This window comes from Dufourea novaeangliae, unplaced genomic scaffold (genome assembly GCF_001272555.1).
Source record: "Dufourea novaeangliae isolate 0120121106 unplaced genomic scaffold, ASM127255v1 scaffold199, whole genome shotgun sequence".
Lineage (NCBI taxonomy): Eukaryota > Metazoa > Arthropoda > Insecta > Hymenoptera > Halictidae > Dufourea > Dufourea novaeangliae.
The window spans coordinates 509,115-653,293 of NW_015374073.1; the positions used below are offsets into that span (position 1 = coordinate 509,115).

The 144,179-nt window shown below is 33.4% G+C and overlaps 4 protein-coding genes and 1 long non-coding RNA gene across 5 annotated transcripts in view; 3 read left to right on the plus strand and 2 right to left on the minus strand.

Annotated features, from left to right (window-relative positions):
- Positions 1-9,469, minus strand: part of LOC107190417 — a 12,537-nt gene extending 3,068 nt beyond the window's left edge. The window contains 3 exon segments of the mRNA XM_015579215.1: positions 244-505; positions 1,255-1,448; positions 9,364-9,469. Coding sequence (XP_015434701.1) covers positions 244-505; positions 1,255-1,448; positions 9,364-9,469 — 562 coding nt within the window.
- Positions 9,470-55,644: 46,175 nt separating this feature from the next.
- Positions 55,645-103,417, plus strand: LOC107190418 (cholecystokinin receptor type A-like). Its single transcript, XM_015579216.1, has 9 exons — positions 55,645-55,950; positions 64,919-65,033; positions 78,308-78,505; positions 80,619-80,804; positions 88,805-88,977; positions 96,714-96,941; positions 98,339-98,583; positions 100,211-100,341; positions 103,380-103,417. Exons 1-9 carry the CDS (start codon positions 55,645-55,647, stop codon positions 103,415-103,417), a joined length of 1,620 nt encoding a protein of 539 aa, XP_015434702.1.
- Positions 103,418-113,125: 9,708 nt separating this feature from the next.
- Positions 113,126-116,687, plus strand: LOC107190463. The gene is made up of 3 exons (XR_001516257.1): positions 113,126-113,182; positions 116,150-116,310; positions 116,647-116,687. It is a non-coding gene; the product is annotated as an uncharacterized LOC107190463 (long non-coding RNA).
- Positions 116,688-124,534: 7,847 nt separating this feature from the next.
- Positions 124,535-125,188, minus strand: LOC107190461 (allergen Api m 6-like). Its single transcript, XM_015579263.1, has 3 exons — positions 125,109-125,188; positions 124,935-125,041; positions 124,535-124,866 (listed from the first exon to the last, which is right to left on the minus strand). Exons 1-3 carry the CDS (start codon positions 125,158-125,160, stop codon positions 124,771-124,773), a joined length of 255 nt encoding a protein of 84 aa, XP_015434749.1. The 5' UTR covers positions 125,161-125,188; the 3' UTR covers positions 124,535-124,770.
- Positions 125,189-130,297: 5,109 nt separating this feature from the next.
- LOC107190420 (von Willebrand factor-like) lies at positions 130,298-139,180 on the plus strand. Its single transcript, XM_015579217.1, has 8 exons — positions 130,298-130,321; positions 131,783-131,954; positions 133,996-134,102; positions 134,239-134,339; positions 134,998-135,074; positions 137,754-137,834; positions 138,829-138,935; positions 139,076-139,180. The coding sequence occupies exons 2-8, from the start codon at positions 131,903-131,905 to the stop codon at positions 139,178-139,180; spliced, it is 630 nt and encodes a 209-aa protein (XP_015434703.1). The 5' UTR covers positions 130,298-130,321; positions 131,783-131,902.
- Positions 139,181-144,179: the final 4,999 nt, after the last annotated feature.

Here is a 144,179-nt window from a genome sequence, read left to right on the forward strand (position 1 = left end):
GCCCTTGAAGAAAGGTAACAGATTTGTTCATGATGATATTCTCCATAAATAATGTTGATAAAAGTGTCCTTACATTTCCGTCGTATCACCTACTGTGCAGTAGTTGTGCCAAATACCTACAATTTCTTTTGACTTTCGATTATTTTGTTACAATCGAACAGAAAACTTTAAGAAAAGGCGCAAAAAGGAAAGTTAAACTGTTGAAAGGGCCACAATTGTAAAATTGAACAATATAGAAATAACTGATATTTTGTTACTTTCCTCTAAACTGATTCAACATTCTTGAGAAAATGCCAGGTGCGTTATCTTCTGTAGCATTTTTCTCCTCGTTATTCCCATTATTGGGATGTCGACGCAAAATACGGCTCAGAGATCCGGCTCGGGGAGGGAACAGTTTTTTCGGTGATCCATTTTTATCCACGAGCTTCAACATTCTGCCGAGCGAATTGCTTTTCTCTTGTTTGGACGGTATCTTGTTGTAGTTGTCCACGGATTCGATACCGCTCTAACGAAAATGTTCCTCATATTATTTGTATAGAGTACGCTATGTTAATTAACTTAACTTTAATTATTACATAACGAATTCCATGTATACATGCTCGTGACATGTGACAGAAATTACTACTCTAATAAACATTATTAAATCTTTTTGTTTGATTTCTAACTTATTTTTTGGCGACAGTTATTGAAATTGTACCGTAGCAATTATTATGAAATATTGAATTTATGTTAATGTTACAATTTATAGGCGTATTAATAATAATTATATAAGTATAATTTATCCATTATTAGTACTTTATCAAAATTATCGTGATACAGTACATTATGTTTTTTTGCAATAATCTGAAGCTAACAAGAGATCGGTGTAAGACAGATAACAATGACATTCTGCTCTCATGTTTAAAAATATTAAAAATAATAAATATGAACACACATGTCAGCAATATCGTATTTAATGTATGTATAATGAATAAACTTCAAAAATCTATTTTTTTTTAAGTGAACCCACGTTTTAAACTATTTCATTATAAACTTTCACTTCGCATTGACTTTTGCATGAAGAATTACCGTCTTCCTAGATGTATAGGATTTTTGGATACACCCGTTGTAATAAATATAATAATATGTAACGAGTAATTGATAAATGTAAGTTTATATTTTTTTATATTCAGGAAATCATACTCAACAATACTATAAAATACTGAAGACTGGAATCATCTGTTTGTTCGTTTCTTTTAACATTAAATTACTTACCACAGGACTATCTAAAGATGATTTCTCCAGCACCGGTGTCTGCGAGCGATGTCTAAACATTTTTCCCATTCTGTTCAACGTAACAGTCTTTAATTTTCTAACATCTTGTCTAACACTTTCAGCTCTTGACATCCTGTGAGCTAATATCGATGATTCGTCTTGTTCTTCCTGTTCGATCTTTCCTTTGCTCGTGCCTAACGCAAAAAAATTTTCATGAAGTGATTGAAATTGTTAGAATATAACAATAGTAATTATAATCCTTTCAAATATGTCCTTAACGAGATACAGGAAAAAGAAATACCACAATCTTGGGGCCCCAGATCTACTAATCATTTTAGAACGTGATTAGTAGATTTGAGATAAATTCGTATTATTGATATTATTATTAACATTTTGGGACATGATCAATTTAGAACTGTACAGACAAGTAGCGAAACATGATACAACGGTCATGCTATTTGCATCATTATAACTATAACTTATAATCATAACACTACGGATGTATGAAAATTAATATTACTGTACTTTAATTTATAACAAAAGGAATGTAAGGAGAATGTTCCTTAGCTGTCAAGGAATTCTAGACTTCATTAGAGACCTGGAAAGAAGCGTGTCCCCTACATATGGCAACCCAAATCAGGCTACACACATTTTGAAGAAGTCTGCATGACCATCGAAGTGTCATAAATCCAAAGTGTCGAGACGATAATGTCGCAGTTGGATTTACAAGCGATCGTCCCAAAGTGTAACGCTTTCTTTACCCTTTTCTATGTCCATGACCTTGAGTGACCTTCGGTGACTGGTCATTGAAATCATCTTAAGAAGGGCTACAATCGTAGGTGTTTAAAAATACAGGCTTTCCCGTAACAAAGTCAAGGTGACCTTGAAATCTCCTGCGCACCTTCACGTTTTGATCACCGTTTAATGGTCACTTAGGAACCAAACAGCTTTTGTTTCAAATATTTCTTCCTATCTCCAACCCTATCGAAGTTATTCAGATTGCTTTTCCTAGCTGATTCACTCTATACATATAAGCTAAAGACGTCGATTGTTTAATCTATCATGTTATAGACACAGGTCCCTCGTCATATTCTTTTGTTAGATTGTTTCATTTTATAATGATTAATGCCACCGTAAATTACTTATCGAGTCTTTCCTTTTCATTTCGTATTTAAGACACCTATTTCTCTTCGTGACTATATTACTTAAACTTGTGCACTAAAACGTGCACAAAATGAGGTAGACGACGACCCATGGCATCCCTTGTTTGTTCAATCGACCGATAAACTCAACAATTTCTTGCTGTAACTTGATTATCTAGAGGGATGTTTCCATCTTCGATCATTTTCACGCATGACTAGCCAAATATATTCGAATAAAGAAGGAACAAAGGTTCCACAACTGTGTGGTGGTCGGAGGAAAATACATTGCGCAAATATATTTTCAAAAATTCTGAATTCAATGTCATAGCAGATAGCTTAACAATATTCACAAATTAACTGAATGAACCGCCTAAAGTAGACTATTTAATGTAACTTGTGTATACGTCAGGCTATAATTCACTTTGTTTATAATTAGACAATTGTGTTTGATTTAATTACTAACAAGTATGGCCTGCTTGCTGGTAATTAATCCCTATTTAGTCAGATAATTAGTAATACGTATTACATACGAACAGCTAACAATTTAATTAACTGTCTCCTTTACTTAAAAACGATGTTTTTTATCGAAAGCGCAAGTTCCTTGATTGACATGAGTAAACAACAAATTTTACTCTCAATTGAACGACGTGGTTTACACGGTCAACATCTGTTAAAAAGTTGCAGGAAACAAATGAAAATATTAAAAACCCAACAGCCTGTTACACTCGTGTCAAATCGTATAAACTTTTACGATTTTTTACGCAAACTTTTCACGACTTTTTACGTGGAATCGTAAAAGTTTATATGATTTCAGGGACAATATTATTTTTTTCAATGACGTTGCTAAATATGTTGTGGTACCGTCTTGGCAATTCGAACAAAACGATTGTTAGCTAACGAAAGACTGATCCCGATGGAAAATTTCTAGATAATCGTGAATGTATATAATCAGACCATTAATTTAAAAAACAATCGTAGAATGTTGAACGTGGTGCCTCTTCTTGCTCATGCGATTCAACCAGTGCGTTTTAGGTCCTTCTTTGTGTTACGTAACGAAATCTTTCGCGAAGAAAATGGAATGAATTGAAGCGGAACGAAATCAAGATTCGATTCACGTATCGTAGATACAGTGTTGGCTAGAGGCACGAGATTGACTTATAACAACAGATACAGGATCGTTTCATGAATACTTGGCCAGTCTTACAAAAGAAAAATGGGAGAAAGTTTTCAGTTAGTTCAATTTCATATTTACATTTAAATGGAAAAGAAACGCATAATAAAATAAATACTTTACACACGTAAAATATCTCTAGACTAGATCGTGAATTACCTTGGAATACAAACCTGCACTGGCTTATGTACGGAGACTGGAATTAAACATAAGTTTTTTCGTTTTATTAATTATTAACTATTACAATTTCTATCAGGTTGAAAATTAAAATGCAATCTCTTTAAACTGTACCACCTATTTTAATTTATGTACTGATTCTGAGTTTAAGATATTCTTTTGTGTTATTAATACATAGATCTGACATTTTAATAATAATAAATAGTACCGAAGTAAAATACTTGAACCTGCATGCCTGATTGTCCATTTTAATTAACGTTTTAGGACATTTGTATATCATGCTCGATTTATTCTCTTATTTTGTAATTTATTTATTCATCGTTAGTATGATACTTGTATATCTGACATTGTTTCATTTTGACAATGTCATATTTCACATTTTTTAAAACATTTCTTTGTCTCTTTGTATTTGATCTTTTATTCATATTTATTGTAGTTTTAATTATCCGTTCTCCTGTCACAGTAAGTATATTACTTAGTAGTATACTATATTTCTATTTGATTCCTGTTTCGTAAATTTGCATTAACATTTAGAGCACTCAGACGGATCACTTTCATCTCAGTCTCTTGGAAAATCAAATTAACAAATATCAAGGCGACAAAGTATCAAAAAGTAAAACATTAAATTGTCGTTACTAACACAAAGGAAGGTTGATGGCCACAAGTTCAATCCCATCAAGCCTTCCCGCCATAAAAAGAAAAGTTAAATTCGATGAACAGAAACTTTTATCGGATAGTGCGTTTCGGCTTCTACCATGAAGATTGCAGGATCAAATCAATTAATCTCATTAACTAATCTAAACAGCATACGGATTAAGGAAATTGAGTTACCCACACTTTTCGTGGCTGCAGAATTTCCACGAGCAGTTACTTTAACCGAAGGAATTTACAAAATATTTTTAAATTGTTCATAAATTTTTATGTTTTTCGATCAAAGTTTGAAAAGACTGTCACGTTTAAACGGTCAACTTCAATTAGAGTTCTGTCCTCGGGCCATTTAACGAGTTAATAATTTTTTTTATCGGAGTATCGATTACTGCCTTGCAGAAGTATAGAAATACCCGTGCTTCAGCCATTCTCCCAATTGTAGCGACAAAGAGTAATTCCACGACCAATTTTATAACAAGGTTTCATTCACTTCCATTGCATCGTCACAGCGCTTACGGGCGACCTTCGTAGGTCATCTGGAATAGCGGCGTGTTTATAACATGTAAGTGAGTCACCTGATGCATAAATTTTCCAACTACTTTTGGACTGAACGTTTAATCACATCTTCTTTCCAAATACCTTACACAGAGTGTTTCAAATATACGAGTATTTAAGGCGATACACTACCTTATAGACCTAAAAGCATAGATACATTAAACATTTTTTCTCAGGTAATTATTGAGTAAAATATTGGGATCATTTTAAACGATTTTAGGCAACATTGTTACTTTATTTTCATACATTGATTATTATTTAAAACGACAAAGTGTCGTAGTTATATAATATTGTCTACCGTTATGTGTGACGACCTTGTCAGCTGGCACACTAATTAATTTATATTAATTTGCGATTAATTTTAACTATTATTCTTTATAAAATTACCTACAATATAGTGTAAGGTTCTTTTAAAATTTCAGTTTATTGAAATTTCTATGAATTTTCAAACTTGATATCCTGTAGTGAAAAGAATGTTTGTTCTTCATAAAGCTGCCATCCTTTTAACTTTTATAATTATTCAAAAATAATATGCTATATTGTGAATCAATTTTATACGAACTAATGTGTCCAAATTTAAAGTTACTCGGCTGAATAGTTTCGGAGATCTGCTGTGTTAGCTGACAATATCATTTTATAATTGTAAATAATAACTACGTACGAAAATCAAGCTAATAATAGTTGTCTGTTACCAACCAGTCAACCCTAACAATTGCAAAGACGTTAGTATGCACTGTAAAAAAGAAATAGGGAACCGCAATAATGATATTCTGTAGAATATTTCGCGATATTAATCAATTTTAATGAATCAGTTGTATTAAGCACATAGTTAAATAAAAAATTTTAGACGATGTATTGTACAATAACCCCTTGAAGCACAGAACTCTTTTTCCCGCAAGATTTATTTCACATTGGGATATTTATGTTTGAAACCATGGTCAGAAAGGAAATTGAAAATTGAATGGTTTCAGATAAATTTAATCGGCCTGAAGAAATTAATTTACGTATAAAACATATACATAAATTCTTCAAACTTATATGATCTTTAGATTGAAACTTTCCCAGTCCCATGGAGTGTATGCTTCAATATCATTTAACCAATCTTCACCTAAATTTATTATAAGAAATACTTTCTTTTAAATATTAGAGCATATTGTTTAATTTAGCATAATTTAGCATAAATTTAACTTAGCATTAGTCACCCTCGTTAACCCTTTTCACTCGTAAAGATACATACAATGTATAATCGAATATAGGGATCAGAGAAATTAGTGTTTTATATAGAAAAATATGTATAATACTGTAGAACCTTGATTATCCGAAAAAATCACGGGTACACAATGTTCCGATAATCAACTCTTTCGGATAATTGAATAACCTTATTTCCCATGAAATAACGTGTCTCTCGAAATATTTTGTTGATTTTAATGTTAAACAAAAATTAAGTAATTTCCGTCAGTCTCAGTTTTCGTTACTAAGTTTTTCTGACATCATACTACCATGAATCCATTCACAAAAAACTGACAGAATTGTCCAACTGTCTTCTTCTTTATTGTTGTGCAATTCATTACTGAAAAAACAATTTGAACGATGAGATAAAGAGGAAGGTGTTTTTGTAAATGACTATAACATTTGTTTTTGATACAGTTTCACTTGTTTTGTAGAGAAAGAATCATAATTTTTGACACTACGTATACGCCAAAATTGCGACCACTGTTGCTTATGAGGTACATTCGTTCTCAAATATGAACAAATTTTTACTATTTGATAAACTTCTTTATAAAGGAAGATTTTACTCTTTGGGCATCGAATTAAATAACATCGAACAAAAATGTAAAAAAGTAGAAGTTTCAAGCTTTAATCTGCTTTTCATTCAAACAACATTTCATGAATATTAGCAAAGTTATGGATCATTGAATTTCGACAATTTTTCACTAGTGCACAAGTCAGACAATACTTTTAGCCAATAATGTATGTATATGCTGAATGCACAAGGACAATATACATATACGTGTATTTATAAAATGATACAGCTAATAAATTAAAAGTCGAATTGAATTTAGAATCCGTCATTTTTTTGATATTCTGTTCTATAATTACTTATTCCGTACCTTTTAAAAGGGTAAATATAATTATATAGTTACACAAGCGTGGAAACTTTAAGTACGAAGAAATCGAAACACACAAGTGCCAGCGAGAATTGATATTAAAACTTCATAAAGGAGGAAAATCCTACAAAGAAATAGCCGATCTTATTATTACTGGAAGTAAATCTACAATCCATTGATTTATAAAGGAAAATGGTAAACTACAGGGACTCTTAGAAAAGAAGTCCGTAAAGGCTGTCGAAGGGAGTTGACTCATCGAGAAGGAAGCACTATTATTCACGAAGTAGAAAAGAATTCGGGTATATCAACTCGAAGACTTGCGGACACGACGACTGTAGAAAACTCTTGCGATAAAACGATTTACATGGTAATGTTGCAAGAAAAAAAAGATACTTTAATAAGACAAACAAGACTGTAGGCTCGTCGTGAGTTCGCATCATAACAAAACCTATGCAATATGCATATAAAAAATCATTGCATATTCTGGAAATCTTTTAGAATTAATCTTATCGATTAGTGTTCCAGTTGTTTCAAATCAATACGTTCCAACAATTTCTTTTAATCAATATGTACACCGACGAGCAAACTCGGCTTCCACTAGGGGAAAAAGTCACGTAGGGAAGTTTCCCTAGCGGAAGCCGAGTTTACTCGCGAGTGTACGTAAGTGCGTCAGAAATAGAGACAGATAATGTGTGTTTCGTTTTCGGTTTTTAATATTTAAGGAGTCAGTTGGATGGGGCGAGGCAAATAGCGCAGATTGAGAAAGTTTTTTGTGCGAATTCGGCAAATATTATATTAGCTAGTTATATCAGCGAGTTATATTGACGTTGCATTTGTCATTCAGTTGTCCATTGCGTTTAAATAAGCTATTTTTGCAAATTGCAAGTATTATCTTTACCTTGATGTCACGAGGAATTTCATAAAATTAATCCCTACAAAAGAAATATTAAATTTTGCTGCAGAGTATATTAGTAAAGAAAATTCATCATTTTTAGTTTGGATGGACATAATACCTACTTCCAAGCTTGTTTAAACTTTTAAATTGGACATTTAATATTCAAACGTTGCTTAAAGTACGTCCAGCAGGCTGTATAGTAGTCAGTGATACAGGAAATATTTATCAAAATTCCAATTTTAATTATTATCGATGGAATTTTATGCAAATACAAAGTTTTTGCACATATTAAAAGAAAATCTTAAACAAAGTGCTGAAAAACTAGGTTTATTGCAACCTTTTTTACTTTCAGGAAAATAGTGATCAGAAGCACACTATTTGGATTGTAAACAAATAAGATTACACAGTAATAAAAAACGGATTTAAGACTTAGGTGCTTATAATAATCCCCGAGAACAATAAAAAGTGTCTAATTAACATGGGCCCTAAAATCAAATCTTTTGGTGTAAAATTAACTTTTATATTTACGAAGGTTCGATATCGTGAGTTTTTTCGCAACGTATTGAATGCAAACAGAAAAATTGGTTTATAGGTGCATGAATTCAAAATTGTCTGATAAAAGGCAATACGGGACACGGAACGAACATTTGAAAATGTACGCCGACCTATAATCCGCGAGTGTAAATTTTGCATTGAAATGGAAGAGTGAGATATAGAGCAGCTCTAACAAATCAATACAAATTATTGTATTTTTCTTTGATATAAGCATGTACCGATGCAAAAAAGCAATTCCTTTGTATTCTATAGACATTTCTTTCGTAAATCCAACTCACACTAGCTCTATTCAATGTTAATTTTATTCACTTGTAAATGGTGAAAACATTTTAATAAGTTGAAATTTTTAAATTGAACTGAGTTCAATGTAAATAACCAATCAAAACATAGGCATGAATGTTGTTTTTCGATAATTCTTCTGTTCGGTGATGTACCTAATCATTATCTAATAATTTCAGAACATCGTCTCTCACCAAATTTCTAAAGCCAGTCGTGTTACGAGAAATTATAAACATTGTCTGTTAATTAACTGGTTTTTTTCATGGACATGTGCTTCTGACATAATAGTTCTGATAAAAACGATGTGATCGAATGTAATAAACTTTCTTTTTCTCATATGTTAAACAACACCGTTATGATATTCTAAAGTTCTGTTAATCGATCCTCTAGTAAGACAATTTTCTGTTAAACGATGCGTTATGATAATCGATCGTTCCGTTAATTGGTGGTTCGATAGTCAAGGTTCCACTCTGTTAGTCTTTTTCAGAAGATTGTCTGTTGTTTCATTAGCGATCAGTCAGAATTGAAACGAATTAATGAAGAAACATACGTTTGCCTCTAGAAAATCAATTTACTTACTCAATGGCGGTCGTAAAGCTGTTGATTGTGAATCCTTAATTACTTCCTGCTCTTCTACTAGACGTATTGACCTGTTGATTTCAACCATTCCAGTTGCTTCTGTCATTGATCCCTAAATGAAAATTTGGTGTTAAGCTTTCTGTTTTATTTCTTCATAATTGGAAGGCATGTTTGATGTTTATGCAATTATAACAGATAAGGTAATACCTTGTCTTTTAACAACATTCATTAGAGAAATGAATTTGCATAAATAACGAGTCCGTTCTATCATAATTAGAAGAATTGTGGAAGCAAAATCGAATATCAGTTTCACTTGACCCTTACTTTAATCATGCAGTACGTCGATTTACTGTTAGGCATAAGCTACACAGACTTTTCTCGATTATCGTCCCGAACTGGGGTCTGCATCGGGACAATAATCTTCTAGGAAGAAATGCTTCAGACCTTCGTAAATTCATTCTTTTCCCGAAGCCCGTGCTTCGGCAACAAAAGCGGAGGGGCAACAAAATATGCACTTGACAGGTTCTACGTCCCTCCTCCCGCCCCAGTGGTAGGAATAATGCCTGGACAATAATCGTGTAGAACAAGCCAGACGATAATCGAGAAAAGTCTGTACTCTCAGAAGGGAACATACTGAAGCACCAATCACCAATTTTTATGAAACTTCGTTAGAAAATAGTTCTCATGAAAATATTTTACATGTATTTCTTTTTAGCTGCCATCATCCATATTGAAGGGGCGAAAACAGCCATTAAAATCAAAGATCTAAAATATAGTAGGTCGAATATCTCGCAAACTATTACGGGTAGAAAAACAATTTTAATTACAATATTGTGTGGTTTTTATAAGGTATCCAGCTACAGTATTAGATTCTACAATCCATTTGTTTAAATAATATGATACATTAATAAATATCATTTTTTGTTCATTTTTCGAATCAAACGTCAATCCATTTTCTTATACATTTGTATGTAGAAACTATATACACAAATACAAATTTCGGATCAATTGGAATTTTTATTTCTGTACTACTAAAACGGTTATTATATTTGAAGTTTTCTCGTGTTCTGTGCAAGACGGAGTACTTGAATGCGTGTAATGAAGCAGGTAGGGAACTTTTACTAGTTTTAGATAATTGTAGTACAGTATTCAGTAGAATATACTAGGTAGTTTACAGTTACCTACATTGCACACCTCTGCCGTAAGTCGGCATAAGAGATGCATAGGTAAGGCATAACAAAGAAGCGATGCTCGAGATAGGTATACAACCGTCAAGCATCAAAATCGATGATTGTCACTTCAGTATGCTCCCTTGTCAACGAAGCAGTATTTCTCAGTGCGTCAAATCGAGAAAATTGAACTTACAAAGGAAAGTCGGTAACCCGAAGATTCCGATTTTTTTTAAACTTTGCAGATTTGTAGGGGACCTCAAGAGAAGTATAGCGCAATTCTTGTTTGTGGCCCAATTTCAATTCTTCAGGGTGAAAATATCTCTTGTGTTAATAAAAACCGTAGATATAAAAAAATGGTTATAATAAAAATTGAATAGTTTTTATGCTCTATAAAACGATGCAATTAAATTCATAAAAATTCTTTACTTAAAAACATCCCCCCTACCTTTACTAATTATCAATTTAATTGCATCGTTTTGTAGAGCATAAAAAACCATTCAATTTTTATTCTAACCATTGTTTTATATCTACGATAGTTTTAATGATATACAGAGAAATATGGTAACACCTATCTACCTTCAAGGGATGCTTTCACCCTGAAGAACTGAAATTGGGCCGAAAACAAACATTGCGCTATACTTCTCTTGAGGTCATCTACAAACCTGCAAAGTTGAAAAAAAATCGGAATTTTCGGGTTACCGAACTTCCCTTGTTAGTTTCCGCGTCATAATTGAAACCGAACATTTGTAGAGACCTTTGTTACTTAAATACATTTAAATTCATTTCGACTCCATTCAATATCTATGTATATTTTCAGCATAAAGCGAGCCCAAAATGATACACTTTTATCTCTCAAATTGTACCGAGCCATAAAGCTACCTGGTCATATTAAAATTCCTAGCAGCTACCTACAATTTAGCTGTAGTGTAATCAACGACTTCCAACCTCGTAGCGGCTCTTTACAGTTTAGCTGTAGGTTCATCCGCAACAATCAACTTTCCTAGTGGCTCCCTGAACTCTAGCTGTAGGTTTATCCGTGTCATCTATTTACCTTCCTGTGACTACCAGTAATAAACAGGCACTGGATCGTCCGCTACTAACAACTAACAAACTCTAAACGCATGCCATTCCTCGACTTCGCAGACGCTCAGTCCTGGCTGGTAACACAGCATTGTACTAATTAGAGTACAGTAATTAAATATAAAAAAAAATATAACAGAAATATAAAGAAATTTATAAAAAGAAAAAGAATAAAAATATAATAGAATGAAAAGATCTAATTCATGAAGAACTAAAATAGGAGTAATCAATAATCTTGCAAATTTGAACCACGTAAATGGAGACATTCGGTGCATTAACAGTGCATTAACACTGGTTTTTGTTTCGATATAGTCCTCTCTTATTTGTCATCTGGTGCAATTACAAGTTACCTTTAAAATATACAAAAAGAAACATATGATGAATATCCATTGGCTCGTATCTTCGTTACTCGAGTTTTGTGTTTTAACAATTTTCAATTCAGAACTAGAAAATAAAATTTATGATAAAATGTCAAATAAACTAAATTGTTCCTCTCTGGTATCAAAAAAGTGTTTTAACTCGTTTTCAACGTTTGTCGCGTTTGCAATCGCCGATTTCATAAATGGTCGTCTGTTGCCTCACTGTATCATCTCCGAATACGGAGGATATTTTTCGAGTGGTCTCTGAAACCCTGGTGCCAAATTTGAATTCATAAAGTAAACCAGCCCGAGTAATTGCCACTGACATAGTCATAGTGGTCACTTTTTCAAAACATTAAATTAAATGATTCATTTCCGGAAAAGTTACACACAGCTAAAATCTCTGTTAAATAAGCACATATAACTCCACTTTCAATTGATATAGTCTACGCATGTGCAGTTTGTCTGTGACAAAACCTAGAAACGGCACGAACCTTCTCGGTTACCTGATATTACAGAATAACTATTTTGATATAGGAGGTTGTTGCATTAAAAAATTATTTTACATTATTGAAATTTTTACAGGTGTTCATCTGACAGACAACGTTTTCAAGTATCAAAGTTCAGTTACGTTAAAATTCATTGAAATTTCCAGTACAACTCAATCGTAGAAAAAAGAGATTACATAAAGATAGAAGTGGATCAATGTATGTGTGCTGAACATTCATAGGTTAGCAGAAATGGATGTAATTCGTTAGATCTTGCTTTACCCAATAAAGTCCGTTTAAAATTCGATAAGCATGAAGCTATTACGTGACTCACTGATTCCCGTCGCTTCAACTCTTCATAACCTCGATCCTCCGTGTCTGCCGCTGCCATTTCAATTTTTTCCGCGAGAATTCGATAGACTCTGATAACCAGACCTCGCAAAATCCAACCGTCCTGTGTGGAAAATGATCCTGTCTCGATGTTATGGTTCGACAGTTCTATCATATGCAGCCATTTATCTCGAATGATAGAAACTCGCGAAACTATAACAACAGCACAATTTCTGAAACTCCAACGGGGATATTTCGCTATCTATAGGCATATAGATGTGTTTCATTTATTATATCTACAAAATGTGTTACAAAACTGAAAGTACAAATTGTATTAGTTCACATTATTCTTCGAAATAAGCCGAAAAAATTTCAAGATACGCTTACAAGATCAATAGTTTAGAGACAGTCAATGTTTTCAGTTCAAATCTGTGAGAAATGTTAACAAAAATTTATAATTGTTTTTAGAAAAAAGAAACAGTACTTTTGGCACTATTAATTTCTAGAAAAGTGCTGCCCAAGTAAGGGGAGATTCTGGAGGGTAAATGATCGACACTGATGAAAATTTGAAAAAAAGTTATCATTAAAATATTGTACACGTACTTTTTTTATCAGTAAAACGTGTTACTGGAACGGTAAACATATTTTTCAACATTGGGGGTGAAAAGCGTATTCAATAGGAAAACTAAAAAAATTAGTACAGCCAGACTAAAAGTTTACATTACAAAAGTGTCTGCTTTTGAACGACGAGCACAGCTAATATTAAACATTTCCAGAAAATTTCATTCAATGAAAAAGTAGGATTAAATTGGATACGGTTACGTAAAACTTTCATTTCATTTCACACAGATTTGTATGTGTAAATGACAGAAAAACTTAAAAGAAATAAATTACATTTTTGTTTTAACATTTCATTAGCAGCTATGTACACGCTGAGCAAGATGAAGTTATTAAAAGAATTTCTGTAAAGAAACTTTTTATATAATATGTTGAGAATTGGTCACAGAACTCAGGCATGCTGTATATCATTAATCACTCTTTGAATTGAAATTGATGTCGTATAACGATAGGAAGGTACTATTACACTTGATTGATTCACGATCATATCACGATAAATAAACAAAACGATGACTAAGTATTATTTAAAACTTTTAATACCTTCAATCTAAAATATTCTACGTTCATAAGTCTTTCTTAATATTTTCGACGAGTATAGTTAATAGTTAATCTATTCATGGAATTGCAATTACAGTGTAACTACAATAATCATTTCTTTTATTCTCCTTGAATAGACTTGGTGTAACAATTACATACATCAAGCAGTTTCCATCAGACACTGTATAATTTCATTCATAATAAATTTTTACAAATCAAATAGTTTATGTACACTTTAGACATGTTTTAATGAATTTTCTATAAAAGAATAAAATAAAATAATTTTGATTACTGACCCAATAACAAAAAAGAACCCTTAATGAAACAGAATCAGAATTCTGAATGGTGGCAAAAATTGTGGTAATTATTAATACAATTTCAATTCTGTGCATATTATGTTTATAATGTTAATTATACCAAGTGTCATCAAACTGGTGGTACAGATTCAAAATAATTGTACATAAAATCATGAGTTAAGCATGCAAAATCAAATTTTTCGTTAGGCTTCATTTCTGATTAATCGTGGGAAATTATCGCCCATACCTACACAGTAGAACGTCGATCATCCGAATATCCATTATCGGAAACGCCGATTATCCCAAATATCGATTATACTGTCCAACCTCATACCTCATTTTTGTCCAAAATCGTGCATTTTTACAAAAATGCATGTATTTCCAAAACTGAAGCTGATAGAGCAATTCTACTTCTGGATTCGTGTTTGGGACGAGAAACTCTACAAGGATCGCCCAGTAGATATTACAGATCAATATTCGTGTTTGGCTGAGTTATCGGAACACTGAACGAGTTACGAATGCTTTCTGAAGGAATTAGTTTAAAAGAAGCACGGATAAACATACCTGCTACTTTTAAACGAGCTTAAATGAAATCGTGTAATGCTTTAATTGACAATACAGTAAAGTGGATTTAAAACACGGAAAGATCATCCAAAATATGAAATTGTGAATGAAGATGATATTGTTTCATTTATTTATATTGGAGAAAATAATGGCTGAACTGAAAAAACGATCGTTAGATGCTGTTCAAATATTTATTTACTGTGGTCTTTCAAGCAATAAATATTCATCTTTCCAAATTACTTCATTTCTAGTCGTTTCATGATGCTTATTGAAATTTAGTTCGCCTGGGTCGATTATCTGGAAAGCCGCTTATACAAACGGATTTGTCTACGAATCAGTTCGATAAACCGATGTTCTACTGTACAAATATAACCATGATTTAGCTAGTATAACTATCCACTTCTGATTATCTCCACTTATAATGATGCTTAACCTACTTACATTGCCAGTGATATGAAATCGCTCGTATTATACCAATTTGATGTACACCGTTAATTACATAAACAGACTGTAATTATCGTCAATATTAATTAGATCTACAAAGAGTGAGTAATAGGTACACACAATTTCAGCCATATCTGACACTACGTATACTCGATAAATTTCCAAACTTGTTTTCCTTAGAAATAAATCCTCTTATAAGAAAATTGTATTCTATACTTTTTAATTATTTTTTATACCGTTAAAACAGTGACATCTCGTATAACCATAGAAATATATTAATTCATAAGCAGTTGCCATTTCTTTATGAGGTATACAACAATCTCACAGACTAAATTTCCAAAAACATAGATGCTACAAATACATAAAGTGCAATTGTAAATAAAGCTAACTGCAACTGCAACTATGAAAAGTTAGATTTTAACCATATAGTTTTGAAATGTCCCTCGTTCGACACTCAAAGACTGAACTTAATTAAAAAACTAAGAAATGTTAATAGTTCCTACCACTAAATATAAGATCACTACTTAGGCAGCCAAACATGGCAGCGTTTTGACATGTGTATCACTTTCTAAGTAAAAATGTAACTTGCAAATTTATACACATATATCCTAGTCTGTCGCAATTCCCAGATATCCCTAAATATCGTACATGCATATGTGATCTAACAATCTATATTAATACGCATACAAAGCCATATAACTCTCATTGAGTTTTTTGTGTTTAAATAAAAAAAAAAATACATAAAGTACAAGGTCTAGTAATCATCAACTAGATTAAATTTTCCTTAATTCTAGATGATTTCTACAGTTTGTACCTATAATTCTGCAACACACTGTACATTTCAGTTCGGTGTCACTTTTTCTAATCAATCAATAATAATTAAAATAGTGAGAGTAAGGGTTTATAGTCCCGAGGGAACCACTGTGTTACCTCGGATCACAATGTTCAACGTCGTTCTCTTTCACCGACGAATAGAACGTGCAACCATAAAAATTCTCTGAGATCGAAGGTTCGTTCGGAATCGTGTTCTCCGGCGTCGAAGGTCGCTCATCCCTTGAAGGAAATTCTGTTGAAGCTTGAACATATACGGTGGTTATCACTTTTTCGTGTAATTTCATCAAGCCCGAAACGCCTCTACAACATTCTAATAATAAAATGATCAATCGTACCTATTTGGAATCGATGTTTTGTTTCCCTTTCTCGATGACGGAATGATTGTTCGTTGTTTCGCGAGCCGTGAACGTAGAAGCTACTGAATAATGTTTTGAAGGCTTCTTCGCGTTGAAAGTACTTAATGTTTTATCGAGTTCATCGTGAAGTGAAATCCCTATTTTCATGATCAACTTCAGAGGAAAAAAATGTTTATCATGGAAGTAGATTATATTGAAGTTTTCTGTCTGGTTCTGGAATGCCAAGAGAATAGTCATTTATCGTATAAAAGCCCTGTTTTTTGTGCATTTTCTAAGGGAGTATTTTCATAATGAATAAGACATTTCTTTTGATTTATTAGTACATTCCGGTTTATTAATATGAAAACTCATTTACACTCGCGGGCGAGACAAAGGGATTAAGTTGTAATCAAATGGGAAATTAAAATGTGACTTTGTGTCTATGGAAATGTAATATCTTTTTGTAACTTTATGTAATCAATTTGACACATAGGCCAGGATTCATAGTCACTACTTTTTCTTAAGCAAATGCTTAAGAATAAGTACTGACTATGAATCCCGGCCATACACTTCGAAGTGAAGTGTACATTATTATTATTTGTCATGGATAAAATTTTTTACGACGAAAAAGTATTCAATTAATGGCTCCCACAAACCAACGCGAAATACTAGCAGCGACAGCGAATATTTCACGGCGATAGATTTTTTATAGATAAATTTTTGCGGAAACTTTTCGCATTGGTGTGAACAGTTTCATAGGATGCCATGCATTTTAAACTGTTGCGAATCTATCGCCGTGAAAGATTTGCTACCGCTGTTAATATTTCGCGTTGGTCTGTGGGAGTCTTAAATATTTCGAGTGATCTATAGGTTACTTTTAACTCTTTCGCGCCGAGCGCCGCATATATGCGGCATCCACTCGACGACCTGTGGGTACGGGCGCCGCATATATGCGGCATCCACGCCACGACTTCTGGGTACGAGCGCCGCATATATGCGGCATCGAAATGATGTATACATATACAAGTGCCATCTATAGTCGATGGCAACACTTTTCGTTATCGGCAGAACATTTTCCGTTGATTTTATTGACATATTGGATTAATCACTTCTTAAATCTTAAACTCCGGCGCGAGTTTCCGTTCAGTGACGGTACTTCGGCAGACGGGGCTGCCGTAGCGAAAGGGTTAAAAATAAGTTACTCGGTACATGTTTTATTTATTCAGTGAACACGGATAGTTTCGTGTTAAATTTCATGCACACTGATAGTAATACTCTTATGGTAAAAAGTTCACTTCTTGCTATTATGTTAAAACACATCTCTGGCTGTATAGCCATAAATACCTTCAGCATATTAAACTTAGACAGTTGAATGGTAATCGATTTTTATCTTTAAAGTGGGTTTGGACTTCGAAGCTTTCAGAAATTCCAAAGAAATTTATTTCAGTTTCTCGGTTGACTAACACAATATCTGGGAAGGACGGAAATGTATGTATACCTATTGCTACGAAATGTAAGAAGAAAGGAAAATGTACGTATTTCTCTATTTCTCGTACTGAAACAAAAAAATATTTACTCATCTGTCTCACAAAATTACAATATTTCTTGAGAATTCGTTGGGCATTCGAGTCCTGTCGTATTATTACGGAAAAGTGCAGGTAAGGAAAGTCTGTTTCCGAACATACTTCCGTTCAAATAGAAATTTATTCCTATGTATGAAAGTTCAAGTAAAATTGAAGCTGTGAGATTTTTTCTTCAAATTTTCGAATAAATTTACAAATGAAGTTACAGGAATTTATTTAAATTTAAGAAGGAATGGAAGTAAATTTTTTTATAAGACCAGAGATCCGAGAAAAAACATAAATAAATATTTCAGTAAGCCTCGGCTTATATTATTATTACATATTTTTATCAGCTAGGCAAAATGACACATAGTTATACATATTATATAATTCTGCAGAATCAGTTGGGAGGTGTAATGGGCGAGATTAAGCAAAGTATTTTTGTTAAATATGTACTATAATCTGTCAGTATACATGATCGATGGCCGCCCGATCCAGAAATGGGTCATTTTACGTACGAAAAGAAATTTAAAATGTACAATGAAATTGTGTCATTTGAAGCTTTGTTTACAAGAAAATTGAATTTAAAAATTTGTCAGCACCCATACTTGCGAATACTGACTACTATCATACTACACTGTTTACAAAGTTCCAAAACAAAACAAGTAAAATATAAATTATTCATTTATTCAGTAATATGTATTTAGTCGCTTTCAAAATAATCCCCATTATTTTTAATACACTTATGCCAACAGGTTTGCCAATGTTCGTAGCATCGCTGGGGCTTATTTCTGAAATAACTTTTAGCTTATTTAGAGATTTCTGTTGTGTCGCCTGAATTAACTCAAAACGGCGCCCCCGTTGTAAAAGTTTCGGTCAGGGAAATAGGAAAAATTTTCGCGGTACTTGGCCAAGGGAATACAGTGCTTCCGGGCTGATATTAGTCGAGTTTTTGATAGTACCAATGGGTTATCATGGTGCAGAATCTATGAGTTGTTTTCTCATGCATCCGGACATTTTTTGCAGATGTCAACTAGTAATGTCAATGTCAATAGTATATAATGCAGTTAAAGTATAATAGATTCATACAAAAAAAAAACATCGATGGTATCGATCGCACACTGGACCTTTGCTCTTTTGACTCGAGCATTTCTAGCCAAGCTATCGGTTTTCAGGAAATTGGCATGTGTCTTATGGTTGTCCGATTCTGAAGGGGAAATCGCACGCGTGTCTTGAAATCGAAATCGATAATATACCTTCGTCTCGAACAGTTCGATATGTGCCAGCTTCAATAAAAGAAAACGAACCTTGATTCATTGACTATGCACTGATAAAATTGAAAAAACATAGCGTCTGTTTTGAATATTGTTCCTTGCTTTGTCTCTTGAACATTCGTTAAATATTAAACTGTGGCGACAGTTTCGACCCTCCATAGAAAGCGTTTTTCCTAGAACGTACATTTTTTATTTTCTGTGAAGTTCTTACATCCTTATAACAATATTTCTTTCTAAATACGTTCCATGTGTTTACTACAAAATGGACGAATTTAGATTGTACATCAACATTTCTGCTTCTCCGCTTCCATCATTTTATCCTACTTTATTGTTTTATTTTCTGTGTTAAAGAATATGTTTCTTGTAATCGAATGAAATTTGATTAAATTAAATAGAAATATAAACTGTATATAACTTTCCTTTTTATGTCAATTCCATTTCTAATTTCTTAAGCTTTAATTCCTCACTGACGCTATCTTGATCGTTTTTTCAGAAATCTATGTCAGGATCACCGTTTCTTATACCTTATACTGTCGACACGCTGATCGTACATTCGGATCAGTAAAAGATAGCGTACGCAATAAATCCTTTTTTTTCGTCTGAGATATCTAAAGGGCCTTCATAAAGCAGATTTAATTTCTCATGAAGATTTCCATTTAGATCTTTTTCCCTTCTAAATCAATTTTTAGGAAGGTTATTCTCCCTAAAGGTATCGTAAATTATTATTACGATAATTGAATCAAAAGAAAATATTACGCAAAACTGAGGAATGCATACATCTATATTGTAACAAGGACACAAGAAGAATTGGTGTTCAGAACTTTAAGCGGCCATATTTTGAAAATAAAACCATGTGACTTATGTTTTCGCCTTACAATCATAGATTTATGTGACAGCTGGGTTTTCGAAAGTGAAACTTATTTATAGTGTTATACAGGGTGGTCGGTAACTGGCGATACAGCCGAAAAGGGAGTGATTCTACGTAAAAAAATAAGACGGAAATGTAGAATAAAATTTTTACATTTGAGATTCCGTTTTCGAGGAAAGACAACTCTGAAAATCTGTTGGCTACGCGTGCAATTGAATAGGATTAGTATATTTTTTTTCAAGAATTTTTTGATTTCTCATTTTTTGAGTAATTGTGTAACTTCTCGAGAAATTTGTCGAGAAATATCCTGTAATATTTATAACGTATAACAGAAGATTAGAGTAACTTTTGATTATAGACATCAACAGCATCGATATTACGAAGTTAGCAGAAAAAGAATCATGCAAGATTCAAATTTTAACAGATACATTTTTCAATATACAGTGATTCCTTGATGAATGCGACACAAACAACAGCGTTATACCCACTACTCGTGGGCTACCCTTCTGGAACCAATCAAAACAAAATAAACAGAAACTAAGCAGAGGCTCGGCTTTTAAATATCTACTTGCAACAAAATCGGATGGAATTTAAGGATATACATATACTGTTATCAATGAATTCCTCGAGAATTCTTGAGAAATACAGAATAAAATTTCTTTTCTCGAGAAATGAAAAGTATCATGATATCAGAAACACTAAATAAGATTTGGCTAGCGCGTCTGTTCATGGCATTCCGTTTCTACTTACTTCTATGACGAATATACGCATTTCAGATTAATTTTCAAAACCGATTTTCTCAAAAACAAAGCGTCATACGAAAAAAATTTTACTCCACACTTTCGGCAAATTTTTTTATGTAGAATCACCTCCTTTCTGGTTGTACCACCAGTTACCGACCATCTTGTAAACAAAATAGAAAGTTGATTTGAAATAAATATGAAATAAACAATAATTATATTTAATATAGGTAATTTTTTGTGATATCTTGAAATTATTTTTTACCAAATTTAGCATTTGCAGTATTAAAATGTTTATTAAAAGTTTTGTTAAAAATAGTCTAGTGGAAAATGGCAAAGAAGCAAACTACCTTTTGACAAAAAATTAAGTTACTAAATTTTAGAAAACTTCATTCAAGCGGTGAAAATATCATACCTCAAGAATTTTTCAAGCATTGCCGTACGTAGGTTTCTGAACGTTATTTTAACCATTTAGTAACGTTTCCCTAAAATGTAATAAATATTTAACTAATTTTCACGATGTCTTATCATTGTGCTCCTATTTTTATAGACTAAATAAAAACAACAGTTATTAAAATGTTCTCTATTTCCTCGCGAAAGAATTGATTACGCTAAAAATACAATAGAAAACTGATTGAAGAATTTTTAAATTTGTATTTAAACTCCTCGTTCATAATTAGCAAATACATACATGGTATTTTGCACCTATAAACATTTATAATTTGTAATTACATTCTGTCACCATTTTAATAAAGTGAACATATAGTGCGATTGGATGGTTTTACAAGCAGAGTTTTCTAGCTCAGGCACCAGCCATAATTGAAAGCAAGATTTTTAAATTGATTTATCGATAGCTGTTCAACGAAGCACGCGATACGTTGCTTTCAATTAGAGCTACGGAATAAAATGCAATTATATTTCATGAAATGAAGCATAAATCACAGAACACGTTCTATTCAATTTTATATGCAATGAATACAAAATATAATATCCTATAATAATGTATTTTTGCTTTAAATGGATATATCTTCTGGTTGTGGCATAAAATCTCGACAACTTGGAGAAATATGTATGAAAACATAAAAAATTTAATTGAAATAATTTTTTTCTAATTACATTCACTGTATTGATTTTATTTAAATTGTCAAAATTCTGTGAAATGTAAAATTTTTAGACTTCCTAATTTTTGATACTCGTTTTCCTTTTGTAAAACTTGTAACATGCATTTTAATTTCTAGTTTTTGTCTGGAAACGTGTTTCCAAAAATTTTCGATCCAATTATAAAGTTGAGTCACGTGATATTAAGAAGTTTTCAATGTACAGGAAATAAATCTTATATAAATTATATTTCAGAAAAACGAAAACACACAATTTCATGATTGTTAATACTTGAATTATTGAACTACAATTGAAAATATAAAAATGCAGTTTTTGTGAAATGGCAAATATAATGTAAGCAAAAGAAAATAGCAAGTTACCTGTTATTCGAAACACCAAGTATCTGACAAAACTGTAACAATTTCAGCACAATAATTCTTTGAAGATTAATTTCTTCAGCGTTTTCTATATATTAATTAACGAAGAGTGTGGATTTCCTGAAACATTAATGTCTTAAATATTAATAATGATAATAACATCCGCATTTCTCATTAATTAATACAGGAAATGCTATAGTAATTGATTTTCAAAGAAGTATGACAGTCAAGTTGTTATAATTTTATCTGGTATTGTATGCACCATTTTTTTGAATGCCGTTGACTGTTACTACTACATAAAAAAATAGGATCTGTACCAGTTTTGGTACCGACATAGTTAAAGTGTCAGCAGAAACAGGATCCCAGACCATTGCCGTTTTCAAATTTCTGAAATTCAGAATTATATGAAGTACAAGTGAATGCAAAGAGACGCAGAATATGAATACTTCGGAGATAAATAAATTCATCTTACAAATACATAGTAGCTAATAAAAAATAAAATATAAAAAGCTATAATGAATACTCAAATTAGAATTGTAAAGAAAACTGTTATTTTACTATTCGCATTTCACATGAACTTTTCCTCCGCAGGTGACTTCAGTAATGTATCTCTACGTATACTCGAACTTAAAAGTGTCTGTATTTCTTCTTGTGAACTGTACAATCAGCCAGAATTAATTATTGTTGTTATGCAGGCGATTCTTCGAATAAGTATACATTTTGGAAAAGAAACGTTTGTTATCTTTTTTGTATTATATGTGTGTAACTATGAAAGAAATTACAGTCATCATTTCATAATGAGCGCGAAAGTGTTAATTGGTAAAACACTTATCCAAATAATTATTCGATCATGATTGTTTATGCGTCTGAATGCAACTCGTGGACACAGTTTATTTATAGATCATTCGAACAAAAAGTGTGTCCGTGCTTGTTACATTTACGAGAATAAAAATTGAATAATCAATGAGTAGAGGAAAGGATCGAAAATATTTTGAACTTGAGTATACATATAGGTCCACCAAACGTTTGAAGTTGCGTTGAGTAGTAATATACATAGGTATATATACATATATATGCACACGAGAAAACAGCTTATAGAAAAATATTGCGTTCCGGAATTCATTTCGATCTAGAGCTGCGTGGAGCACCCTCGCGTGTTGATATTGCCAGCGGATACCTATGCTATAACCGACTGCTTTGTACTTTGAAACTTTAGGAGAAACTGTGTTTTTACTCTCATACTGTTAGTCAATGGAGGAACAGACTTTCATTTAATAAAAGCTGTGATATCTGCGACCGACAAATTAATCTTTTTCATGAATTATTTCTGAAAATCTAACGATAAGAGGTATTAATATGGAGGTCTTTTGTGTTGCGTCTATTGGCGTTGTTGGTATCCAAACAAATTTTTGTTTAGAAACATAATTACTGTTTGGTTCTTGGATTTGATTTTTAACAAGCCGAAAGACAAAGTCGAAGAATATAGAGCTGAAATAAAACACTGTCCGAGACAGAAACAAAGAGTGCAAGGTATTTGTTGTACTAACTATTTCTGAATTTACTGAAAAATAAACCTAAATTCAGTTCAAGAAATTAAAAACTGACGAAATATTGCCACTTCAATTTTAAATGGGTAGCCTCTTTTAATTAAAAAAATTTACTATCAGTATTGTATACATATGTATTGTATAGGGTGAACGACAAATCGTGATCAGTAGAGATTACTCTGTTATTAGCAGTTCGATCAAAAATATTTTTATCAGGTATAGCATGGTTTCAAGAGAGCTATAACGTGTTTACAGCAAATTTTTTGTCAACTTCTTTTTTTCATGATTTTTCAAGGTCACCTTCAATTTTTTGCAAATACATCTATAATTTTTTTACGCCTATCTATTAGAGGATTTCAAGACGAATTCGGTAAGTATCATAACATATCTTTTACCTTAATTTAAACGATGTTCAAAATGGTGTCCATCAGCTGCAATGCACTCGCGTAGACAGCGAATAAAAGAGTGTTTAGCACTTTCTGTGACCTCGGCACTGATAGCTGAGCATGCTTCCACAATTCTTTGTGAAATAAACATTTTCGATCGAATTGCTAATAACAGAGTAATCTCTACTGATCACGATTCGTGGTTCACCCTGTATTGCAATTAGACTGCGGATTTTCATATAACTATTGATTCGTATGGATTCATTCGTAGAAATTGGAGTTAGAGAGATTTAATTACTTAATTTAGCGTTCTATCAGTTTTCAATTTCAATAGAAACCTTATCAAACTTCATCAAACTTCGTAGTATGTATATTGATGGTTAGACAATCCTGCCTACTGAAAATGTATAAAATCTGTAAACCAATTATGAGGGAACATAATGATTGGATTGTAATCTCATTATATGGTAATCATGCAACGATGTGTACTACTTTCTCATTGAGCCTTGCACAGTTTTCTAAACTCTGTTCCTTTACTACTCCTTAAATTAAATTGAACCAAAGTTAATATCAAATAGAGGAAATATGTTCACCTATCGCTAGATTCTAATATAACATCAAAGTAATTTACAAGTTTCTATAATAATAAACGTAATTAAAGACCAAGCCTCGGTTTCGGATCAAATTGATCGGAACGGAACACGAGGGTTGAAGTAGTGGAACTTGTAAAACAATGGATATGGGTTAAGCATCTGAATTTCGGCTAGTAAAAAGTATCTACGGTAGACTCGCGTTAAAGTAGCGGTAGGAACGCCCCAGCTCACACGCATCACTCACACATATGCGTGTACCCCACTATCGGTCGCCATCTGTACCCAAAGTTCTGATCCAATTTGTGGATCGACCGAACTGCCACAAAATCCTGCGTGCCCATTGGCTCACGTTGAAGTAACGTTTCCAGGAAAAACCCGCCTCGAGAGCCTCGCACCGCTACTTTAACGCGAGTCTACTGTATTAGGTTGTATCGTGTGAAATTGCCGTTTAATAGATCGCAACAGAAACGCTTGTTTTTCAACAAAATAATTTTTATTCAATTGGAATATGCATCGTGGCGATTAATAGCTTCTTCCAAACGAGATATTATCTCATACATTTCACTTTTATAAAAATTGGCATTTTCAGATTGTATGAATCCTTCAAAGCCCTACGACCACCGACTCTCGATCAGAGAATATTTCGTTTCTTAGAAGGAGCTCCCGATAACACAGAAAGTGATCTTTTGTTGGAGAAACATCTGGCGAATGTCGTGACTAACGGCAGACTTCATAATTTAATTCAGCCAACTTTGCCATGACCTAATTTAAATTCATGCTAGTAAATTATTCGAAACTATTCCTTTAATACCATATTGTTTAACGTCGAATAGTTACATAATCACAATACGAATCTAATAATTAATAGAAATAGAGAAGCGCAGTAACGTTGTATCTTTTAACTAACACAATAAAGGGTATAAATCATATTCACTGATCACGGTTGATTCTCATCTATTCCAATATTGGCAATTTCATGTGGTACAACCTAATAGTATTAAAAAATCAATCAACTGAATTGATCGGTACTAGTTCAACAGATGTGTTCCGTCTATTTCGAAATCATGGTTACGAGGAAATCCTGTTTCACGCTTGAGCAGCAAACGACGAAACAACCGTAAACTGGGCATGCAACGTTCCGACATATAGTGAAGTTTCCTTTCCACGCGTTCGAGATCGATCTTTAATATGAAAATATTATGTTATTATGACCACCGTATGTATAGTTAGACATTATGTTTGTCATGTACGTATTTTGTTGTCGTTTCAGTTCTTCTACACCATTAAAATATTTATACTTATGTAAAAATTAGTTCCTTGAGTAGTTTCTTTTTTAAATGATGTTAACGTACAATTACTTTAGGGAAATAACAAATGTATTTTTAACTCAGAAACGAAAAATTATCATTTCAATTCTATAAATACAAATGTAAGGTAATTAACTCACAATCAGTAGTATAAGAGATCAATTGCAATATAGTATATCCGTAATATTACTGTAACCGTAATAATACTGTATTATCCGTTGATGATAAATTATGTCAATGCAAAAGTTTTGATGGATTTTCTGCTGATAATATTATCATCATGGTTTTCAGGAAATAATTATGTCAATGCATTATGCGTCCATATCAATGTAACACTGTGAATTGGTCTTTAAAACAAAAATGGACGTGATTGAGTGTGGTTTATCGTTTAAAATAAAATTGAATTGGCCTCTTGAAATGGTATTTGGAAGCAAAGAAGAACAAACGTTACAAACACTGAAAAAAACATTTGTGATCTGTTTGGAGAAGCTGTTACGTCAATCCTACTCTGTGCTATACTGTAAATTTATAAATATAATTTAATTATATAAAATCAATAATTATAATATTCCAAAAATTTCTTTATTAGAATAAATATATCTATTAAAAATACGTTACGTTATAAAGGAATTATTATGTATTTCATTAAATTATTATTATATTATAATTAAAACTATTATTAGTTTACTCTTTTAGAACAAAACCCATCAAAACTTTTACAGTCACTTAATATAACAGCTTTTGTCACTATCATCACTATAATTGACTCTTGTTACAAAATTTCCAGAAGTCCAATAACAAGCACATGCTTCGTACCTACCTACCAGAAAAATGCCAAGAAGGTGAAAAGAAAATCTCAATTCATTCTATCTTACGTTCCAATATATTCTCTCAATAACTTTAAAAAATTATAAATCTCTTCAGTTTAAGATGTCTGAAGCGAAATGTGCAGGAAATTATGTAGCAAAGGCCTTCATAACATCCGACACTTCAAAATATTTACGCTAAATTAAGCCGGTTGCTTCTTTTGTTTCCTTAATTACGCGGAAGTCGTGTTCAGATAGTTATTCTCGTATTACGAGCCGCCTACATAAAAGAAGATCAGGTTCGTTTTCCGAGACGAAGCGGTAAGATCTACTCTTCTTTCTTGTAGAAAGAAATATGAATAGGTACTTCTACACCAAATAAAAGACCCGAGCCTTTCTACAACATTTCTAGAGCTTATTCTACAACCGGAGATTATACCATGCTCGATTTAAGTCGGTTACTCAACGAATACAGCACTTAAAACTTTCAAGAAAATTCACAATAAAACGTTTAAGTAATAAAAAAAACCGTTTAAGTTTAGGAAGCCCATTACTGCGGAAAATTACAGCCGTTGTGTGAAAGTAGAAATACGAATTTAATTTAACACAAAGAACTAACGATTCAACCAGAAATTGAACAAATTAAAATAAAACCAAAAGAATTTGATGCTAGACACCCATTCGTTCTATGTTTGATAATTATTAATTAATTATCTTTTGATAATCAAGATACGAGTGTCATTCAGTATGTAAAGAAACAAAAGCTGTAGTTCAAATAGTACCTGAATAGGAAATATGATACTTTCAGAATCCTAAGTTGACATCCTTGTCAATAGTTTAGAACAGTTGCTTGACAATTATTTCAGTATGCATGTTGGAAGCATAGAGTTCAGCGATCAAATTTGTGGTTCCTGAAGGTGTAAAGTCATCTGACATTTACTACAGATTGTTTAAGCAATACGGTATAAGTTGTATAAAGTGGCCAAACAGATGTTACCGATAGAAAACGTGTGACGGCCAATTGAGATTTCAACTTCGACTCTGGAATCTCGCATTTACGAACTTATTCAAAGCAACAGACGAGTTACAGTATAAAAATCGCTGAAAATTTTAATATAAGCGTTGGCAAAAATCATCCCCAATCAAGACATCATTACGTGGAATCAAGTTTTGCTGCAACAAAAAAGTGAAAACCGGTGTGTCAAACTGGCTCAAACAACAAGACGAAGAATTCTCTGCTGCCGGCGTAAAGAAGCGAGCAGAGCAACGAGACAAGTGCGTAATTGTAGCAGGGGATTTGTCGATAAATAGGTAACTTATTAGATTCGTCGAATAAATCATATTACAACAATAGTTTGCCTCTTCATTTATTCGATGACCCTCATACATTAATTACTCGAATGTCAATTATAGGAAGCGTCGATTTATCGAACCTTAAATATCGGAACTCAAACCGGGTCATGAATATTTTATAAACATATTGGTTTAAAAGATTGAAGAATTTCAATCGGTTTCTAAATTTAGAAGCAGATATCTAAACCCGTTGACTGTCACGGTGGTCACCGACGACCGTAGTTGCTAAATATTTTAGAACGATTAAAATAAGGTAAATGTCGTCGACCGGAAAATGTTGAGCAACGTAAACGTCCACAAAATAGTGTAAAATAACAAGTGTGCTATTCAACAATTAATAATGTTTATTACTACATAATATTTTACAAATATTAATTATTACGGCGTACAATGTTGAAAATTTAAAACAAAAGTGATCAGACCATTCGTAATGTTTGCAATACATCCTTATTCTTTCGTGTGCAATTTATCGCAGCTTTCGTATTGAAAATCGTAACATTATTCTCATAACACATTTTGCAAATTGTCACATATAATATATTATCGCGAATAGTTAAATGTATTTTAGGGCCATGGTGGTCACGTGTGACCACCAGCGAAATAAACACACTATTGATAAAGGCATAGCCTTATTTAATCATATTACTCAACATTTTATAAATGAGTGTAGTCACCTTATAATAATGGAAATTCTGTCGTAGCCCCTAGGGCAAAACGTGAAAAAATCACGTGGCAGTGCACGTATCCTTATTAATATTTAAAGTAGTTCGTCAAATAAAATCCGAAAGATTGGGTATTCTTTCTTATGCCCCCATTACATTACTACTTTTCGATGTTTACTAGTGGATATAATGGATATCTTCGTTGTTACATATCGGGGAGGATTCAAGGAAACTATTATGGTGTCGGTGGTAAGCTCGGCGTTATGTAAACACGAGAACGCTACAAGGAGGGAAGATAGATAGCTTGCTGACGATTGGTCAGGCTAGAGAGGTGAGCTCTCGCCCGAACCCCTACGAACTGGTGGTCTTGGATTCAGTTAGCGGCCAGGATCCGTCGCGTGCGCTTCGATATTTGCTGGCTGCTTTTCCCCCACCGATCTTTATTACCCGCGACGAGTTATTAATCGTTCAGTGCCGACACGTTCAATGAAATAAAAAAGAAAAGTTATAAGACTTGTATCGACACAAAGTTCTCGGTGATTGAAAAGAAATTAATTCTAAAATAAAGGGAAGATTTTCGATGGAACACCGATATGTATAAAAGCAACATTATTTTTAACGAGACAACGCAACGGTTTGAAATCTTTTGTTTATTAGGTATATACGTATTTTACGTTGCAACCATGGTTTATTAGTACAGTAACAGAGAGAACGATATTATGGGATTGTTCGTTGAATTATTATTTCTAATTATTCTTCTTTACTACTTGAGTCGCGTTAACCGTTTAGTGTTACTACTGTAAACCAATTAAATCGTGTCATGTATATGTATAGACAATAGGCTGTTGGTAATTAAAAAGAAATATAGATTTCAAGTACCAAATAAATTCACCAACGAGCGCCGATATACAGTAATATGGTAGTTTTTCAGTAATTTGATCAACAGTGAAAAATAAAAATCGGGTTTTTCTAAGTTTAAATTGAAAGAGTGGTTTTCAACAGTTTTTCCTTAATTAAGTGCGTGAGATTGTATATTTCTTTAACCATCGAGTGTTTAATATTAAAAAACTAGAAAGTGTGAACTTATGTTTCAAATTGTGAAGATTTTTAAAAAGGTATCATCTTGGTAATTGGAGCGATTCGTAGCTTCATATATTTAATATTCTCCCAGGTACCAAGGTGTTTAATTAAAATTATCAAACGTCGAATAATTGTTTCATTGGCCGACGTAGTATATTAAATATTCAAAAATGTCTACCGAATCATATATCAAGCTTTGAATATCAATTCTGTTCAAGTTTCGGTAAAAATATTAAAAATACCCCTTGATCGATATAACAATTTTCTGTTATTTTGTGACAAACGTTTTACTCATTTCATGTTCTAATTCAGTTATTTAAAGGAAACGTCAATGAATGTACCTCAACGATTGAACTTTCAAATTAATTGAGCAACGATTCGTCTATACAAAGTAACACGAACAATTGAAATTAGCAATTATTTGGTGGTATGGTTATCCTATGAGTTCCATTTAGTCATCTATGAATAGGTACACACAATTAATCTCTTTGAGAATCGTTGTTTCTCAATAGATGTAGAAATGAAGTGCCGCTAGAGGGTTCTCTATATTCATCGATATTTTCCAGCTGGTTGTCTGCAGAGAAACTTGAATGATATACTTTAATGGCGGCACCGTAACGGGCAGCCAATATCAAATGAAAAATGGTCATCGCGTGTCAATTGTTCTGTATCGAAAATATCTTCGAGCTTAATGGGTTTCGGTGTGACAGATCAAAATGTGTCGAATACTTTTGCTGTCAATAACTCTGGTTTTTGTAGCCTCTTTTTTTTTTTAAATTCATCGAATACACGTTGCTCAATTTTAATGAATATATAACACTAGATGAATTGCTGAGAAACAGTTACTTTTTTAATAAACTTTTCACCTAACTTCATTGGTCAATGTACGTTTTACCTGAATCTGCACCTTTTCAACGGTAAACTTATACAATTACAACATAATCATATGAAATCTGAGTGTCGTGAAAAAAAGTTTTCAAGTTTGAAACTAACTCTAATTTACACATAATTAATGTTTTACTTAGACTCTATAAATCCGCTGATACAATTGGGTTTGAATATCCTTTTAGCAATTTTATTCTGAAATTTAATAGTACATCGTAAATAATAGACTGCACAGTTTTACATGTGAATAATGAAGTTCGTCGGTGATTTTCATTCGTAAAAGTGTAATTACACAATCGACCAGTGAAATCGGATGTTTCACGTGCGAGAACGCAATACCTTTTTCCTTTTTACGTTCGAAAAAAAGATCGCCCCAATCATCATGGATCACAAACTTTACAGCTATGCCATTCCCCGGGAAACTTAATTTCTACCCCGTGAAATCAGTGAACGATAAAACGATACGTTTTATTGGCTATATCCCGAATCTAAAACACAGCTTTAGTTAAGGGGCATAATTTTTGAACCATTTGTTTTCGGTTCGAGCCGCGACCAAATTGCGGAATTTCTCGACGCGATTAATTTTCGTGGGAAGGCGCGCGATTTGGCGGTCTAAACGAGCAAACTTGGCCGACGGTGGCGATGTCAGGAAATGTGGTTAATTATATGGGATACGCATCGCTAGTTTATGATCAGGTTTATGAGGAACGCTTCGAGCGAGTTTTAATAATTGTCTTGATATTTTCATTAGTATTCCCCTTTCGATAACCTGGCGCGAAGCTTGCCTTGCCGTGCCTGGGAACTGTCTTGATACGTAAAAATGGAGAAGATATTAATATTACCTGTGCCTGCGTATACTCATCGAGACTCATATGATGCCTAACGTGGCTATTAACCCTTTGACGCTCACGCTCGACTTAACTCGAGCAAATGATACTGGCAGAAGTGTGCACGCTCGAGTTAAGTCGAGCAGGGTAGAATTTCATGTTACCATTAATATACATACTCCAATGGATATGGGTAATGAAAAATAATCTGAGGAAAATTACGATTGTATAAAAGAAGACTTATTATTTTACAATTTGTATAATTCAACCTAATTTGTATTAATTCTTCTAACTTTTCAAAAACCTAAAGTATTATGATTGTTCCCATACACCGATCGATAAATGCAAACGTCGGGAGAACGGCTTTACGAAAGTTTTATTTTATTTATGACTGTTATTATTTCGATAATCAGGTTTATTCATTATGGTACTATTACAGGGTAAGGTAGTATTTTTAAGCTTTTATTGTCCTTAGAACCATTGCAGTTATTGTGACTACATTTTACGTATATAACGTGAAGAAGTAAAATTAACGTTTTCGATGAAATATTTTGTTACTTTTTATTCCCATGTACGTGTGTTCAATTAATGATTTCGACGAATAAAAAAACGTGATTCTTCTTTGACGAGTTTAAAAAAAAAAACGCGCTTTATGAAGTTCAACAAAGTTAATGAACACTGACATAGATGAAAATAGTAATTGAATTTAGTGGAAATAAATGCCTATGTAAACAAATTTCAAAATGCCGTGTCATAAATAAATTACTATTAAATAATTTAATTGCTGAGTATTTACTTTTTTACAAACATTTTCATGTGATTAATGCGAAAAGTATTCATTTTTTCAAATGTACACTAAAGAGTTTAACAAAGTGTACGGAAGTATATGTATATTTCACTCGGAGAAAACTCCTGACGGAATCCTTAAAGAAGTAAATAAATTTCTGTTTAATTCCCGTTTCTGGTAATTAGTTTACAAACACCAATATTAGCGTAAACATTCTTCACTTTCAAATAACAAAGTTAACAAAACAACCTGAATAAGAAATAATATACAAACTTTCGTTTGTATAATTCTATTAATAAAAGATTATTTCAGAAGTATTTAGCTCTGCTTTAAATTAAATACTTAACGATTCAATTAATTTTTTTTATATGATAAACAGATCAACAAAGACAAATAAAATTAATAAAATGAAAAATGTTGTCTCTGTATACCGTCCATTTGAAATCTACTGTAATGAATAATTATTTCCAATTTACTCATATTGCCCAGTGTTATTTTATTATTTCAAACAATAAATCTGTTATTGTGAAAATGAATAAACGCAATCAGTAAACCTGGACATAACGTAAGAAGATAATAGTGAAACCTACCGTTAATAAATGAGTCTCTACTCGTAACACAAAAATATTTTTATTTTCCTCGAGAAGCCAGATAATGAATACACACATAAATTTCAAATAAAGCAATAAATGCGGAAATGATCTACTTCGTAAATACTTTATTATTCGAATGATATGAACTATGATAAAAGAATGAAACAAATAAGTAAAACACAATCTACATAAATAAAAGTTCATTTCAATAATGCGCGGCTCTGACAAATAATTTCTTGTACTTTTTTACAATGTATATTTCACATATTTTTAATCAATATGAAAATCATTAAATATTAACAAGTGAGTTTTTAATACTGCTAAAACTAATCCGTTCCGAATTTAATACAATTAAATTAGCCAACATCTATTTATGTTATACATTATTTTCTTAGGAAATAGTTTAGTTTAGTTTAGCTCGTTTCTCCCGGGAGGAGGGAATTTCGATTGTTAAGAGATAACTAAGATACAACATATCGTATAACCATTGTTACAATACTGGTTAAAGTACAACCATGCAAGGGCGGGTTTCAATGTTTGTTTCTACTGCTAGGAAGAAATGTATGTGTTTCCATCTTGTTATGGAATATTTTAAAAAATGTTGAACAATTTAATTAACAGTAAATCTCACTGTACAGTAAACGACAATTTCCATAATAAATGTACGTTCTTCATACACACGTGTCGTGTGATTCACTTGAAGACCAAAATGGCGGAAACTGCGACGTTTTCAGCAACTCTAACCTTTATTGGTAAGTCAGAATTTAATATTCATAGAAATCCTATTAGGAAGTAGAATTTACTGTATCTATAAATGGTCTTGCGTTTCTGTTATGTAATTGCTGTGGAAATTTCACGTAAACTTCATAAAAATAGCGCGTGGTAATCCAAAAGTAAATGGAAGACAGAACTGAATGGTCTTAAATTTTTCATCGTTTCACCGTCTTAATTTTAAATACTTAATATTTTGTCTTCAAAAGTGTCTATGTGTACATTTCTGTGGAACTGATATGTGAGCTGGGTCACAATTCAAGACACACCCAAACTGAAAGTAAAGCCAGACTACAGATGTTGATACAAATATTGATTTACATGAACTAATTTATAAAAATTTTGTTCACAAAAATTTATTTATTCCATCAAGGATTCCATCAGATTCTAAATTCCGAATTTTAAAGCGTTGTATATGTTATTATAAATACATACAATTCAGTTCAGCTATAATTAATTGAAAATGTAAAATATAAATTTTTTATGTGCAACTGTAGTTTTAAAAAATCGATTTTCAAAATCAATTGAGAATGTATATGAATATCATCGCAGTGTTCCATTCTTAATTATGTAAGGTGCAGCATACGTTGCAATAATTTGATGCAGATTAACATAGGCGAGTATACTGAATCGATAAAAAAATACATTAACTTTTATTACAAGTAACAGTGGTGAGTAATAGATGAACGCATTATCCAATCGTATTCAAAAGCCCGTGCATCCTATGAATATTCACATTTCCTGAAAACGAAGCACCACTCGACTAAAATTTGGTATCTTTTGGTTCGATTCTGCGCGTAGATTTGCCTCCTGTTTCGTTTTACTGCAGTTTATAACTGACCTTGTACAGTTCGTGAAGAAAATTTCAATATCACCCGGCACAATAAGTTTATTGGTTTCCCATAGATTATCATTAAACGACTTGGAACCTCAGAATTTTATTTCTATTTTAAGGAATTTTATTAAATTAAAAGTGTAATGAAAATGAAATATAATCGACTAATGTTTCTATTTTATTGTATTTTTTGAAACAGAATCATAAAATATGTAATCTACATCTAACGTAAGAAAATAAACTGAAAAATAATGTAACCCACCGATTCGTATATTTTAATGGGCCCATTTTCTCTTATATTACATGCAATTACATACATTGTGCTGACTTTTAAATTGATCCTTAAAATACCTTCAAATTGTTAAGCAACTTAATACACCTTTTTATCTTTGAAGTTTTATTTTATTTTTCTATTCTCTTTTATTTCTTACTTTCTTTGTAAAACCATTATGTAATCAAGATAAAGGTTATTTAATATCTAATACAAATATTATTAAAAATTGATGCCTATGATACCCACGATGAAGAATTTTACTCACACTGAAAAATATTGTAAAACTTGAAATAATTGGCAACCAGAAGTAAGAGTGTCCAAATAATATGCTAAGTGTTGTCAAATTTAATAATTCAATTCGTATGTTTTTTTAGATCACTCTATCTTACATTTAATTCAATGTTGTTCTTATGAGACATTAATTCCCATATAACTGTGTTGAATGTTTCAATGTTACTACTGTTCTTAATTTTATTAGCTCAGTACAGTATATGTTAGAAATAATACACGCCATTACTCGATTATAAGTCAAAATACAATATTTTTTTATAAAAGGTGGACAAGGAAACGTGAGCAGCTTAGATTATTCAACTGCTAGCTGTTCGATCGAAATTTTCTTTAGCTAATATAACATGATTCAAGTACAGCTTTAAGATAACTGTACTAAATTTGTTGTCAACCGTTTTTTCGAGAGTTTTCAAGGGCTCCTTTAATTTTCTTTAGATAAGCCAATAATTGTTTTACGCCTATCTTTTAGCGGATACTGAGACGAATTCGGCAAAAATCTTAAATAAACCAAAGAAACTTTAAGAAAATATTATTTACCTTAATTAAAACGATGTTCAAAGTGGTGTCCTTCTGCTGCAATACAATCGCATAAACGGTTAAGAAACGACTGATTAATTCTATTAAGACGAAGAAAGAATATTTGTTGATTGAATTTGGGACAATCAACTTAAAGCTTTCCTTGAATCATGTTAGATTAGCCAACAAAAATTTCGATCGAACAGTTAGAACTTATCAATATATTATACATTATTTAGACATAATAAATGTTTGAAATTGTTTGCTATAATATGATACATCCTTGTATATGTATACAGCGTCCGTAAATCGATACTTTGATCAATAAAGTTTCACCAGAAGAACTAGCGCAATTCTAATTGTCAGTGATCCTGAAAGCACATACCACCCAATTACATACAAAAGTCGCTTCAACCCTACGATTCGTTTCAGGAACAATAAAAGATCCGTCGAAACCCTCTATGGGACTCGATGTATAATTCGGGGAATGAAAAGCTCAAACATTGTACAGGCCAAACAGTTAAACGCACGAATAAATTCTCTCCTTGAATCACTTTTGGATAGGCAGAATCGTTGCATGCGCCAGCTTCTGTTAAAATAAAAAGAAGCGACCAACGGTCGATGGATCAATATCGTGAATAATGCAAGAAACTGATTCACAACTCGTACAAATCCAATCGGAAACGAAATTCCAGCTTACTCTCGCGGAGCACTTTCGTGTTTGCTCTTACTTGATCCCGTCGGGAGTGAATCGATACCGCCAGAAGTTTAACATAATGAATGATGTGTGAAATTCCGTCAGAGATTACGAGGACGATCGAGCGTAGATACAAGGGGATGATTGATGAAACGATTTCGGTGGATAACCGACGGTTGTTCCGTTTCGTTGGCATTTTATTACACGTATGTACCGGTCCCGTGCCTTCCATCGAGGCATGCGCGCGAAGAATCGTCAGTTCGGCCAATCTGTACCTTCTTTATCGCTCGAAAGGCGCAATGTACGGCTGTGACACGGCCAGCGAATTGCAAGGTCCAATTTCACCCATTATGAGAAATTTATTATACTCAGTTCTGAACACATTGCCGGCCACGTGAATTGTACCTGACTCCAAGGGGGCCATCGTGCATTCTTCACGAGCGACACGTGGTAACATTTTTAAATTTAAGCCTTCACATTGCGTCCAAATAGCAAAATATAATAAATAAGTGATTATCTCACATTTCATATAACTGACAGAATACATATACATCAAAATAAAAATATGTTATACGAATTATTTTTTATTAAATGTTTTTTTTAAACTTTTGGTAACGTTTAGAACAGACAAGTTTATGCAACGTGTTGCTACTTGCATACAGCGAACGCAATTCTTATAGAAGGAGAAATATTATGAACAGGGAAATTACATCAGCGAAGCGATTCAGGAACCAATACAGCCTTTTGTTCTCAAGTTTATTGTTAGCAGTCAACAGTGACCATTACCGGGGATTTTTCGACAGCTGAAGAACACGTGTGGGGCAATTAAGGATTTTTAACCAATTTACGGTCTTTCCATGCCACTGATTTCTAAGAATTCCAAGTATATGTATATCGGAATAGATAACTTGAGTAGATAGCTCTTTCTTCCATAATTGCCAACAAATTACCACACCCACACAAATATTGAACACCAATCATACACAACAACATCCACCCCTCACATATATCGATCACTGAATAGAAACACACAGAGAACGAAAATAGAACCGAACAAACATCAACAAGGAACTCTACACACCACTACGAGCGAGCTCAGTTCGAGAATCAAATGAGATCTCAAATACTCATTACAAGTACCAAGTAGGTAAATTGGATATTGCGGAACAACAGACACAAAAATTTATAAACAAAAATTAACATTCTCAAAACTATATTGATTTGATAGATTATAGATTATCAATGAAGCAAATTTGCAACCACAATCGCTGATAAAAATTGTATGTTTTAACAAGACAACGTAAGTTTATATACTGCAGAGTATGTAAAAGACTACTTCGATTTAAAAAAAATTAATCTTTTAGAGTTGCCAGCGAGATTTCGTGATCTCAATATAATAGAAAATTCTTGGGCACAATTGGGTAAGATATGTGCATGAAAAAGGAAGTGAATTTGAAAATGTTACAGACTTGAAAATTTGCATTGACCAAAAACGGACTCTAATCGGTCGTAAATATATTGAAAAATTATATACATCGTTACCAAAGCGCATAATGGAAGTTTTAGAGAACAAGGGGGATACATAAAATATTAAAAATAATTGTTCACAGATTTTTATACCTATATTTGAATTAAAATTTGACATGTTTCAGTAAGCAAAGACTATCGTTCTGTAATTTTCTTTTGTTTCATAGTAGACTGGTGGTTGGTTGTATGTCAGAATTTTACACATTAGAAGCATTAGTCAAACGAAGCATTGTTTATAAATCTTTGAAAATATTGATTCTGCGACCCATGTTTATTAGGATATATCTCATGAATTTAACGAGTACTAATCTACCCTTAAACTTATGAAACCTTTTTTTTACCACCTTGCATGAGGTACGACCAAAATAATAATACAAACGGGCAGCACAAAATTCCTCATGCAAAACTGTCGAATGTAGTTTTTCTGTTCGAGGCATAGCTTCCACGAAAATCAACTTTGAAAATTTATCTAATACGAATATGTACCTATGATAAATAAAAACGCTGACTAATGCCAGGATTGATTAGCCAAATTCTCAAAATCAATTTTCTATTGAATCAAATATCGTACGAAAAGTAAATGTTTAATTAAAAGGTGAATACACGGAGAATTTTCATGGTCAGTGAATTCGATTACAGAAAATTTATAAATTGTGACACTTCAATCAACACACTAATTTTACACTCTCGATGCTGCTTATTCAGATTATAGCCGAAAGCGAACGTATTGTTGTGTAAGCGAAACTGCGAACGAGGAGCAATTGCCACATACACCAATTTTGATGCACCGTTAGGCACCTCCCAATTTTCTGAACAATATTGTCATAAATCACGACCCCTGCGAAACAACCTTCCCGATCGACGTGGCCAATTCTCCAAATCAGTCCCCTAATTAGGTCGAGCAGCCCCACGTCCTATTCCTTCTGAACAACCGCCGTTTTCCACCTCCAGGAAAAAATTCACCAATCATTGTGGGTGAACTTTTCCTCTCTTCTGGAAAAATCGGAGGACAAGTAGTACCTCGTGAACATCCAAGCAGTTCCAATCGAACAATCGCGCAGCAACAAACTGTCACATTCAAACAGACGCACAGTGGTACAGAACGCCGATTTAGGAATTCAGAAGCTTAATTCGGGTGTAAAAATGGGAATTGCAAAACCAAACTTGGTAAGCATGTATTTAATGTTCATACTTATTAGCAGAATACAAAATTATTACGTAATGTTTTTTAATAATAATTTTTTTATAAACAAAGTGAACAAAATTCTTTCGTCGGAGTTATCATTGTCAATTATAAGTTCTCTTATATCATTTTCGAAAATTACTGAACTTCTTTCAAAATTTTTCTTCTGGATAACGAAATTGCGGATATTAAACAATCAGAGAATGCTAGTAGTGTATGGAACAAATCAGTAATTGTTTCAGTTCAGGACAATTTTTTATAAATTTATATGACCTTTAGATGTATTCACCGTGTTCAACATAGCTTTACAATACGAAATTATGTGGAAAAAAACGTTTCTTTGCAAATGTTTTGCCGAAATGAGGTTTAACGGTAAATAACTATTGATGCCCGCTATTGCCCGACTTGATTTCTGATTTAAATGTTACTTTAACTCTAATTTATTGAATTACGATTAGTTCCAAGTACGCCATTTTACGCCTAAACAAAAGCATTTTTGTTTTAAATTCTATCAGTCTAGCAAGTAATACCAATTTTGGTAAACTTGTCGATTAACTTAATCCTCTGCGATTTCAATGACCTTGAAATACGTGGTGAAGGTTTACATTCTGTGAATTTTTCCCCTATACACGTAACCGGCGGTCGGCCTTACTTTCAGAGATATGGCAAAAATATTATCAATATAACATATTATATTTAATACTACATATAATAGGAATAGGAATGGGTCTCTCTACAAGTGCGTGTCTACTAGTTTAGTTCAATGATGATATTACGTGCTAGGCAATATTAAGTGTAATTACCCTAAGATGTCAAACATTTTAGACGACCACGGAATTTCGACCTCTAAATGTTCAGAGATTGAATAATGATATTCCTAATGTTCGATAAATGAAATATCTGTGCCGTGTAACGCTCTATAATGTTCGGTAGAGTCGGATTTTTGTTCGTCGCGTCAACCATTCGAAACGTGAAATCATTAAACAGGAATAATTGAACACCATTTGCTCTTCAAATTGAATTAGTCACCCAATATTAATTTCGATGGTTACCAAGTTCAGTGTAATAATTGGATAATGAATATAACATGAATGTAACACATATATTTCTATGACAAAGGTGTATAAAGTATACAACATAATCTTGTCTAACACAATTCGCATAATGTTCAATATAATATCAAGAATGGATAATAAGACGATCATTTTATGTGCAATAACCTAATACAAATGCTGTTGTTAATTGTTATGCATATAAGTATAACCAAATATACATACCAATCAATGGTAACGATATTTCGTATGCAACAACCTAATAGTAACATTGATAGATCAAATTTGTAAGCAATGGCAACCAGGATGCTTGCGTCTGTATCTAAGCTCAAACGCCTGATTTTTATAATGAATACCTCAAGGAGATCAGGCACATGCATATAACGTCACTTCATTTTGCACCATAATTTGGGAGCAGAGTGCTGCAGTCTTCAATATACGTGTCCTATATGTAAAGTATAACAAGACGACGCGCCTGTTTAAGGAGCCTCAATATTATTCCTTTCAGAAAGAACTTTTTCCCATCTTTAGTTCTATCATATTTCCTCCACAATTTCTATATATAATATATTAAAGTCTGCAGCCACAGCTGTTTATTTTTGAGGTGGATCTAATTTTTAGTTTAACATATGTATTTAGTATCATCACAAAACTGTTGATACTTAAATATATCGGTTATACAAAAATATGTAGGTTATCTGAATGTGCACCCTATGTACAGTATGAGACAAATGTTTTCGGACAAAAACCGTTTCCTGTACTATTTGAATTAAGGATACTACTGACGTTATATTAAATAATCAACGCGTGTCTTGTGTAATTGTTGTTTTTTTAGATCGACCACGCTCGATATATTTTCTAAATTTCCTCCTAGAACAAATTGTTTATTTTGTTGAATATACCGTTTATTTGGGAATGTCCACACATCGAGAAACTATGCATGATGGCGCTCCATTTGAATCGTCTATGTTATTTTGTTGGAAAATAGTTGCTGAACTTTTATTTCGTACCACCCAGGAATCGATGAAATAAAAATATAATATAATGTTCTTATAAAGTTCTTGTTTCAGATTACAACTTATGGTTGTGCATGAAACGTCTGAATACAGTCGTCTAGCTATATGTATACAGATAAAACTTATTTTATATTTTGTGATACGTAGGTGGCTCCGTGTAATTTTTATAAAAGCTTGCGTCAGAATAACAATAAACACTCCGGAGGGCAGAACTTCAGTAACAAATACAACGAAAAGTGTCTTTGTCTAAATTCATTTGTCCGGTACTTGTATATGAAATTCCTATGAAATATATTTTCTTTGTGTCTATCTTTCATTTTCATATATTATATCAATTCAAAGGATTATCAGTAATCATCTTGGCTTTTGAAACTTCAAATGTAATCTTCTAAAATGAAGTTAATATAGGAAAATCGCGTAAAATATGTTTGACGCGATGGGTTACTCTATTTAAGAGGCGCGTTCTGCAACTGTTTCACGAGTTGGTTTCATTCATTCCATTTTATTTCAATTCATAAATTTAACTAGGTCATCGATCGACCCCGTGTATCAGTTGGGAATGGAGTGTTTAAGTAGTAGAACTCATCGCGCCAGACGTATTTCACACGTATTTTGCGGATATTTTGAACAATTAATAACTTTGAAAAGAAGTCTTAAACGAAATTTCGTTATTCTTAATTTTCGTCTTAGTTTGGCATATAGAATCCACCGTAATATCCTGTGTAATAAATACATTAATCATCTTTCGAGATAAATACACTGATAATTTTTTTATAGAGGGGGAAAGCACATCTACTCATGTATATAAAAATATACAAGGTGCGACCGAAAGGATGGTACAAGTCGATAGATCCATATGCAAAAATAAATCAAAAGTATAAAATAAAATTTTTTCATCCGCGGTTTCGTTTTCGAGAAAATCGATTTTGCCAATTCATCTAAAATCTAAAACACGTGCATTCGTCCTCACAATAAGTAGAAACGGAATGCAGTGATCAGACACGTTAACCAAGTTCTATTCAATCGATCGGGTATTCAGTATTCAGTAATTTTCCAATTCGATTATTTCGAAAGTAACGCCTCCGATGAAAAAATTGTATTATACTCATTTGATTTACTTTTATCATGTATAATTATATTTAAAAATTTAGAAGTGACCTTGAAATCTCTGAAATACTTCTAACTTTTGGGCAGACACATGTGCTATATGATGCATCATACGAAACTATTTAAATCTGGGAATTTAATAAAAATTTTGTCTACTTCCTACAATTTTATAAATATATATGTATAGCGATATATGTATAGCGTGGGGTATAAAGTGGATAAAAAGTGTACTGTTTTGAGAAATAAAGTACAAGTATAAAAGATTATTTTGAACTGAATCAATAAAAATTATTTCATTGTAAAATAAATAATAATATTTCGAATGTATTTTTAGCACTTTTTTACTTATATCTGAAGAATGAGGGAAAAAGTAATTTCGTTAGAAGAGCCAATCCTGAATTGAAAGCAACGGTTTTGATGGAATTCAATACGGTGGTAAAAAAATGAAGAATATTTGACGCGTATTTTATTCATCGGCAGTTGCCCATATTGAAGGGATAAACGCAGTTCTCAATTTTGGGGATAGAAAAGGTATTTTCTCGATTATTTCGAAAAGTATTAAAGCTAGACAACAAATTTAAATTACAAAATTGTGTGCCATTCAAAAACGAATAAATAGATTTTTGAACAATCTGTTGATTAAGAAAGTATTATTGCTTAACAATTTCTGCAAATATCGATCCACTTTTGCAGTGACAGAAATGATCATATATAAATGATCATAATCACAAATAAAACATCATATCATTTAATTTAAAAATTGAAAAAATATGGAGTAATACTGTATAAAAAGAGAGGTACTACTGCATAGAAAAGTAAAATTAAATAACAAAGAGTTAAATTAAATTAAATTTGAGCCAAAGCCAAGGAAGTATACGTTAAGTGGTACAAAAACACCGGAAATTTATTCTAAAGCAGACGTAACCTTCGCATTCCGGAAGTGAGTACACCCACGCAAAAATCGTTACTGCAATATGATAACCTCTTATTCTCTGTGTAATTTCGCTGCAATAAATCATCGATGATATATTGCAAAATTATTAAATAATTAAATCAAATTAAATTAAACTAAATTAAATCAAAGCAAATCAGACTAAATTAAGTTATACTAAATTAGATACATTATTAGGGTATTAATATAAGTAGTGTTTTGTCTTGCAGACAGATCTTGACACTGCCCAAATACGAAATTTGAATCAACAAGGAAAAAGTAATCTTTTCGCATACAACATGGTTTATTAGAAATAAGCCACCTTTAGGGGTACACTGCCTTGTAAGTCTAAACAAATGCATAAATTTATAATTTTTTAAAAATAAGTTTAAAAAATAAAAATGGTAGCTTTATAAGGAAAACAATTTTTTCTGTGAAGAATATTACTGAAAATTCATAAAAATTCAACAACTCAAAATATCAGGAAATCATACATCACATTGTAGAAAATTTTATAAGGAGTAACGTGTCCAAATATAAATTTGGATTTTAAAGTCAATCGAATAGTTTTGAAGATCTGCTGGGTACCAGATGACAAGGTCCTGCCAGACATGACGGTAGACAATCTTGTAAAATTCCACCATTTTGTAATTGTAAATAATAACCAATGTATTAAAAAAAAATTACAATATTGTGTAACATCCCTTCAAAGGATCACAAAATTTTACTCAGTAATTACCTGAGAAAAAAATGGTTAATTTACCTATTATTTTAGGTCTGCAAGTTACTACATTAATGGTACAGAAAAATATGTTAGTAATATACAAGCAATTATAAGGTCTAAATACAATACAGTAGAATATATTTTACTAATAACATTGTTCTTATAAAATTTATTTCATACTATTATTAACAGTTTGCGAATGAAAAGTCAGCTGGCTAACGGGTTAAAAATATTTCTGTGACACTAGCAGACACGTTTCATCATATTTCAGAGTGAAGCGACTGTACACAAAGTAAATGCAGACATCCAATGCATGGCCTCCATTTTGAACCTATTTTCGTTTATCGAAATTGCACGACGTGTCGTTTAGTAGAAAAAGGATAATGAAATACAGGTGGATCGAGGTAATGCCGAGAAAAGGATACTCGAGTGTCTCCTTGAAAAACTGACGCTCCCGATAATGACTTCTTCGCTGGTAAGAAATTTCCTGCGAAACGATGGTAGAGCAGTTAACGTTGGAACTATGAAAAACTACGAAGCTAACGAAACCGACTGAGTTTTTCTCTACCGACGAGATATGCTCTAGCCATTTGTGTTTCGTCCCGATTAAATTTGATGCTCGCACGATTTATCTGAGTTTTGTTTTCCACAGAAGCCAGTCCTACCGATCCAGTTGTTGAATTTAAGGTGTCGTGAAAGAAATTTATTTCGGCGGTCCAAATGTATGTGGATTACAAAGAAGTCGCGATTTATAACGACATGCAACAGTAGGGCGGTGGGTAAAAGAATTTATACGCTCCACGGACGGCGAAGATTTTATTAATCGCGACATCGTGAAACGTTTTGCGTGGTACACAGTCGCTTGCAAAAGTAACCGGCGTCACGTGTACACTTCTGCTCATAAGTATAGTGAGAGTCAAAACTAAGTGTACACCTAACAAAGGTGAACTTCGTGTAATACATCTGTAGCACCCTACTATTGTAAGATCATGGCAGTAATACGGGATGAATAGGGATGAATAGGCAGCCAAAAAATTCAAGAAAAATAAATTGGAAGTTATAACCACAAAATGTTGTAAATATCGTTAAACATAGTGAATATATAAATATGATTTGGGGTAGCATGGCAACTTCTGATGTAGGACAGCTGGGTTTTTATTCATAGTACCGTGGACAAATTTCGATTTTGAAATATTTTTAAATTAAATGCACTTGCAAGTGCATTAATGGGCCTTTTAGTGAGATCGTGGCCCAAAATATATAGCAAAGGTAGTGAAAAATTGCTTGCTGGAAACAATTTTTACGTAATAGAGCATCTATGCGAAATGTTGGATTCTGAATTGAGAGAAATAAATACATATGTATGAATCCCATACTTTCCATGTGTATACTCACATTTTACTCTCACTATATAGAATATTAATCAAATGTATAGCGAATGCTAGAAGACATTACGAAATTGCTAAAAGTCTGAAATGAATATTGTTTAGGGGATATTCAGGCGGTATTCTAATATGGACGCCCGTTCTTCATATGATTTCTGGGATTTTTTTGCAAAGAAACTATAACACTTTTTGCAGTGAACGTCTCGGGGTATATTTATACATATTTCAAGACATTCATGATCTTTTAAGTCGAGAAGAAATAAAAAGTAGTGATACTATATGCCTTCGTACACAATCGTTTATAAAAAAAATGATATCTGTGATTTCGGTCACTCTGCCTGTCTGAAATAAAAGAGCCAAGAAGATTTATAATCGGGATGAGTTTGGCTATGGCAGATACCAAAACGAAAGGAAAAAGCCGATAATTAAAAAAATGGTGGCACCTTGAATTATCGATAACGTTTGATCGAAATATGTTTCATTATCGATTTTTTCATGCTTCTTTAACTATCAGTGGCTTAAACAGAATAGAAAAACAAGAAAGATTTTGAATTGATTCTGGTATCTGCTATAGCCAAACTCATTCCAATTAACAAACTTCTTGGCTTTTTTATGTTAGATAGGCAGAATGGATGGAATCGTAGAGACCATTTTTTTATAAACGATTGTGTACAAAGGCACGCTGTGTCATCAATTTTTATTTTTTGTCGACATAAAAATTTATAAATATTGTTGAAGTATGTATACACATACCCCGAAACGTTGACTACAAAAAGTCGTAAGTTTGTTTACCAAAGAAATCCCAAATATCACATTGAAAACAGACGATTACATTAGAATACCCCCTTCAAGCTCGCTGGACAACGCTTATGTTACCAGAGAATAATAAATGTGGCCTGAATATATAATTTTTACGAAACATCATATTTTCTTCATACTGTCCTCTTGCACAATAACTTAACAACTAATAGTTTTAGTGAATTTACAAGTTTTTAGGTGTAACTTGTGAAAAAACAATTCTGCCCTCGAATGTTTTCCTAGATAAAACATTAGCCCAAGCAAATTTACTTTAAAAGCATTATTTACTTATTTCAACATGCATAAAGCAGCTGATTACAATACTGTTCAACTCTGAACGTTGTGAACCCTTGACTTGTAAGGTGGGGTGATTAATGGTATAATATGCAATAAGTAGTAAGATTTTCACCTGACCTGTTAAAGGTTAATAATGCACTTTGTAAATACAGCAATAACGTATTTTATGTATAAAAAACTTTAGCAAAAATCTAATAATGTACACTTGCGTAAATGTAATTAAATTCCTGGAATTGAATAGTGAAGACAATTATTTGTCTGTAGAGAATATCCTTAAAACTTACGATACTGTTTTCAGAAGATGCTCTGAATCCCTAACAGCGGATCGTAAAGATTAATCCAACTCAATATCAACTTTGAAACTAATCAGTTCTCTGAAAGTGAGGTGGAGAAGTAGCTCGGTATAGTAGAAAGGTTTCATTTATGTTCATCATCGTGAATAAATTTTATCTAAAGAATTTGAAAATCTAATATCGGATTAATTAAAGCTGTCTCGTTGAGAACGTAGAAGACTTTAACAATAATCATAATATATCTTTATTAAAATTGACAATTTCTCGTGCTACAGTAGGCAATATTCAACAACGATTTAGCCCATGAATTTTAGCCCATAATATTGTTACGTGTTATCGATAGGTAATAGGCGCCCAACAGAGAGGATTCAAAGTCACAGAACAGTTATAAAGTTAGGAATAAAGACGTGTTTTAAAAAGCTAAGTGCTCCTCCACTCCAATAATTCATTTGTATTTTTACTAATCTTTGTCCTTTTTATTAAGCTTATGCCGCACCCGCGCAACAATATGATTGCGTAATGTTAATTTTTGGATCTTCTAAGTTCTAAGTTGGAAGTTCCAAGAATTGGAAAACTTTTTGGTTCGCTATATGTTTAATCGATTTGCCGGTTAAACTGCCGTACAGTCTTGTTTAAAATTCAACTCATTAATCTGTGAAAAGAAAAATGAGATACAAGAGGATCCTTGTCTCCTTAAAGCGTTTGTCACTGTAATACAGTACCTCGAACAATTTCCAGGGAGGATGATAGTAATTTATCCGTTTACTCGTTTCTCATCGGATACCGTTGTTAGGTTCAAAACGAATGCTTTAGAATGTAAAAGAGATCCGTAGTATATTTTTAAACATTTTAATTAAAAGTTAGAGACCTCACTACACTTAGCTAATTTGTTTTATAAATAATTCTATAAATTTATTAATAACAGTCTGGTTAATTAGGGTAGACCAGGGTAGTAAAATGAAAATTACGTTACTATTAAACTAGTAAAATAAATTAAATTAAGATCAGTTAAGGTACTATCCAATAATTGTCTTGTCTCCTCTTTTGCATTGTATGTAATATCCTACTCTATTAAAACATCCTGAATTAATTTTATCATTTTGAAGAAGGAACTTATTATTACTACCAGAAACAGATTAATTATTATTAGATCAGAATTAAAATTTGTTGTTTCTATTCAATCAAATTCAACGTTGGAACAATTTCAGTTTAGATTCTTACGTCAATCCTAGAATCCAAATATGGACGTAGTTTAAGCTGTACGAGTACTGAGAGCTACAAATTATCTAGCTGTATGCTGTTTGTTTCATTTCATTTCAGAACATTTTCAGAAAAGTTATGCAAAAACCGTTAACAGCTACTTTAATGAATGAAAGTTGCTTCGAAGCTACGTAACCTCGTTTATAATTGTTTTAAATATACACACGATGTACATTTTGCAGCAAATGAAGACTCTTCTTATTGTCTATAGTTACTATGCACAGTAATTTTATATTATATTTATAAAATTATTACAGTAACAGAATTCTTTTTTCATACTTTCAATCTGAAGAAACAATGGATTGTTAGTAGGATTGCTAAAAACTGTTCTTCGAGATATTTATTTCGAGTCATTCTTTGATAGAGTGAGAAATTAACGTAAAAGTGATGACTGTAAGCAAAAATTGAACTTAACAAAGTCAAAGATAAAGAAATGTGGATATATGAGAAGCAATTGAGAGAAAGAGAATTATAGAGGAAATATTCAATATAAAAAACTAAAAGGTATGAGGGAAGACGAGTGAATGCGTGTGGTGCGTAGAAGGGCATGGGAAGCGAGTGGTGAGGCCGCTGGCGCGTGAGGCGGAAGAACGCGGAAAAGACAGTCGTGGTAAGTGAGCTACATTATGCGAAACGAACATCTTCTAATGTATTCTTTATATTTACTTCCTATTATACTTTTGATTCATAGTAACCACCGTATTATTTCCGAATTTCTATCATCCATTCCTACAGGTATATCGTGACAAATAATATCATTACAAGCGTTTAAATAAAATAAAGGAATAACTAAAAAAATGTATTAAATTACAAATACCAATAACTTTCGTACACATATAATTAGTGACATTACATTTCCGTTGAATTCAGTTCATAAATATCGAATCACATAAAGTGAGAAGTTTTAAGTTAAATAAAAAATGAAATTTTGAATTTGATAAAAAAAGCATGTCTCACTCAGAATCAGTATTACACCCAATAATAAGCATCTACAAATGTAGTCGAGTTTTTACCACACAGCATCATGTATCACATAAACGATGTTCAAATTTTTTAAAAACTGTTATTTGCAATGTTAAATATAAAAAATAAACATAGTACAAATATCATACGTCATTCCAAATCAGTATTACGCCTAATAATGAGTAACTACAATTGCAGTCGAGTTTTTATTGTACAGAATTCCCTTAAAATATGAATCCCTGGAAACATTTATCCTCGGAAATTTCAGTGGCTCCCGTTTTTGTCATACGCTCGAATAAGTCACATTGTGCAGAAATTAGTTTTTGCCGCAGTGTTGTGCTTTAACAGGCGCCTTCTTATTAATGTCGCTGTCATCAGAATTAAATCTCATTTGGCATGGAGGTTTGACATTAATATATCTTCAGAGAAGGATTATACTGCGGCACATTTTTTACGTGTCACTCCATCTGAATAAGGAACCGAATTTAATCGTCCCGAGAGGTAAAATCTCAACGAGATGATAAAATTCGTGGAGTAGCTCGAAACTGATGCGAGATGAATTCCACTTTTTTTTGCTGTCTCCAATTAAAGGGACTAGGTGTAGACGTAGGCTTACAATTTGTAAAAATAAAACTTCTTTAGGAATTAGTTCCAAGGAAATAAATACACATTGTGACTAGTACATTTGGGAAACATTTATTAATACTATCAACTATAAACAATTTTTTGGATAGTGTAGACGTATATGTAACGGCGCTACAGTCGTCAGATGTATAAGCGTTTTTTTCTCTAGAGCTGCTGTGGTTTTGTAGTGATTCTGGCTGTAAAAAATTGAACTACAAAATATCCTGGAAAATTTGGCACTCTATAGGCCCCCCGAGCTACACTGAACTTATTGAAAAAGAAAAAAATCAGAATTATGGAAGTGTCGTCTGTAAAACGGCAAATGTTTTAAGAAACGTGACTTTTCATTGAAAAAAAGCTATTTTATATCTTTTTGTCAAAACAGAAGTTTTTACAGACTTATGTGTAGGTTCAGTCCTTAACTAAGTAGACATGATTTATATGCTTATGCTTAATTTTCTTCAAATCGATTTAAACCTCCGAAAAAACGCGTGCACATCAAACGACTGTAACACCATTATGTATACCACACGTATATTACCACAAAAAATCTTTTTACAGTTTATAGTATTAATAAACATTACCCAAATGTACTAGTCGCAATTTTTATTCATTTCATTGTGATTTATTCCCAAAGAAAGGCTGTACTTTTACCTAATCTACTGTCTTGTCCCCTTAAGCCGTTAAATTCAATCATGTTCCTCTCGGATGTTCGATTCCCCATTATTCTAACGTTTCCACTGAGAAATCGTCAGCTGCGTTGTTTTTTTCAGTATCTTTCATTTATTAGTATTTTATCTCATTAATTCTGGGAAAAGTCTTGCATCTAGCGATTCGAACCCGATCGGTTGTTCGGTGTAATATTAATCCAGCCAAGCTTCCGAGCTTTTTCCTCTAAAGGCCTTTTATTATCAAAGCTGCCATTCCACGAAAGTTTTTAATTAAATTGCCGTGCAGAGGAAGACAGAGAATAGTCGGCAAAAAAAATCGTTTTCTCTGCAACTATAGTGTTTCGCTCAAAAGCAAATGTATAACGACTTTTACTCGAAGCAAACAGAAGTCATACAATATTGCGTTTGATCGCAGACAGAACTCGAAAAAGAAGTTTCATTATTTTAAATTATTACAACAGTTTTGAAAATTACATAAACATCGCAAGTTTGTGAAATTTTCAAGTATTCTGTGGATGCCATAATTTATTCCACTAGTGAAATGAAGACTAAAGATCAGGAAGCTATAATATCGATTGACGAAATTGTCATTTCTAAGATAATGTCGCGATAAAATATGTCCCTCTATGATTTTATTATAAATAAACCGCGGAAGCTTATGCAAATTCAGGATTTCAGATACAGTATCTAAAAACTAAAGTGGGACAGAATTTAGAATTTTATATCAGAGACTTTACCACGTTAATAATAACACAGCAATAGTATTGAACTTTATTAAAATCTTCACTCTATTGTATTTTTCAAGTTAAGGGAAATTACAAATGCATAAACATCCCAAGTCTGATTATAAATAATCAAATTATATGCTTATATTACCCGACTGCGAATTTGGTTAGTTTATATTAGATTTGAATCTGCAAAACAATAAGATTTTACTTTATTGCTTTCCTTGTATTTTTACATAAAACCTTTGATGGAAGAAATAAGTTTTCATTAGATTTCTGTCCTAAATATCTATGTATACATAAAAGTCAAGAAATGTATGTTTGTTAGATAAAGGCTTCTATTCTGTTCAACGTGTCTGCACCAAATTTGACATGAATATTCTTCGAAACTCTAGAATAAATACTGTGGGATTTCACCTAATCATCCCTAAACCCCACCCCCTCTAAAGCCCAAGTAATGGCAGGCACAGTCAGCTATTTAGTCTACATGTAAAGCTATGGATTCATATAATCTGTCCCGAAAGTTTTCAAACTGAGACTAAAGTATCAGTTTTCAGTACAATAATTGTTAATGCTGTTTATAATTAAATATTTAAAATAGTTTGAAAACTTGTAAAAAAAATATACTGTTTACAATAATTATCGAAATTCTGAAAATGATTCTGATAATTCTTCTTGAAGATGATGAAGAGGATGACGGTCGAAATTTTTGGCTTCTCGAGCCACAAGTTTATAAACATTTTGGTTCCAAAGGTTTTGTTGCACTCTGATTAACCACTATAAACGGCAATCTAAAATCGTTTTGATATGCACAGGGCTTCGATGACTACTTTTGCCGTAATCTTAAAGAAGAATTAACAGAGCCATTTCCAGTGTTTGTATAATTATAGTGAACAACGTATCACTTCAGAAGGAAACAACTTTCAATAATTGCTGGTAAAAAACGCGAATACACACGAAAAATTGCTGTTTTAACTTCAATTCAGAAACTGCTGAGACACACTGTGTATAAACATCCATGATCTACTTATTGCTGTAACGATTGAGTATTGCCTCATTAAATTCAATAGTGTCGCGAATAGGTTGTCACTGTAACAGCCATTCTATTAATCGATTAATTCAATCAAAGAATTATTTACAGAAAGTGTGGTAATTGATGGATCACAGATCATAATATTAATGCACAATTTCACCCATGCATGCAATTGTTTCGTTTGCAATAACAGTATATTAAAGCTGGTTCATCGTTTATTCATTTTGCATAAATTCATCGCATTGTAGCCTCCGCCAACAATTCCGTGACTCATTCCATGCAAGGTGTACCATATTCGCGAAATACATTTATCACAGCGGTGTCCATAATGTGCAGATATATGTACGGTTTGCTGCGTGATATCACATGTAACAGTATGTTGCGATTTCTGGTATGCAAATGTCAGAAGCAGTCTCCTTGAAAATATTATACATATGTGAAGTTCGGAACTGTTACAGATAGCAAGCCACTTTGCAACTTTGGAACTTCTATTGAATTTATAGCTACAAGCGACTTCTATCATTTCATCGATGGTAGAGATAAATGAATACTAATTTAAATTGGTATAATATTGTAATATACGTAATATACAATATAACCTAACATAATCGACTATAACGTAAAATGTATATCTATAGTAAATTAAAAGCAAACACAAATTCCGCTAAAAGGACTATTATAATTTCAGTAATTGTAAAATACGAAATCTGCAATCCGTAATTTTTACGGGTTTGGTATTTTTAGTGTTAAAGCCCGTAGAAGTCAAATAAATATTTTTGCAAATTTCCAATATAAAGGATTAATAAAATCCCTGATTGAATATCATTATTAGGTGTATGCAAAGGTAATGACCGTCCTTTTAAGTTGGTATTATAGGTTCGTATTATTTTATCGACGGGGAAAATTTTATTCCGATCAGAAAATTCATTAAAAGTTATTGAAAGTGAGGGGAGCTATTCTGAATGATGGAAGCAGCAACAGTTCAACGTTATTAAAAGTTATTAACAGAGATAGTAAATCCTGGATGAGTGTTCGAAGGCTCCTCGGCACTGACACGAAGTGGTCCTATGGTGTAACGCTGGCTTTCTAATGAAGTTCAGCAGAGTGATAGAGCTTGGAATAGTGAAACCAATGATATTTGTTTCAGCCCCATAAGACCATTAGCATAATAAATATTTTCCATTGATCTTAACCCTTTGCAGACGAACGACGTATATATGCGTCCAGCGTAAATTATAAATGTATGTAAAATCATTTAGTGTTTAATTAAACTGTGACGAAAAAGATGGATTTTACTTTGGTAAGTCTTTTTCTCAAAATAAGTTGTAGTCGATGAAACTTTACAATGCAAGAATAAGATTTACTTTGCAACAACCTAATGCAGAGTTCGATCCAAATGATGTTCCATGTAAAAACGTGGTAATTCGTTACGCAAAAATATTTCAGAAGTGCAAAATAAAATCTTTTCCCTGTAGTTAATTCGCGAGGTGATCGAATATTGAAAATTTGATAGATACACGCGCATATTGTTAAGTAAGTTTCTACTTTATGCAATAAGGTTTCCAAATTGTATAATTAAAGAATATTATCGGAGACTTCGATTCCGGTTTTTACATTTCTTGAGAAGTCGTTAGGGCCAAAATGTTCAGTAGTCGGTAAAAATTATCTCCTATATCTTTAATTTCCCAGAAATAAACATTTTTCTTCAAAAACACTGAAAAATATATAGTTTCATGATATAAATGATGGCCTTAAATATATGAACCTGAAATACATACGATGTAAAATGTAGATATACATAGTATACATATACCGTTGCGTGGAAAAGTTGGAAAAATCTGATGTGTTTTACCTTTTTGTCCCGGCCTGTAAGTCACTAGTAACACGATTAACACGATGACTTCCTTAGTCGTCTCAGGCGACCGGCATTCGACCTGCCAACGGCGATCAAAACTTAATTATTAGTTTCAGCAAGTGAATACACAGAGTATGATAACAGAGTTGAATTCAATTATTTTATATGACATTATTCCAGTATACAAACTATCTTTGGTCAGGTAATACAACCAGACAAGAGATAATTTTATAAGAAAAAATAAGTCGAAAAAAAGAATAAATTTTCTTTCTTTGAGGTTTTATTTTCCAAAAAAATGGGGTTTGAACATGCATCTGAAACGTGTGTATTCGCGCTGGCAGTAAGTAGAAACGGCCTACAAGCAACAGACGCGTTAGCCAAGTCCTATTGTATTGCCTTTGTATGCGAAAAATTTTCAAGATTGAAGCATCATGCGATAATAATGTTATTATTTTTATTTTCGACTTATTTTTTCTTATACATAGAATGGTCTCCTGCCCGGTTATACTACCCGGTCTGAGACACCCCATATATTTTGTACGATGAAAATATTATTGCGTCGTAATAGGCAAGACAAAATTCATCTATTTTTCATATTAGCATTTCACATGATGCTTTTTTTAGATAATGATGTCTAAAAATAAATTAGTTCTGTTAAATAATATAACAATTATGGCGTCAAATACAACTACAGAAACAAAATCAAAGAACTCTACGATACATAAGAAGCGTAAGGTAAATAAATGTTAATGAACCTATCTTTTTGTCACGGTTTGTATATGTTTTTTTTTTCTATACACAGTTTGATTTCGAAACGCTCGGTCAAAATCTTCTTCCGGAATAGTGTTCAGGAGCCTCAGGTTATTTCAACTTGGATGACAGATGTAAAGTCGTTCCTCTTCCTTTACGTAACGATTTGAAACTTTGGTAGTAAGGAAAAGTTCGTCGGCATAAAGTCTGGCGAATACGATGGTTTAGTGAAAACCGTGATTTGTCGTCTTGATAAAAATTATTTTACAATGGTGCCGGTGATTATGAATGTGGCGTACGTCATGCATTTATCATTTTGAAAATTCTTTCATAATATTGATGTATAAGTCTAAATACCGCAATGTTTTTGGTTTTTTGACTTACACCACTTTCATAAGAATAGGCACAATTGTTGACGAATGAACGAACGCTTGCCAGCAGCATGTTACTCCTTTATGGTAGCATAATTCAATAATGTCTCGACGTGTGCGACCCACTTTGTAGACAGTTATAAAATTTGAACAATTGTTAAATATTCCACGTCTATTAGCTCGAATATCTCAAGATAATTATAAATTTAAAATAATAAACTCGAACAAAATTTAACACTACGTTCTTCTTTTGTTTTTCAGATCCTTCGAGGAATTCTATGGAAATAGTCTCAAAGTTAGAAACATCGAAGAAACAATAAAATCCATCGTTCGCCACCGCATAAAAGCGCGTAGAATGTAATTCTTCTAAACAATTTCAACGTGCCAGAGTTTGTTTCATGAAAATATTCATAAATGAACCAATTGTTCAATTTGAATCGGCTGATACTTCACAAGATAACAAGTCAACACAGTTGATAAACCATCATCGAAGTGAACGTAGGGAATGAGATACAATAACGGACGTCGCCAAGATGTCATTTTTCGGTTACAATACGTCCGGTAACGCATCACCATCCCTCGATTACCTGGGTAATTTAGACACGAATCAATCGTATGTCAACAGTGTAGGGCAACTGTCAACAATGACGTCGATCGTCGCGAATGTCACATTACCAGCCAACGCGAAGCCCAGTCATGATAACCTATTGGAAACTTTAATTATTCCATTATACGGAACGATATTTCTACTCTCAGTGGTCGGAAATTCGCTGGTTTTGATCACATTGGCGCGCAACAAGAGGATGAGAACGGTTACCAACGTTTATTTGTTGAATCTGGTGAGTAAATTTTACTGTTGACATTTCCGTCAACCCTTTACCCGTGTCTGCTAATTTATTTTTGTTTGCTGATAACATTTTCCACGACCGTCAGATTTTATTCCGCGTGAAAATTCAAATTTGACAATTTCGATTTAGTAAACATATTTCTATTCTGCGAAAGAATATCGTAATATTTTACAATCTGTATTAAAATTACAAGTACCCCTCGAATGTTTATGCAAATTCGCAGTTTTCTATACGAATTTACAGAGATGAAAACTAAACAGAAATGCGTTCGCTTTATCGAGTGTCTTTTCATGTTCAAAATAAAGTATCGGTTTCATTGAATTTCAATAATATTTTCGTTGCATTGTCATCTCGAACATTAACAGTTTCAATAAATGCATAAAATTCGAGGTATAGGTGGTTTCGTGGAACATTTCTTCCAAAACAACGTCATGAGACAAATAAATGCGAGCGTCGCCATGGAAACCAATTAAAAATGGGGTCAATCATCGAAAGACAATTGAAATATAGAGTGAATCGTTCGTTGCTAGGATCGAGAGGCAAGCTGCTTTGTCGTTTAACTGCCGTGACTATAAACGTGTCAACGATAGCTTACCCCTGCTGAGCAGCCTATGTGTCATTTAAGAGTCGCTAGCAGAAGTAGCTAGCGACTCTTAAATGACCAAACAGGTGGCTTGCCTCTCGACCCTAGCAGCGAGAGATTCACCCTGTATAAATAGCGATAGATAGATCAACTTCTGATCGATTGCTTCTAAAGTACTTTCACTTTGTCACTTACACTTACCAACATAAATTAATTTTACGTGAAATAACCTTTCACGTAAAAATCAACTTAATTTAACAATTTATTACCCTGAGTGACAATTTTATTTCTATTTTTTTTTCTAACCACACTTTTTTTAGGCTTTGTCGAATATTTATTTATACTGACAAATATTTATTTGAATATTTTTAATAATTAATTGTTTCATAATGAATTTTTGTCTCGGCCGGCAAACTCCCGCTCTGATTGGTGGAGGTTTTTCGTTAATATCTCGTTAACAAAGCCTCGGATAACATTTTTGCTAAGGAAAAACTTGATACAAATCACCTCACAACTGACCCATTTTTGGGACCTATAACACTTTTGTTATACCTATTTCTGGCCAACAGTTACTCCATGAATGTATTTTTAAAAGATGATTAGTCCGTAAGGCTTGGTGCAAACCTAGCACCGCTTCTGCGGACAAAGTAATCGATTTAGGGGTGGAAACTTCGTAATAGCAACGTATTCTTTGTCAAATGGAACTTCACAGAGTCTATCAAAGTGGTTAAGTAAAGAGCTGAAAGATGTGACGCTTTGGTTTGCTTCGACAACAACGAGCAGATCGCAAGTACAATGTTGTTCATTACTGTTTACATTATTGACGTAAACAATTCCGAGACCAGCAACTCTAGAATTTTCAAATTTCTCAATGTCAACTTAAGTAAGATAAAGAGGGTCACAGTTACAGTATGTCTTTCTACCAACTACTGTGTAAGGAACTTACAGGGAATATCACCCAACTATGACACGCCGATTTTAATGAAATTTAGGATGATGCGGTACATAGAAAAATATTCGACATGTATTTTTTCAGTGACTCGTACTTTTGGTAAAGAATTAAAACTGCTCTTGAAAGGTCCGCGTGAAAAAATAATTCGATTAACGTCGTTAGTCAAGGGATTATTATCATTTTCGAGTTGTGTAACTTTATTCAAGTTGCCCGTCGGAATATTCTACGGAAAGAGTTTGACTTTTATGGCGAATAGACGTCATAGGTATTTTTCGTTGTTGAAACTAGAAAAATGACAACGTAAAAGTGACGAATGAACGATATTACGAAAAGTTGCGGAACGTATAAGCGAAAAAGTTCAACGAGGTGTGATAACTTGTGGTACATTGTTACTTTAAGTACATAAGTTATACGTTAAAAATAGCCTAGATGTTAAAAAGGATACGAAAGTTACGAGTGTCATGTTCGAGAATGTAATAGGACAATTAACCCGGGAATATTGTTAAAGTAATGGCGATTTGGAAAATGTCTACTTTTTGTGCTGCTTATTTGAAATGATATGCACAGGTGAGTATCCCAAATTATCTTTATGTATAATAATATAATTCCTAGACATTTATACAATACCTAGTTAAATTCAATTACATTCTTCGAATCGCCAAAAGTCGTAATTTTAAGTAAAATTAACTTTCATTAGAAAGAAATTTAAAAAATATTTGTCTTACATACTGCAAATATTATTTAAAACACCTTATAAATAAAAATACACTTTTATTTTTATACACTTATAAATAAAATAACTTAACAATAACTTTCACACCTTATAAATTAAATTACTTAAACTTCATAGAAGAATACTACGTGCGCGATGAAAATAAAAAAACATTTGTGGAACCGATAATATTTCAGAGGTAACTTAAACCACGATACACTAAAACACACGAAGCATGAGGAACTGATTCATATTTTTTTAAATCGATATATAAAAAAGCAATTGAGTGACAAATCTTGAACATTGAAAAAAATGCAATATCCTGAAGCAAAAGCAAATTCTGATACGTTTAAGTAAAAATATTAAAACTGAAATTTGCATAGAATTATCAAAATACAGCAGTTTGGAAGTTGAAAAGAATTGCAAAAATATCTTTCCGTAAAACCATATACCCATATCTGTCAAGAACTCCTGGTAATTTAGAACGTGAACACTTAACAGAATTATTTTTAATTAGAAAATTAATACACTATATATTTTCATAGTAAATTAGAAACATACTTTCTATTTTTGGATAACAAATTATAAGACAATCTTAAATGGCAACCATTTATGGTGGTCTTATAAGTTGTTATCCAAAAATAGAATGTATGTATATGTATATACTTCTGTGTATATTTATACATATTATGTAGGTAAGAATCTCCAAAATTGAAAAGAAGGCAACGAAAAATGCAGTTCATATAAAGCCGGAAATTTTGCATAAGGGATTAATTTTTGAAGATAAAACTTTCTTGTGTTCCATAAATAATATATGTATACTCAGGTAATAAAGGAGTATTTGATCAATGTACTTTCATTTCAATGAATTTTCACAGTACCATGAATATTTCAAACCTTCCACCTGGTGTATCCTTTTGAAAGAAGAAAAGAAAATTGGAAGCATTCCTCGCCACGGAGTGTAAATTACGCTTGGCTGTGTTTATTTTTAGGAACGTTAGAATTCCTTTTTTTTTTACAAAGTCTATTTTAATTAGTACCAAAGTAGTTTTACTTTCTGCATAATGGCTTACGTTACACTCGTTTTTCTTACGCTTTCATTTCACGAAACAAACCGTTCAACCATTTAGAATTTTTCAAATTCTTTAGTTTATACTAAACTTTTGCGGCAGGTACTTCGTATGGTAGGTTTCTTCAATATCCAAGAAGCTAAACCAATTAGCATTGAGTCACGGAAATGCGTTATAGAATCACAAAGCAATATATTGAAATCACTGTACGCGTTCCTTTTTACAAGGTAGAAGAAAATATTTATATTGAATATGTCGGAGTGACTGCAATTTCAAGGATTGACCGCGAGAATAAATATTTTTGTATGGAGCACTGTAGAAAAAGTCGTTTTGATTGAAAATTTTTGCATTCTGCTTCAGATCTTGATTGTTTTCAGTGAGGACGAACGTTTTTGTTCATTGTAAAAATGTTCTGAATTCCTCGTGATTGTGATATAAACTGAAGTTTGTTCTCGCAAATTGTAAATCCAAGCCAAAAGCAAATTAGTTTCACTCTGAACACATAAATATTCTATAATTATATTTATTATTAATAAATAGTATAAAGTATTAAATTCGATATGTAATATTAAACAAGGTGTGTCCGAAATTGTGATAAAAGCGGAAGGTAGATTCCTCGCACAAAAGAAAGTCAATAGTCTGGGATCAAATTTATTCATATTGGAAGTTTCCAAGAATATCGACTTTGGAAATTTATCTAATATGTATGTATGCATTCGTGCTCGCAATAAGTAGAAACGATAGGTCATGAGCAGACACGATGGCGGACTCCTATTCAATAGCGCACGTAACCAATGGACATTCAAATTCGATCTTCGCAAAAGTGGAAAATCGTATGAAAAAAATGTACTCAACATTTTTATTTGTTGCGTAGGCAACGTGGTAGGAGAGCGAAGTTGTGTGGTAGAAATTACGTGTGAAGGGGAAGTTCCTCGCGTGGCAATATGTTTAGTGACAAGATAGTTAGAGTCTACTGTACTGACTTGACTCTTTGCTAGGTGTTAACAGTGTTCGTAGTGTAGGGTAAAAATATTTATTTAGCAAACCTACAGTACTTGTCTTGGTTTTTGGTTTTTGCTTGGTCTGGATATACATAGAATAGAACCGCCCACGTTAGCTACCCTTAATTCTTTTCAGCAACGTAAACGATAGATTGTGCATTTAGTTTTGCTTCTTACAAGCTCCTACAAGTGCCCTGTGTGGTGCACGATTTCATTTCGTGTGTGCGTTCTAATATCTAAATGTTTATTTAGACGAGGACACCACGAGATGTTTGAAATTTCTTAACATTTCACGACTAAATGAATTGAATTCTTATTCGGACAAAGTTTTCTGCTTGTTGTAGAGTGCGATATTACAGAAATTGCTGACTTGGTTGACCGTATTTTCTCACGCAAATCTGAAATCCTTTCGTAATGCAAATCAACAGTCTGCGCATCTTGAAAACACCGACGAAGTCGTACTCGAGAATGAACGGGGAGGATTAACAACTTTTCCGCCGAGTTTCTTCTCTTTGAAAATTGCGATGTCACGATGCCTACGACTGGTAGAGTACCGATGATTTTCTTACCAGACTAATGGGTGTTATACAGAGACTCTATACATTAGGATTTTGTAAAAATAATTCTTGAAACGACATACCAAGTTCAGCATTTACACATATTTCAATAACACAATATGATAGTCAAAACAACTCTTATTATTTAAACAAAAAGTCAACAAGCCTGAGAATACGAAACAGGATAATCTCACGAACAAAAATTGAGAATCATATTATTTGTGTCACTGAATTACACAACTTTTTCCTAACATTCTTCTATGTATATGGTGATAAAAACTTAGTTGTTTAAGTTTATGTAATATTATGGAGTTTTTTCAATATGTATTATATTACTGGATTTACATTAGCAATACAGAAGTTGTGTAGAAATATTCATTCGATTTCATAAATGAAGCAGTCAAGTAGTCAGTGAAGAGTACAAGGTACTCAAGTATTTAACTTACCAATCTAATATTTTTATCGAATTGGTAAGTATTTGAGATTTCATTTATAACTAATTTGGAGGAAAATTTTAATGAATTTTCAAAAAGGAAAATTATAAAGTTCAACCTATGGAATATCAATGATCAGATATGAATTGTTTATACAACTGAGAAACAATTTTAAAAATGCAATCGTTGAAATACTTTGTCGACGCTGAACGAATGGAAAAATGTAAAGTCCTCATAAATCGAGGTTTACCTGACATTTGCTTGTCACTAGAAGGAGTAAAATATATCCTTAAGATTTAATCCTTTATTACAGGAACACTCTGTATATTATGAAATCTCATTGGTCGGTAGTGCACATGGGGTGTATATTTCACGTATGTTCACATAGGTGGCTTGAATTTCCTATTGAACGCACCATTGGACCGCCATAACAAATATCAGTTACTGATATCTCCATTTCAATGTACTGTCCAGATTTTCGTGTTAAGAGTAACGTTCCCGAAATAAATATAAATATGAAACATGAATTATTTGATACTACTAATAAAAAATTGTCCTAGATATTTTAGTTTGTTTTTTGCACGTCTCCAGCATCTCCTTTTCGTTTATATCATGATTTACAGGACACCCTGTATAGCATGAGCTGCATTATTAGTCTATTGGTGTTGCTGATGAATCTAGAAACAGTATAATATTGAATTTATTCAAAGTTTACATTGAAAAAAGATTTGAAATCGATGGTAGTCCTCCCGAATAAAATTGTTAAATAGTCCATGAATAACGAAATTAATGGAAATGACCAGGATTCATCGTCGTGATCATAATCTGTATGTACACTTCGTCCATAAGTATTAAACTATTTATTAAATGCAGAAGAAACATGGAGAACCATTACAAAATTATTGATTCTATATTTAAAAAAAATTATTTAAAACTATAAAATAACATTTTTGATAAACGGCTTTATCTTCGGAAACACACAACTTTTAAAACTCATTGTTTACTTATACTCTGGGGTGTTACTGGTACAGGTCTGGCTATTATTCAGTATTTCTACTTACAGTTAGCACTGATCTTTGTACTGTACTGTTTGCGTACTATCGATTTCACAATTTTCTATCAATTTATATTGAATTATTGCAAGAACAAATAATATCATACTACGAATAGAATTCATAACTATGAGCTTAAGTAGAAATAACCTAATAATAGTAAAGTATTATGATTTCAGTAACCCTATCTTATACCTTTTATATGCAGAATGATACGAGAAATCAATTTATGCCAAAAAAATCGTAGTGTTCCATATAAAAAACAACATACAATCGTAGTTTACATGAACACCGATATACTTGTGCAAAAAATAATACAGTCGGATGATAGAGCTTCTTAAACAGTGCAATATTTTCCTCTACCAATGTCTTCTAACTTCATGTGAAAGAACTATACCTCGGTCCAATTACAAAAATTACCCTATATCGTAGTCGCCTTCTTGTATTTCTCCCTTGGCTTGCATCAGCTCAGTATATAAAATATTCAGAATACAGCGTGAAACGAAATTCCACTTCATGTATGTAAATTGTTGTTTATACTTGAACAGTAACAAAGTAAAAGTGATTTCATCATACGATATAGGCGCAACAAGTTTTGTTACCGTAATTTTTTATTCCATTGAACTAATTCAAGTAAAAATTCGATGCATTACACACGTAATCGCACATCTTATGGTAACACTGATGCAAAGCAAATTTTCCAGTTGACTGGCATCCGTTAACTCGTTTACAGTACAATACGCGTGACAATGGTGATCTGTTCCGTCGAAATGTGTCCATGCCGCGGAAATTCTGTGATGCGAAAATACGATTTCGCTAGATAGGACAGATATCGAACAGAAATATAAGCTGTCCCGGTGTTTGTCTCGCGTGCACTATATTGAGCATCCAGCAAAAAACATATAATCGATGTGTTTTATAGCTCTTCAAATGGTTTGCTCGGAACCAAACGTTTTTCCCTTCACATAATTCATGTGATTCTTGATGAAAGGAATGATATAGCACTCATTAGCGAGTGGGAAATTCTTGTATTAGGTCGTTGCAAATAAATTGGCCACTTTTAATAATAGGTATACTTGACGTTACTTTTATAAATGAAATTTATTAACAGAACTGCTTTTTTTATTGCAAAACTACACAATATATCGTTATATATCGTAAATACTTTCAGTATCTATAATAAAAAAATATTAATTTTGAAATTATAAGCTGGTTTTGTAATGCTTTGATTACGCTTTGTAAATCTGTAATAGTAAAAAAGTTAGTGTCCTTACAGAACTTGTTAATTTTAGCTCTCGAATTATCGGATAAAATTTTGCTGTAAAAATTGACGTGTGATTAAGAAAATAAATTTTTCGTGAAATGTTTAATTAGCAGCAGTAACAAGCTACGCATACTGATTTTGTGTTTTTAATTTTACTGCCAATAAAAAGATATCTGTTATTCTGAATGAAAGATTGTAATTACAGAAATCGGGAACTTTATTCATCGCCTGGTCAACATTTTTATCAAACATTATTTCATTAACCATTTTCAGTTTTTTCCCATTTACAAGCACGATTATCTTTTATTATATTGACATTTTGATGTATTTTTTTCGTCCTTATCTTTAATAAATATACATGTATAAATGTGTCCAATGTATAAGTAGCTTTAGTACAATCATTTAATTCATTGGATCAGGCTGTTTTCCAAGAACAATAAAACTCCTGCCTGTCGGGGGAGGTTCTAAACTGTGGAATACGTTATTAATTCAAAAATTAATTCTAGGGCAAATCGTGGTATATTTAAAGTCGTATGGTTGGTACGCTTGCTGAAAACCGTGGGAGTCCGATTGTTGTCAGACGACACGTTGACGACTTACGCTTCGTTTTCCTGTTACAACTCTGTCCTACTTTTTTTTTAGGACCAGTCGTATAATTTCTTACAGTGTTTCTTTTTTTTTTACTTTTCTACTTGTTATTTATGTATACCCTCGCAGAAGAAATTCTTTCGAACAAAAACGACTTAAACAATCGTGTAAAATGATATCATAAAATGAAAAAATAATATAACCCGTGTGAATAATAAAATGATCGACTACCGAGAATTTGATTGAACGTACCCATTCCCTGATACTTAAACGACCACAAAGCTAATTAAACTATGAATTGTATGTATTTACAGAATATTCAAGTGTATAAAGTATACATATAAGAAAGTAATTTACGAGAGGCTGGTGAAATATTTGCCTCGTTTTTAACTTTATTCTGAACTACATCCTAATTCGTACATAATTATTACGTAATATACTTTGCAAAAAACCTGTACAGTTGTCATTGTACTGAATACAATCAGCTCAGAAGTAATTTTATAACATGCCACTGAAACTTGTATCACGTCTAGTGGTCAAGTCGACATAAATTCTACCATGTTTGGAAATGTACACGGTATTAATTATGTCAGATTTGGTTTCCTATCTTACGAAATACATAATATCATAAAAACGTTTCCACTAAACCACGTCAAACGCTATTAATATACCTAATCTCGATGTCAAACGAATTTAGTAATCCAGTAATTAATTCCAAGTTTTGAATTTATTTTCTCTATTTCCAGGCAGTTTCGGATTTGCTGCTCGGTGTCTTTTGCATGCCCTTCACGCTACTTGGCCAGATTCTGAAGAACTTCGTCTTTGGTATTACGTTGTGCAAACTAATATCGTACTTCCAAGGTACGTATTGTTTAATTAAATTCTATTCATTGTGGAAGACTTGTTGTTTTTGTTTCAATTCTCGCGAAGTCTGTAATTCCTGTTCTTTAAAAAGAATATTTTCCAACAGTTTAAACTGAAGTATTATAAAATACGTCACTAAAAATTCAATAACTATTCAAGTTTAAATGAATATGAAAATTATATAATGTAATCAAATTGAAACCATCCTGCTACATTTCATTTCAATTAAATAAACTCTAAAATTGTACATTCACATATTTAAGCAAAAAATTTGATACTTTATTTTGCCGTAAATTTTTTAATATATTCTGAGGAATACAGATGTCTTAAAATTTTTGTTTCAACTTTTTAGAAAAACTTATCATTGTTATAAAACCGTAGATCTTGTCTTCGCTGAAGTATTCCCAAAGGTTCAAATGATACAAAGTTTATCAACTTCGTCTTATTAAATATTAAGTTCAATAAGTAAACGTAGTTGAAAGTGGTTACATTTAATTTTAATCATAGGTAGACTGCAAATGTTTATAGGCTATTTAGTAGCACATCTGACTACATAAAATGCAGTAAAACAGTGACTATAAGAACGGTGGACTAAATAATTCATTTCCTTTTTTTTCAGTTTAATAGAATCACTGACAAGAATAATCAATTTCTGCTCGTCTCACATTTTCTAAAAGTCATCTGTGAAGATATGAATTTCCATAAACATATGCAGTCTAATCATAACAAATGAATATTAAATTTCACGCGTTAAAGATATTTGAATTTGGAAACAGTCGTCAGGTGTATATTTTGAAAAATGATCTCAGAGGTGCAAGAAAAAAATAGTTTAGCAGGCGAAGCTCGATATCGTTGCATAATGTGAGCCTCGTTTAAATCCCCCGAATTTTTCCCGGGGAGTTATCTAAAAAATTAAACGTATTCTCGTCCATTCATTCTGCAGGAAAATTTCGAAGAAGAAATTACGATCGACCGCTCGAATTGTACATAGTCATTATCTTAATTATCCAGACAGAAATATAAAGAAATTTTTCGTAAGATATTTCTACGCGAAAATCTGTACTGAATATATTAATGTTAATTGTAATGAAATTTACCAACTCCATCAGATCTTTAGTCAATAATTTATCGTCTTAATTAAATTTTGCTTGCTGGAAATAATAAAATTAAAATTCAATTAGGCCAACTTCACTTACACCGTTAAATGTGCATATTTACTAACGTAACTGCATGCATACGAACGTAAATAAGTGAAGAGATGCAATCTTTGCACGATAAAAACGGGGCAACTCGTATAATACGTAACGATATCAAACGCTGTGAACTAGGGGTTCAATTACAACGTCAGCTCGATTTACGTTTTTCGTAAATCTGAATTTTACGTTCAACCTCTATAAACACACATGAATCTTATTTCGGAACCAGATAAACTGGTTTTATGGATTAATGCCAATTTGACGTTCTCCTTTACACTGTTATGAGCATGTGTGTGTATACTTCAGTGTTGCGAATTTAAGAATTTTATTTAAAAAATTGTCGAATAATGCTAAATGTTTCTTCAGTGAAATAATACTACAGTTTAAAACAAAATATTTCTCAAATTTTGAATGTTGAACTTATTAAACTTCTTAGAAAAGAACACCAAACTGTAATTTTCTTCAATCGTATGCAAATTTTCTTGTCGTTTAAAAAGTACTTAGACAATACCCCAATTATCTTTTTAATTAGCAGTACCGCACTCGCTATATAAAAAATTATGTACCGTACACAGAAATTTCTATAATTCCAAAGTGGACACTTAAATCGTATTATAAAAATGAAATTATTTAAAACGAAATTTAAACGCTAAGTATGTTTAGTTAAAAAGTGGGAGTGAATTATTTGAAATGGTAGGGATATATAGTCATTGATTCAAAACGATATACTGCAAAATATTACATTGTGTTATTTGTATTTACAACCTATATTATCACCTGTTTCTATTTTGTTAAAGTGTAATTTTTGTCCGCCCCTTTTCATCACATAGAATTTACTGTACTACTGAAAAAAGAGATTTTCTGTTAATATTACTGTACAGATTAGTTACTAAATTTCACATCAGTCCCTATTTCAAGGAACAGCAAAAAGTATTTGTCTAATATGTACTGTACGTATTACATATTGTCTTCATAACAGATAATTTCTCAATCTAATATGCAAGAAGCTTACGTAATTATAATATAATTCTGTATTAAGCAAGACATGGTTAAAATACTAGTTATCTTTATCTAGTAGGCTCTGCATCGTAATGATCAATTAATCGAAGTGCATATATTAAACAGAATTCTCTCACAATGCCTCAAAAGTATAGAAAATTTGTTCATATTGTAAATTACGAATAAATTACTACCTAAGTATAGAAAATTATTATATAATCTGTCTATCAATACATATTTCAATCTTTCCCTCTAAATACGTATTGCCTTCACAGAACACAAAAGAATATTTTCTAATATCAAGTTTCATGTACCAAAAGTTACATCGATCGCACCTTATCGAAACCTCCAGAATATTTTTGTACAGAAAAGTGAGAAACAGTCGACTATTGTTAATTGGCGTCTATTTTCAACATAATTAATTGTGCATCGCATTGCGGAACAAAAACGGTGCAATGCGTCTTCGACGAAGCGTGATGAACTCCACTTTATCAGCTGAAATAGTTCCGGTTAAAGTCCTTAACAGATTCGAAGATTCTCGCGTTGTCTGCGTTTAATTCCAAGTTAAATATTCTCGTGAAACTTTCATTTTGCTCATAAATCTGGCGTGTATGTCGAGCTCTCGCTCTTAAGTATCTACGAAATTGTTTGATTTGTACGAAACGGTTGACACCCTTAAAAATTATTTCCATCGCTATTTCAGTCGAGCTCCAGTTAATCAAGTTTTTCAGCGAAAATAAGAAGACCGTGGCAAAAAAAAATGTTGGCAACAAATTTCATAAAACTGTGCTGACTTACAGATCAGAGAAAATTAAGAGACCTACATGTTTAGTAGCTGCAACCGTCCAAGTTAAAGAGGTTAAAACTACTCTACGAAGTTTCGTCCTTCTGGCGTCGCCTTGGAAATTATTGAGGATACGACGAAGTTGTGTCTATATATTTTATAGCTTGTTACGTAACTTAGCAAAGTGCATACACCGAGAAAAAATTGTCGCGAATAAGTTGATGGCTTTACAGCCACGGTTATCGGAATTTTGTAGTTGTAAGCAAACATCTCCAGACCCCTTCCTTGAATCCAGGTTTTAAAATCCTTGTCGCCAAGAATATAGTATACCGTACTGGATGAGCTTTCGACTGATTTGAACTTTATTGGAAAAAAACAATTCAGTATAACGAAAATAAAGTATTTCAAAGTTTGTAAATACTATAAATACATTTCCAACATGTGAAATATTTTGTTGACTTTAATTCTGAGAAAGGGGACTACAATTTCTATTTTTATTCCAGTAAATTGTTCTTTTGCAATGAAGTTTATATACATGTAGAAATGTGTTTATTCACAAAACGGAAATACGGAAGATACAAAAATAAATGATATCGTCGAGGGACGGTTACAAGAATCACTTCTTCTCGACAACGAACGAACGAACAACGTAAGCACAAAAAGAACGAACGGCGCCCTCTCTCCTATGCCCACCGCGCTACCTAGGGGTCTCACTCGCTACTACGCGCATCGTTGTACTCCTTAAAACTAAGACTTCCTACATACATTAGAAGCTGAATTAATATAGTTACACTCCCATTGGTAAAGTATAAACAGTTTAGTAAAGAATAGTTTAAAATCAAAACTTGATTCATTGCATGTTGTTTTTCACATAAATAAAAGCCTCCAATTTTTCATAATTACGCTGTTATTTAAAATGTTCGGGGAACACTGAACTTACAATTAGATGTAAAAGCAATATCTTTTAATTGTCGTGTCAAAATATACCTTGGAAAACTTGCATCGTGCAATACATTTTAATTTGAGTCAAATAAATGGCTTATTTTATAATGATAAAGTTGACATTTCTACCGATCATCGATACCACTAAAACGTAAATTGTTCCAAAGTTTATTTAAAAATAGTTACTAGAATTTGTTAGATTAATAATTTAGCAATTGGTGTTTCATTATTATTATTATTACTCATATTCTTACCATTGACACTCTTATTGTAAATATATCGTGTTAACGAATTCCTTCTTTTGTTTTGAATATTTTAACTTGTTATATTTGTACTGAAGGAATTTTTCTGTAAATAAGTAAACGGATAAATAAATCAATAAGTGGTTAAGTTAGTGGATGAATAAATTAACTCTGTCGTTAGTATTGGAAATAGGTAAGAATAAGTTATTAAATGCTAACAAGAAGTGAGTCGTGAAAGGTGAAATCAACGACTCGAACCTATAAAACACTGATACCATTTGATATTGTTACTTGCATCCTAAAAAATAATTTCGTCTTAAATTCTCCTCAAGAATAAAAGTTTAATAACAGCTATAAACCGTTAGCATTTTATTATTGCCTCTCGTGTTAGAGGAATAATGCTTATGAGTTTGAATCACGAAACGTTCTTACATAAAGGTAGAAAAATGCAAAGCGTGTGATTGAAATCACTTAATGCGGCGTCCATTTGTCATATTAGATTGAAAACCTAATAAAAAAAAATACGAGAATTACTTAAAAAGAACTATACACGTATATCGATCAGGAACTATTATTATTAATTAGTATTTATTGTTAGAAACCCATATCACCTTCACATAAGGTATGATTATATAGTGACACGGCCATCGACAACAAAATTTTTGCGGATATAATTATTCTGGAAAGTTTTTAGAGCTATGATATTCATTTGCAATATCTGTATTTAAAAAATGGTTACTTAGTTTTTAGTAATATTCAATAATTACTGTAGAAATACTGTAAGAATTGAAAATTTTAGGGTAATTTCATAGTTATGCCACGCAATGTATATCTTATAAAATTATTAAAACACTTTTATAATAACAGAAACACTTTGCATATGGGAAATAGATTTAAGTATTATAAAGATAATGTCTCTATTAAAATGGTACATAATCAGAATATTTAAATTGTTTTTAATGTGATTGCAACCGAAGCTGTAATAGTACGATTCCTCTTGTTTTCTAGAGTAGTAGAGTGCTGTCCGTAAATATCTTCTCTCAAGTTTCCCAGAAAAGAAATCTAACAAAAAGTTTGTCTTCCACGGTATTCTTCCTTCAAAACTATGCCAATTGTGGTTAAAATCAAATACCAGTCATTTTCCAGATATAACTTTGAAAATACGTATTTTTATATCATTTTTTACTTACTATTCAATTATATAAGAATTAATTCTGTAAATAAACTTTCTTCATAATTTAGAAAACATGTCAGTAAAATTATGAGATTGTGAAATCCATACTCTTATTTTTTCTCTATCACACACCTAAACTGCAAAAAAATTTCACCTCCAAAACTTAATTTTTGTCAGAGTTATTTTAATTTTAAAATTAATTATTTACAGTATAACTTATATTAGATATGTTGACACAATGTTTCTGATGAGTAATAACTAAAAACTACCTGCTCTGAATGTTGGACCTTCTTCTTCAAGTCCTGTTCTCTTCGTAATTGGGCAATTCGTAAAATCATCCTTGCTAGTTTATATCTTGCCGATAATTTATTCACATACCCGTGTACTCGTTTTATATGGCGTTGTTCAACAATTTTCAATGAATGTCCGCTCATTTGAATTTCATTGTCCTGAAATGAATGAAATTTTAGTGTATCCTTCATTATATTCACTGACTGCTTCTGCGATTGCAGCTTCAACGAGATTTTTCGATCCAAAATTATCCTCTGATCACTTACGCCATATCATGCTATGGAAACTTTTATTAGTATATTGTGTGTGCTATTGTGCACAACGAAGAAACAGCTTCTTCTTTCATTTGCCATAGCTGACTGATAGAAACATCTTCATCAGAACATACGTTTGATTAATAGGAGCAACATGTTCAGTAAACAGAGTACTGTGGCAAACATTTAATGACAATATTTAGCAACAACAATTTCTTTAGATTATGTTTAGGTAAATGGAATTTAAATAAATAGAATTCTACCATAACTATAAAATTAAAATATATATTCCTTTAAGGGGATATGTACCTTTAACGCAATGAAAAAGAGGTTTTCTTTGAGAACTTATTCAAGAAAAACTACCCGATGAATTAATTTGATTTTTTTTATTAGAACGGGTATACACTGTAGATTATTTTAAGAAATTGTCGAAATTGTATTTAAGCAAGTATGACCGACAAAATATAATAAATTCCGCGGATGCGTGCAGTGCGAATATAGCTACACTGGCTGCGCCATTGAGGTTCCCACAGTGATGCAGTTTGAATATGTATGGCATCTTATTCAATTTTAACGTATTGGATATGGTATATCGGAGGTTGATTTTAAATTTGGAAGAATTGATACAATCACGCCACTTTAAAAGAAAAAATAACATTTTATATGCTCTTTTATTAGCGAATGAACACCTGAAAAATTACAAAATTAAACAATGGCTCAACATATCGAGGCAAATCTTGTCAGCAATGTATACACCAAATTTCGTAAAAAAAGTATTGAAATTGACAATGTTATCGTGCAAACGGTTGAAAAATGAATTTCCAAGAAAATTTTCGGAATTTTCTGATAAAACTTTTACAGAATATTCTTCATACTATGTACAGTTAAGTAAGCAAATAAAAAAATCGATTCTTTTTAACCTCGCAGAGTATTATACTCCCTTAAGACACACTGTATTTGAAGAATTTATGATCAGAGTAATGTCAGAAAATTTGGAAAAAGCAGTCCAGCAAGGTGAATCGGTAAAAATAACCAACAAATTCGCATCCTAAGCTCAGCTATTGGCTGGCCATTGTTTCTGCCCCTGTCCTACTCAGAAACATATAACTAGACGGCATATTCAACTGAAAAGCCGTTAAATATTAGAAAAAGGTAGCATGCTTTAGGTCACCATTTTGTCTTCGTCTGACATTAATTCCTATTCATTTTCTCCATATTTTCCAGGCAACGCAAACTTCTTTATCGTACCACGCGTGGTTAGAAAAAGACAGGTTGGCGACCGTACAGCAGCTATCTTTTTTTAATTTTTCACACGGTCTGACTACAGAAGACATTGGAACCGCGCAGTCTAGATCTTATACGTCTATGATCATACCTAAATAGTTATCACCAGCGTCAGATCAAGAGGGGGTCTAGGGGCAGCTGTAGCCGCGGGCCCTACATTCCAGGAGGGCCCCATTTTGAACCTTCCACTTAAAAACATGTTATTAAATTTTATTTAAAATAAATTTCAATTTTTGAAGATTTATGTATTTTGTTATGCTGTATTGCGCCCCCCCCCCCCCCCCCCCGCCCATTTGTTTGTAGTGTACTGACTCGACTCATTGAATGAGGCATAATTATCGACACGAACTTGAAACATAGTTTACAGGTAGTCACATGCAAAAATACATTTATATAATCTTTCTCTAAGTAACAAAATATGAAAATTCACTTATACCAAGAGATTACGATTTCTTCCAGTCCCAGGGAAAATTGCGACTTTAAGAGCGTCATTATCCCTGGAAAAGGGCTAAAAAATGGTCATTTCCGTTCTTGAAATTGGATAAAATGAAATGGAACGAAAGAATCGCTCGTCCTTACGAGTGACATTCTCTACTCAAGCATTACCAAGTATTCGTTTCAGGAGACTAAGCTCCATTGGTGGAAGGGAACGCGAGAGTTCCGTGGATACCACGTTAAGTGGCCGACCGTCCAAGTAGAGCTACCGTTCCCCGGAACAAAATCACTTGCTGCTAAAATACGTTACAGAATCGGTTAGGCAAGAGATACGATCCTGCCATGATCGAGCTTTCCGCGTGCTTCCATTATTCACGGGAATGATGGAAAAAAAGTTTACGTTTCACCGTATTCGTGGTACGTGCTTTCACGGTTAACGAAACGCGTTCCGCCATTTTTACTCTGACGGACTTTATCGAGTCGCTGAATTCTTTAGGGGTGATCAAACAAATTACGTACCTTTTAGACGCGATCACTGATGAACGAATCTATACATGGATGTCAATGTTTAATAGAGCACTTATTACAGAGTTTCAAAACTTTCGATAAGCAATCACAATGACATATGATAGATAGTATACCAGGCGTTGCCAAAAGAAACTGTATCGAGTGACCTAACTGAAAATAGAAATTCTGAATAAAACTGATCTAGTAAATGTATTGTTGTTGGAGTTTTCTAGATCCTTTCTATTATAGGACAGCGTGGTCAATATTTCTTCGTTAATACACTTAAAAATAAAAGATCATACGGAAAATCTGGAATTATATAGGTTAACCCCTTCAGACCTGATGGCCACATTTAATGGCCACACTTTACATGAAGTTTCTACGCTGGTATTTCGATGAGGATGAATGTTTCGAAAATTCAAACCGTTTGTACACCCTCGTGAATATTAAATACAAAACAAAAACTATAAACATTTTTTTAAACCAAATAGCATCTAGACAGTCTACTCGAAAGAATCACTAAAACTGAAAGAACTTACTACTTAATAGAACGTTCAGGTCTGAAAGGGTTAAGTTCAAATTGATTCTGCGTATGAGATCGCGGTTAGATTTAAAATAATTCTGGATTACGTCTGAATTAAGGCAACATCATATGAAACATAATTGAATATTAGTCACTGGGTAATTAGAATGAAAGGTACATACTTAAAATTTGCAATATAAACAGAAGCAGTGTTGCAATATATAAATCAATCATCATACACGTATGTATGTCTTTTTCCTGCGTGTTGTCCCATGGCAGAAAATATGCAGGACAGACCACTTAAATGAGATCACCTAAATAGCGCAGTTACTGTGTGACGGCACATGTAACGGTACGACAAATTTTTTGAAAAGATTTTTTGAATGGGTCATATACATTACTCAACTGGAAAAAATTGATTTTTTTAAATATATATTTTGAAAGACATACCTTGTCATTTGTGGTGGTTCGAAAAAACCCGTTTTGCGTCAGGTCATGTAAACACCATATTTATAATAATTTTTAAGTTGTCTATCAAGTTTTCTACTGTACAATCATATAGTTTCATAATGCAAACAGAATTAATCCAGTAGGCCTCATAGTTTTCTCTCAATCACTCACAAAATATTGACCATTTTTTTTAGTGCCGAGAAACCTGTATGACCCCTTCAGATATTTCAGGCCACTGGTATCTTTTAAAATAGAATCCCATTTTTTTCTATATCAACACAAAGCATAAGAAAACAAATTCGGCAACCTTAACAACCATACCGTCCCGATCATTTAATCTGCAGATATTTTCACCTGGACAGTTCTCAATAGCAGCTATGTTTACGGTTGGATACGAATGCATGAATCAATATGCCACATGTATTTGTAAGAAACTTTAATTACCTTCGGATAAAAATATCTCAATAGTAAATGATCGGAACGACATGGTTAATAAGGTCTTGAATTTCTTTTTTAAGCTATGCATAAATATACAAAAGAATATAGGATCCTATTTTAAAAAAAGTATCAATGACCTTGAAAAGTGCTTAAAAAATGACTTTAATTTTGTACTGAGGATTTTTTCCATACAACAACAAGTAACCAAGATATATATAGTTAATCTTATTTAGCTAATCCCCCTCGTATGGTGTATTTTTAAATTATTATGAATATCATTTAAATGAAATTAATTTCTAAGAAGAACAGAGTCCGCCATTCTTTCCTACAGTGTTTATCATTGCATTTATAGACCCTTAACAATACGAAGAACTGATTTCAATTGCACAAAATTAAATTAATTGGATTTTGTATTTCTCTTGATACGAGATATTTCTCAGTTGTTCTTACGGAAATGAAATTAATTTCTAAGAGGAACGGGCTCGGCAATGGTTTCGTTTGGCATTTACGATCGAGAGCATAAAGCAACGGTGCAATGAAGCGCGAATCTCCGGAGCTGCAAAAAAGCTCTACATGGGAGTACTTTCCACCCATCTCGGCACGTATACCCTTACCGGAAGATTTATCCGCGGACGGAGGCCAAAAGTATTCTAGAAGAACGCTACGATACATAATCGAACACGATATATCGGAGTTAACCCTTCGATCCATTTCAATAACTCGAAATTGTTTCGAAACACATTTTCTTTTAAACCCGTTTCTTCTTTCTTTCAATTTCGTTCTTTTCTTCAGTACGAAATAAACCCTTCGATGCAAAACATAAGAACAAGGCAAGGTTAAAGAACACACCCGTGTAAAGAAATAAAACAGAAATAAACGTGGAATACAAGTGTTATTCTGAAATTTCTTAAAATCATAATATTATAATACTAATTTATTTAGAGTAATTGCTATTGAATATCGTGTAATAAAGAGCAAATACTTTCTTATCAGTAATACTTTCTTAATCAGTCATATTGAATATGATTCTAATTATTGGTAAATTTTATAAAAATATTACCTTTTTAATTTTTTTTTAAATTTATTCTATTTCTAAACTACACGCAAGTTTCTCAATTCATATTACGGATAAGCTGTAATATTCAAGTTGAACTGTATACAATGTCACAGAAATAGTAATTTACCTTAATACGTAATTTATGCTAGGAGTTGAATCTGTTGAATATAACTTTACTTATTAGAACGAATAACTTTATAATCAAAAGAACGTTCTGTTCCGTCTTTAGGTCGTAGTCCCGTGAAATGCAGAAGGGGGATCTCAGCATTAATTAAAAGTACTAGATCGTGGTCCCCTTTAGAGCCGACACTCCACTCAAATACGTTTAAAAATTCGTCAAAGTTTTCAATATTAAAAGCTGTTCCATCAAAAGGGACTATCTTTGGACAGATAAATGGACGTCATATGTGAACTTTCGTTGCAAATGACCAGCAATTTTTCCGTTATATTGTGAACAATATTAAATGTTATACCCTGACAAGTTGTAAATAAACAAACCTTGTGGGACTTCAAAGGCGTCGATTTTCAGGTTTATGCTCCGTATTAATTTTAAACTTCAAATTGATCAAATATTTAAAATTACACATTTGTGTCGATTAAACATTCTGCGTTGGGAAATAATCACAGCTGTTGCCCAAATCGATAATAACTCCAAACACGTAATGCAATCTTATTAATAATCACTGCGTTAAATGGAATATTGTAAATTAACAACGGAAGTAAATATTTAAAATAGCCGAGCCTATTGACACACGTAATTCCGCTAACAGTATATACATGTGCGAGTTAATTATTTGTGAAAGATAAACGGCGTAATCCGAATGTTTTATTATCATTGCTCTTCCTGAAATACACATTACAATTTGCAATGGTTCTGTAATATACTATATGTAATAATTATTTTATAATTTTATGTCATCTCAAAATATGTGATATTTACAATTTTATACTGTCTTAAAATACGTGTGTTCTACCATTCTGTCGTAGAATCTTGTACAATCTCGAAAACGTAATTTCTATCGCACTAAATCTCTTGAAATATGCGACAACAATTTTTCATTTCTTTAAAGTACCTTTTGTTTTAAATCTCCTATACATGATTTGCATTGAAATAAATTCTTGCGGAAAAGAACAACTACGTTTTAAAATAGTCGGGAATGGCGTGACGATACAATTCTGATCGTTTGGGAATTGAAGTGCGCATTTTCGTCGAATATAAAGTTGCTCCTCGCTTATCGAGTTCAATATAAATGCAAATGATATTCATTGACCTCCATGACAAATATTTAAACGTGTACAAGCGTATAAAGACTTCGAAAGTTTCAAATGACTAGACATTCATTGTACGAATTGTACCTGCTTCTACATGATCAACTACCACAAAATATAATATGCTTTCATATTTGTCTTGTTTCACGTGCACGGAATTAAATATTTTTCAGTATTATTTCCATTGAATATTCATTCTTGATAGATATTCTAACCGATTCTGTCCACATTTTTGGAGGAAAATAAATGTAATTTCTTAATATTAATAATTTAGTTTTACAAAATTATTATATAATGTTTTCCTGAACATTTACAGTTAGTCATGATTATATTTTTTACACTTCAGTTTATAAATTAAGTTAAAAAGTATTATCATTCTTCTGAATATGTTGGACAATAATTATTTTAATTAAATTTTCAACTAGTGTCAGAAACATTAATCGAAATTTTATGAAGTTTAATCACCCAGTCAACCCAAATTATACATATATAAGGAAATTAGATAAATCTGATTATGTGCAAGCCATAATTTTCCACAATTCATTTGAAATAATTTAAAATGATTCAATTGCGTTGGCAAACAGTACCTCGAAAACAATAAAAGTCCACGTTTTAATTTAGAATACAAATAGTGATCTCGGTTAATTACACTGGTCAATATGATCTTTGTCCCAAAGAATTTATACTGATTCTTATAGATTTCTTTGTACTGAATACGAATCCGTAAACAATTTTTTGTCATCACCCTCAGTATCCGAGAAATTTTATTTTTTTTTTAAATGCAAATTTTCAACTTTGAACATTTCCTGTGTTCAAACATTAATAGTTATTCAGTTGATATTTACATGAAATTATTCTGTAAATTCTCCCGAATAAAACGGTATACGTTGTTATCGCATTATCAACATTTAAATATGTTTAAACAACAATCAAAGGGAAAAGGACACCCGAAATGCACTAATTTTTACAGATATTTTTCAATTTATTTCAAAAAGTAAAGGTGCAGGACATAATCTGACTGCGTCAGCAGATACAGTAAACATTTTTCTTCCAGAACGCATTAACAGAAATGGTAAGACACGTTTTGTGTTCAATACAGGAGCGAAATAGTTTAGTAAAACCTGCGACGCTGGCAGTGGTAGTCAAAGGCGGCAAGCGCAGGCGTTCGACTGTCGTTCGACTGCCGCCTGAGGGTGGTGGCACAAAACTGTTTACGGATTCGTATTCAGCACAGAAGAATCTATAAGAATCAGCAACTGGATGTTCGATGATAAACAAAAAGTTAAATTTTGTCGACCAGTGTTATTATCATTCGTATATAAAAGTGTAATCGAATCACGGTATATGCGACGAATTACTAATATTATATTTAAAAAACATTATCGTACACAATTATTCAAAGAAATTCTTCGCCGATTTGTTGCAGCTGTATCTGTATCTGTGGGCGTTTGGACCCTCGTCGCAATTTCATTGGAGCGTTACTTCGCCATCTGTAGACCGCTGGAGTCAAGACGCTGGCAAACTCAGTTCCACGCATACAAAATGATTGTTGTCGTTTGGTTAGCCAGTCTTACGTGGAATGCGCCCATCTTGGTGTTCTCGCAGCTTAGAAGTATACGCGGAGGTATACATTTTTTGAGAATACTCTTGGAAAATTTTAATGAAATTAGTTTTAAAGAAAAAGTCAATTATTTTTAAATCAATAAAGTATTATCAACTAGATATGTTGTTAACAGTGACTAGTTGCAAACACAATATTGGTTACCCTATTAATTAATATCAGTTATGGAGTTGCAATATTAATATCTATAATTGGCATTTATTAAACAATCGTAATTACGCCTTGCATTTTGCACTTATGAAATACTTAAATGAGGAAAAGATTAATATAATGACTTTACTGAAGATTGAAAGACTTTTTAATATATTTTGAATCTTATGAAATTTGCAGTAGACCTCGAAAATTCTGAATAATCATATTTTTCTCAAAATAGTGGGAAAAAATTGTGAAGTTCCATGAATAGGTATCCGTTGTCTAATTATAGTCTTGCTTATAAAACAATTGAAAACGTACTTTCAGTTAGAGTTATATTAGAATATTAACAATTTTATCCTGTGTTTTCATTTGCTTCCTTATTACATGTATATTTATTACATCTTTGATTCATCACCTACAGAACAATTACAGCACGTTGGTTTTCAAATAAATGCTATTAAAAATAATTATTAGTTCAGAAATACGTGCGCTAAACAGTCGTCCATTGTTAGTTCTGACAGAATCGGAATTCTCATTAGACCATCAGTTATATTCTAATAATTCGAAATTCTAGCGAAAATATGGCTTCGCGTAAATATTTTCGACTATGTTAAGTCTAATGTTAAGTCCCTAACCGCTTTGCAATTTGAAACTCGTTTCGTATGGGTGCGTATTTCAGACTGCGACATTTTCTTGGAATAATGAAATTAAAAAATGAGAATTACTCGTTTATGCACTTATTTGATTTCTCAGTACTCGTTTCATTTGCGTCTCATATATCATTTTGCAATTATAAATATCATTCTTATTCGAATATACAGGATGTTAATAAAAATGTGTGAAACTTTCACAAGATGGATTCTACATGGAAAACTAAAACGAAAGACAAGAATAGCGAAATTGCGTTTGAGGCTTCGTTTCCCAATTATTAATTGTTGTAAATACTGGCGAAATACGGAATGAAATACGTCTGACGCTATGGATTATACTATTTACAACAAATGATCCTTACAAGGAAACACCACGAACGTTGACTCGCAGATTGGAGTGAAACTTTGTGGGTTTATTGAGTGATTCAAGACAAGAATAGCGGTATGTTTCATTCGTGCCCAATCTACTTTTAAGAATGTGAATCTAACCCCAAAATCGAATAGGCACTCCCACTTTTTCGCGCATAACTCATAAAGTACAAGAGATAGAAAAAAATGTTTCAAGCAAAAGTTTATTGGTATAATATGCGCTATAAATTTCCGTTAACAAAATTGTGAAAAACTATTTTTTCGTAAAAAGAAAATTTTAAAACACTTTTTTAACCATTAGTACTATTACTATTTGTACCATTAAGCTTTTGTTTGGGACATTTTTTTCTGTCTTTTGTACTTTCAGAGTTATACGCGAAAAAGTGGGAGTGCCTGTCTGACTTTGGAGGTAGTTTTCACACCCTTAAATGGCGATTGGGCACGAATGAAACATACCGTTATTCTTGTCTTGAATCACTCTATAAACCCAAAAAGTTTCATTCCAATCCGCGAGTCAGCGTTGGTGGTGTTCCCGCGTCAGTTGATAGACGGAATCGATCGATGACATAGTGAAATTTATGAATGAAACCGACTCGTGGAACAATTGACAAACGAAATTGCATTTTCGAAAGCGATTTCGCCTGTACTTTTAACAATTAATATCTTATACATATAATATCGTCTCAGTTTGGCGTGTAGAATCCACCCTATAATTGATTAACACCCTGAAGAATAATGTAATATTTATTGAAATGTGAAAATCGTAAAAAAATATCTATACAATGTCACAAAGTATTAAAAAGTGTTTAACTTGCTGAACAAACATAAGGTATTACTATTTTACGTAGACGCCTCTTTTACGGTCAATATATGAATGATTGTTGTTAAAGTCGTTCAATCTCTGTGGTAAAATGCTTCGTACTGTGGATAGAAACTTCGATGTTTGGCGTCTGTTTTTTCAGGAAGGCACAAGTGTCGAGAACAATGGCCGAGTGTGGGCATCGAAAGAGCATATAATCTCTTTTTGGATGGAACTCTGCTCTTAGTTCCTTTAATCGTAATGAGCCTGGCGTACTCGTTAATCGCGGCGGAACTTTGGCGTGGATTACGACAAGAAATGCGACAAACGTCCGGCTGTCAACGACGCTGTAAGTAGTTTGAAAATCTTTACGATTGTTATTTGCTTCTCTTGGTGCGACGTTTAAGTATCGAAGTTGAGCACTGAACCCTTAATATTTCCATAAGTCGTAAACTCTGGACATATTATACTTGGATACATACTTTTATTTCGTCAGAATACTACAGTACGTTTGACATTCATTATTGTAATTTGTAAGAAAGAAGAATCATCATTTTTAAGTAACACAACGGAACATATTGAACTCACACACGCCGATTTTGACGCAATTCATATTGAAATACTTTATGGAAAAATATTTTACATGTATTTCTTTATTGGCATTCTTTCACATTGAAGGGATGAGAACACCCCCGAAGTTAGGGGTTGGGAACGTATTTTTGGAGTATGTCGGGAACTGAAGGGTATTGGAAAGAACTTTTTTTGAATTCTATGTATTTGAATGGGGAATTTGATTACAATTGAGAAATGAATAAAACGTGATATAATAGCTTGAGACTATCAATTTATTAAAAAACACATGTAATCATTTTTCATCGGTAAATTGGAGAAAAATATGTGCGTTATGGGTATAATATTGTATTATGCTGCCCAATAAGTTCGTGCGGTTTCGTATGGATCTAGAAATTTTTATTTCTTTCAAAAATATTTACTAACATTTCATCTATTATACTAAGTTGACCAGAAAGTCTTTTCGCTCTTTCCTTCAACGTGTTGTTTATATTGCGATGCATGGACATATATGCCAATAACTTTGCAAAGGCATATCAAATCCGAAGGTCGCCATTCCGACGCGCCGTTTGAAAGCAAAAGCATAAAGACTGGTTGCATGTGTCGTGTTCAGTAGAGCCTTGAAATGGAAGAAAGTAAAATATATTTTCGACGGCATTACACTGTATTACTACGATAAAGGTAAAAATGCAGTGCAGAACAGAAGAAATATATGTATAGTGTATGGTAAGAGTGCTATGAATGATAGGGTATGCCAATTTTGGTTGTCAAATTACGGGCAGGAAATTTTGCTGTCGGAGCTGATCCACTCTCTGAAAGACCAACGAAAGTTTGCAGCGACCTAATTCAGGCATTCGTTGTAAATAACCCACGTGAAACCTCACGGGCGATTATGTTATTTAACAAATACACCAACAATATATCGTATAATAAAGTTCTGTTCTTGCAGAGTAAAAAATTGTCTCTATGTTTCCTTAAAACATACGAGAAAACTTTTTAGCCAGCCCAATATATTCTCTACCATTATTCATTATATTCCCCCAACGTTCCGGCAGTATTTGAATTCCACGTTTGAAGAAGTTTTCTAGTTTCACTTCACTATGAAAGGAAAGTCCGCTCAAAGCGTTTTGAGGAAAACGGAAGGAATAGTCGAAGCAAGGTTCGTCGACTAGGGAGAATACTAAAGAATCGTCACCATAGACAGCGCATATATTTCAGTGGGTTTTTAGTACCTTTGCATCTTTGCAATCACGATTAAACTCGACGAGCAACGTATGTCGAAGATGTTCGATTTCATTCATTTGAAACTCCCTAGATGTTAAACGTAAACTTTATTGTTAACCCTCGGAAGACAGGTGTGACAGGGACACGGTAGATAAATGCAGGGTCATGTTGACCCATAGTAGAATTTTCATTGTATGCAGGTTTGAACAGGGAATTATACATAAAATTTTATGTATATCATCAAGTTCATTATATTAGGTTGATGAAAAAGTTCGTCCCGCTGTTGGATCAGTTCTTTATCCAGAAACATCAGAACTTCTATGAGTGCAGAATTATGCAGCTACTGGAGAGATGGAGAAAGATCATCGAACAGAACGGCACATATACATTTGTATGTATATGTATAAATATGTATATTGATTAAATGTAATTTCTTGTAAATAAAATTATTCTTCAATTTTTGTCAAATGGGACGAACTTTTACATCGACCCAATACATTTATATGTATACATAACTGCAAAAAATATAGCAATAGCCTCAGATAGGTCAAAATGATCCTGCATTCGCTGTACGAGGAATAATAACGCGAGACGAAAAATATCTAATTAATTCTAAAAAAATCTAACGCAAAAACAAGTAAAATGATAAACGCGAAAAAAAATAAAAATTCTGATGTCAATAAAAGCTATGATGTATTATTGAGTCGTTCGGATAGTTCGTAGAGTTTTGAGTGCATTATATCTTTTTATTGAATGAAGCAAAAATCGCTTGATCTGGTGAACAGGTACTATTGTACTTTCCAGGAGTGAATTAAGTGTAGTTACTGTACAAGTTAATTGTACCTTTTTTTTCTGTGATAAATACGGACGAAACCTATGTATAAGCACAAGGTACATTTTCATTACGTTCTATGAAACTTGTAAAATAATTACCTTACTTTGATTAGAACAAGAAATGTTTAGGAAAGTAAATCTGCACGATCATATTGTACAACCTATTTATACGAACCGTTCAACGTGACGGTCACCACAATTCTTCAGACACTTCTGGTAATTTGACAAAGAAATGTTATGAACAAAAGTTAATTAGCACTCAATCGGCAATAAAGTGCAGTATTAAAACTTGCCAAAAAAGTTTTCTTCAATAAAAGATTAAGGTCACCTTCACTTTTTTAAATTACGCCATGTTATTTTTTTGTCCGGTATAGTAAGTAAAACTAAAGCAAATTCCACGATATCATATGAAGTTGTTTTTTTATGAATAATTTTCTTAGAAAATCATTGTTCCGTCGTAGACCGAAACGACGGCTATAGAATCAGACGGTACCGTTACTTTTTATTATTTTATTTTCTTCATTCAAGCAATTTTAATTTCGTTGACAGAAAGAGAATAATAGACAAAAGAAGCGAACATTTGGTCTGCAGTCCGCCACATGCGCTCGGTAACCTGGGACCCATCCGCGCCGGGCCTTACCAGGGCGCGCTGACTCGCAGACAATACAGCCATAAACCCTACCGTTGAGAGACTCGAAAATTCGTCGCGGTCAACTCGCACCGTGACCACGTGCGCGATATTTTCCTGCCGTCCGCTTCGCCCTGAAGGAGAGGTTTTCCACCTCCACGTCGTTTGGAAAAACCGAGAAATTTGCCTTCCCCTTCAGGGCATGACCAATAAGTAGGCGAGTTTTGGTAACGCCTTCAGCGAACTTTGAGGAAGCACGACGTCACACGAAACTCGAACATTCAGTCGCAAACACTCATTCGAAAAGATTCATTCGCAAGCACTCAGTCGCAAACACTCATACGAAAGGATTCAGTCGCAAACACTCATTCGAAAACATTCATACGCAAACACTCGGTCGCAAACATACACTCGCATTCGACAAGTCGTACACGAACATACATCCGCATTCGAACATTCGTACTCGAACATTACCACGTACTCGTATCGACAAGAGTCAAACGGACTCAATTCATTCGCAAAGACTCGGTCGAAAACATTCATTCGACAACAATCATTCGAAAACACGCACTCGTTACGACAAGAGTCACACGGACTCAATTCATTCGACAACAGTCACCTCACGATTCGTCAGCTCCAACGGTCGAGCAATTATATTCGTTTTTCTCACCAGAGAATATTGAAACAGTTGCCTAATATTAATTTGGCGGGCAACAGTCGCAACCGGACGTGTACCACGACGGTCGAGCCTGGAATTTACAACTCCAGGCTGATTCGAAAGAGAAATCCACGCGGACGGACGCGACAATCATGGTCTCTATTAACACGTTGACTGCCACAGTGAAAAAGACCGTACGTAGCCAGACACACATTGTTTCGTTTTTTAAGTCATAACCACGTCAAAAATACATACGTTCATTTAATAGACGCTGTTGAACTTGTTATAAATTATACTGTGATATTAATTTTATGCAAAAATTTTGTAACGGTATTCAAACAATCCAACTTCTTTGCAATATAGTACGTGTCATCCATATTTAGGTGATGTGGCAGTCAAAGTGTTAATGCGTGAGACAAACATGAATATAACTCAGTGATGCTTGGTAAATGAATGTAAATAGTAAACATACTTCTAATAAATTCAACCTTTCGTTCATGGTGCGTAAACGTATCATTAGTGAACGCCGAATAAGAGCTCAAACTGCATGCCGCCTTCATGAACGTTTATTATATGTATGTGTTAAGAGGGTACATGGTCATTAGATGGCTAAAATTTTTAGTTTCCGTTGGAGTAGATTGAAGAGTGTCATAACTGAAACCATTTGCATGTTTTAAAATTCTTTACTGTGGATATAACACGTATTTTAAAACCAAAAAACTTCCACAATATAAAAATATAAGGGAAATACGAAATGCCAAATTGGATGCTGCGTGTTTAGGTGGTGAACATTCATGTACATATTCTTTGACTCAACATCTACAATGTGGTACTTTGTTGAAAAAAATTAAGAAAAATGTAAGCTTTTCCCGAAATAATTCTCTAAAGGGTGTTTAGTAAAATTTGTCAAGGTTCTGGGATTTTAATAATCGAGTTCTGCCTTGTAGATTTTGAATCAGAATATTTACTGATTGACGATGATTTTGCTTTCACGTGAGTCATTCAACTTGAACGATATTTCCCACCCGAACGTGCAGCGCCCACTTTTGGCGCTTTATATTTCACGTAATTATTAATATTTTAGAGGTCTTTTCGTTTTAAAATACATGTTCTATCTACATTGGACATAAGAAAAATATTAAAGATCCCTACTGTGGAACAGGAAATTCGCTAATGCACACCAGCACAGGATTGAAAATCATAAAAACCAATTTGCCAAAAATTTTTACTCCGGTTTACCCAGAAAACTCAAAAGGAAACACCCAATGGATCTATTTACACCTAACAATTCACAAATAGTTAAATACTAGAACACCTTCACTTTTAATCAATTTTTTCTATCCTCTTTATTTTTCTTCTTCTTTTCCTTCGTCATAAATACAACTAATATTGATTTACTCTAGAGATTATAGATCAATAGTAATGAGTCGAAATCCGCACGTTATTTTCGAAATACTAGCATAAAATAAATGTAAGTAATTGTAAGTATACAAGTAGGAACATTTAATAAAAGAAAATACAAAAAGAAATATCCACACTGAAGAATTATGAACCGTGCAAATGATTTGAGTCATTAGACGCTCTTTAATCTAACCCAAAAGGAACCATTCATTTTAGCTGTCTAACGCCCATAAACATAATCCCACTTAAGAAGAATCTTATTAAATTCAAGAATAATTGTCCAAGCAAATTATTCACGGAAAAACAAGTTTATATGACATTGTTGAATTTTTCTCGGTGCCATCTACAATACTCGATAAAAAAACTTATACAGCGCCATTCAGAAGATTGAAAAAATTATTTTTATATTAGATTATTGAAAAAAAATTTCTTGGCAATTTTTAATACTGCAGTTTATTGTCGATTTAGTATTCTTTAACTTTTGTTCATAACCTTTTTTGGCCTGCATTGTAACTATTATATACATATATCGTATCGATGCTCGGTTAATGTCGTTCATATGCTGGAAATATGGTACTGTTTAGTGGAACACAACCTTAATATCTCGCATTAGCAATCAAGAGGCACGATGTTATAGGAGAAAGGAGGGAGTAAGTACTATACGATCGATATCGTACGTATCGAAAATGAAAAAGTATTTAATCCAGTACGTCCACTGCTGTGGAGAGTAGTCAGCCCACGGCGTACGTGTGCCACAAAAGTATACCGGACTGAAATGGTTAATTACAGTAAAACTTCATTTATCGAAAAGAATTTTGTCACAGTACTCGGTTTACCAAATATAATACTGAGCTCGTATTATCTGAAGGTCGCGTACCGCATACATACGTATACGTACTCCTGTCGTAAATGCTGTAATAAACCGGCTTAAGGCACAGTTAAATTCAAATAATACTTAATAACATAAAAGATCTTTTATAGTTATGAAATCAGTAAATTATTATTACCTGGGGTGCACCGTATCAATTTTTACCGCATTAAAACACATAAGCATTTTAATATGAATAAGATTTTTTGATATGTTGCAAGTTGCCGCCTGTACGGAAAGTTTATTACATGTTTTAATCAAGTTGCAGAAAAATGCATTTCTTGTTATATTTCTAAAAAATCCTTTACTTTATCGAATTTTGATTGTGTGCGTGTTCTGTCACATATGTGTGTGTATTTGGGAGTATCTTGAAGGAGAATGGAAATATTTCGATAAAAAATATTTTAAGATGTTAATAAATGTAATACCCAAAAATTGATTCATAATTATTCAAAATGAAGGTTGTGATTTTTATAAGGCAATAATTTGATCAGAGTAAGTTTTTTTTTTGTTACTTTTAAGTTGCTTTTGTCGTGTATAATGTATATGTATAGGTAAATATGTAAGCCTTTAATTGTTATACAAAATCTGTAACTTGACTTTTTTAAATTGTATTTAACTGCTCCAAACTTGTGAATCGTAGTTTAAATACAAACAAATGAGTTGAAAACCATTCATATGAATATTGGCTTCTATTATGCGAACTTATAATCAGTTGTGGGGGGAGGGATCAGTGGGCTTCTATTGTATGATGGAGTTCTGCAGTTATTTGAATTGACTTAATCTTGACCTATTCAAATAAATGAAGTTTTACTTCATGATGTGATGTCTCGGGAAAAAATGATCCTCTATGGAGTAAAATGAAATACATATGTAAATAGTAACTAAATTAATTGTAGTAAATATAACCAACTAAAGTAGTAGTGACAAATACTATCATACATCGTTTTTTTACAAAAACACATATTTACCGCATTTCGTGTCTAATGAGCCATTAATCTATCCAAATGAACCACAGAAGACTTTCCGTTCTGCACATTGACAACTTTTGTTATAAATACAATGCATCGTAATATCGATTGGTTCTATTCATTCAATAGTAATATCCAATAATACAATTATTCAATAGTAGTATTCATGCTGTTTATTTTTTATGGATTCCATAGCCAGCTTTATATGACGTAATTTTTTGTTAACAAAATGGATATTTCCGTTCTTGTAAATATTGCGCAATGCACACTCTAAATGTATATAATATATGAATTTTGCTGTGGGTCATCGAGAATCCACGTGATACGACCGGAGAGTCATGTAACAAAGCCTGGGCCTGGAGCGAGTTTAGCAAAACTGTGAACAGTACTTGAGATCAGGTTCATACTGAAATATCGAGATACAATCTACTGTTACGCAAATTGTAGTATTTACATAGCTTAAATCATTTTTTTTTAAACATTCGTTTTTTCAAAATCTAGTAAGTGATTCAACTATTAAAAACTATGCAAGTATTTATTATATCTAAACAAATTTGATTAAACATCCGTTAGAGCATTACGTCAGGAAAAATGTAGAGAGCTCATATCTGTTGCATAACTTCACGGATATTTATTAAATTTTTGCAACGAAGTTCCACCTTGTACATTTTGAGTCAGAGAATACTTATATGTATACAACGATTTTGCTTTCAGATAAATTTACCTTCAGTTTGCTGAAGCAATATTTTATATTCATTCTTATTATTGTAAATAAAATATACATTTCTTCCTTGTTACGCACACTCCTATTGTTTCCTTGGATTCTCATTCCTAATGGATACTGATGCAATGAATTGACTATCATTGAAAAATCTATTTCTACTCTGTTAAATTTTATTTAACTTGATTATTGTTATTATCGAAAGTCTAATTGATAATGAAGGTCATATTTGATTTTCTTAACATGCAGTTCCTTTAATCTTCCTCATGGCCATCAGTATAGATTGAATATCAAATATTAAAAAAAGAATTTTACAATCAACAATCTGCCCACTAATCAACTATACATATGTAGTTGTGAGAGAAATATAGTCACTGTCAGAACAAATATTAAAAGATGGAATTACTGAAAGCATTTGGAGCAAACATTATCCGCACACGCCAGATCGTAACAAATAACAAATCCGCCTTACAGTCGAGAGAACGGAATCCAGTGGGACGGTACGAAATTCAACGTACGACAAGGGTGATGGAGGATCTGGTACAACGGTTGTCCTGAATGCCTGCGGCGCATCCTCGGGATTAAGGCGAGGATTTTCCACCTCGCATGGATACTTCCACGACGGTTCTCAGAGGAAATCATCCAAGGTGAGAAAGTGTAATCAAATATCGTCAGAATTTGTGAGAATATGTCAGTATCGTCGTACATTTTAAATAATTTTCAATCGACTGTCCATCAAATTTTCCGAGATAAATCTGCCCACGACCGTGAAATTCAATTTCATTTTAAATTTAAAGTTCCTCAGTGTGTACATTGACAGAAATATTCCTGCTTTAACATTTTAGTGTTTATTATTTTATATCAAAATATCTGACAGTAGAATATAATTGTAGCAATTTAAAAAAAAATATGTTTCTTTTTTAGCCTAATAACTAAAAATTGTTGATATTAATTGGGGTAGGTACTGCTATTATACTACTGTTTACAAATAATCGAACATTTAGTACCAATGACAAAAACAACTTTCGTTACATTCTTATGGATTCAGCAGATTATAAATTTAAGTCATTTATTGAAAATGTTATTAATAATGTGATAAGATGAAATATGGAATTCATTGCTTCGCCTAATTTTTATCTGACCTATGACTTGCTAGAAAAGAAACTATTCGAATACGAAAAATTTTTCTAATAACAAAACAGTTTTATTAGATGTGAAACTTACGAATGTCATTTTTTTAAATGAGAGTGTATCACTTTAGGCGTTCCGAGAATGCATGCTTAATGAAAACTGGTAGTGTACTATCTACGAATGGAAACGTGATTGATGGAACCTAGCGGTTTGAGAGATACGACGATTGATCCCCTAATCTTGCGAATAACTCTGAACGGTGTACAAAGTTTACGTAAACCAAATTATCTAAATTAAAACAAACGTTCATGACAATATTGTTTTCTTCATTCCCAATTAGAAATTTTATTAGGGTGGTGAGAAATAAACATTTTTAAAAATATATTTATCACTTGGTTTAATGCATGTACAGTGACCCACAAATTCGTTCGCAAACGTTCGAAGTAACAATTATGTGTAAAGACTTTTATATAATTCCTGTTTATGTATCCCCATTATCCTTACTTTTATCATTTCTATGCGATCGAAATTCCCAGTTTGGTACGTAATTTGGTCACATAAATGTGACAATCTTCGGTAAACAAATTTTGTTGTAGAGCAACAAAAACATGAGATTATGCTATTCAAATAGGAAATACAGGTTTTTGTTACATCCTCCGTCGGGAATTAAAGATTAATCTCTACTTTATTCTCAATTTCACTGTATTATACGCGCTGTCTACGTCATGCATCTGAAAAATTCTTGTTATAATCACTGTACTGCGAAAAGTTTATGATTAAACCGCGAATTTGTGCATTTGTCGCAAATATGAATATGTAAAAGACAATATACATGAAATTTTAATTAATGACTAAATTATAATAAAACCTTTATTAATTAAAGTAAATCTCTGGCGTAGTTCCAGTTCAGAATATTCTATAAAAATCTGAATTTTTAAAAAGTTCTGCAGTCTGTCGATCAGAAATATTACTACAAAAACATAAACACAGAAAAATGAGAATGCAGTAAAAATTTTGTTTCATAATTTCATAATGAAACCTGAAGAGATCAATTCGATAGTTTCACCGATGTTCTTAATGGATCGAGAAAAATTGAAAAGTTCTTGCAGCTAAGAAAGAGTATAATGTAATTTTCTTTAGAATAGATAAATTATGATGACGAAAAATAGAGAAGTAATTTTTATTGATTGAGAGTAATTACAATCGCTTCACTAATATAGCAAACACAACTTTAAGGTTTTATTACTAAAAAAATTGAAGTAAATTGGGCATGGCTCCCCAACCTGCACATTTAAATTTTCGTTTTAACCATGAAAATCACTTTCCTCCATTAATTTACTAGAAAATGATAGGAAAAGCCACTGCAAAGTGCGTTAGAATCGTCTAAATTGGTTTATCCTAGATTAATACAATTATGAAATGCCCGTGCCCTAAACGATGTAATGAAAATAGGGCGTCCATTATCTGTATTAATTCAGCGCCAAATTTAATTACACGTTTAGTAGTTTTACCGAAACGGAAAATTAAAAAATTCGTGCTTCACATACTTGCGACACTGATTCTGAGTGAGATCGACACTAAATTCTCGTACATAACGTGACATGCATTATTCGTATTTAAAAAGTATGTATGATTACAATAAATTAAAAAAAAAATTATTAACCCCGCCAAGATCACAATACTATACGCATGATTTTCAAAGGAACTTCATGCGATCTTCGTCATATTGAGGTAACACTCACGGTAATCGAATTTCAATGACTGTACCTAACGTGAAACAAATGATGTTGGACACGCATGGATAACTTTATGGAAACGGACTAAAAGTTTTGCGATTAATGCACCTGCGTACAACTCCAACCATTGGTAGAGCAATAAGTTTCAAACTAACGGTCGCGGGGAAAAGGCGTTTCTGTGTTATGAATGAAGTAATAGTGAAGCTAAAGAACTATTTCTGAAGAAGAAGAGAATGGCCTCTCCCGGGAGAGGCAGGGCTCCTGCAAAGGCGTTAGCACGCCGCCGACCCGCGTCCTCCTCACCGCTCACCTTATGCCACGACCGGGATCGGTTCTTTCCCGATCCCGCTGTATTATTTCATAGGCGACTTTATTAGAAAATGTACCACTAAACGTTCGCCAAATGATGTGGTTACAGCACGACGGGTGTTCAGCACATTATGCTCGGAGAGTAAGAGATGCACTGAACAAACTTTACTCAAATAAATGGATAGGACGTGGAGGATTAGTTTCTTGGCCACCTCGTTCTCCAGATTTAACCCCATTAGATTTTTTTCTCTGGGGAGCATTGAAATATGCTGTTTATCAAGAAGTACCCACTACACCAGAAAATACGAAACAACGGATAATTGCAGCATGTGCTAGAATAAGTTCAGAAACGATAAGACATGCACGTGATGCACCGACACGAAGATTGCAACTTTGTATTGACGCAAACGGTCACCACTTCGAGCATTTCCTGTAATGTAAGAAAGTTTATTTTACTACCACATTTGACGTTGCATGACCTTCAATGATAGCTCGCTGCAGTCGTCTCAACGCCGGCTATCACATCGCGATAAAAAAACATAACATTCCATTAAAAAAAATATAGATGACCTTGAAATCTCCTCTATGCCTTCACCCACGCAGAAAATGTTTGTGTGACAATATGTCCTCCACTACGCCGTGTAAGTTTTGTATATAACATTTTTTCATAATATTACAAATAACGGCAATATTCAAAGTGGACATAGTTATTGCCCCACCCTGTATAGTGGACTCTTACGATATTGCCACTAGGAATATTGCCACCCAAGGCACTTCTCCTTCACACGTACATTCACACACACACATTCACTGTCCCACCACGTTGCGTATGCTGTCATCTCCAGCACGATCCAACTGTTGTGCAGACACTGAAGCCGGGGCTATGGTGGCAGAACTTAACACGGAGAGGGCTCTCGAATGATCGCCATTTTATTGACCTACAGCCCCGAACATAGCAATATCATAAGAGTTACTGTACCTGTCCCTTACTACAATCCCAAATCTGCAGGTCATTCGCGAGCGTTGACGACGCTACCGAAGAACAGGTAGTGGGTACATACTACATACATCCACTCGTTGTTTACACATTTTTCTTACATTTCTTTCCCTTGCGAGGGATTCGAGTAAGATTTTCTTACAATGAGTTTCAATGGCGTTCGTCGATGCAAACACATCTAGTTAACGAAAAATACACTTCGTATATTTCATACAGTATTAATTTAATTTATTTACGTAATTTTTGTATTGTATGATATTAATTAAGTATATTGTAGCAAGTTTTAATTTATTTTAAATTATTTTCTTTAATGTCCATTCTGTGTGTATGCTGCAATCTCCTTTGTGGATTTTAACGAGTAACCAGGTTTAATGTCGTGCAGCAATTTCAGTGTGCATTTTTATGAAGTGTTGCATAAAGATAGGCCAGGCATGAGGACAGGTGTGATGCATCACTTTTGTGGCTATGAGGTACAAGCGAATTTTTTTAAGGGTACGGTAATGTTTGTGTCGGCACGGTTATGCCCTTCGCTCACTGCTACTGTGCAGATTGCCTGGTTTCAGGCGTTTCTGACCCCAATTTTTAACAGTTAACGATTTAAAAATGAAGACTCCAACACAATTTCATCGTTCTTAATTTTCGTTATATTTTAACATACAGAATCGCCCATTAAAGTTTCTAACGATTGGCCGAACATCCTGTACAGGAGCTGCATCGTAACTGTATCCCCGATTATTGAACCACTTGTTAAAAAATTAATATAACCAAGAATTAACATATAGTAGTAAATTTCAGCTGCTGCTAGATTGCATTAATTAAAAGCTTTTAATATTATTTTGTTTAAAAAACGTGATCACCTTCGTCTTTTTAAATGGTACCTACCATATCAGATACTCCTATCAGTTTTATAGAGGAGCTCAAAACAAATCGAACCATAAGTACGTTAACGTATGCACATTTAGCATACTGCAACGAAAAATCGTACGAAGTTTGAAATATTGTATTCTTGACATAAGCATAAACAATTGAAGAACAATAAGTTTGAACGTCTGCTCGCAACTTCTGGACACATTATGGTTTTCACAATATGCAGTACTTTTTTGATAAGCGGTAGATTAGGTTTATTCCTATTATTTAATTTTTTTGGGTCCTCCTTGGAATTAGTCAATCCAAATTATCCATATAACCCGTCAACAACTTCCCCTCCACGAGCCGACAGCTGAACGTTAAGAGTCGAAACAAGATTAAAGACAAAGTATTTAAAAAATTTCATTTTTTCTTCAAATTAAGTGATGAAATTATTTATTGTTTATTTCAAGTATTATTAATTTAACCAATAATAATTACATAGATCAAAGGGAAAAGTGTATAGTTGCCAGTGAGAAATTAAGGTGTTAATTTTTTTAACCCCTTACCTTACAACATCGAGTCAGACACGTGATAACGATTTCAAACTGAATTTAGTAAACACGTATATTATTCGTTTTCTTTGAGTCGGCATGAAATACTGTTCCGCTGGTATAAACGCTTAAGGTTTCGAATACACGTAACATTTGCCATAAGAAGAGAATTCCGTTTATATCTCAGAAAATATTAACGATAAAGATATTTTTCAGAGTGAAATCGTAAAAGAAATCGTATGGCAAGGGATTAAGGAAGTGGACTTGTTTATAGATAGTACAAATCTATTGATTGTGTAGAATACACAAGCGAAATATTATTTTTTAATGTCAAAGATAAAAGGAGCAGTACTCATCAGAAAAGTAAAAGACGTGGCCTATTAAGGACTCGCTTCGTTCGTTTAATAAAATTTTCATGAACAGAAAACCAAGCATAAAAAAGTTTCATTGCTGCGTTAGCGGTGTTTCGGAGCTCTTTAAATGTGTGAGCATTTAAATTCTAGGTCATGGTTTTGAACGTGTATTAAAGATACGCGTATACACGTGTATTAAAAACTACACTGATTAAAACATGAATATATTAATTACGCACGTACACATGTATTTAAATACACGTGAAATAGAGATCTTTAATTTAAACCGTTGTCGGTTGCTTCTAGCACAGTCCCTCTTTCTCTTTCACTCGCAATCCGTTTCTGCGACCGTCGAGTCGTTGCCGACAAAATACAAATACGTGCTGCCAAGGTTCAACACAAACTTTATGACATGCAAAATTCATCGACTGTTTCGATAACCGTTACAAATCGGACCCGAAATTTTCACATTTATCAAGAAACTACTGTACTACAATCTAATTGAATTATTAGGTCGATAAGAATTAAGTGACTGATTTCCATTCGTAGTCTTACAATTTTATATAATTTGCATAGATTGAATACGTTCTATCATCTCTAATTAGTGTTGTATAAAGCTCGAGTCTTTGAAGCTACAAAGCTTAGCCTTAAAGACTAAGTCTTTAAGGCTACAATCATATGAAGCTCGAGGCTCAAGGCTCGAGCTCCAAGGCTCGAGTCGTCGAGGCTCGAGGCTCGAGTTTCAAGGCTTTGAGTAGTCGAGACTAGAGCCTCGAAGCTCGAGGCTTTTATGTTTAACACGTTCACTGCTTAGCGTGTTTCTGCTGGTTTTGTCTTCAGCGCCAAAGAGTAGTGTTGTATAAAGCTCGAGTCTTTGAAGCTACAAAGCTTAGCCTTAAAGACTGAGTCTTTAAGGCTACAATCATATGAAGCTCGAGGCTCAAGGCTCGAGCTCCAAGGCTCGAGTCGTCGAGGCTCGAGGCTCGAGTTTCAAGGCTTTGAGTAGTCGAGACTCGAGCCTCGAAGCTCGAGGCTTTTATGTTTAACACGTTCACTGCTTAGCGTGTTTCTGCTGGTTTTGTCTTCAGCGCCAAAGAGTGATTGCCCATTAGAATCATATAATAATATATTACACAATATGATTATATGTATTGTGCAAACTTATCATGCGTAATACATTAATCTTGCTGCCGGTCATCTATGACTCCCACGGCGTAAGAGTATGTTTCCAGTCGATCAGATAATACTATATTTTGAACATTACAGACAAATTTTTAGCAATGTTTCATTTCGTCTACTATTCAATGGTTATTTTGTTTCATTTTTCATTTCCCTTTCTTGGTATCAATCTCTCATGTGTTTGCAGTCATCGCTGTATTTTTTAAAAACTGTATAAAGTATAATATTATAGATTTAGTGTAAATTCCATTATTTAACACTTAAGGGTTCTAGAGGGTTGAACCTTAAAGCTTCAGACTTAATGTGGAATAACACAGTGACGATTGGCAAAAATTAAGTTTTTTATATATATACTTTCAAAGTATAATTTTTCGAAAATATTCTACCAGAATATTAAGTCGAATATCACGTGAATAACGAAAAAAATGTCCCAACTTTGATCAATGAACCGTGAACAAATTGAGAAATTATTTTGTTCGACGCGTAACATCCTATGACTCGTATATCTTGCTCAAGTATACATAGGTATTTTGTAATAAAAGAAAATTTAACGTATTGTCCAAAATATATATTTGATCACCCTATTAATAATAATTTAATGAGGTTTGGGTGTTGTAGACCTAATTTATAAAAACCACGCTTTTCTGGACGTTTTTGGATTATTCCCCCTTGAATCTTTAAAAGCTTGAGATTCGTGTAATATTAGAGTTAAAAACTGAAAACTTTTAGGTTAAGTTTTAAGGCTTCGAAAATTCAAGGTCTGTACATTACTTCACTACATACAATTTATACGACTCGAGCCTTCAAGCTTAAAGGCTCGAGCGTTAAAGACTCGAGCTTTCACGACTCAAGCTTCGAACCTTGAGGGTTCGAGCCTTTAGGGTTTGAACCGCGACTCGAGCTGTTAAAGCTCAAGACTCGAGGCTCATTTTAACAACACTATCTCTAATACATATTGTTTGTTATATGGCGAAACTTGATGTTTCATTTATTTTGAAAATTCCAATAAAAATATTAAGGAACATTGATTCACATACTCTAGATAAACAAAAGATGAAAGAACTTGTATATTAATATCAATAGTTTCCTCATATATACATATTTTCATAGTAGCCAAAAAAAATAAACTGAACTGCTGAATTTCTTCGTCGACTACTTCTTAAGCGGTCGAGTTAAATGGAAGATCCACTACATTAATTGCAAATTGTCGACTCAGATGTATCGTGCCATCCATTGTGTTCGATAATTAACAATTTACTTAATCCCTTGACTGAAAAGGTGCGCGTCCCGAGGACAGGAGTCTCCAGAGTGATGTCTGGGAAATGTCAAGGATCAGAATGTCCGCCCGAATCAAGGATACAAGTCAGGAGCAACGGAAGCAGTTATTTGACGAGAGACGCGAACGAGTCTATCAGCGAGGAACAACAAGATTCCGGATATCCGTTTGGAAGGCAACACGCGATACGTAGTAATTACGTGGGCAAGAGTATAGAGGCCAAGAAGAAGGTATGTGAAGTGGCGATTGAGTTTACTTAAAATACCAACAATATGTACAGGAATGAAGTAATTACTTAATAATGACAAAAAAATTGAAAAGGATCAAAGGCTTATATTTATTAATTTTTTGCTTTAAAGTACTTCAATATTTCAAATATAGTAGTACCAGGCAAATAGAAATTTGTTCTAATATGTAATGTTAACTAAAACAGAAGAGCAGAAGAAGAATGTATAAGGTAACAAAAATTTATTTGTTTGAAACCAAAGCAAGAGACGACATGATTCCTATTGTTCTATACCAGGTGTTAACAGTTTAACAAAACTGTTCTCGATAGTAGAACTCACTAAATCTCTAATGAATAAAGACTTGATTGTAAACGTAACTCTCCGGTAGCTACTGTTCTCCAATAGATATCCCTTCTACTCTCGGGAATATAATTCACAAGGATCCTATTCTCAAGTGGGCACGTAGCACTAAGTCACATGTGCACCAGAGTTACTTTATCATTATTAGATGCTTGCACGAATTCCCATTTCCCAGAAACTAGAATTCTTTTCACACAAATTAAAATAAAAGAGCAATTCATTTCACCGATTAAAGGATTGATCATGTTGAGAAACTAAAAGAAAAACTTCTTTGTCTTCTACAATTAACAGGTTAAAAATAATGTCTGGACATTCATTTTATTGGAAGAAACGTTATTTTTCGTTAATTTAAAATTGTGTGGACCACACGAACTAGGAACTAACAAGGGAAGTTCGGTAACCCGAAAATTCCAATTCGTTTTAAACTTTGCAGGTTTGTAGGAGACCTCGAGGGAAGTATAGCGCAATGTTTGTTTTTGGCCCAATTTCAGTTCTTCAGGGTGAAAACATCCCTTGAAAGTAGATAGGTGTTTCCACATTTCCCTGTATATCTTTAAAACTATCGTAGATATAAAAAAATGGTTATAATAAAAAATTGAATGGTTTTTTTATGCTCTATGAAACGATGCAATTAAATTGATAATTAATAAAAGTGGAGGAGATGTTTTTATTTAAACAAAGAATTTTTATCAATTTATTTGCATCGTTTTATAGAGCATAAAAAACCATTCAATTTTTATTATAACCATTTTTTTATATCTACGATAGTTTTAAAGATATACAGGGAAATATGGAAACACCTATCTACTTTCAAGGGATGTTTTCACCCTGAAGAACTGAAATTGGGCCAAAAACAAAAATTGCGCTATACTTCTCTTGAGGTCCCCTACAAATCTGCAAACTAAAAAAAATCGGAATTTTCGAGTTACCGAACTTTCCTTGTAAGAAAAATTGAAAGAATACTTAGCCGAACGGTTACACCTGGAACGTAACAGTTGATTAGCTGAAGCTGTTGTAGCACACGAGTACATGAATTACAGGTGATCAGAATGCTGTTTGTAATTGTGCTGGAGTTCTTCATCTGTTGGGCACCGTTGCACGTGATCAATACCTGGTATCTTTTCGCCCCAGAATTGGTTTATTCTGTGGTTGGGAGTACAGGCGTCAGCTTGGTGCTGTTACTCGCATACGTATCCAGTTGCTGCAATCCAATCACATACTGCTTCATGAACAGGAAGTTCCGTCAGGCGTTCCTGGGCCTTTTCAACTGTCATCGTTGCTGGAGGTAATCGATCGCGGCTTACACCATCATTACCTTTCTGTTCTTTTCTTTGTTGAACGGACCTATTAACATCGGCTAATTGAAACTGTCCCATTTGAGTAGAGTAACAGTTCTGTTATGCGGATTGCACATATTTATTTCTGATTAAGTAATGGATGTTTGCGCGAATTCGTACTGTTATACGTATATCTATCAATTGACAGAGACAAGAGTTATGTAAAATTTTTCTTTGTTATTAAGAGTGTCGGTACACAGAGAATTATTTGTTCTTGTCATAGAAATTTACTATCAATACTGCATTGAGTAGTATGAGTAAATAGGATGGTTGGAATACGATCTCATTTTCGATAGCCATTCAGTGTTGTCTACCTGTCATAACGGTGAAGCATGTCAAACATAGATGTGGGTCAATTGTCTGAATATCTATAGAATTCATGAATCAATAGATCAATAGATTTGACAAATTGAATCAATTCTGTTTCGTTTTTACTAAATATTTACAGTAAATCCTCGATGAGTGTTCGAAGGATACACCGCACTGAAACCTCGTTAAAAAGTCAGCGTTACACCTCGGGACCTCTTCTTGTCAGTGTCAAGGACCCTTCGAATACTCATCGATGATTTACTGTAGCTATGAGTGTAGGTAATTAAGCTTGTAATGACAATAATATAATGAAGTTTCTTAACCGTCGTGTACTTTAACCCAAATTCAGACTTTAATCTTTAATTATATCCTTTATCAGAGAAACTCTCTAAATTAAGTTGACAAAAGTAGTTTACATATAGAGTGTTAATAAAAATTTGAGATATTCACAAAATGAATTCTATACGCCAAACTAAGACGAAAATCAAGTATGACGAAATTACGTACGAGTCTCGTTTCCAAGTTATCAATTCTTGAAAATACAGGCAAAATGCGCGTAAAATACGTCTGGCGCTGTGGGTTATATTACGTGAAAAGCTGATTACCAGCTGTTACACGAGGTCGATCGATGACCTAGTTAAATTTATGAATGAAATACAATTGAATGAATGAAACCAACTCATGAAACAATTGAAAAGCACACCTCTCGAGTAGCATAACCCTTCGTTTTGAACGTATTTTACGCGATTACGCCTGTATTTTCAACAATTAATAACTCGGAAATAAAACTTCTGACTTATTTTCGTGGTTCTTGATCTTCGTCTCAGTTTTACATGTAGAACCCACCTTGTGAAAATGTCCCTCCATTTTTATTAACAATAAAATTAAAATTAACAAATACTAATAAACCCTGTATATCTTATAGGACCATTCCAACCAGCTCAAAAATTTTTATTTTACACAGCAGTTTATATTTTCAAATTATAGTTCACTTTTGAATGAAATAAATGTATTATGTATAACATTAAAAATGTTCATATATGTAGGTACAAAACTTAAAATTAATGTTTCGTGCAATTTTGTTTTTAATAACATCCATCGTGTCTGTGAACAGCTCAAAGAGGATATGTGTTACGGAACCAGTTTGAAAAATACTTCATTAATATGCAATGATACTTCATAAAAGCGCTACACAGAATGCATTTCGCATACAAATAAAGGTAATTATGTGCTATTTCCGTGAAAATCTGTCCGTTTAAATTTCAGAGTAGGATGCAGACACAGCGAGATCGCCATGACGTCGACGAGGAACGCGATACAAGCCGCAAACAACAGTGAAATCAGTGGAAACGAATCGACAATTTACCTTGGGAAAGCTTCGCTTGTTGCTAGATCCGGTAATACGCTTCAACTTTTTATTAATATAGCTTACAAACCCATCAATTATCTCTTTCGAAACTATTTTGCCAATTATAAAACGAACATTCGTTCGAATACTGGCGCTAAATCGATGACAGCGTTCTGCAAGCACCAAATTCTACTTTCGGTTTTGCTTTTCAATTATAGAATAAACTACGATCAATACTTTATGTATTTATGTATTACATAGGTAGAATTATATTAATCGTAATAATTATTTGAATTCTATACATAAAAAATTCTCTAGAGCTCTTGCAGCCACATTCATGAATTTAATATTAATCAATAATTACACACTAATCCAATCTAATTAAACAATCAATCTAAGCACAATTAATAATAAACCTCACTTTATTGCAAATATAATTACTCCTTAATACTATTCTCGAATGTGAAATTTCTTTTAAATTATTTAGGGCGCACACGTTACCTATTTATTTTGTTAAAATTTTCTTTAATAATATTGTAATAATACTATTAAATAATATCGCAAATAACAGTCAATCCTTATTTGCACGCAATAAGGTTAAAGTACACTAAAAAATCTCTTCTTTTCATGCACGATATTCAGAATTCTATGTCAATATTCATTGTCAACGAAACACACTTAGATTGTGAAATATATAAACGGTTCATTTAACTGCAGAACGTGTGCAAATACCTTCAATGTATTTTCGAGGGGCAGGAAATTTTCATACCTTCCTTCGATCACTGGTTCACAAAGCAATAACTCCGAAATTGTATCCGCATACTTTCACACTTCACCGTGGGTCCACATTGTTGAGTTCCAGCAATACCGAGGTGCTAGCACAGAGAACTTGCCTTCAAGTTCATACGTTATTGATGTCGACTCCCGAACTCATACGTAGGACTATCCCATAAGTCCTATGTATTTCATCTTAAACCGCGACGAATCGTATTCCTTGACTTAAAAAGCATTTCGGTCGTTCGGGAAGTTCGTAGCATTTCGAGTAGTGCCTTCGTTACCTTCTTGCTGAACAAAACAAAAATCGTTTGATCTGATGAACAGTTTCCAGAAATGGATTGAATGTATTTGCTGCACAAATTTTTCTTTTTGTTTTCCGTAAGAAATACCGACGACACGTATGAACAAGCACAAAGTCCATTTTCATTACGTTGTATTAAACTTGTAAACAAATTACGCTACTTCGACAGGAAAATTTTATGGCATATACTATATACTCAATTAATTAGACTTTACCCTATCGGATGGTTATCTCTCTAGACCGCGAAAATATTCTGTATCGAGAAAAAAACTTCGGAAATAAAATTCGTCTAAATAGAAACAGGTTGAAGAATTCTTTTAGCCAATGCAATCGAAGTTGGATGATGTCTGGAATGATGAAATTAATTGGAAAAATGGAAAGATATTCTGAAAAATAGTAGTAAACAGGGATTGATGTAAGTTGGAAAATATAGATTATAACTCTACCCTTAAAAACGCTACGAATTTTCCAAAAAATCGAATATTATTAAACTGTGTATGTTTATCGAATTCATGTTATAATACTAGAACCAAAGCTCTCTTGATGATTTGTTTAACACTTTGACTGCCACATCACCTACATCAAGGTGACTCGTATTTTTGGTCGTACCCTGTAAATTAATATTTCTGATTAAACGTTCAACGTGATAAATTTAACTAACAAGAGACATAATCGTAGTGTAACACGCTGAATTTTATGCTATTTGGCACAGTAGTAATACATTGTAAAATATTTGACACGTATGTATTTTGTTTTAGCTGCTGACATTCACACCTAAGGGATAAAAACAGACTTCAAAGTTATAAAATTTATTGTACTATAGTAATCCTAATTTGCATTAGAAACTTCAATCCAAAAATTACAAGTCTACTAACAAGTGTACGCAACATCGGAAAAAAATTAATAAGTAAAATATGCAAAAAGTTAACAATTTGTAATATATTTTTTATACAGATTTTTGTTAACAAAGAGTTTTTCTATGTCGAATAGTTTACATGATATTGAGGAAAATGTGTTCTTCACCGCCAACTTGGGGGCTGTTTTCACCCTCTAAATATGAATGTCTGCAGCTAAAAAGGAATTTGTGTCAAATATGTTGAAATATACTACCTTTGTGCAAAATGGCATAAAAGTCGATGTGGTACTCTAATTAGAAAACTCAAAGATGTTAAAATAATTGAGATATAAGACTCAAGGATGTTAAAATAATTGAGATTGTAGTAAATGGCTGAGATTGTTACCGTTCTGTTGAATTACGTTCAGAGCCTATGGAGTTTCTATCGGAAGTGACGTGTTAGTCAAAGTGTTAAGTTCCGAATAAAATAAATAGTACATTGAACTTTCTTCGAGTTGTTAGTTCATCTATGTGCATTACGAAACCATTAACTATAACTATAATATACAAATAAAATAAATATATATAAATCAAACCATAAATAAAATTTTATGTAAGCATCTACTAGCTGATAATAAATTTTACTTGGGATCGAATAATTTCACATTTAATAAAAATGTGAGAAACTTTCGCAGGGTGGATTCTACACGCAAAAACGAGACGAAAATCAAAATAACAAAACTGCGTTGGAGGTTTCATTTCTGAGTTATTAATTGTTGAAAATATATCTGGTGCGATGAGTGATAGTACTTTAACAGCTGATTCCTAGCTGATACACGAGATCGATCGATATTCTAATTAAATTTAATGAATGAAATAAAATAAAATGAATGAAACCAACTCGTGAAACAATTGAAGAGCGTGCCTCTCGAATAAAATAGTCCGTTTCATCAGACGTATTTCGCTAGCATTTTCAACAAAATGAATTGAAAACAAAGCTCCGAACGCAATTTCATCATTCTCGATTTTCGTCTTAATTTGCCATGTAGAATCAACCCTGTGAAGGTGTTCCACATTTTTATTAACACCGTGTACAACGTGTGATGTATACGCGACACGTGGAAAGTGGAGCTATTCTGAAGTTTAAAAGTTTCAGGGGTAACTTTCTTTTCAGAGGTCATAAGACTCCTGGAGGAGGAAGATCGCGTCTAGTACAGGCGGTACACGTCCCGCAACGAAAATCCAAGATCAAACGTAATGTTACTTCAAAGTGGTAACGAGCTGGACGAGTTTTTCCTGAAAATATCTTGGCGTTCGTCCACCGACAGGGTTACTTTACCTAAAGACGAAACACGGAGCGATCGACAGTCTTGCTCATCGAGGTCATTTCGTACGAATAACCTCAATTTCCTTTACGACTGATAACGAAAGAGTACTTTAAGGACTTGTACATAACTAAAACAAACGTCTAGAGACACGTTTTGAGGAACATTCTTTGGAATAATTACTTTTCAAACATTTTCTCTACAGTAAAACTTACTTCTCACTCAAGATAGAATTACGTGATACCAGGGAGTAAGAAATCGATGAAATTTAAATAATCTACCAAGGATACTACAACGTTTAAGGCAACGCGTATTAAATTAATACATAGTCTATTATTTTTCTAATTATTCAGTCTGGTCCTAGCGTCTGACACGATTAACACTTGTAAATAGAACGGCGTTATCGATTTTTACTACGAAAGGCGAATCCAACTTGTCCAAATGTAGTTGTAAGAATTCCAAGAAACATTTAATTGTTAAGTGATAGTGATAAACAATAAAAATTGTAGAGAATATTTGTTATTTAATAAAAAGAAAGTTACTGTACATCATAAACATAAAATAGTACCTATATAATAAAAGTTCTGTGTAAACTGATCAACCCCAATAATTTCAAGTAAGTACATATTTCGTGTAATCTACCACTGTTTTAAATGTTCCGTTAAATGTGTTGAACAAATTTTATATTAGACATCCTTGAAGAAAGTAAAATTGATGAGGCAGATAATTTCATTTTTCACAGGAGAAATTCTCGTTTCGAGCTTCTTTTCTTCCCCATCTGAAACGTTTCTCATGCAAAGCAGACGTTTTAATCCCACGACACTGGAATGAGCCGCGGTTTATCGTTTCTGACGGTACCTACTGGAGAAAGGCGGGAAAATGGTTCGTGTCTGTGAACCTACACTGCGAGAATACTAAGTGACAATGATTATAAAATACAGGATTGTGGTCTATTTTACCCTCACTTGGAGGAAATAGCCTCATACTGAAACTGACTATGAATTTCAGTAACATTACATTGACGACAAAAGAAACGACTAATATTAACATATTTCTAGTTTTATCAACTATCTCGTATTATGGTAAATTTTATCAGTGTAAATTGTTAGAGATGGCTTTGTTATTAAAATACATTTATGGTCATGAATATTAAAGACACTTATGAAATGCAAAACAAACACGAAATGGTCGAGAAACCATTAGAAAATGATCGTTGCTATTGAATACATTATTGTGTGGAGAATATGTATTATAGCAATAGTTACACATTCGGTACCAGCTGCTTCATAGAGGATTTAAATGCCAGGACCAAAGATTTAAAGTCATGGCATGATTTAAATGACACCAAAAAATAGTTCATTATAGCAATCTCTTATCTGACCTTAATTGATCATCGTGCTCTATATAATTATGTTGACACTATGAACTATCAAACCCGTCAAAATGATGTAGTTCAGCTTGTTTTACGATCAATGAAATCATAAGGGTACATTCGTCAGAATTTACGTTCACCTTTAATTTATTATACAATTTATATATGTGTGTATATATTTATATATATATAGTATATATATTTTCATACGTGACCGATGCTCTTAATCACTTAATTCCGCTACGGAGGATTAGCGGCTGCAAAGAACAAAAGTGTACGACGGAACACGAACTATAAGTTACACATAATTTCACAAACGAGACCGTCAAAGTGGTTGTATCGACACAAGACTTTTCAAACGGGATTTTGACTTTGTAAACAAGGTTTTTTAAACGATTGATCGACTGTTTGATATTGACTGTTGGATCGGTGATTTAAGACAAACTGTCTGTTGTTTGTCTATTATTTGGCGGCTGAAAGGTATCCAGAATTTTCAGCAACTGTGGAAAAAATCTAAAAGGCAGTATGATTTTAGAAGAATCTGTAAAACGGCAATGAAAATATTCGAATGAAAGATTAACGTAATTGTAAAACATATAGCCGATGTTCGTGGTTCTGCGAAAGAATTAAATAGAAATATTCTGTCTACTCAAGTTTTCATCTTCTTCCATAATTTCTTTTTTTCAGTTTTTAGTATAATTCATATAATTTACAGTTTTTTTAGAATTATCTTTGACAGTAACATATTACCGTATCTCACGTATTCTTGCATTTACATTGCCTTATCACAATCCCTCTCCCCGGTTCATAACTGTGCGTATATGCTTTTATTAAATTAACAAAAACGTAACAAAAGAGTTATTAGCATTGTTATCAACAGAATTATTATTATTGCCATCGTTATCATTATAAGTTTGTAAATGGAGAAAGAAACAAGAACGTTTCAAGGTTTCGAATTTAACTAGATTTAGGCCTCATAATTCAAGTCTTTCAGCATTGTTCTCACGTGATAACATTTACATAACTACTTGCAGCAAATGCAAATTACTTGTTAGACAAGTGTACGGGCACAATGCCGGGGTCAAACGCGTTGTAGCGTAAATTAAGCAGGCATCGGGCGATTATCCGTTAAAATAACGTAACGCGAAGTTTCTCAGCAATCTGTACATTTCATAACTTGAGTAGCAGGGTTCTGAATAATTATTTTGATTAAACCGTCTCATTGACAGCGCAAAGATCGAAATGAAGTTCCATCATGAGAGCTGAAGCAATTTAACTGCATTCACGAAGCAATATTCCAATCGTGTTTTCGATCGGAGAATTAGTAGATTGCTATTTGTGCATCCCGATATTACACAGTTTAATCAAAATGTGCTGACAAAATGATTCAGGCATTCTAGCCGATAAACTGATAAGAAATCGTGAAACTTTGTTAAATAAGTGTATAAGACCGCATCTTTAGAGTGTGCGTCATCAGACCTGTCACGAGTGCTGAGTATTTTGAAGTGCTAAAACTGTTCTGTTGAAAATTATCTATTTAAAGCAAACAATAAATTACTGAAGAATGAATGTAAAAGAAAAAAATACTTTTTAGTAGAATAAGTAGGAAAAACTTTATCTTTTAAAGGAATATGATGGGAGGGTGTACTTGTACCTGTATGACCTTGTAACTGATATAGAAACACATGTAATGACCTAGGTGCTTTATCGTAACCTTGAGGCTCGATGCTTAAACTAAAAATATACCTTTAATCTTGCATAATGCAAACAGAAACATTCTGCTCTCATTATACATACGTTATACATATGTTTTTTGACTGTGTAAACAGTAAAGTTTGGGCTCACTTTAAGATCATACTGATGTAGGCCATTGAAGAGGTTGTTTCTGTAGCTGTAAGGAAACACGGCGCATGTCACAATTTCACCAAATTTTTGTTTATACATTAATTGAGCTGTAGAATATATGATTTATGTATTTATCAGAAAGGAATGAAAGATAATGCAACTTAACCGAAGTCCAATATTCAATTCATACAGATTAGGCAAAACAACGTATGTCCACAAAATTTGGAAAATACAATGATACCAGTATCTTTCTTTGTGATCGTAGAAAAATGTAAACTCATCCTAAGTTTTCAAACAAAATTTGGTACCTCCATTCCATAATAATTTATTGCCCCTTTAAAATAAAAAACAGGCGCAATGAAAAATTTGCATGTATTTATGGTATAAAAGATTTTATTAAATTGAACACTTCAGAGAAATTCGAAAGGTATTACAGAAATTTGAATGAGAGATTTATAAACTGTAATATGAATTATTTTCTCTGCTAAGAAGTTACCATTAATCTGTTTTAAACATTTATACAACTTTAACGTCCTTTAAACATTTTGATATTTGGCTGGTAACATAATAATAAATCTTAATACTACTCCATTACAGTCATAGCTAGACTGCGGATTTTATGCATTTATAGCCCATAGAGGTCTGTAAAATACAGTAAAAAACAAAACTTTCGTCAGATCCAATCAGTTTTCTAGATTATTTCGAACCTAATGTGATACTTAAGAAAAAAAACAAATTCCTACATTTGCTCTTCTCTGTTTGAATTTCTTTAGAAAATACAATTTTGCATAAAAATCCGCAGTCTACTCATAACCATATATGTAAGTACAAAGATTTAGAAGAAAAATATGATAATATCAACTATGGACTTCATGTTTTAATACATTCAGCGATTATATGCGCAAAAATTTGATTCTGATGAATTTCCTCTTATCGTTAACAACTCCTTTACTTTTTAATTTAATGTTAAAATAAAAATGTTCTAGGAAAACCCATTATTCACAAGTAACGGGTATGTAGCGGTTATCCTGTTAATGTACACAGTTTTCCAAAGCTCCGTAAATACGTCCGAGCACATTAGAACTTCGAGATAATGGTGGACTATCAAACTGACTTACACGAATCGCATTGTACATGGAGTTGCATTGTTTCCAGAACCTGGCATTCCTCTGGTTTCACAATCGTTGTTAATCGAATTTCCAGCAAAATGAAGAGGAAAACTATTATCCGTAATCCCTTAAGTTCGTGTGATATTTGTAGTCCTTTAGCTTAATTGAAGAAGAAAATTTCGTACATCATATACAAGGAAGAATCCCTTTAACATGTATATTGGTCATTATATTAATCACATAATGGTTACTTTCCATCCAAGTAATAAATGAACAATTAATATCCAATATATGTACATGTTTCATAGACATGGACTGGAGAACCTTTTTCAGTGTACTTGGTTAAACAAAAGTGCACGATTTGTTATTAAAAAGGCAGATTGCAATCATCTAATTAAAAGAGACACGTTTTTTATTTAGAAGACAGTAATTGCGACTATTTCATTCAAACAAAGCACAGACTTAAGTACAATATTTTTCACGCGTATTTAGAATTGGAAAGTATGATGATCTATCTCTAAAATCAAATGTAGAAAATTTAATTTGTTTCTCACAAAAACTATTTTTTCGACGGAACACTGACAGGGACAACGCTATGGAATGCATGAAGAATGCAGTGAATGCTCTGACTAATTGCTCTCCAAATTACACCTATTATTCGAATGTAATGCATTGCACCCGTCTGCTCAGTCAAACTGAAGATTCTCAACTGTCACTGCGTGAAACGGATCTACAAGCCTCAATTTTTAAATTAAAAATTGTACCAAAACATACTGTCATCGACTAATACCTAGTCGGTGATATTGTCTACCAAAAGTATACGTAAATGTTTATAGACACTTACTTACAATTAATGAATATAAAATGTATTTGAACAGGAACCAATTTTATGAAAAACTATGTACAATTTCAGTTATTAATAAATTTTCATCAAATAAACAATTTTTATATTCTCCTACAAATATTTCATATAAATTTTATATTAAAAGAAATTAAAGCCTTCAAACACTGTTTCTTGAGTTCCATTTCAACCGACGACAAAAAGACAGACAAAAAACAAACATTGGTTCCAAAAAAGCATCAGCACTCCAAATAAATAGAAATTGTGGTGCCCATTTCATACCAAGAATTCATAAATCGTGTTAAAGAAAACATTAAAGATGAATGGAATCCTTTGTGGACTACAGTTAACAGAACAGGGGCCCATACCAAATTTAAAGACTTCTACCAACAAATCTAACACCTCGAGCTAAATAGGAAAGAAAGAACAATAATGGTTCACCTGAGAACAGACCACGTTAGAATAACGCATAACTATCTTGATCAAGAAAACTGAACCTCCACACTGCAACAACTGCAATAAACAAGTACTTGTCCACCATCTCCTTTACGAATGCAGGAACTATGTACGATGTACTAAGATAACATTACAAGATAAGTCTATTTAGACACCGCCCCGACTTTCCAAGAGTATATAAAGAATACCATTAAATTCCTAACGGATACCAACCTATTTCACAAAATTTAAATGAGCCACTCATAGGATTCCGTCGTTAATGACCCTGATATCGATGTGACGTTAAACTGACACAAAAAAAGACTGGGCATATTTGTCTGCAGACTATCTGCGAACAGTCCACAGAACTCCACAGACTCTCCGTGAACATCCACAGACTTTGCACGCGAACAGATATCTGTAAATAATATCTTAAGTGTGGACGAGCTTTAACCCATTAATGCCATCTTCGTTTTTTCCAATCGATTTTCACATGATTACTGGACAACTACTGGCATTTGGAACCACGAAAAGAATGATTTGCAAGCGGGTATATTTTTATTGGATTAAGAGATTAATGGGTTAAGAGGAATTCATATCCGACCTTTGTCGAACAGGGTGTAGTCCTCGCCAAGATATAGCGCGGTCGTAAAATCGGTCGAGCGAAAAAGAACACACGTTTCAAACGTTGGACCATCTATTTAAGAAATCATAAGAGAGATAAACCGTTCGAGCAAGGTTCAGTGCCGTATAATGTCAATTCAGATCCAAAATACTTTTGAGGTTTTTATTGTTGACAACGGTCTACGAAAAGTTAAAGTTGTAAATATTAAAGAAAAATTTACGGGAACCCTCGAATTAAATAAATTGCAGTTAATCGAAAGACTTTTCTGTTTTAGTTTATGGAACCCTGCAACTGCAAGTCGCACACTGCCCTTTCCATCGCCGTTCAACGCGATAATTTACGATCGCTTTATATCTTACTGTGAGCCAAGACTATGCTCTAGATGCGTTAAAGAATCTTCTGTGGTTGCGCGGAAAAAGCGATTTTTTGAGAATTTTTCAGTGGAAAACGTATCCATTTATTTTTACAGTAGTTGTTGTATTTAATTAAGACACGTTTAAAAAACATTTTGTTAAATTTTAAGCCGAAAGGCCTTTTAAAAAGATGATTCGCGGTGACCACTCCTGCTCGGAACAGAATCATCTGGCATCAAAATTTCGAGAAAATTTAGGTAATATGTATATTGGTTTATCGTTTTAGAACGTAACTTGATGAACGTAACCTGGTGAAACGTTTTAGAAAAAAACCATTTAGACAAAATGACGGACATTGAAACTAGGCGACCAATTTTCAGTTAAAAAGATGCTCGTTTTTCAACCATAAAATAAAATCTAAGCATGGAAACATGAAATCCTTCGATTAGAAACTAGATTTTTAGTTTTGATTAATCCTGGTCACCGAGTATGAAAATGTTATTTAAGAAAAAAACGCGTTTCAAGTTTCAAAGTCAATTTCATGTAAAACAACATTTTTTTTAACTTACACAGAGTCATCTATTTTAGGCTCATATCCATATACATATGTATAGTAGACCTTCTGCTGAATTGGCCGCCTTCAAAAAGTCAATATGGTGCTGCTGAATTTTACAAAATTTCACACAGCTAAGGTCGGGCACGGTGATTTTGAATCGCGGAATGCGTTAAAGCATTTATCAATGACCGACACAGAATTTTCCGTTCACGCCACGACGGTCACCGAGGACCGTCGCGTAATGCAAATTCAAATATCAAATAATCCAATCGACATGAACGGAAAGTCAGCCGAAACAAGCTGGACGGTGAATGGGTTAGGTTAATGATTGTATTGAGATTGGAACTATCAATCTCGTCGAAATGACGAATTTCAGATTGCTGAAAAAATGATAAAGCTATTTTCTTCAGAATTTTCGTTACCTTAAATTTAGTATACGTTTTATATCATACTACGGTATTTTATATTACTTCATATTGCGTATTACACAATAGAATTTAATATACATCCAATGCTGGTAGTTCTAGTGTTAAGCTTACATGTTAACTTAAATTAATTGAAAATGATCAGTTCATATGAAGTACACAGTATCGTATATTATACATATACCAATATTAATATTTGCCAGAAATGGAGATAGTAAATTATGGATAAGCACTTAGCATAATGCTGTGTTGATCAAGCCGGGTTCCAAGCTTCGAAAAACCGATCGATTTGCAAAATTGATTTTCCCAAAAATGAAATCTTATCTGAAAAACTTTTATTAGATATTTGTAATTTACCTTTGTATAAGGAATCTGCACCTTCTCTTCAGGTATAAAAAAAAATGTGAATATACTCTACATACGTATGTATAATGTATATTCATATCTTCAATTATACATAATCATACAAACGTAAGATATGGTCGTTATGTATTCCTTTTCTCCAATATTATAAAACATGATTTTCCAATTTCTGCATCCTACTAATTTATACATTAAAAGCACATACTACGCTGCCGGCATAAAATATTCGTACTGTTTTAAAAATTTGTTGCAGTTGAACCCTATTTTCAAAAAATGTGTTCCTTCGTTACATTATTCATAAAGTAAGAAAATATCTTAATTTTTTTCAGAAAGCTGATTTTGTATTCACAATGGCGGCCTTATCTGGAGTGGTTTCCCTCGTAGATGGCATAACGGTGTAGATGAATTCAGTTCTCCGTAGATATAAAATTAAAATTTCAGGAAGGTTCCGTATTTGTGGACATGCCCTTTACCTTTCAACATGAAATTCCTATTAAAAATTACTCAAGCCAAACATGAGAGTAATTTAAAGTGTCTTACAATTATTTTTTTTACAATTAAAACTATTGAAACTAATAAGTAGTGCAAAAATGGATACATTAACAGCCGAGCACTGTTTGATAGTTTGAGACACATTCAAATATTTAATTAGAGCAGATGCATATAGGGGCAGATACTCAAAAGTTTTTGAATTATGTACTTGCTTTCGAAGTTTTCCGCGTGTCTTAAATACAAATTAGAGTGTTGCCTCATTATTCACAGATGTTGTAACGTTGGGGCAACATCCATGATTTCTATCGTGGCAGTCTGAGTTCAAATACATTATTTGAAATGTGAATCGCATTTTGAATCATATAAATACAGTAGTATTTCCCTTAAAGTGGTTCACGCAAATTTGTAATAATTATAAATTTGTAATAATATTATTGTTTCTTCTTTGCAGTCTGTTGATTACGTATTTTCTGTTTATCCGATTCATTCGAAGTGTAGGATGGGTACTCCCTCCATCTTCATTTACATAATTCAATATTTATGTCTACAATTATCTCTTTTGTAGTTGCAAACCTATAACTGTTCGTTCACCTGTAAGTAATGGGCGCAGTGTTATTTACCTCGAAAACGTCCAAAAATTCAATCCAAGTCAGTCGAGTTGAACGGTGGAACCGAATTTCAAATGGGTCTGCGGTGTCGCGGGCGATTCGTCAATATACACACTGTACATGTTGACGTACGTATGTACCTAAAGCCGCGGAACTGTTGCTAGACAGACAGGTTACCAGTAATAAAAAAAACACAGAGCACGCGGCTATAACAACACATTCCCAACGGTAATCCTGGTCCTAAAAAAACTGTTACCGCTCTTATAATACCGAGAAATAACGAGTAATTAGTTTATACTCGAGAAGTGCTTCCGCAGATTGACATTAAATTCGGATACCACTCCTACAGTGTCATGTTACCTAATCTTACTAAATTTTTTCCAAGTATTTACTTGCCATGAATACATACACCATATAGGTTAACCGTACTTGTGCTTTTTATAACTTTTCTTGTGCCCGACACCTGTGAATGTGATCAAAACTCTACAGGAGAAGAAAATTTTGGATAAAGTATCAAAATACATCCACAAACAGAAAATAATACGTTACACTGAAGAAAGAGCACGTGCAGGGATTACAGCAACGGACATCCGACTGGATCAAAGGATGCGCTGTGCAGGGATAATTAGTACGTATTATGTTTGGAAATTATACTTTGTTAACTCTTTTGCATAATCTTGTGAAAACTGTTGAATCGACTTTCCTTGAAATGTTTTAATACTAATTTAAGAAATTTCTTTAAAGCGTTAATGTTAGAAATTTCTGTGAAAAATGAACACCTTATATTCCAAATTTATTTCTTTACAAAAAATCACTTTAATATTACAGATTAATGTAATTCGAAAGAAAATATGAGTTTGATTGCAAAAGTCTAAAGGACAGTCAAATATTATTTATTATGAATATTGAATATATTATATATGTAATATAAAACAAGAACATGCAAGTAACTCCGAAATGAAATTTAAAAAATTGAAAAAAGTATAAATGTAAATAAGGGGAATGTACAAAAGGTTCTTACAGTATTAACAAAGAATCTGTAAAGAAAACAAATCTACCAGAATATGAGTTCGTAGTTAACACTAGAACCACCAGCATTAAATGTATGCTAGGTTAAATTGTGTAATATATTAATTCGTATAATATATAATACAATATAACTTATAACAATATAACTTAGTATACTATAATATAAAGTGTATAAGAAATTAGAGGTCAACAGAAATTCCGATGAAAGTATCTCTAGGATTTCGGTAATTGTAAAATAAGATATCTAAAATCCGTCATTTTCACGGGTTTAGTAGTTCTAGTGTTAAGTACGCAAACGCTAAAAAGGTGCACAATTGCTCAAATTTCTGGTGCCCTCAAGAAATATCAATAATACCGAAATGACAAAATAAGCAATCAGGTAACTGAGAGGTTCATATACACAGAACAAATGCGATTGTTCTTCGTTATGTCAATGTCAACAACCTATAAGAAAGAAGCCTATAATGTTGCCGTGTTGTCAATTTTTAATTCTTATTTCTTACCTACGCAAAACATTGACCATACGAATTTTTCGTTTTAGTCAAGTAGAACAACCGGAATAATGCACAAGAAATGTATATTGTAGAACGTCGATCATTCGAATTAATAGAAAAACACTTCCATGCGGATAATATTTTCATATATGTTATAAAACGATTGCATATATAGAACAGTTTTGGAAGATGGATGTTTATTGTGCGTAGTATCGTATAATCACACAAATAAATATTTAAAACCTAGGGCAAACTTTAGCTTCGCAACGTAATGGGATGGTACATCACCCCGCTATTTCGTCATTTATATTATTATTTTTTTCAACTAAAATATATAAAATAGTATTATATTCGTTCATAATTTTATACCATGAATTATCTTAAAGTATTTCTAGTTATTCTTAAATAACATGACAACTGGAATTTTAAAATCCAATATATTTTATTGGTAATTAAACCATTACATAATTTAATGGTATGTTTTCCTGTGCTTCGTCTAATATGTATACACATTGTATATATATTAATGTCATCATTCTTTTATAATCATTCGAGACTCGTTCTTTATTCCGATTGTCGATGTGTAGGATAATCGGTGTTTTATTTTGAATAACGCATATCTTACCGACCCTGAATCCTTCGTTATTTGTACGCATTTCCCTAGACTGCACTCACAGATTCATTCATGCACGTACACGTCGCTGGTGCGTGCCGATTACGTAGGTTACCTTTATTTGCTGGTTCCTTCAAATAAATTTGTATTCACTAGATCATTAAAATGAATTCATTTTATTCGCCACTTTTATTCAGAGATTATTCGAATAACATTTTCTTAACGAGCAAGATTATTCGAATAACAGTTTATACACTATTATAATTTTCCTTTAACAAAAGAAAACAATGTACTCATGATTGTGCAAAGTTTTAGATCAGTAAGTTCAATACTTATTCTTCTAAAAGAAGTGATAGAATAATTACACAGCAGTATTATCTCTTGAAATTTCGGAACGTTCTTTAATGCGCTCTGTTTCTTATCGGCGCTTTATTCTTTCTGAATGAAGCAGCTTTAAATGTATCAGCCCGGTTGTTCGAAATTTGTAAGCTCGATTACGTGACTCGGTTGCGAGTATAGCTTCCTCGCAGCACGTACTCCACAGTTCGCGAAAAATCCTTCACATAATTTCACTACAACGAAACACTTTTGGAAACGTTATCCAAAACTACACTCCTGCTCATAACTATTAAGCCACTTATCTGAAATGCAATAAATGTTACAAGGCATTACGAAATAGCTGAATGTCTGAAATAAATATTGTTTAGAAAACATTAAAGTTCGATGGATAACGCTAATACTACTACAAAATAATAAACGTGCCCTAAAATATATATAACTTTTACGAAACATCATATTTCCTTCATGAAGACCAGGTGACCCAATAATAATTATGAACGGTAGTGTATGCTTTGCTTTCATGAATTAGATCACTGAATTCCAAAATGATATATGTAAATCCAAAAATTCGATTTGTGACGTGCATTTCAGACAAAAGTTCCGAGCTGAACTCGACAGTGTCTGTCACAAATATACCAACCCCATAAAATTTGAATGATTTGATGGTTTGGTAGTAAATTATGCTATAATGTTAATTTCCATTGTTAGATAGGATCATAACAAGAAACATTAAAAAAACAGTCCCATGGATTTATTGAAATTATTATATTAAATTAAAAATATAACAAGAATGCTACTGAATTTTTGTTTTATAAATATACCAACTATAACAAAAACCTATTTTATTTTAATTGTTATCTACGGATAAAGATATTTAATAGTTTATTACATTTCCGCCTCTACGAATTAAGTCAAAAACTCGATTTTCCATACTGGAAATGGGATTTTTTTATTATTTCTTTGTCTATATTCTTCCACGTTTCAATAATTGCGTCCTTTAGTTCTTCAAGCTTATGATATTTCTGATTTTTTTAATAAATTCGTCGAACTAATATAGTAAAAAGTTCGCATGTGACGAGTGGTATATGTCATGTGAACTGAAAATTTTATGCATTTATAGACGTAGAGAACTTTTGCCGAGAACACCCGAAGCAGAGCGTACACGGACAAAGATAAAGAACGCTTGTGTGTGGGGAGTCACCGAGTAGGACGTACTGGGGCAGAGCTCTCGCACAGGGTAGAACATGCTTGCGTAAAATACCCACGGGAGGCATGGAGAGGGTAAGCGTTCGCGCGGTTATCCCACGATTTTGGCATCACTGGCCGCAGAGCAGATAGAACCGACCAGTTCGAATACGCACAAAATTTTATTTTGTCGCTTAGTTGTCATATACATATACATATACATATACATATGTATACATATACATATTGTATATGTATAGTCATATACTCAGTAGTGGATTATTACTACATATTTTCCAGTTATAACAAGTTTTTATTTATATCACACATCAGTTGTTTAAACGGGTCATATATTACATTAAGTTGCCATGCGACAACAAAGGTTTTCATTGAGCTTCGTACGTGCATTCCACAACATTGTTGTCCTTCCAGCCGAATGCCAGCAGAGAAATTCATACACATCGTAACTAGACGACAATACACGACCCAGCCTGCGAGGAAGATGTTTCCACGCAACTTTGAACGCATACTCCGGCTTTGGTCTACCGGAGGGACGCTGCATTTTCGTCCACATGGTGTGCGATAATATCAACATTCTACGGAGAGACTGAGACAACCAGCTTGGCAACTGAGGCACAACCAACGGAGTCGAGCGTGTCAACCTTGTGTTATTTCAATGCATCGCCGATCCTGAAGCTGCACTGTGCATTTGGAGCTGCTGTCAGATTTTCTCACGGTGAGCCTTAAATCGCCTATATTTTTCCTTCCTTTTGATATCCTTTATGGAGAATCTTTTAATACCACTCTAAAATTTATTCCAGAAAAACTACTCTATGAAGTGATTTGATTTTTTTTTTATTAAAAAGGGTGTTGTAGATTATTTTAAAAAATTGTGGAAGTTTTAGATAAACAAATATGGCCGATAAATTAATTTGCGCACATACGTGCAACATGAACATAGCTGCACTGTCTGCATGATTCATTTTCCCATTGTGGTTCATTCTGGAAATTGATGAAACTTCGCTAAATTTTATCGTGCTGGCTATGACCAGTCCGAAGTTGATTTTTCAATTTATTTAAATTTACAAAGTTGTGTCATTTTAAAAAATAAAATGACATTCCATGTAAAAATTGGCACCTTTGTTAGTGAATAGAAACTTGAAAACTTAAAAACGCAAAAAGATAGCTCGATGGTCGAAGATAATCTTATCAATTATATGTACTCAAATTCAGTGGAAAAAATATTAAAAATATGCAGAATTACCGAACAGATAGTCTCTAAAGAGTGTGTTTGGAAAAAACGCGTGGAAAGGTGTACTTCCCCATTACTAGTCGTGGCACGCTTTTATAGTTTTCATTAAAACTTTGTCAATTTTTTGAATTTTTTTCGAAAAACGTTTACAAAATATTCCTAACGCTTCATACAATTAAATAAACAAATTAAAAAATCGACTATTTTGAACCTCGTAAAAATATTTACCTGCTTAAACGAGCTATACATATATGTATATATATATATAACACTTATTTATTAATTAGGATTGAATATAATCATACTGTTACATACGCTGTTGTCCACGCTATATTGACTGTACTATTTTGGCCCACGGAAGGTTAAAAATCAGAGGGTTTATATTTTACATAGTCCCAAAACTGGATGGGGTTTCATTAGAATTTCCTTATAAGGAAATCTTAACGGTCGCGAGTGAATCTCATTATTCTGTCTCTGGTTGCTATCCCAGTTGGTCGAGATTATGCTCCCCCTATTACTTTTAGTTTAAGTAAAATTAACTTTGAATTTTAAGACGTTTTCCGTTTCCAGGCGCGCGGTTGAATACGATTGAAAATGAAAATTATTCCCCATACGTAACATCACAATGAGTATTCTCATGGACGGCCTGCACTGTGCACACCGAATGGTAGCTCACCTCCGTAAACAATGCTCGCTGTGTATTTGTTAATTTGCCCCAACACCGTTCACAAACCTGGTGTCCTTCAAATATTCGCATGAAAGTTCTATGGATGCAATATAGAGACAGGAGTTCTCCATACGCCTCTAGGTACTCCGTGGGAATTATACCGTCCAAGGACCCGTAAAAATCTTCTCCTTCCTCTTCTTCACTTCGAAACTGTTACGAGCCGAGGGCTAAAGAGGCTTCCGGCTTTGTTATAACCGAGGATCGGTTGTTTGAATTATTGTTAGTCGTGGATAGGCCGATGCTTATTTCATTATCGAGGGATCATTTAATCTAGGAATGTTAGTTGGCCTCATAACTTTAAGTTAAATTCGGTACACTTTGAGCGGTAAAGATGTACCTTTTGTAGGTTGTATTGCTAGTTGTCGACTTAAACTGTATGTTAAGGTATGAATGAATCTACACAAGATTACAAATGAACCTTACAATAAGTATATATTCAAAATTAATGAAAGGAAACGTTACAATTGTTCTGTGTGTGTGTTCTACTATTGAGAAACTAAGCCCTAGCTTGACTCTAAATTGTAATTGTACTGTTCTACTCGGTTTTGACGCATTAAGAAATGTGGGGGCCAGTTCTATATAGAGAAATACGGAATGCCTAACAGTAGACTAAATACTGTATGGTTTAATGATTGCGTGAAACATTTTTAAGAAAGTACACTGAAAGAAGTAAAAGTTTAAATTTGTATTCATGGGTGATTTATTCCGTGTGTTACATTGTAACCCGAGGCTTCGCGTGCTAGAGCCTCGGGTCTCCGCTGTCACCTCATAAAACTGTCATTTCGGCTCGCTTGACCAGCCGAGCCGAGCCGGTGAATCGATAGCTTCCAATACAGCTCGAGCTGCTCGGCTCGACAAGCATCACCCGAGCACATCGCGCGCACGTTCGGTGCTCATGCGGCCCGCATGCTCGGATGGGTACGCGGCATTACTCTTCGGATGTGCTACGATATCGACAATTTATTGACGCTTGTATGCTGTAAATCTGTCTGAGGCAAGCCCATTAACGAATCGCCTTTAAAGAGGTGAACAGGAATCAAAGCCGAGATGTTGTCAGGATCGGTAGACAGAGTTGGTAATGGTGAGGAATTTAGTATCTTGATTTCAACTATGCATATACGTATCTAATTGTTATACATAAACCGCTGATTTTCAATGGTCTTGATCAAATGATGTACAAATGATTTTACAAGCGCTTTCCACAAATCACCGAAATGAAGTGACTTTGTAATGTGTCATTCTGTAAACTACTTATATCATTTTTTGCACTTACAAAGTTGGTTGCATTGTCAGTGTAAATTCGTTTAAGACAAGCTATAAAAGCTTCTGCAGTTAAATCGGATAAGAGTTCTAAATGAACCGCCTCCGCCTTGAAGCAAACGAACATTGCGAAGTATGCTTTCACCTTTACACGATTTCTGTATTGCTTTTCTTTGCAAACAAGGGTCTGCATAAATCTAGATCCACTATCACTAACATTTCCTAACAGCTCTCTGATTTCGCATCAGGTTCGTCCGTGCATTACATATCTCCAAGAGTAGGTATTTCCAACCCCGAGTGACTCCCCCCTTTTGCATCGGGTTCGTCCACGAAACTTGACCAATCCTGCGGTTCGCTGATTTCGCATCAGGTTCGTATTACGAACGCACCTTACTAAGAAACTGATGCCATGTTCATTGAGAAAACCTACACTCGCCAGCCTCTCGCGTTGCTACGACCCGGGCTCGTAACACTGCATTAAACATATTGTCTGATATAAAGGTAAATGCGCTAGTACTATATTTTATAAAATTTTGAATTCTTGCTGTTTTCTTTACAGATACACTGTCCATAAGAGTATTCTGTGTAACATGTAAAGGTTCTTTTTACAAGTTAATTTGAAAAGGGACAGCTGGAAACGTAATAGACAAAATCTTCGCCTATGGTAGCTGCATGTCACATGCAACACTTTCCTTCTAGAAAACAACACAAAATTAAAAAGAAAGGGACAACAATACTTAAATTCCATTGTAAATCATTCTATTTATACACGATAGGATCCATGGCCACCAAAAGTGTAGAAGTATAATAGATAATCACAATATCGTCACCTTTCAAAATTGGTAGCAAAAGTTGTGCATTGCATGCATCCGTCTGATGCACCACCGAAGAGTATTTTCTTCGGTGAGAAATATTGCTAATATGGAAATAAATACATTGAAAGACTCCACTTACACAATACTGTTTAAAAATAACATTTTATCTACCGTAAAGTCCTTCAATCTATTCCTTTTCTTTGACAAAATATTTCCCGCTTTGGAAAATACCATTTCGGAAGGCACTGATGTTGCAGGACAACACACAACTTTGTGTGCTAATTTTGAAAGTTTCGGATATCTGATGGCATTAACTTTCCAATACTGCACAGGATCACTGTCTAAATCTACGATCTGTTTCTTTGAGTACATTTCGAGTTCAGCCACTCCACTGGACGCATCTGTATTACAAGAGTTGCGTGCACTGATCATTCTTCTGATGTTATGTCAGAAAGGTGACCGTGAGGTGGAGGTGGAGGTGGAGGTGGAGGTGGAGGAGCCTACGACGTTATCAATGCTAAGTGAATTGTCACTTTCTGTTGGCTCCGTTATATGATCAATAATTACTTTTCTTACACTTTCTACTTTTTCAATGGGCATTAATCCTATTTGTTTGAACTAGCATGGAATACATACAATAAGTAACAGTATTTAAAATGTCATGAAAATATTTGTCCATCATTTCTCGTAATTCAGTGGCTAATTCATGCTGGTGTTCATCTAAAGATGTGTACATTTGTTGTACCCCCCGAAATACTTTCGAAATTGAAACATGTGCTTCCGAACTTACTTCTGCAGTGAATAAAGCAAAGGGTTCCAGTATTGGTAAACAACTAGCCACCGTATCCCAGTCAGTTGATGTTAAACGTTCAACAGGTTTATTAAAGAAAGATATCGTTGCTGTAACGGCATGCTGCTGCTTTACTAATCTGCGAAACATTTCATACGTTGAATTCCAACGAGTTTCGACTTCTAAAATTAATTTCTGCTTTGGCATGTCCAGTCTATTTTGAATCTCAGTTAATTTGTCTTTTGCCAAACAACTCGATTTAAAATATGATACTATGCTGCGACATTTTCGACGAATAGTTTCAAGTTCTGCAACGGCATGTACTGATTTTTTGACTACTAAATTTAATGTGTGAGCGAAACATGAAATACTTCTAATGCCATTGCCCAAATTTCTAACCGCAACAAGCATATTTAATGCATTATCTGTGAAAACACATCTCACTTTTGCTTCTATGCCCCAATCGCCAAATATCTTATTTAATGAACTTGATAAGTAAACACTCGTATGACTACCAATCATCTTTTCTGTTTCCAGTGTATACGATTTCAAAACGAATTCTTTATTAATGAAATGGCACGTAACCGTTATAAAATTATCAGTATTTATACTCGCCCACGTATCTGTAGTAATACAAATAGCATTTACTTCATTTAATTCGTCCTTCACCTGCCGTTTGTTGTCCACCTATCTATCGTCCACCCACTTCTTTAGTGTCTTCCTAGTCGGGAGCGTATACCGCGGATTCAGTATTCGTAATAATTTCCGGAAACCTTTATCCTCAACTACGCTGAACGGTTGTAGATCATTCACAACAAAACCTACAAGGGCTTCGTCTATTTGTTTTTTCATGTCGTCGGTATCTAAAAACAAACAATTACATTAATTCATGTTAAAATTAATATTTTCATTGACATTAAATCATAATAATAAATGTGAATATATGCTGTTCTTATCAGCGTACGGAGTCTGTTCAAATTACGACGACGCTGATGTAGACTGTGTATACTGTACATATGACGTCAAGAGACCTTGAATATGATGTACCCTCGCCAAATGTCTAATCAGCGTCGTCATTGCATGTGCTGCCAATATTCTTTTGAATCCGTTATATTCAGCATGACTTACTGTACTTCCTCCATGACCGTCACTATTACTGACAGTGTGATACTGCCTCACCCACGAACGTCTTCCTGACATCTAAAAAATTATACTTACACATTATACACTATAATATTTTCACACATATTGCTTTCTTCATTTCACACAAGTATTTATAAAACTGTACTCGCCTTAATAATACAAATGTGCAGTAGCAGTAATTATTAGAAAAATGCACGCAACACGGTTCAAACGCTATAACATTGAAGAAAATAACAAATAATTAACCCGGTGATAGTAATAAAATTACGAATTGCGATCACAAAGGCGTACATATTTTTTATTTTCTACATTGCTTCTATACATATACATATACTCTTCTATACAATGAATGTTAAAGTATAATTGAAATCTCACTTACTTTTACTTCTGAGGAAGTTCGTTGTGTACAACAATGTAATAGCGCGGATGTATGTATGCACTCTGGAATTCACTCACTCCTCACTGTCTTATGTGTCATACTATCTAATTTTATGAGGAAGAGGAAGGTGTCCTCTATGCACCTGGCATAGGTGATTAATTGTAACTATAATTTATTACCTGTTAAACAGTATTTGAATTTTTAAACGCGTTTTTCTCGAAACGACTTTTTTCGACCTGGCTAACATATCTCAAAAACTACTGAACCAAATGACTTGAGGCTTAACATATACATACATATTCAGTACATGTCCTGTTACGGTGGGAACTAGAATAAAGTCCTTATTTGCAAAATTCGAATTATGCGGCTGAAAAAGTTAACAAATTTTTTGCCGAAGATGAAACTTTTTTTAAAGTACTACCATTTTTGTTTTTTTCTTCAATTTTCTTTTGTTCTAGTTCTCGCTATAGCCACACTCATACAGATTAAGAATATTCTTGCCTTTTCTGTTTCAGATGACTACAAAAGCGGCAATCATGTTCGCCAGCAACACGTGTTTTTTTTCAAGGTCGTTTTATAACCACGATAACTATAAATATAATAATTACTATTGCTTACAAAAATTTAAATACATTCTTCAAATGTTCATGAATCAATGCTTAAAACTTGAAACTGTAACACGAAGTATTTTTCTTTTAAAAAATTCTCAAAGATTGCATTATTTCTAGCACGTCACTATAAATAAGCTAATACAAAATATGAGCAAATACAAGATAAGAGAACGATCTCTTAACGGACTCGACTTTTCGAAATACTTAGAACGATCTTTACTATTCAAAGGATTCGATCTAACTGATTTAGCTGATACACCGCCGATCGGTTACGGCCGACGCCCGGCGATTTCAAACCGACCGGTGTTGTGTATCTCGATTGTATCCTTCTCTCTCGCTCTCCCTTTCGTAGCAAGCTCTCTTGCTCGCACGCATAGCAACGCGTACGTGTCTCATTGTCAGTCTCTTCGTACAAAAGTCAGAGAAGAACAACATTTACAGTATGTTTTCTCTTCGTCGCCCTTGTACGAAGAATCATGATCGACTAGTGACCTTGAACGGGAGATACCGGGTGTACCCCCGAAACTGGTAATAATTGGTACCCCGAGTTTCTAACAGTGAGAGTAATTGTAATTGCTCTATCTTTCCGAACAGCTCATTGTATAGGTGCGAATTCAAGTAATATTACTATATTTTTTTTTAATATTGTGAAAGTGAGGACTACATGATGGCTAGGTCCAAACGGCTTTTATGGCCTTATAGAATTCAAATGAACACACAGCAATCGCTGTTTGTGCCTCTACCAAAACCGAATATTACAATTGAATCACGTACCGAAAGTAACGTGTTCCGTCGTAGACCCGAAACGACGGCTTTAGAATCTGACATTACCGTTATCTTTTATTATTTTATTTCCTTCGTTCAAGCAATGTCAATTTCGTTGACACAAAGAGAGTCATAGATAAAAGGAGCGAACATTTGGTCTGCAGTCCGCCACATGCGCTCGGTAACCTGGGACCCATCCGCGCCGGGCCTTACCGGGGCGCGCTGACTCGCAGACAATACGGCTATAAACCCTACCGTTGAGAGACTCGAAGCTTCGTCGCGGTCAACTCGCACCGTGACCACGTGCGCGATATTTTACCGACGTCCGCTTCACCCTGAAGGAGAGGTTTTCCACCTCCACGTCACTTGGAAAAACCGAGAAATTTGCTTTCCCCTTCAGGGCATAACCAATAAGGAAGCGAGGTTTGGTAACGCCTTCAGCGAATTTAGAGGAAGCGACGACACACGAAAATCAGACTCAAACCAGAACTCACCCGGTGAACATCACACACACACACACACACACACACAAACGCGCGCACGCACGCACACAAACACACAACTTGTAAATACAGTCATTACGAAACAATCTAAGTGTGCTTTATTTTCGGTTTCAAAATTCTAAAGATCGTGTAACGGTTCGGCAATTAAGTGCGAACATTGCACGACCTAACATAACGAAATGTTTCTAAAGATTCTTTTAAAATGTACAACTTTGTTATTCTCGAAACATTCCTTTCACTTTTAAAAAGAATATCATTTCTTGGAGACACTCTCGGTGATGACTTTATAAATCCACTTTTTAACATGATAATTAGTTAACATGATTACATTTACACTTCTGAATACATCTGCCCTTTGGGCTGCTCCTAATCAGACCTTTTCTGCACACGCATCCCGGTTCGCAGATCTGAAATACAAGTTACATTACAATCTGTTTCGAACGTAAACGTTGACTGAAAAAGTAACGTTACTAACTAGAGGGCAGATCGGGTTTTGATTTTGGCAGGTTGCTTGGCAACGTCCACCACATTCGGACCAGACCTCGTTCCTCGGGCATCTTTTACGTTCCTCGCTCAAAGCCGCTGTGATATATTGATGTTTTTTTTTAACGATTTTGCTTTATAAAAAAGAAGCATCTGCGATACTTACCAATGGAAAACACTGCCAAGACGACAAACAAAGTGAAGAACAAACGAGACATCTTGGTCTGATAGATTATTCGAGGGATACTTCTGTTGAATATGTCGATGAATTCAACACCGACGCTTTTATACGCCAATTCCGTGTTATCTTTGCGAGTGCGTATGTTTGAACAGACGCGCGGTGCAAACAGCAGGTTAAGACATCACGGTACTTTCATTGTCTATTCGTATCGTTCACAACAAATGTAATAAGGCGAACAAATTTTATTATTCGAATAAATCTCCGTGTTTATCATTTTAGCAAACATCGTACAATCGCTTTCATTTTATTATTTCAATAAATCGTGCCGTTCGCTTATATTCGCGAATTCCGTCGTACCATTCCTGATCAATTTACTATGTAGATACTATATAATAACATTGTTATGACAATAATTAATTCCAAAAAATTATAAAATAATTATTAACTATTTTCAAGTTTATACGTAAAATTTGATAGCTTAGTATAAGATACAGATATATACTTCAGGTGATCAGAAATTCTTACCTTTACTTCAAAAGTTAAATTATAATTTAATTATTATTATTTATGCGCTTTTCTTAACACCAAATTGAAGATAAAACGTAGATTTACTCGAATAACAATAGATCTTTTTTGGTTAATTTTTCTACTTATAACGTTAAAAAAACCGCGATAGTTAGTCGTAAGTGATCAGGAACTGGATCCGTAACTCTGTCTTGTTTGTGCAGCTTGATATGTGCAGCTGTATTTGTCAGCCAAACATGCACTACTATTTTCTGTGTGAGCTTCCGCGGTAACATTGAAATAAATAAACTATCTCGCGAGTAATGTACGTCATGTAAAACAAACATTGGCGCCATAAACAAAAGTGCATGCGTTCACACAAACTTTCCACTCCTTGCAGACCTTATAAATATCGATCCTTGGAACTCTACCTGCATTAAACAGTATTTCAACGTTAGTTCAAACGTTACCTATCAGTATTCTTCGTACAATTAGTCATAAAAGTATTCCCGTAACACCACGTACGTATAATATAGGTATTATTCATACTTAATCAATGCCAAAATTAGAAATACTAATTATAACTTGTATTACTGTAAACATTGATGAATAGCGTGTAGATTAGAATGCATTCAATTAAGAAAGTGTATCTGTAGGATTTAAGATAGACGTTGTTGTCGAAAGTAGACAGTAATTACAACTACATAAAACATTTTTTTACCCCTTTTATTAACTGCATACGTGATGTGATATGTTTATCGTTTGGTCGTTACTGTATAATAAAGGATGAAAAATACAGAAAAACTTGATATTATAGAATAATTTCCACAAATGCCTACTATTTTAAAAACTGTTAATGTAATTGTACCGAAAAGGTTAATAAAACAAGAGTATAAAAGTAAGAATAATTGCTTGACGGAAAACTACAAAGATGTCAACACCTTTTCAGTAATTGACTGTAATTAGTGATCGGTTCTGAAACACTTCGAATCGCTTCGAACATGATTCGACACTTAAAACTCCTGAAAGTCTTGATGACTCCGCAATCTTGAGTTTAAAATATATTAATACTACGACGACCGATTGTAGCGTCATATGAGTGCAAACTGTTAGTTTCCGATAATGCAACACTGACGTCATGTGACTGTTAACTGACACTTTTGACACATTTACAGTTATCGAATTTTTGTACAAACACAGCAAAAACCATATTTTGTTAAGTATGGACAAAAACAGCCGACCACTTGTGAATGTTAATCAAGGTTTATTCTAACACAAATTGTAATTGTTCATTACGATTTTAACATTAATTATATATATGAAATACGTCATGTGTATGGAGCGAACCGATACCTTTTGAAATGACTATAAGCAGAGTAGAGCCATAGCAGACGCGTTCTTATTGTATGCGTTAAACGGGCCATGCACTTTCAGCTGCCCTTTTCTGGCTTACCTGTGCAATTCAGTTTAAAGTTTTCTTACCGTACAGAGGGGCTGCGATATTCCGTGCTGTTTCAACTCTACGGGTAAGCCGAAAAAGAAAAACTAATGAACTCGGTCCGTGATTTGTACGATTTCGCATGGTTTCTGCGTCAGAGTTTCAATTACAAAAACAATGAAGTGAAACACCACTGATACGAACCTTTTAAAGAAACCAAAAATTTCCTATTTTTCGAAACACAAGACATTCTGTAAATATGGAAGTGAAAAAAGGAAGATGAAATTTTTAGACAAACGAAAAAATTGTACAATGTGAAGGTTTATTTATGACAGTGTTGGGTGTTATTACAATAAATTTTTATTTAATGAATGATACTTAAATCAAATTTATATCAAATTGATTGAAAAATGAAATTTATTCGTAACTTGTTATTCGAAAATTTCGAATAACGAATAAATCAGAATTAGTCGAAAAATAGGCAAGTAAAAAATGAGTTAAAGATAGCTCTCAAAGTATCTATCGTCAAAGATTTCTAAAAATTAATTTTAATAGTTAGCGTGCAAAATTGCCAGGGAACAGCAAATAAAATTGCCGGCTATTCAACTCCAAATCGCTGTGATTGCTCGATCTCGAATTTGCTGGCCTTTTTGTTGGGCCTGAACGAGTTTAATTGTTGCCAGTTATTTCCACGGTAAATGGAAAGTAAACTAGCTCCCTGGTACCAACGATTTAATTGACTATTTTATTCACTACGTCGACAAAAAACAACTATACTTTATAGAATAAATTAAACTACCAATTCATCATTCGGATGTTCCTCTAGATTATATAGCCATATTTTCAGTTGAATATTCACTCTTAAAAACATATGTACATAGTAGCACACAAGACTTTTTAGGGTAATATTTCGGATTTTTTTGACATTTGGATATGTTGTATTCTTTAGTGATATATAAACGTATCTCAAAGGAATTTTTACAATTTAAAAAATTGTTGATTCTAGAACTGTTTGAAATATAGTGTCAAACTTTTTTCAATAAATCATAACTGTTAAAGTAACAAATTAATCAAAATGAGCTTTGTGGATGCTTATAGTAGAGACATAAGAGTAATTAATCAAAATTATTTCAATTAAACAAACATATTTTAACATTCAGTTTACACTTGTTTTAAAGAAATGCAATTTTACAATAGCGAGACACTACTGAAAATTTTTGAGAATATAGTCCTATTTGTAACTCTTTATGGATAAAAATTACTTTTACATCGAAAGGTTTGATTTTAAGACCTATGTATGTTAATTGGACAGTTTTTACTCCTTTCAGTGAGTACCTCCTACATTCTGTTTTATACAGTATACATATACGGTTTAAGTGTATACACGCTATTATTTCTCCAGCTATTGAAAGTAAACGTTATCTGAAAGGAAAAAAAATTGTTCAAATGAATGTTGTTTGATTTCATGCAGTAAACTTAATAGAATATGTGAATTTTTTTCAATTTATAGAGATTTTAATAACAATATAATATTTTTAATGGAACTACATATTTTTATTATTACCGTGTTATTAAGCATTTCACGACAAACTCAACGATATATTTGAAAATTCTGTTTAAACAATAACTCCTTGGATAACTATATAAATATTATCTCGTGGATTACACATTATGGGTGGAAGACGTTAACCGAACTTGACATTTGATTAGAGAAATTATTATGCAAACAGAATTTTCAAGTATGTCGATGAATTTGTTTTAACGTTGAAATGCTTAATAACATGGCAATAATAAAAGTATGTATTAATCGCAGGCATTATGGCTATAATTTTTGTAGAAATTGTTCTTAAACACAATTGATCGGGAATATTAAATGCTAATTTATAGGTGGTTTATAAATATGAAACAGCGCAATATCAGCCCGTAAAGTATTAAACCTTTTCTTTTTGTCGCCTTTATATTCTGCATAATAAGAAGATGAATACAAGAAAAACTAATCTAAAGAATTTGTAAACTGTACGTGATAAATATTGTAATAACATTTCGAACTTCCATACTTTTTAACCTGTATAGAAGTTTTAAGAGAAGAATAGTTACGCACACTGGATCGTTTCAAATATGCTTCACATTCGAAAATGACTCTTTCATATCTCGCAAACTTGGCAATCACTTTACAGCACTTCACGTGTAACTCTGTGTAGATACGAGACTATTAAGAATGCAAACAGCTACACGGTCACCTCAATCCGCGAGTTGGTCGAAGCGCTAAATGTATTATTATATATTCGTCACTTCGCACGACAGCTTCTGTTAGCTGTCCCTAGCATCCACGCCGATAGTGTCGCGTAAATTAATGATCCCAGAACTTGGCGCGCTACAAGTATTCTATCTGCATAGAATACCCTGCGGTACAAGCCGTCCTACCCCAAATTCCTCGCTCGTACACCTTATGAGGCTGTATTAAACGTCTTTCACGATATACGACTCCTGAAATATTAATCAACCATCGTATAGTCATGAATAACATCCCGTACAGTGTCAAATTACGTATACAAAAATGATAATGAACAAACAGTAAAATTAATTACATACATAATTTAATTCTTAAGTATGGTCAACATCGCTCTTCAATTATTCATTTTACAAAAATTGTTCATTCACTGTTATCCAATAATCGCCAAATATTTCACTTCAGATTAATTTCAACGTATCGATTTTCGTTTATGCTCTTGACACTGACAAGGCAATAATTTCGAAAAAATAATGGTTGTAAGTTATAGGACTCGAGCTCCTTAAGAACTGAAATAAGTGTCACTCGCCCGGAAAATTCAGTATTGGCAAGAAAAATCAACTCTAAAAAGGGATATACAATTGCTCACAGAAGGATTCGAACGCTTGCGTCACAAAGTGTTAACAACTGAAATACGCACGTTGAACTCAAACTTTCGAAACAATACTGTAACAGAAGTGTGGGATGAATGGTTCGTTGTGCGTGCGTGCGTGCAGGCGACCGGATCATGTTGCGACGGACCGGCGCCGGTATGTTTGGGAAACTTGAGTGACTGGGAAGATGTGAACGAAGAGTGTTTAGAATTGAGCGATAGGGAAGTGTATGTTTTTACGAATGTAAGCTATGGATGCGAGATACAGAGTGCACAAGCGAGACGAATGCAAGGGGGTGAAAGAGTATGTATATGAGGCGTGGAAGTTCGACGGGGCAGTCAGTCGCAGCCGGTCGGAAAGAAAGTGCATCACGGTGCGTTTTGGGAGAGCGAGCGTTTAAACCTGTTAACCTATTAACCTACTAACTAAAATACACCAATATAATAAGTAAAGCGTCTAAAATCAATCACCCCATTCCTCGAGAATCCTACAGAAGTAAGATATCAATAAGTCAACAACGTATATAGAATTAATAGAACATTCACTGGGGAAATACATTCTAAGGAGGTCACGAAAGTATTGGGATGCATTTTTATAAATGAAATCATATTTTATAGTTCTCAAATTTTTGTTATATGCTGATGATTTAAAAGTTTACTCGAAGATTTAATAGCCCTGGGCCACAAGAAATCGTAATTCGAGCATGCGCTCAAATGTGAAATACAACTTACAACCGAATTTTTTAAAAGCTAATTTAAAGGATCATGCTCAGTCAGGAGGCCGAAAAAAGTGTTCTTTAGGAATGTTTTTCTCGAAAACTATAAGACCTTTTTCAAAAAATGTGTTTTGTTTCAAATATTGCAGTTTCTAGATTATAAGGTAATTTTTTTATTTAAAAATATTTATTAGTAAATAAATGGTGAGCGATCTCCCGGATGTCTCTTCACAAAAAGTGGTCTGCCATGATCACTGTAACTTCGTAACGGTTTATCTGAAATTAAAAATTCAGTAAGATTTATGTAATGGAAGAACCAATCTTGTCCTTGAACGTGGGGTTTTTCGAAATATTGATTAAGAACAAAATAGCGGACGTTTTCCTGAAAAAGTGCGATTTTCACCTAAAAAATCACTCGTTTTTGGTCAAATAAAAAAAAAGTATGGAACGAACAAAAGAATCCTTCGTTCAAGGACAAGTTTTTCTGATTTGCAAAATAAGGCGCAAAAGGCTTCATGTAAATCGACGCAGTAGTTTTCGAGAAATATTGATCACCGATTTGAAAAATGTAGTTTCGAGAAAAACGCGTTTAAAGTTTCAAGTCAAGCTTACACTTATATAAAATGTTCATTTTTTAACGCCTGTAACTCTGTCATTTTTAATTAGATTACCTTGAAACTTGCACAGAATATTCTCGAGATGTACTTAAAGAAAATGTAGAAAATGAAAAATCGATTTTTTGGAAATTTCTGACTGAGCATGACCCCTTAACATCTGGATCACTCCTCTAGTGAGTAACAGAGAAATTGAAAGATTATATTTAAATCTTGAGTATATTAACAATATGTGAGGCGGTGTACTTATATCTTGACTCTATATGTATAATTATAGGTATTTGTGTCAGCCACGAGGCTATGACACTTTTTTAAGATTAATTTTAATAGCTGGTGTAACATCACAATCAGAATGAAGTGTAATTAGAGAACAGACTACTTACCCTTCCATATTCCGTTAGATTACTCATAAATTATTCTGTTATAATAAACACAAGATACCGGCAAAACTGATACAGAAGAAGTGACAAGGAACGATTTTATATCTCTTATCTGGATATTTCAGTCGAGGTTCTGTTTGCTCCATTTAAGCCAACCACGTACAAGAGAAAAGTATAAAAGCAGTTTCACGCAAGCTGCCGTTGAATTCACTGTACATATCGTACGAGATACCTACAAGATCAAGATGTCTCGACTTCTTCTCCTTTCGTTCGCTCTCGTTGCCACATTATTTATAAGTAAGTACTAAAATTACTAAGGACGTTGTGACATGTTCTCCAAGTACGTGCTAGGTAGAAGTATTGGGTTGGCAAGAAAGTATTTTCGGTTGTGACACATAGATAGCGTTGTAAGCGTTTTGAAGGACTCCTGTTTGCGTTATGGTTTTTTCCTTTTGACATTTGATATCAGTCACATTTAGGTTACTTCAGAAGCAAGTTGTGCAAATTTTTGTTTGTAGCTGTTAGTTCAGGGTCAATTTTAACATGGAGTGCAAAAACGAACATTTTCGGCATATTTTACTCTTTTATTTTCGTAAAAGAAAGAAAGCTGCTGAGGCCCACAAAGAGATATGTGAAGTTTATGGTGTTGATTGCATAACAGATCGCACGTGTCAGAATTGGTTTAAAAAATTCCGTTCTGTAGATTTTTCACTCAAAGATGACCAACTTTCTGGTCGACCTACTGAAGTTGATGATGACCAAATCAAAGCCATAATTGAAGAGGATCGTCACACAACTGTTCGAGAGATTGCAGAGAGGTTAAATGTATCGCATACAACAATTGAAAATCACTTAAAATGTCTTGGACTCGCTAAGAAGCTCGATATTTGGGTTCCACATATATTGAAAGAGATTCACTTAACACAACGAATCAATATTTGCGATATGCATCTCAAGCGCAATGAAGCCGATCCTTTTTTGAAACGTATCATCACTGGTGATGAAAAATGGGTCATGTACAGTAACATTATTCGAAAACGATCATGGTCCAAGCGTGATGAACCAGCACAATCCACATCTAAAGCTGAATTGCATCAAAAAAAGGTCATGTTGTCAATTTGGTGGGACTACAAAGGTGTTGTGTATTTTGAGTTGCTTCCAAGAAACCAGACGATCAATTCAGATGTTTACTGTCAACAACTATTGAAACTGGATGAAGCAATAAAAGAAAAACGGCCAGAATTGGCAAATCGCAAAGGAATTGTGTTCCACCATGATAATGCAAGGCCTCACACATCTTTAGTAACTCGTGGGAAATTATTGGAGCTTGGTTGGGAAGTGATGTCGCATCCCCCATACAGCCCTGATATGGCACCATCTGATTACCATTTATTTCGAAGTTTGCAAAACTCTTTGAATGGTAAAACTTTTACAAATGATGATGACCTTAAGTCGCACTTAGTTCAGTTTTTTGCTGATAAGGACCAGAAATTCTATGAGCGCGGAATCATGAAGCTGCAAGAAAGATGGCAAAAGGTCATTGAACAAAATGGAAAATATATAATTGATTAAAGTTTATTCTTTGTATAAAAAAAATAAGTTTTATTTCACACTACAAAACCGAAATTACTTTCTTGCCAACCCAATATTATTCTAAAACCTGTTGGTTGAATTTAATTAATGATTAAGGGTTATATAACGTAATACACTTTAGTAGAATATAATTCGAGTTTTATTTTCCTTGGAACCTGATGGAATCCTTAACAGAGTTAACAAGTGTCTGATCCTAGTTTCTGAAAATGGGTCGCTAAAGATCCATGTTTACAAACAAATCCGCAGTCTGATAGTTAGACGTAAGGAAAGATTTATTTACAATTGTTCGAATTGTGCATGTACAATTAAAAGTAGCCGGAATTGTGTTGCATTTGGCTGTATCTTTATCGGAAAATAGTTACTTGGTACCGCTTTCATTTAATACAATGAATAATATAAAAGTCTTGGAGAACATGCTTTGACACCTATGAAAAATACACGAAGTGAAAGCACTTTTCTTAATGATACGAGCTACTTCTAAGCCAAGATCGAATTGCATAGGCCTTCATAAAATTTGTTTTATTCAGTATGAAAAAGTATATCATAAATAGTACTTCAGTATATGAATTTATATTTAAGATAAAAATTAATTTTGAATATAGGTATAACCGACAATTCTGACATCTCTATGTGGGCGACGTGGCAGTAATGTGTTAAGGCGTTCATATAATACAATATCCATTATTCGATCCAGACACACCACTATAAGCTATAATAATAACTCGGTTGACATATTAAACATCAGGTACAGATGCCGAATGCCCAGAAAATGAGGTTTGGAATGAATGTGGATCTGCCTGTCCATTAACCTGCGACGATTTGTGGAATCCTGAACCGAGAATGTGCATAGCGGTTAGTATTGAAAATGTATAATTTCGAAAATGAAAAGATTTCAATTAACTAATCAAAATGGAATTCTGCAAACTACTATGAATAATTAGCTATTTATTCTATATTTTCTAACTGTGTATTTGTATTTACATTCCAGCTTTGCATTCCTCGGTGTGTGTGTGTAGACGATTTTGTCAGAAACGACAATGGAAACTGCATTCCCAAGAACAAATGTCGTAAATCGTGTCGACCAAAACCGTAACTTTTGTGAACTGGAAATAAAGATGTAAACTTGCATAAATATTATAGTTTTTACTTTAACCATCCCGTTTTCGAAGCATGTTCTGCACTGCATAACATAAACATGTTTCGCTACCCTTCCTAAAAATAAAAAAAACTAGTAGCGACGACTTCCCGAAAATTTTAGTGTCAAAAAATACATCCTTGATGTTGTGTCAACATTTTATGACATTTTAATCATTAAAAACTGAATGATAGAACCTAAAGTGGCAGTATTTTCCTTTTATTTATTAAAAAAGTCAACATTGAATTGCTTGATTGCTCTAATCAGTTGTCTTGCCCTTTTACTTTTCTTTCCCTTTGCTGCAGCATTACTTAGTAATTGCGGGTCCATTATTTTGCAGAATTTGAACCATAGCCACATGAACCATGTTTGCTCCATTTAAGTCATACACATACAAAAGAACCACCCAACTAGTGATGGGATTTGGAACGTTTCGCATCGCTTCGAATTGGTATATGTACTGCCAAATATTTACCTTACGCTTCGAACTTCATTCGAAATTTGAAACTCTTGATTGAACATTAGATTTGATTCACTATTGAACAAAAGTAGCTTCGAATAACGAATAAAAAATTAATTTTTGCAATGAATTTTATGTTAATTTGATTTCAGTATCACTCTTTTCTCTAAATCCTGTAGTAGCGACTTTAGTCGCTGTAGCGTAAGTTTGCTCGATGGAATGCTAGAAAGTAAAAAATCTGAAGTAATTCAGTCTTTAATCCACGAATTCTTGTATCTTAAAATGTCAATAAACAAATGTAGGTTTTAATGCTACCCATAACTGTTGCTAAATTTACCAATTTGTTGTCAAAAATAATACTTGAATGTTATTCCAGATTTCGTGTTACTTATTTCATGTTTATGAATTGTGTTTAGTATTGTAATACCTTCAAAACTATTGAATCCTTTTTTACAATAATAAGAATTTGTTGTATTTTTACGTTAAATATTTATCATCTTTTGAGAGTTTTAAAAAATGGACCATAAATATCTCCGCCATCGTTTGTATATTAATTTAGGGTAATTCAAATTTATATTAACGTCAATTTCAATGAACCAAATCTGCTTGAAACTGAAAAATAGACAAAATCATTATTAAAACGTTCCCATTAGTAAAAAGTTTCACTTCCAACGCGTAAGAGTTCCACGCACTGATTTTTTTCATGGTGGACTCTGAAATATCTATCGGATCAGGATAAACGATTGAACTTAACTTTAACGGAAAATTAAAAAAGAAACGTATAAGGTGATATTTCATCCTTAACTTCAAGAATTTTATATGAAACTTTACTTCTAAGTTCCACGTTCTAGATTTCGAATTAAAAATACTTGCTCCTATGTATTTAGAAGTCTCGCAATTTCTTGATAACACTTTCCTTCTTCATGCAGTTTTAATAGCAGCCCATCGTTACTGGTTTCGAAAATTTTCGTTGCCATCTTTAATACAGTAACACATTTACTATTCTCCACGTAAACTCTGTTGCCTACACGATTTCTTAGCATCGACTGAAACTTACGTTACGTACAATATTCACATCCTCTACTTCTACGCGTTCGAATATTTTTGTGACGTTCATGAACGATATAGTCACACTCAGTGTTCTATCAAATCTGTATACTTTTTCGAATGTTTTTGCTAATTTTACCCCCACTTTCTCAAGACTTCTGTCTTACTTTTGTTGCACTAGTATATCGGAGATTGAAGTCCAACGACCACATTTAATTTAACAGTTAGGATTACATGCACTTGCATAAAAGGTTCGATCAAAAAGTTGGGGGGTATGTAGAAACCATTTATTATTAACCCTAACAATAATTACATAGGATCACAGTCAAAGTAATCACCGTCTGCCCTTACATGCTCCTGCGGTTTCTTCACCCCTTGCCATATGATTTTTTTTACGACTTTACTCTCAAGAATTACTTTACCGTTAATATTATCATAGATACAGAAGGAATTTTATTCTTATGGTAAATGTTAAATTTATTCTAAACCTTAAATATTATTGCCAGCGGAGCAGTATTTCACGTCGATTCAAAGAAAAAACGAATAATATACATGTTCACTAAATTCAGTTTGAAATCGTTATCACGTGTCTGACTCGATGTTGTAATGCAAGGGGTTAATAATTGCTCATCGCGTGTCGAAACTTCGTCTTCTTAGCGTCCGTTTAAAACGAGGGACAAGGTGAAAATTTCTTAAACTTAATCTTTCTTACACTGTGGACGAATCATGGGTCTATATTTATGATATGGAGACGAAGCAGTAGACGAGCCAGTTGGTGAAGAAAGGTGAGCCACGTCCGAAGAAAGCACACATGTGTCGTTCAAACGTGAAACACTACTTAAAGACGAATTTTTTCAAAACTAACGTAAGAGAAAAAGAATCTTTCACTTTCTTCGATTCTTCCTCACCAAATTCATATAATGTAAACGAGGGGTGTCAATCTATGTACATACTTTTGTAGCCCGCAACGATTTCTATTTTGCACGAATTGAAAATATTGTCAAAACGGATACAATTAAAAATTTGGTTGTATACAATACATAGCGGGACCTCCACTATGACCGTCGGCTAAACTGTGAAATTTAAAAATTGAAAAAACTAAATAATATAAATATACATTGTGCGGTTTGCGTGAATTATACTTGTTAGACAAATGGCCTATGATTAAAATGAGTTTGACACCTCCGATGTGTAAACAAAAATGGCTGCCACTGCACTCTGACGTCTGCACTAATTTAACATATGGGTAACATCCTTAGTGAGTAAGAGATAAATTAAGACATTGTAAGTATTTAGTACATTAACCGTCATCCGACCTTTGTATCAATTTGCCACATTTTTCTGTTAAGTAATGACGTTATTCTGTCATACTATATTTAGCGGAGGCTTTGTGACATTTATTGTAAAGAATTCGCAAATCTAACTATTTACATCCTTATTATATTAATTTCTCAACACTGTGTCTATTTGACACCGAGGGACAAAGTAAGTTAGGAAAATGAAGGGCGGATGGAGGTAACGATACGTGAGACGATGTACTCGTGTTTTGACTCCGTGTAATTACAGTTCATACTTTATGTCTGGCACGAGACTGCGGAACTTAGTTTAAGATCCATTTTAATAGCTGGGGAAACATCACAAGTACTGTGAAGTGTAACTATAGAACAGACTATTTATTCTTTCATAATCCGTTAAATTAATCGCAAATTGTTCTGTGTTATAATAAACAAAAGATACTGTAAAAAGTTGAACAGAGGAATTGTTAAAAATATGGTTCCATATCGCTTATCTGGCTATTTCAGCCGTGGTTCTGTTTGCTCCATTTAAACCAAATACATACAAGAGACAAGTATAAAGACAGTTTTCCGCAAGCTGCCGTTGCATTCACTGGAAGTACCGTGCAACAAACCTGCAGAATCAAGATGTCAGGCCTTTACTGAAGGTATTGTAACATGTCCTCTAAGTACGTGATAGGTAGAAGTATTGTTCTAAAACCCGTTCGTTGTCACTATTATAATACTACCAATTCTAATTAAAACGGTAGACTAAGAGGAGGAATGGGAAATACTTAGAGTTGTACCCGGTCAAATAAAATACTTGTCACTTCTGTACCTCAAAAGACATTAGTAAAAATAGCATACACAGAAGTTAATTAACGATTAAGGATTATATAACGTGTACACTTCAGTACTCAGATATGTAGCACATGACGCCTTAAAAACACGAATTTTACGGTAATTGTAGGTCTAAGGCGCCTTTATGCAGTCTTGAAGACGTCATTGGGTGTCATGTGTTATCTAGGTAGAATATAATAGGACATCTATTATCGTTGGAATCTGATAGAATCCTTAAGAGACGTAAGAAGTACCTAATTCCAGGTTCTACAAATTGGCCCCCAAGAATCCATATTTTGAATCGAATCCCCAGTCTATTAATGTTATTCATATATAACTAAAGATAGTCCAATTGGTGTTGTATTCGGCTATTCCTTTACCGGAAGAGTTCCAAATAATTTCTTAGTACCTCTTCCATTTAATGCAGTAAACAATATAAAATTTGGATGAACTTGCTTTGACCATTTACAGACGGTCTCCGTGGTTAGCACATTCAGTGACAAAATAATATTTATGAAAAGTCCACAAAGTGAAAGCAGTTTTTTTGATAAAACGAGCTACTTGTAAAGCAAGATCTATCGAAGTAATTATTCTTTTCAACTTATCGAATTTTATAGGCCTCCACAGAGTTTGTTTTATTCAGTATCTCGCCATAAAGATTAATTTTAATTGGGGAACCAAAAAGTGTGACAACTATATGTGAACGATGTGTTCAGACGGTGGTCAAAGTGTTAATGCGTTCAGATAATACAATCTCCATCTGTCTATCAGACCCACCTTTACAAACCTTAATAATAATTCGTTTGACATATTAAACATCAGGTGCGTATGCCGGCTGCCCAAAGAATGAGGTCTGGAATCAGTGCGGGACTGCCTGTCCATTAACCTGCGAGGATGTGAGAAATCCTAAACCGAAACCGTGCACAAAGGTTAATATTGAAAATGTATAACTTTGAAAATGAAAGTGTTTAAATTTTCCACTCATAAGTGAATTCTGCAAATTACTTATTGTGAAAAATTAGCTATTTTTTGTACCTCTTCTGACTGCATGTTTGTATTTTCTTTCCAGCAATGCGTTCCCGGATGTTATTGCATAGATGATCTTGTGAGAAGCGACCAATGGAAATGCATTCCCAGAGACAAATGTCGTAAACCGTGCAAACCAAAGGCGTAACTTTCGTAAACGCGAAGTAAAGATTTGAACTTGTATAAATATTATAGTTTTTACTTTCATCATCCCCTATTCGAAGCATGTTCTGCACTGCATAATATAAACATCTAACAATGTATTTTGAAAAAAATAAAACATTTTCCCAAAAGTTGCAGGTGTTTTGTTATTTTTACCAGGTTCCGTTATTTTTTAGACGAACCTTATATATTCCAGGTAACATGCAGTAAAGTAAACTAAATAAAGTGAAGACGTTTCAAGGGTATCGAGATCAATACAACAGAACCTCGATTATCAGAACTATATAGTAGAAATTAGATCAAGGTGGTTCCTGTTAATAAATAAAAAGTAAAATTTCCTAAATGGAATTAAATAAGCAAGCAAAATACTGATTCTCTATTGGTTAGAGATAGTTTAAAGAAAACCATTTACTCAAAGCAAAGTACTGATTCTGATCTTCAACGTCCGTAGAACTTTCGAGACGGACGTTTCCAGAATATCCGAAACTTAAGTCTTACGAACATCCTAGCGATGTTCAATATGAACGTAGGACATACGAGTACAAACTGAATATGAAACGGACGTCCTTTGTATGTACAGTGCTATCTCGATGTTATAATTATCATTGCTTAAACATATTTACATATTAAGATATTACACATATTACACATTAACATATCATTACCAAAATCAAAATAAGAAATATTTTTGTGAACATTTACCTTAATTTTTTACTACTCTCTCAATATAACACCAAGGGACAAATTAAGTTCGGAAAATGAAGGACAAACGAGGGTTAACAGTGTGTAAGATGATGTATTCATGTTTTGACTCCATGTGATTTAACCTAATTAATTTCAATAGCTGGTGTAACATTAAAAGCAGAGTGAAGTGTAATTACAAAACAAACCAATATTTTTGCATTAAACGTTAGATTAATCACAATTGTTCTGTGTTATAATAAACACAAGATAATGGAAAATGTTATACAGAGGAATTGTAAAAAAACGGTTTCATATCGCTAATCTCTCTATTTCAGTCATGGTTTTGTTTGCTCCATTTAAGCCATACACATACAAAAGACAAGTATAAAGCCAATTTCGCACAACTTACCTTCAGATTCACTGGAAGTAACGTACGACGAACCCACGGGATCAAGATGTCTCGCCTTTTACTTGTTTCGTTCGCTCTGTTTGCCATGTTATTTAGAAGTAAGTATCAAAATTACTAGATGCATATGACATGTCCTCCGAGTACGTCCTAGGTACACTGACGTACAAACTCGGCTTCTCCTAGGGGAAAAAGTGTCGTGGGGGAAAGAGCTTTTACCACTTGATAAATTTATTTCAAGTACTGAAACAAATGTTAAACCAAATGTTAATTTGGCATACACTAAAATAGTTCCCGATACCAAATGTTAGGGGGCCTTTCCCCTACGTCACTTTTTCCCCTAGTGGAAGTCAAGTTTGCTCGTGTGGGTACATACTTAGAAGTATTATTCTAAAACATGTTCGTTGTCACTATATAATATCACCAATTCTAATTGAAACGATAGAGTAGGGACGTAGAGGAACCCACAATAAGGTATGAAATTCAGACATTTTGTTTCTTACTCCATTTGTAAATAAGGCACATCACAGTAAGGGAAACACATAAAGTCGTATAATTTTGAATAAAATATTTATGTAGTTGTTATTTCTATCTCTCAAAAAAACATGATGAAAAACAGCTTTCCCAGAAGTTGATTAACAATTAAGGATTAAATAACGTCTACAGTTTACTAGACTATAATAAGGGTTCTATTTTGTTTGAAACCTGATAGAATCCTTAACCCCTTGCCCTATAATATCGAGTCAGCTCGTATAATAAAGAAGAATATTATTCGCGTTTCTTCGAGTCGAAGTGAAGTACCTCGTTTCTGGTATTAATATTTAACTTTTGAAGTAACAGTACAGTTGTGGTAAGTACATAATTCATTTCTGTCTGGGAAACTATCGATAACAATGTAATCAGGAAGAATGCAAACGTCGAGAATATTATAGGGCAAGGGGTTAACAGAGTTTACAAGTGGCTGGTTCCATTTCCTGCAAATTGGTCTGCAAAAATCCATATTTTTACGCAAATCCCCGGTCTGCTAGTGACACGTAATGAGCGATTGGTTTGCAATTGTTCGAATTGTGCATGTAAAAATAGCCAGAATTGTGTTGTATTTAGCTGTACACTTGTCGGATGAGTTCCAATAATTTCTTGACGCCGCTTTCATTTAATGGAATGAACAATATAAAAGTTTTGGAGGACTTGCCTTGACCGTCTAGAAACGGTCACTGCAGTTAATACATTGCAATTCTTTTAATGAAACGAGTTACTTATAAACCAAAGTATGCCGGAGTAATTATTGTTTTCAAATCAGTCATACCATCTTTCTATTTAGACACACCATTGCAACCTTTAATATTTCGTTTAACATATTAAACATCAGGTACCTATGGCGAGTGCCCAAAGAATGAAGTCTGGAACAGCTGCGGAACTGCCTGTCCAGTAAGCTGCTTGAGTTTAGCGTCTCCTGGTACGATCGACTGCATAAACGTTAGTATTAAAAATATATAATTTCGAAAATGAAACAATATCAATTAACCAATCAAAAGTGAATTCTTCAAACTACTGTGAAAAATAGCTATTTATTTTACCTCTTCTGATTACATATTTGAATTTACATTGTAGAAATGCGTTCCCGGATGTGAATGTGTAGGCGATCTTGTCAGAAACGACAAATGGAAATGCATTCCCAGAGAGAAATGTCCTAAATTGTGCAAACCAAATGCGTAACTTTTATAATTGTGAAATAAAGTTTTAAACTTGCATAAATATTATAGTTTTTGTTTTCACCATCCCGTTTTCGAAACACGTTCTTCACTGTATAATATAACCATGTTTCGCTAGCCTTTCTAAAAATAAAAAAAACTAGCAGTGGCGACTTCCCGAAAATTGTAATGTCAAGAAATACATCCTTGATATTGTGTTAAAATTTTATGACATTTTGATCATTAAAAACTGAGTTATAGCACCTAAAGTGGCAGTACTTTTCATATGCGGGTTAAAAAATAAGATTAAAACGAAATGTCAACATTGAATTCTTTGTTTGCTCTAAGCAGTTGTCGAGAACTTCTACTCTTCTTGTTCACCTTTGCTGCAGCTTTACTTAGCCGTTGCACGTCTATTATTTTGCAGAATTTGAACCATAGCCGCATGAAACATGCACTAATAAGGGGATTACTAGTACAAGTAATGCAATGAACTTATCGTTCTTAAATATATATCTATTATAAATTTGTTTGTCACACGAAATACGATCGACGTATAACCACGCAAATAGTTTCACGACTTAGACAGCTGTAAATAAAAGACCAATGCTACCACACTCACTGTTGTCGACGACCCAATTGTTATAACATAATAGCTTCCTATTGGTGTATTCGTCACATGTCTAGCATGTTTCAGTTAGCGTTTAGGTACGATACGCCATCTTACCTCGCAAACCCCAGTCATGCTCTCCCTTCCCCTATGTATAAGCAATAAACTTATTTCTTTAGAAATTTTACCCCAATCATTTAGTAACACTTTGATTTTATTTTATTTTGTTTCCCACATTCCCTAAAAAGAATAAATATAAATAAATAAAAAATAAAGAAAATAAATGTATTCATGATAACTCGAAATTTTTGGACTCTTTTTAATATTTTATGGCAGTGATACTGCTTAAACAAAAGTAATCGAAAAGCCCGTAAGATATTGAATACTCATAAAGCTATCAAAACCTATCGACATTCTCAATACTTTAAAGGCTTCCAAGATCGCTCAAGGCTACCAAGACCGTTCAAGTATTCCAAGATTTCCAAGACTTTCAAGAGTTTTCAGGTTCGAATCAGATTCAAAGTGATTCAAATTTGTCGCCATAAGTGCAAAACAGATTCGAAGGGATGCGAATAGTTCCAACCCCATCACTGCATGCACCCAAATCTCTACACACATACATACACCCACGAGCAAACACGGCTTCCACTAAGGGAAAAAGTGGCGTAGGGCAAGGACCTCCTACAATTCGGTATCAGGAATTATTGAAATTTATGCCAAATTAACAGTCGATTGAACATTTACTTATTCCTGTACTTGAAATAAATTTACTAAGTGCTAGGAGACTTTTCTTCTACGTCATTCTTTCCACTAGCGGAAGCCGAGTTTTCTCGCGAGGGTACATTCTTGCACACACTTATTAGATGCAAACGATAGTCTAACATTAAACACTTTATCCCAAACACTTTGCATTCACACTAGATCTGCATGTCATTTACCCTTCCACAGCATTAATATTATTTTATCGCATACTGTCTATGATATCAAAAGCTTGAACCAAAATCGAGAAAAGCATGTATTCTTGTGAGCAACAAAAAATTTCCTTAAAGTAATATCTCCGTTTCATCCGGCTTGCGAGACCTTTCTGCGTGGCACGACCTGTCTCCGTATCCATGGCTATACGTGCACCAGGTGTATGAATTTTAAAAAATTGTTTCGACTTCATATTCCATATATTTGACACTTCAAAGAAGTTAAAATAAAATTCGACTTTTTAATTAAATCAAGTTTTGATCTCTATAGAATAGGTCGTAGGGATTGTTATCAAAATGCAGGTTCCTTCTTTATTTACTGTTTAAAATTTAGTGTTGGTTTTTTACGACAAATACATTTTATTTGAGAAATTTCACCTAAATTTCCGTAGATAACATTGGTCAGATAATCAAACGTTGGTTTAAACGATAATCAGGTAAATGGTATTCTAGTAATCCAACTCCAACTCTAATATACTTATGTAAATGATGGTTCCTACCGCTGCATTTCTATCAGGATATTTCATTCGCAAAGTCGAAAATGTTATTTGTAGGTTGATTCACTTGATTACATGATATTGCCTCGGAAAGAGCTTACGTTCCAAATCCTCCGTTTTTTTTCT

Coding starts and splice junctions, on each gene's coding strand:
- LOC107190418 (XM_015579216.1), top strand. CDS start 55,645: ATGTCATTTTTCGGTTACAATACGTCCGGTAACGCATCACCATCCCTC. Junction 80,805..88,804: donor GTCCGGCTGTCAACGACGCT/GTAAGTAGTTTG, acceptor TCCGCCTTACAG/TCGAGAGAACGGAATCCAGT. Junction 98,584..100,210: donor AACTGTCATCGTTGCTGGAG/GTAATCGATCGC, acceptor TTTAAATTTCAG/AGTAGGATGCAGACACAGCG.
- LOC107190461 (XM_015579263.1), bottom strand. CDS start 125,160: ATGTCTCGTTTGTTCTTCACTTTGTTTGTCGTCTTGGCAGTGTTTTCC. Junction 125,042..125,108: donor CTTGGCAGTGTTTTCCATTG/GTAAGTATCGCA, acceptor AATATATCACAG/CGGCTTTGAGCGAGGAACGT. Junction 124,867..124,934: donor AAAACCCGATCTGCCCTCTA/GTTAGTAACGTT, acceptor CTTGTATTTCAG/ATCTGCGAACCGGGATGCGT.
- LOC107190420 (XM_015579217.1), top strand. CDS start 131,903: ATGTCTCGACTTCTTCTCCTTTCGTTCGCTCTCGTTGCCACATTATTT. Junction 134,340..134,997: donor AAATCGTGTCGACCAAAACC/GTAACTTTTGTG, acceptor ATTTGATTTCAG/TATCACTCTTTTCTCTAAAT. Junction 137,835..138,828: donor ATGTCAGGCCTTTACTGAAG/GTATTGTAACAT, acceptor ATTAAACATCAG/GTGCGTATGCCGGCTGCCCA.